We start from the raw sequence: 125,307 nt of genomic DNA on the forward strand, positions 1-125,307 counted from the left end.
TGTTCAACTTAAAAGCTGGGTAACTTACCCAGCTGCCTTAAAATTATAAGTTGAATCAACTCAAATATCTAAGCTGTCACTTAATACAACTTAACATTTCAAGTTGACTAAACTTTTTTTGAGTTGACTGAACTTAAAATTTTAAGGCAGCTGGGTAACAAATTATTTTAAGTTGACTCAACAAATTGTTTTTTACAGTGTATGTCATACGTGATTTTTCCAACATGACTACATAATACGTAAAGTCAAGCTAGTGCTAGAAGAGCATTTTTTTTAAACTGATTATTTTGCTAGATAAGACCCTTATTCCTCAGCTGGGATCGTGTAGAACCCCTTGAAGCTGCACTGAAACTGCACTTTGGACCTCCTATTGAAGTCCACTATATGGAGAAAAATCCTGGAATGTTTTTCTTAAAAACTGTAATTTCTTTTCTATTGAAGATTGAACAAACAGACAGATAGACAGAATTGAACATCTTGGATGACATGGGGATGAGTAAATGATCAGGAAAGCACTAACAATAAAATGTAATATTATCTGCTTAGCAACAGAAGTGTATTCTTAGCAAAGATGGGGACTGAACAATCATAATAAGCATAAGAAGAGAGAGCGTCCTGAGGACAGGACACCATTTGTCTGGGACATACATCAAAGTCATGCAAGTTTGGAAGGGCATGAGGACGAGAACATGATGACAGAATTTTAATTTTATGGTGGTTTATCCCTTTAAGACACCAGGGGAATTCTTTTGGGAATTTTCCACATATTCCTATTAACAAATCTTGGTTTTCCACTAAAATTAAGATCTTGATGCAAACCAGTTGAGATCCACTGCCGCAGAGCCTCCAGAGATTAGTGCCTGTGACTTTATTCTATCTCATGAATATGACTTGACAGAAAACATCAGGGTTTTTTGTGTTACAAAGCAATTTCCGTATGTGCATGAGATCTGCTGGTGTAATTCCCCTGATTTTGCATTAGTGTGAGCATGAAAAGTGCTGGCCCCAGAAACACTCCTCAGTGTGCCGTCCAGCTTGACCCCTATTAAAGGGCTGTCAGTTGAAGAGCAGATGGTACCCACTCTCTGTCTCACAGCACCAAGGGGGGGTGACCATGGCAACCGATATATAATGGCTACCCCTCAAGTGGTGGAATCGCTTGTTCTAATTTGTTAAGTACCACTTCAGCGAATTTGATTTAATCACTACGTTCAGGTCTTAACACAACTGACATCAAATAAAACACTGCAGGTGTCCATGGAAGACAGTAAATCTGATCTCTAGTCTCGGTTCGTATGCCTATTAACTAATTGAACATAGGAATACACCAAATTCAGTGTTACAGACATGAAGAAAGACATTCACCACTCACGAAAATATAAATATCAAATGATTTTGCATACATTTTAGCCTATACTATAAACTAATGAGAAAAATAAGAACTTTTATGAGACAAAAAAACACCAGCACCATCAGATTTTGAGAAAAAATTGTTTGCGGTAGAGCAGATAGGCAATGAAGAGCCAAAGTGCAGTACCCCACATATTCTGGAAAAGCTGTTCCCAGTGACTGTCCTGAAAACGCATCTCCCAGCTGAAAGGAAAGTAAAATCCCAGCAGAGAGTGTCCAACATAGACAAATATGGAGTTCATCCCTGCAAACAAATGCATAGTGAGCATTTCTGGATTAGGTTGGCTGATAAAATTATGCTTTAAAGGAATAATTCAACTAAAAATGAACTCTCTTCTTCATGTTTCTTCATCAGAACAGATTTGAAGAGATATAGCAATGCATCACTTGCTCACCAGTTGATCCTCTGCAGTGAATGGGTGCCATGAGAATGTGAGTCTAAACAGCTAATAAAAACATCACACTAATCAACAAGTAATCAACACAACTGCAATGCATCAAGTTCATAAACCATAATAAGGTTCCCCCTGTTGTCCTCTCATATCAGAATCCACTGACCTACAGTTGAAGTCAAAGGTTTACATACACCTTGAAGAATCTGCAAAATGTTAATTGTTTTACTAAAATAAGAGGGATCATACAAAATGTATGTTATTTTTTATTTAGTACTGACCTGAATAAGAGATTTCACATAAAACAGACATATAGTCCACAAGAGAAAATAATAGTTGAATTTGTAAAAATGACCCTGTTCAAAAGTTTACATACACTTGATTCTTAATACTGTTTTGTAACCTGAATGATCCACAGCTGTTTTCTTTTGTTTAGTGATAGTCGTTGACTTCAACTTTTTGCTTAGAACTGTTTTGGACGGTGCTCGATCTGTGCATATTTCTCTCCTGATTCAGAGAATATGCCTTTTTTTTTACTGGAGAAAGCAAAATTCACTTCAAAAGATGTTAATTGATAGACTGTGGATTACATGTGGACAACTGTGATATTTTTATCAGCTGACTGGACTCTTATTATGGCGGCACCCATTCACCGCAGATGATCCATTTGTGAGCAAGTGATGCAATACAACATTTCTGAAGGAAAACAACAAACTCATGAATATCTTGGATGGTCTGAAGGTGAATACATTTCCAGCAAATTGTTATTTTTGGGTTAACTACTTCTTAAAGAAGTGAATTCTCATACCAGGATAAATGAAAGGTTGGCCGCCCCACCATTCCTTAACGTCTATAACGAAATACATCACACCCAGCAGCACAAAGGACATGCAGCCCATGCAGGTAACAAATGACAGGGACCTGAAGAAGACAGCAGATCTGTGAACCATTTGATAAGACAGAAATGGAAAACATGTAGTGCAGACACATATCTTTAAGACATTTCAGCCCGCGAAAATGACCCTTAGAGGTGTATTGTGCTATTGACAAACTTTGCCAAACATTTCTTGTAACAGCGAGGACAACACAGTGCAGAACCAGGGACTAAATAATGGATGGACATATAGTAGTTTCTGTGCTTAGAGTAAGCCAATAAGAAACATAAGCATCCAAAGTGAAGGCTTGGCACCTGCTCAGTACAACTATGTCAATAAGTCATGTGCCTCTGTGTTCCTAAGTGCCAGGATGCTCGATGGAATTTTATCTAATGTAAAATGGCTGCATCCCAGAGCATCGTTTATGTCAGCTGAAGTAGAGCCAAAAAAAAACTCTTGGCTGGGAGTTAATTACTTTTAGGGATGAAGACAGACATACTCTGGGGCTCAATAAGCTGGCATGATGAACTGCCCATATAAAATCAAGCAGGTATGTCTGAACTCAAACAGGTAGAGCAGGGTCACAGAGACACAGAGTGCATACAGTAAAGGCAAGATGGGGTCAGATTTAAAGTAAAAACTTACTTACGTAAAAATAATCAGTATTTTTGTCTTCTTTCCCAGTTTAAATATTCACAAAACAGTGCTGTTAGTGTAAACTAAAACCATAAAATATGTTTGCTATTTAAAGTAACTGTTTTCTGTTTGAATATATTTTAAAATGTAATTTATTCCTGTGATAAAAAGCTAAATTTTCATCATCATTACTCCAGTCTTCAGTGTCATATGATCCTTCAGAAATCATTTTAATATGCTGATTTGCTGTACAAGAAACATTTTTATTATTATCAATATTTAAAACAGTTGAGTACATTTTTTTCAGGATTCTTTGATAAACAGAAAGATCCAAATATCAGCATTTATCAGAAATAAAAAGCTTTTGTAACATTATACACTATACCATTCAAAAGCTTGGAGTCACTAGTATTTATTTATTTTTTGGGAAAAATAAATTTAGCAAGAATGCTTTACATTGATCAAAAGTGATGATAATTTCAGATAAATGCTGTTCTTCTGAGCTTTCTATTCATCAAAGGATAATAATAAAATATTAATAATAATTAATGTTTTTTAAGCAGCAAATTATCATATTAGATTGTTTTCTGAAGGATCGTGTAACTGGAGTAATGATGCTAAAAATTCAGCTTTGAAATCACCGGAATAAATTACATTTTAAAAATAAATTCAGATAGAAAACAGTTATTTTAAATAGTAAAAATATTTCAAAATGTTACTGTTTTTGCTGTACTTCGGATCAAATAAATGCAGGCTTGGTGAGTAGAAGTGACTTTGAAATAATTTCCAAAAACACTTGACTGATAGTGTAAAATGATCTGAAATATTACATAAAAAACTTTAAATAAAAATTATGTTAACTGAAATAAAAGTAAGTTAAAGTGAAAGTACTAAAATGACTAAAAAGAAAAATATTAATAATATATATATATATATATAACACCTAATAAAACAAAAATAATAAAATAAAATATTGAATATAAAATAAAATAATAAAACATAAAATTACTGAAACTTAAACTAAATTAAACTGAAAACTGAAAATCCTATAGTAGTATATAAATAATACTATATTAATAACACTTCACAATAAGTTTTATTAGTTAACATGGACTAAGAATGAACAATACTTCTACAGCATTTATTAATCTCAGTTAATGTTAATTTCAGCACTTACTTGAATTATTAAAATAACAAGTTGTGTTTGTCAACATTAATGCACTGTGAACTAACATGAACAAACAATGAATGACTGTATTTTTATTAACTAACATTAACAAAGATTAACAAATAGTGTAATAAATGCATTGTTCATTGTTTGTTCATGTTAATCAATGCATTAACTGTTAACAATGACGCCTTATTATAAAGTGTTACCACAGTATTTAATATATTATAAATGTTTACTCTTTAAATAACATAATTATGATTATAAATAAAATAACATAATAATAATTTATATAAATAATAACAGTATATAAATAATAACATTTATTTTAATCATTTATTTTTAATTAATCATTTTTATTACTTTATTAAACTATTAATATAAATTATTTTTTAATTTAATTATTAATATTTTTTTTTCCATACCCCACTCATTTTTTTTTATATTGTATTTTTGTTGTCATTGTTGTTGTGTTTTTATTTTTTTGTATGTAGACATGAACAATCGTATGACTGAACATTTCAGTTACATGCCATTTTTTACTCAGAGGTGTTAGATGACAAATAATTTAATGTGCGGCGTCCTGAAGATGTAAGGCTGACCTCATCCTGCTCAATTTCACAACAGGCGGATGAGATAAGCCAGAGTTTGGCAAGATATATGGTGGGGAAAATAAAACTGCTCACTCTCTCTTGGCTGTAAAGAAGAGTGATCTAGTTGGACAGTGGATGTATCACCCGTCGCGTCTCACTCCTGTGCCAATGGGGGTGATTATTTACAGGACGGCCTGTCGTTAGAGGTAAGTAAACGCGTGTTTTAGCAGCCTCTGATTTGTGCCTGCAGGAGTCTCATCCCTTCTTTTGTGGATGGAGAAGTAGCTGGATTTAGAGGGTCAGGAAGCACTTACCAAAGGTTTTTATTGACAGGTATAAATCCTTCGTCTCTTGTGCACTTAGAAAGGATGGCTGCGGAGATTCCCTGAGGATCAGAATAAAACAGATTTCAAATCAATGCTGACCTGTAAAGCAAGCACTATCAGACAACTCAAATGCAGCAACGCCATAAAGAATCAAGTAGATTAGCTGACAATCCCGGGAGGTGAAGCCCCTCAAACTAACACACGCAACACAAATGTCCTCATGCCTTGAGCATAAGCTCTCTTCTCAACTTACATTTATACACTGAAATACATATTTAAAAAAATGAACACCTCAGGTAATTAGGTATAAAATTAAGTAATTAATATCACCATACTCATACCCAGTTTTGTAATTACATTAAAAATTGTGAACATTTTCTGTATTAGAAGTTTTCTTAAATGTGCTTAAATATGCAAAGGAGGCATTATCTAATTCAATATTAATTAATTTACATACATTTTCAAAATAGAAATCTGAACATTGGATAAAGCCAGCTTGTTTCACTTTATTGTCATATTAAAGGTTTTTACAGAGGGGATTTTTGGATCTTTTTATCACTATAAATCAGAAAATACTGTTTAAACTGCCAAAAAGCCTTCTATGCTCATCAAATTTCCATTGATTTGATCAAAAATACAGAAAAACTAATAGCAATTTAAACTAACAATTTTTGATTTTAATATACTTCAAAATATAATTTATTTCTGTGATACAAAGCTGAATTTTCAGGAATAAATTATATTTTAAAGCATATTAAAAACAGAAAACCACTATTTTAAATTGCAATAATATTTCACAGTTTTACAGTTTTTTTCAGTATTTTTAATCAAATAAATGCAGAATTTTTAAAAATCCTTCTGATCCCAAACGTTACAGAATAAAACTGTAAAGTTTGGTGTTTAAAACTGCTACTTAAGTGGCCATCTGGCTCAATGCATGGGAGAAAAATAATTTTGAGAACAATGCAATAAACACACTATGTTTTCTTTTCAGTAGTCTAAAACAACATATTATGGAAAGCCAAATAGCCCAAAATTTCTAAATTGACCACCGCATGAAAAACAGTTTTTGACTCCAGTGTCTTGCCTTAAAAACCTAATATCTGAAAACGTTAGAGTATCATTATTAAAACAAGCTGATTTAAAGGAATATTGTGGTTTTGTGAGGATAGACAGTTCAGCATCCAAACCTGCTTGTTAGGAGGATATCCATCATTTGTATAGATGACAGAATCAATGGTGTGGAAATAGCCTGGCTGGCTCTAGATTGAGTCTCCAGGCTATGCAGGCAGGATGTGGGACAATCATTGCTATGTGGGGCAATCGCTCAATTTCAATCTCAAACTGCGGAGTAGTGATCGTTGAACTTTAATTAACTCAGGGTTCTTGTTTATTGGGACGGCGAAGCACAAACAGCTTCAAATCATCCCACAATCTGACAAAGGACTCATGCAAACGATGACAAGACAACCCCCCTCCTTCTAGACGCACGTCGTTTTATGACTGGGGATGTGGTGGGAGGTAATTTTTGTTTAACCGGCATAACATGTGTGAAGAGAACATTACCAGCACAAGAGGCCGTTGGAAATGTGCTGCTTAAAACATTCTCAGACCTCAGAGCTCTCCAGAGATGTCAATGATAATTGATTGTTTGCTCGTGCTATGTGATGCGCAGTGTTTATCGTGAAGCATGAAGCCTGTAACGGTCTTGTTGGTCGCCTGAATCCTTAGTTACATGCTCTGTGGTCCAATCCACAATCTATATTTTCACTGACATCAGAGTAGGGATGAAGCATTAGGGAAAAGTTGAGAGAAAATGAATAAAACATTTCAACAGATGCTTTACAGCATGTACAAATAAGGAATCTTTCCTAACAACTACACTTGTTATTCTATATATCTTCGAAAAACGTGAACGCTTATCACTAAATCTGAATAAAAAAGGAAAATTGATTTAAATATTATGCAAGTGCTATATTATACATAAACCGTCTTTGTGTTGCACAATCAGAGGCAGTGTGTGAACAGCAGTAGCATAATTTTTTGCTGTTGGCTAGTTTATTTTATCATGCTGTGCCTCTAGGTAAAGTGAAATAGATCTCTGTTCATTTATTTCAGCACCCCGAGCAGTGTGGCCCCATAATGCTGGCCAATATGATTCAACATACAGCTATAATGGCCCGATTTGTCATAGGGCTTGGGAATAATGAAATTTAAAATACTGGGATCAGGCATCTGCGTACTGTGGGTCTGGGTTCACAAAAACCACACTCGAACAGCTCCACTGTGAGAAGAAGTGGAGAATTGTGGTTGAGGTACATACTAAAAGAGAATATCCTTCAGATATAATATACAAATACAAAAGTTAGAGGGGACATCGGATGCAAAATACACTTTTACATGGTGATGGCATATAAATGTCTTAGTAGTGTGTTGACACAACCACCCTACAATTTTTAATACCCAAAAAAACCTACACATTCTCAATTATTAAGCCGTTCTGATTTTCTGAGCAGTATGATGTCATATTGCTCAAGCCCCGCCCACGACCACTGACGACTGTCCCGCATATTTCCGCCCTGAACCAACTGTCTATATTTTCTCCCGACATCAGAGCTGCTGAGGACACAGTGGATTAGTTTTGTTTTTTATGGTAAGGCACCACTGAATACAAAAAAAAAAAAAAAATAAGAGAGGGGTGGGGTGAGCAGTAGCTTATTATCATTTAAAGAGACATGAAACGAAATGGGTTGCTGTGAACAAAGCTATTTTTTTTTGTATAAAGGATGTTGTTTTAGACGACCATTGAGGAATTTTAAGTATGTCTTCATTTCATGAAGACCCTAAAAAGTCACTACTTTTTCATTGTTTTCCTATGTAAAATGCACTTGATGGACACATTTGACTATTGCACTTGTCCGTCACATTTTATTTTAGCATCTTGTGCGTGACACGTCATTCTAAAAAGAAAAAACCTAAGTTTAAAGAAAAAATAAGTTCAACTTTGAAAAAAAGCGAGTTTGAAGAAAAAGTATTTGATGGACATATAATATGTGTCGAGAGCATTCACTCATCATTATCATTATCTCATTTTTGACCGAGATGGCTTTTAGCTGGTTTTGCATCTGAACTCTTCATATGCTATTGTAATAAGCAAATGTTTCAAATTAAAATCACTGTTTTCAAACAGGTTTCTCAAACAGTCCCTCTGTGTCTCATTGGTTGGATAAACAGGTAGCCCCGCCCTAAATTCACACCACTGGATGAGTGTTGCTGTTGCTGGGTGGGTCAAACAAACAGAGCAATGTTTTGAAAGTGCCAAAGTCTTTTCTAAAAAAGTCAACCTATGGCTTACTGAAAATTTTAACATCAAAATACTTACATACCTTAAGTAAAAACAAATGGGCTCATAAAACAAATGTCATATGAAAGAGACATTAAGCCGCACAAATGTCAAGTTCTGCCATGAAACTCTAGTTGGTGCTGGCTGATGGGTCATTAATGCAAACTGATGATATTCAAAGCGTTCAACTACTTGGCACAAGCTGATTGGTTCATGTTGCATACACAGCCAATAAGCTTGCTGCTTTACATTTAAATGGCTGGTTAGCATCTACTAGAGCATTTCGCAGCATGCTTTTAGAGCCTCTGAAACCCTCAACCTCCCCAGCTCCACCTGTTTACGTGCTACGGGTTATTATATATGCTACTTGTGTATTAGCAGTATGTCTTAAAAACTCAAGGCACCATATTTGTGTTTGTACTCGCAGTAGTAAGTTCCTGTACTTGCTTTGCTTTGCAGCACCAGCAGCAATAATTTACAACAACAGCAATAACCAACAGCAGCAGCAATTCAGCATCGTAGCAGATCTATTTCGCCAAGACCAAATACAGTAACATTTTCATTCATTACAATGCTAAAATCTTGAGAACTGTCATGATAGAAGAATATTCAACTGAGATAATAATAACAAACATTTGCTGAGCACCAAATCAGCATAACAGAATGATTATTTTCTCTGAAAAAGTTCCCTAGGAAGCAATAAAGTAAAGGATATATATCTTGGCACAAGAGAGAGACCTTATGAGTAAGAACAGGACATTGTGTCAGCTTTTTGGAGGTGCTGAGGGTAACATTTGTCGGTCATAATTTAATGAATTGGACTCATAAAACAGATGTCATATGAAAGGGATGGTTGAAAATATGCACACTCATATAAATGGCCCAAATTCAAATCTTTAGTCCTTAATATATAAAAGCAAATGAGATACAAGCTTTGCTAAGCCGCAACATTCTTTCTCATATTAATAACCAGCCGTGCAAGAATGACCGTAAGCGAAGCCATTGCTGAGAAATGCAGGTCATTTGCCCCAGTCATCCACAGCTTTATGTTCAGAGTTTGCCAGACAAAACCCCTCCATCAGCACCTGTCGTCTCTAGAGAGGGCATTCCAGCAGCTCTGCCTCCAGAAGTCCAAAACAAAACACAGAGGCAAGGTCTTTCATAGAAGAGAAGCCTACAAACTCCTTTTCTGTGTAGACCCTGTGATCAACATATGCTGCGTTGCGCAGAAACACGATTCTCGCTTAATAACCTTGAATAAATGACTGCACAATTCAGTTTAGATTAAACACACCATATAACTTGAGCTTGCTTAACTCGTCATGCTCATTAAAACTGACAAACACCAACAAATACAGAGTGGGATTGCAGAAAGGGTTTGTTCACCCCACATGGTGCAAAAAGCCTTTGTGCAAGGGAAGGACATCAGTAAGTGAACTGTGCTGCCCCTGGAAAACATTTCTAGTAGCACATGGCCATTTCCCCTGAGACAGTGGTTCATACATCCTTATGCACTTCCCACCCAGCCCAGCTTCTGCTCCTTTTGTCTGTGGGACCACCCAAATGGAGCACTTAACCCGCAAATCGGACAGACGTTCACTATTGTCATCTCAATCTAAGATAGAATCACTTTTTTCAACCTATGGTTTAGACGTCATAGTTTAGTTTAACTCTTATGTTCTGCTGAGACTGACATTTTACAGGTTTGGGGTCCCAGAGATTTCAAAGCTGTATGTGTAAAAATACTTATTTTCAAAAGTGACAGTAAAAACATTTATAATGTTATAAAAGATTTCGATTTCAAATAAATGCCAAGTTCTGTCATGAAACTCTAGATGATGCAGGCTGATGGGTGGTTAAAGCAAATATTCAAATATAATATTCACAGAGTTAAACTACAAGCTGATTGGTTCATGTTGGACACGCAGCCAATGAGTTTACTGCTTTCCATTTCATAGTTCCTCTGAAACCCTCCACCTTCCCAGCTCCACCTGTTTAGATTTGCTATAGGTTATTATATATATTAAATATATATATATCAAAAGACATGTAGTGTTTGTCATATTCTGACTATAAAGAATAATTTGAAGCCACAGTTAACCGTCTGGTTTTTACAACTTTCACATTATAGCAAAAATCTGCCTTGACTTGAAACTTGAAAGAAATAAAAAATTTACATTTATCGGGATAATTATCGATATCGACTGATATGGGGAAAAAATATTGTGATCATTACCATTCAAAAGTTTGGTGTCAGTACAATTTTTGTTTTTGAAAGAAGCATCCTATTCTCACCAAGATGTATAGATACATCTTGGTGAGAATAAGATGCTTCTTTCAAAAACAAAAATGATACTGACCCCAATTTTTTTAATGCTAATGTGAAGTAATAATACTTTTTTTTGTATATAATCATTTCTTATAAAATTAGCAAATGTCATTAAGTTTAAACACAATCTGTTATCAAGTTATTAAACATGGTATAAAACATGTTAAATAATATTTGAATTAAAACTTTTTTTCTGTCATGCATGTTAAACCAAAGAACCAGTGGAAATTAATATGCAATAACAGCGGTAAAACCCCAGATTCAAAAACCACTAGACATCCGTGAGCTGAACAAGCCATCCGGTTCATTCCCGAGAGGGAGGCGATAGCAATCTCTGCCTTGGAATTCATTCAGTGCATATATACACATATCATATGACACCTACCTATTTCATAAACTGTCTACAACTACAAGCAATATAACATTTGTAGATACAGGGCTTGTGCAGTTCTTGCTGTTGAAATCTGCTTTTTAAAAATTTTTATGTAAGTGTGTGTGCACGTACCAGGATGAGGGCCCAAATTAGGAATCGTGCCAGGATATGTTTATTCATTTTACGATAAAACAGAAGAATCTTTCCAGCCTGTGAAGACAAAGATTATTTCCAGTATTAGATGAAATACTTTTATAGAAAAAAATGCCTGTATTTTAGGCCAAATAGGTCATAATCCTCTAAGTAAACTCAAATAATTAATAGCAAATAGACTGCAGGACAATAATGCTTATCATACGTCGTACTAATATCATGTTCGGACAGAGAGAGAGGATGTGAGCGGTGGTTGTGGCCCTGAAAAAGAGCTCAAGTTTCAACGCTCCCCGCGCAGCCATGCACGGCTGTGAAGTTGGCCGCGCTCACTGATTAATTCGGTGATGACGAATGAGCCTCAGCCGAGGACGCTGGAGCGGACGGACACAGACGGAGAGGCCGACACCTGCCGTGTTCTCAAAGACATGTTGATTGACGGGCTTGGCGCTAACTGTTTTTTGCCTCCGCCCACAGGGATTTCAGCAATGCAACTGAGTTTGCACGTCTAGTTCTCACCGGTCACCGGGGCACTGTCATCATCAAAGGGTGAGAAACTTCTTTGACCTTTGCCAGAGACGCACACATCTGTCCACAGCTGCAAGCACCGCTGAGACAGAACAGCTGTTTGTCTAAGAGAGTTGCCAGCAAATACAGTCCAATATTATTGATTTGTCATTGTTCGCTGAACTAAAAGTGAAATTAATCAATGAGACAAGAAGAGAACATGCTGAAAAGTCAATGATCTATAGTCTGTGAAACGCACAGTTTGGATAAGTCACATGTTGGGGTTTGGATTAGTTTTAGGCTCTCTCGATCAGCTATGTTGAGTTGTCTTTGATGCATGTCCTGCAATAAGTAAATTTGATTATTTGTTTATTTATTTTTATTTTTCACATATTTATTTATTTATTTAAATAAATGTAACAAATCAGCTCTGACCCTTTAATTTGATTGGAATGCATTCTAAAAGTGCAGATTTGTTTTTTTTTTCTTTCTTCCATTTATCTTACAGTAGGTTTCATTGCACTGGAACTATTTTTTGCTGCACTATTTTTCAAAACAACAAAATATCTGTGCATACTGTACCTAAAATGTAGATTACTCAATATTAACTTCCTGTTTAAAGAATTATTCATGCAATATAGGAATGTTTTATTTGATATTGCTTAAATACTGTATGTTCAATTACCTGCATGCCTAAAAACCCCATGACTATGGAATTAATTGTTCCCAGAACACCCTCTGGGTCGAAAGGCTCAGTTGTATGATACAAGACCTACAGAAACAAAAATTATACATTTTATTATTGTAATCCATGCAATACCAATATAACTGCTATATTAATCAATATAACTTGTGATTTCACTTAAGCAAGTGATAATGTACAATCAGATAGGCCATTATTGCAAATAATCCCCTGCACGAAGCTTAGTACATGACAAGTCACTAAGTCAGTCAATAAATGGACATATTGATTTGCAAAACCATGGAGTGATACAAGAGACACAATAATATCACAGTGCAGGAAATTGGTTGCCAGAGACAATGGTCAAATAATTTAAATTCTTATTATACATAATAAAGTCAACTGTTCAGTCAGAATTAAGATTTCAGTGTCCGATTTGTAATGCTCGGAACTGGTTAAAGGTGATCGTAAATAATTTTCACCTTGCATGTTGGATGCCAGAAGATTTTGTCCCCAAATAACCATCTGTCTATATATGCGGCTGCTCCTCCTGTGCAGTTGGGGTATAAACCATCATCTCCAATACCACCAGCTCCTAAATAACCACTAGCAGAAAAAATTAAATTTTAAAATAAAAAATACAGTAAAAATGGAAATGGTAATAATGTGAAATATTATTACAATTTTTTTCAGTGTCACATGATCCTTCAGAAATCATTCTAATATGCTGATATTAAGATCAAGAAACATTTCTAATAATTATCAATCTTAATAACTGTTGTGATGCTCAATAATTTTGTGGAAACCATGATACATTTGTGACCCTGGACCAAAAAAACAGTCATAAGGGTCAATTTTTTGAAACTGAGAGTTATACATCATCTGAATGCTGAATAAATATGCTTTCCATTGATGTATGGTTTGTTAAGATAGGACAATACTTGGTTGAGATGCAACTATTTGAAAATCAGGAATCTGAGGGTACAAAAAAAATCAAAATATTGAGAAAATCACCAGTTGTCCAAATGAAGTTCTCAGAAAAGCATATTACTAATCAAAAAATTCATTTTCTGACATATTTATGGTAGGAAATGTACAAAATATATCCACAAAACATGATCTTTACTTAATATACTAATGATTTTGGCATAAAAGAAAAATAATTTTGACCCATACAATGTATTTTTGGCAATTGCTGCTAAGGGCTGGTATTGTGGTCCAAGGGTCGCATTTGTTCAAGATTCTTTAATAGAGAAGTTGACTTCCAGAATTTCCTAATAATTTACTCACCCCCATGTCATCCAAGATGTTTGTATTTTTCTTTCTTCAGTCGAAAAGAACTTAAGGTTTTTGAGGAAAAACATTCCAGGATTTTTCTCCATATAGTGGACTTTAATGGTGCCCAATGGTTTGAAAGTCCAAACTGCAGTTTTAATGCAGCTTCAAAGGGCTCTAAACGATCCCAGCCAAGAAATAAGGGTCTTATCTAGCAAAACAATCAGTCATTTTCTAAGAAAAATACGAATTTCTATCCACAAATGCTCATTTTGCACTAGCTCGACCTTACGTATTACGTAATCATACAAAAGTGATGTAGGCGGAAGTACCGACCCAGTAACAAAAAAAGGTAAAACAATGATGTTGGATGATTCTGAAGTTGGATAAAATAAAAAGATGGAGTTTTTCACCCTACCCTACCTTTTTAAATTGGAGTACACAGACGAAAAATTAACCACGCGTGACTTTTCAAACACGATTTTGTAATGTGTGAAGTCACGGGTGTGCATCGCAGAGCTAGTGCAAGATGAGCATTTGTGGTTAAAAGTATAGCAATTTTTAAGAAAATGAAGATAATTTAGACCCTTATTCCTCGGTTGGTATCATGTAGAGTCCTTTGAAGCTGCATTGAAACTGCAATTTGGACTTTCAACCCACTGACCACCACTAAAGTTCACTATATGGAGAAAAATCCTGAAAATCCTCAAAAGCCTTAATTTCTTTGCATCTGAAGAAAGAACAACTTTAGCATCTTGGATGACACAAGGGGTGAGTAAATTATCAGGAATTTTTTATTCTGGAAGTGAACTTCTCTTGAACTTTTTCTTGTAACAATGTAAAAGTCTTAATGTCACCGTTAATCAATTTAATGCATCCTTCCTGAATAAAATTCACTTCTTTCAATTTCTTTTTACCCACTCCAAACTTTTAAATGGTAATGTATGAGTTCCTTGTCATTTAAATGAATATATTAATATAACAATTCATTATTCAGTTTATTTTTATAGCGCTGTTCACTGCACATATTGTTCCAAAAAAGCTTTGCAAAGAAACAGCCAAAGGCGACGGTGCCAAGAAAAACATTTATTGAAAAGCCTCTGGTTTAATTATTTAGAAGGAAGTGTGTTTGGTGGTAGCAAAATTCAAAGCTGCATTGTGTTGCAACACAAGGACAATAACTGTGAGGTCAAAATGTTTTTCATTCAAGCAGAGTTATCAGCGCTCTGCATGTGATCATCAATGTCATGATGGGCCAGACACATTAAAAAAAATCTTGAAGGAGAGGAGAAGGAGGACGTAAATGGAAGGTTGAGTGGATATGAGGAGAAAAAGGGAGAGAGGCAGAGAAAGGAAGATGAATCCTTTCTCCCTGCCTCCTTTTAGTGCACATGACAGACTGAGATTGGCTAATTATCCCCTCTGAAGCGGCCGCCAAACACTCATAAATCACAGATCTCATAAGAGCCGCGCAACACGGGCTTGTTCGGCACGCACCCTCGCGCGTTCACCGACTCACAAACACAACACCACACAAATGACCATGCTGCAATGCATATATATGCGCATTCATGATGTAAATGTACAACATTACCGCCGTCCCGCATATATCCTCAGCGGTGCGCTTGTGTAATAATGCCAACATATATGTCACCCAAGGAATTAGCTTGATGTATGAATGACATTATTATTATGTTAATAAAGGGATGAACTGCAGTTAAATCAGGCTTGACAGACACATTACACATTAATTATTGAATGCACAGGATTTATATTCTATATTATTGTGTTTGTATTGTTGAGTGTGATAGTTAATCTTCTGCACAAATGTGTATGGTCAAAGCTTGACGCTAATATGAACTCACGTGGGGCAGTTTGGAACAGGCAGATAGAAAGTGAGACACAACCAGATGGTCTCCAGCAACACAATGAAGATCCACTCTGGCCAGTATAAAACCAAATCTTGAATGAGGGTCCACCAGTAATGCTGAAGGGAACATGCAGAAATCAGACAGAGTTAGCAATCAACTCAACAGCAGTAGGCTAATTTTAACAACTGATTTGCCATATATTGACATCATCTTACTGTAACCTCTAGCAATTAATCATTATTTCAGAACAAGTGTCTTCCTGCACAGATGTCTGATCTGAGAGAAACGTGAGCCATAGAGTTTAACTCACAATCCTCAAGGGGATGTCTCTGTGGGGAGAGAAAGTCTGCATCATTGCGAGGACAAAATAGGTGAAACCCAAACGCTGAAGCACTCCGGGTATCCGTAGCCAGGACCAGGATACTAACACATTTATGCACACACACAAATATAAACATACGATTACTGTTACAGACTATTGATGGAAAAACACACTCACATATAATGTATTATTAATAAGGTTGCATTTAATAGTAGTCAGCACGCAAGTCAGTGGAGGGCTTTTGTGCCTTTAGCTGTACTGGTGCTTTTCCTGTAGATTTTAAATCTTTCTTTAAATACATTACTGTAAAATATTGTCAGGAATTTACAAGATTTAAAATGAATTTCTTATAGTAATGCTTTTAGAGCAGCTATTTTTTGTCATTGCATAATTGATCTGAAAATACATATAATATTTGTATATACAGTAATACATATCATTCTTATACTTTTTAAACATACTTTTACAGTTAGAAATTAGAAACTACCTAAACTGATTTTTTGATATAACTATACAACCAAATTAATTGTCATTCAAAAGTTTGGGATCAGTAAGATTTTTAATGTTTTTTAAAGAAGTCTCTAATGCTCATCAAAGTTCCATTTATTTGATCAAAAACACAGAAGAAAAAAATATACTTAAATATACTTAAAAATACAGAATGATGCAAAGCCGAATTTTCATCAGCCATTACTCCAGTCTTCAGTGTCACGTGATCTTTCAGAAATCATTCTAATATGCTGATTTATTATCAATTTTGGCAACAGTTGTGCTGCTTAATATTTTTTGGAAACTGTGATACTTCTTTCAGGATTTTTTAATTAATAAAAAGAACACCATTTATTCAAAATAGAAATCTTTTCTAACAATATAAGTATTTAATATCACTTTTTATCAATTTAACACATCCTTGCTGAATAAAAGTATGAATTTCTTTCAAAGAAAGAAAGAAAGAAAGAAAACATGTATGACCCTAAACTTTGAACTGTAGTGTATATTGTTACAAAAGATTTCTATTTTTTAATAAATGCTGTTCTTTTTAACGTTTTATTCATCAAAGAATCCTGAAAGAAGTATCACAGGTTCCAAAAAAAATATTAAGCAGCACAACTGTTTTCAACATTGATAATAAATCGGCATATTAGAATGATTTCTTTTCTGATAAGCAGAAAAGACGCCTTTAAAAAACACTGAAAACTTTTGAATGGCGGTGTATATTAAAATAGAAAACACTTTTTTTAAATTGTAATACTATTTGACAATATTACAGTTTGTACTATAGTTTTAAATCAAATAAATGTACCCTTGGTGAGCATATGAGATCTTTTTAAAAACATTATAAAAATACATATATATATATATATATATATATATATATATATATTAGAAAATATAATTATTTATTTCCTGGTTCAGTTCATAAAATCAAAACATCTAGTTGTTATTTCATTTAACTGAAGAACTATTACTGTATATTACTTGAATATATAGCAACTAGTAGCAAGGAATATAAAATAGATTTCAGATAAGATTTTTGTACATCTAAGGTGTGAGAACTTCTAGGTGTTGTATTGTCTTTCACTAAAGATCTGATTTATGTTCATAACACAGTCTAATGATGGTTATGCTGACACAGGCCCAGGCTGAGGTGAGAAGTCTTTCACTGCAGGACTGCAGAGGTGTGATCTAGCCTGCCGGAGACTAATAATGCTTATCTGAGGACATGCTGGCGGGGAGGGTGATGGGAGCGAGCGATACAGAGCGAGAGATTGATGGTAATCTGCACATTAGTTAATTGAAAACCTCTTTGTGGCACGTACCAAGGGCCACAAGAAACAATATAATACTGATCATTGATCCAACAAATCAAATAAAAAGCGGAAACACTCCACCTCTGCGCATGGAGACAGGAAGTGGTTCGGTGACTAATGGTATCTGTCAATTAAACCCCATACACACACGCTTTCTTTTCCGCTGTGCAATTTATCAATCAAAGAATTGACAGTCAGTAATTTCGCAAAAAGATTAGTTTACAATCAACATCGTAAGCTAAGTTTAACTCACATCGTGAAAGGAGAAACGGTAGGGTAATTATTATTCAAAAGTGGGACTGTTTTGGTAGATTTGCAATGGACCATTGAAAAAAAAAACATTAATGTTTCTATATGATTGACATTCTTTAAATTAAGGTCCAAGGATGATAATAGTTTTAGTGGCCAAGCAGAGACAGACCGGCTAAAATCTTTACTGGTGCCATGTTTAAATAGAACATTTAATCAAATGATTTTCAATGAATTGTAATACATTTTGTTGCATTTGAATGCAGGTATACTGGGGTGAAATGCTTTCTAAACATCATTCTGACTGATCCACAGGCTGAGGTATCAGATATGGAGAGAGTAAATTTTGCAGTTTAGGGCAAAAGCTGTAATTACATTACATGAAGTTCCATAAAATCCGCTGTGCAGCTGGCATGATGAAACCCTATCTGTGATAATTGACCATTAACGCCAGGCTTGTTTTTGCTCTGTGCACCTCTGTTCAACGGCTCCAGATATTATGATTGCCACTGGATCACTGGAAAGTATCACAATATTTTTGTTAACTTAGTTACACATCCATCCTGCCAGACAGCTAAGCTGCTTTGGCTAATGTATGAGCAATGCTTTGCACTGACCTGTCAGACGGCTCTCCCTGCCCTCCTCGCTTAACCCTGACAGTCCTAATGTGTTGCTGTGAGACCCTGGATTAGAAATTTCGGCTTTCTTTCGTTCATCATTAACAGAGGCTAATGGACTTCATTTGCAAAATGAGGATTGGGTGACTTGAATATGTAATATGAGGAAAAAGTTCACTGTCTTTTTTAATAAGGGCACAGATTAAAGGGTACAGGTCACTCTTTGTCTGTTATTAGTCACTGCCAGCCAGAACAGAACAACAACTGTAATGAGTCTTCTTGTTTTCTATTGTACTATGATAAATCCAATGCAATGCAAGCAGAAGCATAATGCCAATTCAAACACCATTGACTTCTGTGGACTGTCAGTGCAACTAAATTATTGTCATTGAAAATTAAGCTGCATATATATTGTAGATACGAACACATATAGCTTTCTCATATGACATATGAAAGACACACATTTACACACAACAAAACAGCATCACCAGCAGTTCAGATGCAGTTTGTTAAGTCAGGATTTTAAAGGAGAAGTCCACTTCCAGAACAAAGATTTACAGATTATGTACTCACCCCCTTGTCATCCAAGATGTTCATGTCTTTTTTTCTTCGGTCATAAAGAAATTATGTTTTTTGAGTTAAACATTTCAGGATTTTTCTCCATATAATGGACTGATATGGTGCCCCGATTTTGAACTTCCAAAATGCAGTTTAAATGCGGATTCAAACGATCCCAAATGCGGTGGTAAACGATCCCAGCCGAGAAAGAAGTGTCTTATCTAGCAAAATGATCTGTTATTTTCATAAAAATAATACAATTTATATACTTTTTAATCTCAAACGCTCTTGTCTTACTCTGCCTGAACTGTTTTTTTCCAGTTCATGACAGTTAGGGTATGTCGAAAAACTCCCATCTCATGTTCTCCCTCAACTTCAAAAGTGTCCTATATTGCTGTTTTACCTTTTTTTCTTAAGGGTGTTTGATCTTCTTTGCATGTTCACTTTGCATAGACTGGGTCGGTACTTCTGCAGCGATGTAGGATGATTCTGAAATCATTTTTGAAGTTGAGGATGAAAAAACGATTGGAGTTTTTCGACATACCCTAACTGTCTTGAGCCAGAACACACAGAATTCAGGCAGAGCAAGACAAGATGAGCATTTGAGATTAAAGAGTATATAAATTGTACTTTTTTAAAATGAAAATAACTGATCGTTTCACTAGATAAAACCCTTTTTGAAGCTGCATTTAAACAGCATTTTGGAAGTTCAAACTCGGGGCACCAAAGAAGTCCACTATATGGAAAAAAAATGCAGAAATGTTCTCCTCAAAAAACATAATTCCTTTACGACTGGAGAAAGAAAGACATGAACAACTTGGATGACAATGGGGTGAGTACATTATATGTGAATCTTTGTTCTGGAAGTGGACTTCTCCTTTAAAGCTGAATCCCCTTTAATTCTAAGTTATATGAAAAAGCTATGACTGTTGTAGAAAAAGCCAAAAAAATATGTATAGCCTACTCACAATATCCATCTTTTGGGCTGTAGTTCATGAAGCAGAACCCGATGAGCATCAGGACAATGGTTCGCCACGTAGTCTTGCGAAGGAGCTGCAGCCGTGAAACACCTTTCCTATGCATCGAGGTGAATGCTAGCACTACAGAAGTACCTATGATGAACACAAACCTTGCCAAAGAATTAAAAACAGTATTATTTTACATAACATACTCTGTCATTTCACAACTGTTGTTCATCACTACTGATACTTGTGGAGATCAAAATGAGAGAACAACCTCTTATACATGGCAGAGTGAATGCAAATGTTTATCAGAACCTCCTTCAGCAACATGCAGTTCCTTTCAATTTTCATGCAACACAATGCCCCCATCACATTCAAATTAAATGGCCGGGCCAGAGTCCTGATCTAAACTTCTAATTTCTACATGAAATTCTCTGGGAAATCCTTGGTGACAAAGTTATGTTTAAGAAACTAAGAAACTACAGTTACCAAACTATGGAGAGTGGAACATGAGAAGACAAAGATCACAGCAGCGCAGTGTGAGAGACTAGTGACGTTCTGCGGCAGCAGATGTGCTGAAATCATTCAAAGCAATGGCTTCTGTACTTCTTAATAATGTCTTAAAATTATTAAAATTTTGTAAAACATTTTTGTTTAACAGTGGTATACCTACAGCTTAAGTATTTATAGATTGTTCTGTAATTTTGATCTCCACTGTATTTGCAATTTTGTTTAAGTCTATGAATTTTAAAGGAATGAGGATATTTTATATGCATGGCTTTTTATGAACAATTTTCCTCCAGTTAACGTTTCCAAACCCACAATTTAAAGTGGTTACTGCATTGCCGCCGGGTCTCTATACATAGAGGAATCTGCATTTATTTCATCATGCAGGCCTTTTTTAAAGTAGTCTCTGGGCATTACAAGCTTTATGTGTACTCTCAGAGAAAAGAAAGATTAATTGGCATAGGCAAAGCATTTAAACGGTGGTGGGTTGGAAAAGCTTTAAATCTGAATGGTCTTGAAGGCAGATCCAAACTGTTGGACTGAAGTCGCACTCTTTTCCATATTAATCTCAAAAATGGAAAGTAATAATTCTCCATCGATTCATTAAGTACATGCTGGCAACTCACCAAGGCATCACAAGATCAGCTACTGTGAGACCTGTAATGTACATGGAAAAAGACATTCACACACATGAACACACACATCTGCTGAATGTGTCAGTTGCTGGAAAGTTGGCTGTTTGATTGACACGCAGGAAATGCATTATCTTCTTGCTGAATGACTGGCAAAATCAGTTTTATCCTCATAATCACAATTAATTGTAAACAAATGCTGTCACTCAGTGTAGTAACTAATGATAAAAGATTGTGTGGCCCTAAAAACATTGTTTTCTCATTATTTTTCGATTTTCAGACAGCAAATGATTTATAAATGCTCATACAGCCATGACAGAGGAGGCCTCACAGTAATATGAAAATCCATCTGCTTTCCCTTATGATCAATACAATTCTGCTGATATGATGAAGAGGCCATTATGAGCCTTAAATTGAGTTCATCTGTGAATACTCCAGGAGATGTGCTTCGTAATAGACCCCCATTAAAATTTAACATGCAACCCCTTCTCATCTGCGTCCTTTGAGGATGTTCATCCAAAAGTCATACCGTAGATGCAAAGTATAAAATGCATGCTGAATTAAAGTGTCTCTTTGATAAAGCAGCACTTTAAATGTATGGATCAGATATCAGTAAATTATGTCTTTGGTAGTCCAAGAAGATTTATGAGGCATTATTTTAGCTTTTATTTCCTACTGGATATAGCTAATCAGTGGTATTTATCTAAAAATGCCTAATTAAAGTCCACTTCCAGAACAACAATTCACAAATAATTAACTCACTCCCTTGTCATCCAAGATGTTCATGTCTTTCTATCTTCAGTCATAAAGAAATTATGGTTTTTGAGGAAAGCATTTCAGGATTTTTCTTCATATAATGGACTTCAAGTGCCTCCGATTTTTGAACTTCAAAGAAGTAGTTTAAATGCAGCTTCAAAGGGCTCTAAACAATCCCAGCCGAGGAAGAAGGGTCTTATCTAGCGAAACGATCTGTCATTTTTTTCGAAAAATAAAAATATGTATACTTTTTAAGCACAAAAGCTCACGTAGCACAGGCTCTCGGATGCGCGTCCATGTGTCATTCTTGAACGATTCGTTCATTTTGAACAACTCTTTAATGACGACTCGTGAAGAACAAAAAACATAATTTCTTTACGACTGAAGACAGAAAGACATCTTGGATGACAAGGGGGTAAGTAAATTGTGAATTGTTGTTCTGGAAGTGGAGTTCTCCTTTAATAACTTTAGGGCACATATATAAACGTGTATTTCTAACTTGGCTCCAGAAACAACAAAAGCTGAAAATGTCAAATTTTTAAATGAAACATTGAGCAGCCAAATAATTTCAGTTGACAAATTACAAGACTAAATGTTCAGAAGCACTTGTGAGTGAATGATTCGTATTCATTTCAAACTAGAAAAACGCAAAAAAATTACTCAGGGAAATAGTTGGTTGTGAACTCAATAATGGCTTCAAATAATTTACGTACTGAGTGATTAAAATGACTAAATCACCAGCGAAATTTAAGCTGTTTTGTGAATCTTTTTGACTGAGTTATTAGAAAACTTGTGAGGTGATATTTGACAAAACTGCATATATATATACATTTGCAGTCACTTCAGTTGCAATATGAAGCCCTGTATAGAGTATAAATTAGAGATATCATCTCAAATCATCATATATGTAACCAATCAGCAAAATAACTCACCATTCCACGGTGCATGATGAAAAAACCAGTAACCACCTCCACCGTAGTTCACAAATACCATAACTGTCAGGGAGAAACTGTAATCATAATGACACAAAATTTTTTTTAAAGAAAATATGATCCAAAGATCTATTAATGCTTAATATTGTTAACAAACAGAATTTCAACAGATTTTGAGAAAATATGTCAGGATCTCTTTGACTTGTTGATTCTTCTTTTCATTTCATTTTTTACATTTTTTTTGACCAAATGACATTAAGAATATTCTTACAATTTATAACCTACAACATACATTACCATTCAAAGGTTTTGGGTTAGTAAGGTTTTGTTTTTAAAAAAATAATCTACTCATTAATTTCATTAATATTCATTAAGGAACCATTAAACTGATCAAAAGTGACAAAAAATATAAACTATCTTTACAATATCCTTTAGTACCTCAACTGTCATTTGTTAATTTAATGGAACTCTATCAGTATTATGGATCATAAGACCAGAGTGTACAAATAAATAAATAAAAATGATAAATTATCTTTATAGTATCCTTCGGTACCTCAGCTGTCACTTGTACATCTGAGGTGAATTCTATCAGCATTATGGATCATAAGGCCAGAGTGTACAAAGAAATAAATAAAAATGATAAATTATCTTTACAGCATCCTTTGATACCTCAACTGTCACTTGCACATCTGAGGTAAACTGTATTAGTATTATGGATCATAAGGCCAGAGGGTGTGGCATTTGTTTTATATATCAGAGACGAAATGCTGTGTAAGGTAATGCAACCTAAGCATTATGAATCACTCAGGAAATGAACGGTTGTCCTCTGAATCGCCTCACCCAGAAGTGCTGACTAAAGCCCTCCACTGTAATTTATTGTAGACGTGTAACTTAGCGCAAGGAAGCCAAGCTGCAACTTACTGTGCATGATGGAACACTACATTGAATTAGCAACAGCGGGAGATGCTTTTTATTGCACGTCAGAAAATGCATGTTTGCACTATACAGCATAAATACACCGGTGGACATGAAATTGATTTTTGTGACCAGACCCTGAGACAACACCTCAGCTATTAAACTGACAACACTCGGATCACGGCGTTGAAGTGCGTTCTCTTTGGTTTCTTTGTGTAAGAACATACTGAGAAACCAAAGCGCTGTATGGACCTTCAGATAAACTTCGCTCTATCTAAACAATCTAAATTTTTCCTCACCAAATTCAATTAGGAGATCAGAACAGAGACCATTACTGCTCCTTTTAGGCCTAACCTGCTGATACAAGATTTTAATCACATGCCATCCTCTAAAGAGCGCTATTAAAGTAAGCATGTCTTTGTCTTTCTTCTCTCTCTCCTTTTACACACATACTCTTTCTCACGCACACTTTGCGACTGCATCCATTAGTATCCATAGTAACGATGACAAAGGTTAAGTCATTTTCAAGATGAGACTATGGGACAATGTTTGCAATATAGCATGTTATAGCCAATCGTTTTAATTAAAAACCCCTCAGTGTTAGGGAGCCTTTTACTCTCTTAAAAAAAACTTCCAGGGCAAATTAAGTATTTCATTGCTTTAAGCTTCCTTTGTCTTTCTGTCATAACCTGTACGTTTTTAAAAAACTGCAACAGACACTAAAACAATGTTGTGTCTTTGTGTTGCCTCTTATTAGCCACTGTTGTTAACAAGTAAAAAATTTATTTTGGCAGGAACTCCCAGTGAATATTTATCATTGTCATTTTATCCCAGAGCTATAACTCTTTGTAATCCCTGAATGGGCACATTTGTAAGTAATATATACTGCAGTTTTCCCTGCAAAAGCCTGGGATTTCAAATGAAACCAGTACAGGTAACAGTTAAATACTTCAATATGACTAATTACTGTGCTTTGGAGTGCAACATTAAAATAAATCCTTTACACTCAAATTAAATTACGTAATTTGTAAATTGTAATGTATATAAACACATCTGTGATTATATAAACTGCAATTTCCACTGTAACAGGCTTGAGATATCAAATAAAACTACACTGTAAAAAATAACTGCAAAAATGCTACAGTAAAAACCTATTAATTGGTTAACGGTAAGTTCCCCTACTATATACAATGAAAAATTGTATTGGACATTACATGTAATTTTATGGCAGTATCCAGTTTTTGGAAGTGAAAAAGAACATAGAATTTACAGTGAATTTTTTGTTTTTTCTTGTCAGTTTTTTGCATTAGGGTTGTATGTTACATATAATGTTGTTAAATGAATGTTTATTGCATTATTTCAGTTTCATGTGTGTTACCATGATCAGGCACCTTCTATATATGTTAGTATTTAAAAGCTGTTTGTAATGAGCTTTGGTTCATCATGTGACTTCCTCATCACCACCTGCTTTTAGTGGGTATCAGTGTACTACAAAGGTACTTAACAGATTTTAGTACTTCAATAGGTTATATATTAACATTACATCAGTTAATGAAATTACGGTATTTAAATGTAAATTTAAGTTAAATCTGTAAAACCTAAAATTTTGCAAACATATTTTTACGGTAAAATTCTGGCAACCACAGCTGCCAGTTTTTTACCATAAAATTTACAGAATTTTTTTACGGTGTAGTGCAGGTAAAATTGAAATACCTAAATATGTCAAACTATTAAAATCGCCAATGGGAATGCGATTAACATTCAAAATATAGCTGCAATTATCGGGGCCAAGCACTGCAGAAGTAAGGTAGCAAGCATCAACTGCAGATGATTTTGGTCGAAATAACTGAAAAATCATAAATACAACCACCAGTCATGTGATTTAATGGGTTATCACTTTTAACCAATAGGTGGCACTGTTATCAATTCTATGTGGTGTGTTCTGTGTACAGTGACAATGGCACACACATAATTTGGTGTTAATATCTCAAAGCTTTGCAGAGATACAGCCTCAGAGTCATTTTGGCATCATGCCTCAAATTTGTTGCGGCACTATACAAAAACTGCTTTGTTTATCGACACAAACTTTTTGTCAGCACAGTCTGAAGACGATCTGATTTGAATTTGGTGAAAATCAGACAAACAGTCAAGGCGGAGTTAAAAAAGTAGGTTTTTAAAGAAAATAACTAAATAACAATAAGTTTGGCCACAACTATGGCAAAATTGGTATCTATGTTCTCGGCATGACCCAAGAAATATTTTGAGTGTCTTTATAACAGGCTAATTTAATCAAAAGTTTTAGCATTTTTGAAATATCATTATTAATGGCTTCAATGAATGGTTTATCACTTTTAACCAATAGGTGGCACTGCTACCAAATTGATGTTGCGTGGTCTGTGCGAGGTGACAATGCCACATACAAAGTTTGGTGTCAATATGTCAGACCTTTCCATTTTGAATTTGTTGTTGAGTTAAATGATAACAGTTTCGTATATCAACACCAATACACCAATGCATTTAAAAAATAGCACTTTACAACAAATTTTTAAAAAGCCCAAAATGGCTGACAGGGGAAAATTGGGTATGGTTTGACTCGGCATGCCGCAACGAATATAAAGAGACCATTTTCCATCTTTTTCATATCTCCTGAACACTAGGTGGCGCTGTGCCAAAACTGTGCAGGTTGCCTCAGGTCATGGTTATTATAACACACACCAAGTTTGGTCTATATATGCTAAAGCATTGTGGAGATATAGCCTTGCATCCATTTCGGCATACTCTTCATAAAATTTGTTTGCATGTTTTTCGAGAAAGGTTCGACTAATCTACTTGAATTCCATAACTTTTTGCCACCGTGGCCTGAAGATGATCTAAGCCAATTTTGGTGAAAATCAGACGAAAGATTTTTCGAACTATTAAAAATTAAAGAATGTAAAATTTTGGTGTGCATTCGACTCAGCATTCAAAAGTTATTAGCATTAACATACGAACATGCAAATTTAAACTGTTGATGGCGCCAGAGCAGGGGTGTCAAACTCCCACAGTGCTGCATAGTTTAGATTCAACCCTAACTAAACGCACCTGATTCAGCTAATCACGTCCTTTAGGTTTATTTGAAAACTACATGGTATGTGTTTTGGAACAAACTCTGCAGGGCTGCGAATGTTAAATGTTGAAAAGTCTGCCATAGACTCCCAGAGCGGAAGAAAAAAAATAACCAAAAATGAAAATTCAACAAAAAATAAAATTATGTAACCAAAGAGATGATGATCATAATATAGTAAAATCTGTCAATGGGAAGCATCAACTATCTGGTTACCCACATCCTTCAAAATATCTTCTTTTGTGTTTAGCAGAAAAAAGAAATTTATATAAGTTTGGAACATGTTGAAGGTGATTAAATGATGACAGAACTTTGATTTTTGGTTGTCTATCCCCTTCATGCCAGTCACCAAGAACAAAACTAAACTTTTTATGAAGAGTAAAGAGTTGTATGTTAACAAAACGGCTTGTTCCTGCTTAGGAAGGTACAGGGTATATTAACTAAATGAGTACATTTTAAAGTACATTTGCTATTAGCATAACTTATCATCAAAAAACCACCAACGTCAATTTGTAATCACAAATATGAAGAAACTGGCTGCAGGCTTTTGGCTGGCGAGGTTAAAAACCAAACCTTTTAAAAAATTAAAATGCAAACAAAGTCTACAGTTATGCTATATATCATGTTGATGGCAACTGATGAATTAAGGGCGCTGTTCTTCAGCTCTGAGAAAAACCGTAGCCGCAACAATTTCACCAGGGCGGTGGGCAGATGACAGATGCTTCTGTCTTCAGTGAAAAGTTTTGACTCATTGCTGGACAGGCCATATTTCATGTTATACAGGAAGGGAGTTGCAACACTACAGGCTTTCTCTAGGTTGATATTCTTACAAAGAGCCAAAGACATCCACTGACATTATTAAGTTCCGTGTATAGCCAAATCTCATGTCTCATGTGTATTTTGTAGTGTTGATTTTGTTTTGGACCCGCAATGGCTGCTAAGCTCTTGTGAAATATCATGCATGTGTTGCAGAATCCAATATTACCTCGGCATCATGAATCAACGGACCTGACAAGCCAGCTGTGATGTCATCCTCTCAGTCTATATGTATGAGATGATGTCTATGTCATATTCAAAGTTACAGAATACTTAGGCTGAAATGAAGGAAACGTTGAAACAAAGAAGCAAAGTCTCCGGCCACACTGATAAAACCATTAGGCTTAACAAGGAAATGGACTGTTTCATATCCAAGAGTAAAAGCAGGTATAGACTGAGAGGGAACATCTGTTTTTACAGCACTGCGGTTTACAAGGAATATCATTACTAATGTGAATGGAGCATTTATGAATGGCGCTAAAAGTTCACATAAAGAGACTGGGGAAAGAAAAAAAACTTATGGTGACGGGCAATTCTAAGAACCATAAAATCTTGTTATTCTTACTGTCATTGATAGTACAAATTGCCACTGGCGATTGCTATCTGAAAAGCACTTTTGCAACACACATGGATTATCCATTACACAAATCTTGATCTGGCAAGTCATATCCTCTCCAGCTCCAGATCTACAGCCTGCTGAATATGTGCTGATATGCTGCTTGTATTATTATATCAATTACTGGGAAGTGAGAGGTCAAAACCGTAGCAGCTTCCTGTTTCGGGTGAGGCGTGCTTCTGCGTTTGCCCCCGAGCCACTATCAAGCCCTACTGGGCTTCTCGATTAAATCACATCACCCTTGCTCAACAGCAATCCACTGTTTCCCTCCACAGAGGCAAAATATATTAGAGATGATGCCTAGAGCGACCTCTGTAAACAATGGCTCGAGTGAGTGTATGTCCAGCCTGTGACCCCTTACAATCTCTTTAGTCCCACAATACATTCTCTGAGTGAATGCGGCCGTCAAGCCAATGACAATTGATAGGTATTAATAAGTTCATAGAATCTGGAGAGTTCAACTGGTTCAAAATTGAGTTACCATTTTAGGCCAAGTAACTGAAAAGTCATTTTAGGTACATTACCCTCGAAATGTGTCCAGTGACTTCAGCCTTGATGACTTTGATTTGCTTTTGTCCACAGAATGTTCATTTGCCTCATCCTAAAAAAACAAAAATAAGTTCATTTAGTTTATATCTTTATACAACAGTTCTTTCTGGTCCTCGAATCTGATTGGCTGGGAGGAGTGCGATAATCTAGTGATGTTGGAACTATCGGTCGACCGATACTGGATTTTACAGATACTGATAACCAGGTTGGACCACACTGTGCGATTAATGCCGATAAAAAAAGGAATAGCGCTCTACTATATTAAAAAAGTAGCCTAATGAACCATACTTTGTAAATGAATATTAATATTAATATTAATTATATATTGATCATTACAGTTAGTTCATTGTTCATTAACGTTAACATATCAGTAAATGCTGAAATTAACACTCTAACAAGGAACAGTACTTTTATTCTACAGCTTTTATCAATCTTAATGTTACAAATGGACTCATAACGTAAAGTGTTACCATTACATCAACAGTCAAGCTAAAGATGGCCATCTTTAAATATCTACACAAAGGCCACAGTCAGGGGCGTCGCTAGGGCTAATCATTCGGGGCTCGAGCCCTGAAAGTTTTTACTCCAGCCCTGAATGTTTTTTGTATGGCCCTACGATTTCCACGGAATTTGTTAAAGTTTGAATAAATTAATCAAAAGTTGGTCATTGAACTTAAATCACGTTGCGATATGGACTCATATCTGTAAATATTATGTCACAAAATACTATTTAAATATGAATCCTTTGTGTTCTGCGTGTCTTTTTATGAATGTATGGCGCGGACGCTCGCAGTGATTTCATTTCACTGTTTCATTTGAGTAAAACAAGCGTCAAATATACACACAGAAAGTTAAAGGTATTCATGGCGACCCGTCAAAGTAAAAGTTCGGTTTAATTCTGTTAATCGTTTGGTATAATGTACGTGCCCATTACTACTACTACTGCTATTAATTTATAAAATGTATGCAACTTCTTCACACAATATTTCTTCCACGTTTTAAATTTTAATAGTAAATCCCCTTTATTTGTCAAAAATAAAATATAATTTTCATTAAAAGATTAATTAAATTAATATTTTATACCTTCATTTGATAACCAGAAAAAAACAGACATGCTAAAATATATTTAGTAACAATAAAACGTAAAGTGAGAAAAAATAAAACATTTTATAGGGTCCTAAACATGTAATTTTTCTTAACTTTTGATAAATTGATGGTAAATTGTATAAGATTCATGGTTTCAATTAATTACACACGATTAATTACATTTTGATTAATAAAATTAAATGTAATCATTAAAAGAAATCCAGAAAAATGAAAAACAGAAGAAAACAGAATTTGAAAAAAATAAAAAATAAAATAAAATAAAAAATAAAACGGAATTTGGGGGGAAAAAAATGGGCCCTATTTTTGCATGCAACTATATATTTGTCACAGTTATAAATACATTTTCAAATGTACTATTTTATTTGTCTGACATATTTTTGTAATGTTATAATTTTGTTATAATACTTTGATGTTTGTTATTTGCAGTGATTACTATTTACTATTGCTTATAGTGTGACAAGGTCTTTAACCCCCAGTTTAATGCCTCCGGAACCCCCTAGAAGGATCCAGGTTCAAGCACTTATGTGAGCATGATGTGAGCTCCCACACACCACCACTAGCCCCTGATGTTTTGACACTAGCCCTGGATGTTTTAAAATCCTACAAACGCCCCTGGCCACAGTATTGAAATTACATACATATGGATATTGTGTACTTTTACAATTTAACTGCTTCTATTCTAGAACATTTGTGATTATCTAATAAAAATATTAAAATATGTTAGTCACACAAGGGGCAAAAGTGCAGCACCGCGTCTAGAAGAACTCGCAGCTATCCGGTATCACACGCACAGGACAAGCAAATGAACAAAAGTATACTGCTGTCCTTTCTCCACTAATGCAGCATCTAGTCAACAAATTCATCATTTAATAATGGCACGAAAACATGCACTACAGTATACTGTACAGACCGTTTCATTGTTCATGTTTTAAATCTGCCTTTAAAGCGTCCCGCTCTGTGCAGCGCGCAGTGTCAGGTGTCTAAATAAACTGCATGTGCTGTCAGAGGCCACTTTGGTGCTGTATAACAAAGACTATAGGGACTTTGCTGTATAATGAGAACTTTCTCAGCTGCTCCAGCAACTGACTCAACCCGAAAAAACTATCGGCATGGATTTTTGCAGATACCGATAGTTCCGCCAATCAACTATGGCAAAACCGATACATCGGTCGACCTCTAGTCAGAACTCCAACCGTTTCACCTTTCTTATTACTCCAAGTGTTATGGAGGACACCCAAATCCGCTATAATTTTATGAATAATAATCTTTTTGTGTCATAGAAGGTAGTTGTAAGAGTTTTTAGATGCGAATGTACTTGTTTAGACTTAAAATTTGCAGGTTAAAGATAACGTCTATTTTAAAATTTGCTTTGACGTTTTCAGAGATATGAGCTCCAGGGTGTCAGCGGCCGTTCAGTGCTCCTGAACCCTGCTGGTTCTGATGTGTCTATAGTGGTTAAACATGACATAGAATTTGTTTTGGTCATATAGTCAAATAATTGCTGAATGACAACCGTGCCGACATACATCCATATCGCACTGTTACTCCTATGGTATGTTTTATGTGATGCTGGTTTTGTACGTCACCACAGTTCTAACTTAAAATGTCCACCGAGTGACGGTATAACACTAATGCTCTGTGACATTTTCTGTGACACCTAACCTAAACCTATCCGATAGTATGAACAAAATCAAATGTGACGTAAAAACGCAAAGAAACCATTTTAGCTTTTTTTTTTTAAAACTGTCATCTTTCAGCTCTTTCATTCAGAGTATCTGTAGCTGGCTGAGCTACAGAGCAAGTGAGTTACGTCCAGAAAGCGAAGCATATGGAATTGTAATCATAACTGTCTACAGAAACGATTACAAGTGCTCGCCTCTAGTGTTCATTTCTGTTGGAAACTGCAGTGATATGTACTTATTGGTCTGTATTTTGCAGCTTGCGAAAAAGTTCCCACAGGTACGTTTTTATCATGAGATCAGGTAGCAACCGGTTTGTCAAATGAGCACACTATAAATATATTAATGATCAAAATCAGTCATTGCCTTGGCCATGTTTGTGGAGCATGAGCAGTCTAGTAAATGTTTGAGAAGCATGAATGGTTTCTCTCATTTCCAAAGAAATATGTTCCCATTCACCATATGGTCTTGTGATGGCAGTTAGATCCATCACAAAGGAATTAGCATTACCCCCTTCCTGCTCTGGCTCTCCAAACAACTGGATGATAGGCCACAGACAAAGCTAATCAAACTTTCAGACCAGGACAATCAAACAAGATCTCAGAAAATTAAACTATATCCTCTACAAGGCTCCTTGTACAGCTCTATCAGCTGTTTGCTTTTTAGATGTGATCATCCTGGAAATTGCAGATTACAATGGCTATGAACTGACCATAAACAAATGCACTGTGCATGATGCATAACATCTGGTCCTATTGTATAATGTATGAACAATTTTGCCCTCACCATGTCTATGGAGTTTTGAGACCCGCGGCAGCTGATATGATTTTTTAGCCTCTGCAGAAAGCTCCATCTGTAGTGGTATAAAACAATATTTCATTGTGAAAACAACTTTTAGAAAATATTTGTTTACATACAGTACTGTTCAAAAGTTTGTTTTGCTCACCAAGGCTGCATTTATTTGATAAAAATACAATAAAAGCAGTAATATTTTAAAATAATAATATTGCAATTTTAAAAACCTGTATATTTTAAAATGTAACTTATTCTTGTAATGTCAACACTACATTTTCAGCAACCATTATTTCAGTCTTTAGTGTCATATGATCCTAATACACAGCTTTGATGCTCAAGAAACATTTCTTATTGTTATTAATGTTGAACAGGTGATTTTTTTCATTATTTTTATCAAAAAGAAAGTACAATACAATGGCATAAATGTTTTTACTGTCTCTTTTGATTAATTTAATGCATCCTAGCTGAATAACAGTATTTATTTCTTTAAAAAAAACAACTTTTGAACAGCAGTGTAATTAGGAAAACAGGTACTATTGTTACCTGAGTATATAAGGCAAAGAGGCCCAAAATACAGCGATAGAAGCCAGAATCAAGAATGCCGCCAACAGCGCTGAGGAATCAATATCAAATACATAAGAGCAATGGTTATATAAACACAACTTCTGCTGTTTTTGTGGGTATTACAAGGAGAACTTGTTTTTATCATTTATCAATAAGGCTTCTGTGAATGCTTTTTGAAAACAGCAATTATTCTGTTACAGTAATTAAAAAGTAAAGGGTTACAAACATTCAGTTTCTACAATTTTCTCAGCGTTCGCTCTGAACAGCCTCTGTCACCCATGCTGCGCCACGAGGGAGCTCTCAAGAATCCAGCAGTGTCCTTTTATGTAATCTGAAACCAGTCTATAGGCGTACAATCAATCTATGAAACCCTAGCCTTGGGTCTCCAATAAGGCCATGCACAGAGGCAATATTTTCACAGTGCATGATGGAATGGATCATATCGGCTGTCAGAGGCCGTCCTCCATGATACTGACTGCTTAAGGGAAGGTGTAAAACAGGAGGCAAAAATGCATCATATTCCAAGTATTTTGGAAGCTGCACAGACGTCTTTATTGAATTTGGGTATACGGCGAGATCAGACTGGAGCGTTTGATATACTTTTTTCACTTTCCATGAAACTAAATTGAGTTCAACATGGTTACATAATGCTTACATAAGGCCTAAATTAGAAGCCCACCGTTTATCATCTTTTATAATCAAAACATGGACAAAAGCCCTCACACAGAATATTATGGCTAATCAAATGGACATGTTGCACCCTGTGATCTCAAGCAATTACTTTTCAGTGGGACAGTGGAGACCTTTTGTGGAAAAACAAACACAGAAAGGACCATTTGATCAAAGTGTGAATACACTTGATGACACAAGAGGAAACAGTGAAGCTGTGATGATACTATAGTGATGACTGAGTGCAGGAGCCTGGACAAACTAGCCCTGAGATAAATAAACACAGCATACATCCAACACCGTGCCCACTTAAGAGTGGCTTTAAGTATGTCATGTTTGTCATGCCTCAAATGTCCTTTAACTTAAGAGGCAAGAGAAACTAATAGGTTGCTAGTGAACAAAACAACTAAAAATAAACAGCTACTTTAATCCAGGGGTGTTCATATATATATTAACAGTATGTTTTTTTTAATGCATTTATTTGATCCACAATACAGTAAAAGCAGCAATATTGTAAAATATTTTAACTATTTAAAATAACTGCTTTCTATTTGAATATATTTTAAAATGTAATTTATTCCTGTGATTAAAGCTAAATTTTCAGCATCATTACTTCAGTCTTCAGTGTTACATGATCCTTCAGAAATCATTCTAATATACTGATTTGCTGTTCAAGAAACATGTTTTTATTAGTAGTATTGTCAATATTTAAAACAGTTTAGTGCTTTTTTTCAGGATTATTTGATAAATAGCAAGATCCAAAGATCACCATTTATCTGAAATAAAAAGCTTTTGTAACATTATACACTATACCATTCAAAAGCTTGTAGTCAGTATTTTTTTTTTCTTTTTTTGGGAAATAAATTATAGAAATATTTTTATTATTATTTTGCAAGGATGCTTTAATTTGATCAAAGGTGATGATAAAGACATTTATAATGTTACAAAAGATTTCCATTTCAGATATTTCAATTTCAAACTGTTTTTCTGAACTCTCTATTCATCAAAGAAAATTCTGCTGAGCTGTTTTCAACATAATAATATTAATAATACATGTTTTTTGAGCAGCAAATCAGAATATTAGAATGATTTCTGAAGGATCATGTGACTGGAGTAATGATATTAAAAATGCAGCTTTGAAATCACAGGAATAAATTACATTATAAAATACATTCAAATAGAAAACAGTTATTTTAAATATTTAAAAATTGTACTGTTTTTGCTGTACCTTGGATCAAGTAAATGCAGACTGAAGACTTTCAAAGTTACTTTCAAACCTAAATAAAATACTGCATTCATTTTTTTAAATACAATTTGATATTACTATTATTATTATTATTATTATTGAAAATAATTACATTAATCAATGTTTAATCTATTGACAGTCCAAGTTTTAACAGTAAATAAATAAATACAATCTGCATATCGTTTTGTGAGGTATGAAAGTTTGCTGGTTTTTTGTTGTTGTTTGTTTTAATTTTTTTTTTTTGCACTGAAGTTTTAGGGCTTACAATGTTAGCTTAAATAAATAAAATATTTTTTAACATTTAACAGTACATTAATTAAAATCTTTAATCTATTAAACAGTACAGTAGGAAATTTTAAAAAATAATTTGGATGTTATGAAGGTTCATTCTTGCAACATACAATTGCCTTTAGTACAATAAGAAAGCTAATTACATAATTTTAGAGCTGTGCCATCTTTACAATATCACTCATAATATTTTATGCACACAGTAAAATGGGTCTGTAAACCTGAAAATATATAACTTCCTTTTTATTTTAAGAAGTGGTCATCATTTAGGTCGATGGCGTAAAAATGTTTGAAAACCCACCCTTACAAACTTTTAGGACAACTGTTGCCATTTGTTTATTTGTAGTAAAAAATTAACACAATAAATGCTGATCATCACTGTCTAATTATCCTCAGTAAACTACTCTTATTTCACACTAAATTATGTAACACTACTTGCTAAAAGTTGAAAATCAGCAACACTGTGCAAATTAGAGTAGCTAATTTGCACAGTTCAGTCTAAATGTTAATTAGAGTTTAAGGTTAAGCAAACCAATTACTGTATGTTTGTACAAATTACGGCTTGTGTTCATCACAAACCCAAGGCTGAGGTCAGGGTTTCCATTTTTCAGACCAAGACAGCCTTAAAATATCAGTCTGGAACAAAAAAACAACTAACGTGATCACTCTGGGCAGTGCAATTCAATTGAAAACAGGCTGTTTTTTTTCACAGTCCCCTCATCAGTTCTTCTTAATATCTGCTGATCACTAGCACCATCACTTAAGTTGTGAGAGCCCTTTGGAGCTGGAGTGTAATCACCAGCCAGTCCGGCTAATGGAAGCTCATCATATAGCCGGGAGTTTAGTCACACTGGCCATATATCTGACAGATAATGGCTACTTGCCCTTAAAAGTCTGATCTACAACATAATCTGCACTATTGCAAAGTAGACGGCGCATTATGGAGCGTGGTGCTTTCAAAACCCCATTATGCTTTAATCCTTCACGCTCCTCTAATGTATTTCCCACAATGCTCCCCTCCCGGGGCATCTTTCAAAACAAACATGGCAGAAAAAGCTTTTCTTTGAGCCGTTTTTTCAAGAAACGAGCAGTTTAGCAGATCAATACAGTCTCATCTGACTCCTGGGATATGAGAGAAGCGCTTTCCTGCTGAACTTGGAGCTCAATACGTTTCTTTTTGATGACTTATTTAATGTTTTTAATTACACAACATGCATACTTACGCAGGTACACGTTATTCTGACTCCTATCCACGGTGAGAGAACATTTTACATCATTCACCGGTCCGGACTGTGTCATCCAGAGAGAATAATGGCCAGCTTCCTCAAATGTCTGACTCAGACTAGGGAGGAGAAATAATGTCATCAACATGTAATAAAACACTGATCCATCCATCACGTTGTTATAGCTGTGATGATGGTTATTGAGTTTTTAATGTTTTGTTTAAAGGCTGTTCTCTTTTTATGAAATGTTATTTACATTTTCAGTTTTACGAATTTGTTGTTTTCTTGTTAACCATAAATTGTTTGCTGACTGATGTAAGTAACCTGTCATGCAAATGTTTACCTAAAGTAGTCTACCAAAAAACAAGTTGATTTATATAGTTCATCACCCATATCTTATGACTGTATTGTATATAAATGTCTCATTGAAGCAGCATGGAGTTGAAAACAAACAATGGCTTACTGAGGCTGAAGGGGGCCATCTAGAGGGAAACTGAACCAACTGCAGGTTTTGAACCCATTTCACCTTTTTCATCCCCCAAAATGTGCACTATAAGCCTATATTGATCGACCTGGGAATGACATAGCGCCCAGCACGTTCTTGGGGGAGAAGGTAAATCGATAATGGCTCGGTCTGGAAAGGGACCTCGGTATCGATCTTAAAGAAGCCCAGGACTAGACCCCAGCCGTACGGCGGGAGAGATACTGTGACTTGTCTTATGAAATCAGACACCTTCGACAACCTATTTGAAAACGGCCCAAACCTTGATGACTGTTTGAGGCCCAGGTTGTTTGTAAATACTGCTACGGTTTCCTCATTCCAACATCCCAGCTGGGGTTTGCAAGAGGCCCCCAAGCTTTGAAGTTTTAATGGTCTTTTTTATCATTATTCCGGTGTCAGCCTGTTAACCCCAAAATGCAGTGCGATCAATGCACAGTGAGGTATTCTCCAAAGGGCAGCACTAAAGTCAGGTCACATTCAAACACATGGTCATAAATAGTCTCAGTGACTGCAAATGCAATTGGCTGCTATTAAGGCTATATATCTAGTCTATGTAAGGTCCTTCTGCACCTGATTTATAAACAGGGTTACTGAAAAGATATCAGTTAGAAAATATCATTATTTAGGATTTAAGTCAGGGTTATTCGTACTTGCACAGAGTGTCTTTTCCATCCACACGTGCGATTTTTAGAGTCAGTGTGAATTGTGTGCTCACCACCACAGAAATATTGTTCTGCCCATTCCCAACTCTGGCAAGGGGCTGATAAAGACACTGTAGAAGAGGTAGAAAGCTGGCATTTAATTGCATTTATTTAATATTAATTTACTATAAGCATTTTGACCATTCAAGCAGGCACTACAGGTTTGTATGAGATATTATATAAACCCAGATAGCACACATACATCTGCAAGATGTCTGTTAAAGATCACATGATCTGGAAAACTATCTGCTGTGTAGAAACATCTGACAGATGTCTGTAAGATTTTTACATGCATTCTAAATCGTAAACATCTTAAAGACATCTAATAAACGTCTATTTGACATCTAAAAGTAAACGTCCTATACACGTATTGCAGATGAGCAAACACTCTAATAAATACGTCTTGCAGATGTAAATGCAGACGTCACGTCTCTGTGATGTACACATGTGCTGTCAGGAAAGGATTTAATGCCTCTAAGTTTAACCTCTCTCTCTTTTTAATTGGAAAATGAAACAAGACAAAACAATTTTTAAATACCTTATAGCAGTAATCTGAGGTGTAGTCAACACTAACGATGTATGGAAGTTCACTATGGAATATGAGCAATGCCTCATCCATTTTCAGCTTGTAATCTAAAAAAGGACAAAGTTTGCAGTATTCTATGAATATGCTTATCTATGCATATTTTAAAAACTTGAATGTCATACCTATGACTTACCTTCATGGTGTCTCTCACACAGCCCTGCTGAGAGAAGAGCGAAGAGAGAGAAAACATGCATGAAATTGATTGTCTTCATTGTTACTTCCAATTGTGCTGTATTTCTTTTTCTTCTTTTTCTGCAAATGAAAATAAAAAGGGCTCAAAGGTCACTGCACATCTGATTACAATTATCTCTGAGGTGTGCTGGAAAGCTTTATTACCAGAAGACACCACAAGAAGACTGACTAAAGATAGGAAGTATAACTGCTTTTAACTATAATAAAAAGAATAAAGAGCTAAAAACAGCTTGTAAGTATGAGGATGATACTTTATATTCATGCAAGTCACAATGATTTGCATCCAAAACATATATTTAGTGTAGAAATTTAGAAGAGGGAAAAACAGAATTTATCTTGATCAAAATTATCTTATCTTAGGAGAACAGTCAAAAGACAATGGGAAAATTAGTTTGTACTATCTGTCATGTTAAAGATCCATTTAACTGTGCTGTTATTTTCTTAAAGTGTGTATGGCCCTGGATAAATCCTTTCCATTTAAGATGGATATTTTTCCCAGTTTTGCCACATTCATTGAGGTATATTAACGTTAAACAGCACTTTTTCCTGAACAGACACTTGCTATTAGAAGTCATTGTTTTGTTTTTGTCAATTGGCGATCTGCATGAAGTCTGCATAAATCCTTCCATCTGTTTCCATCTTATTCATGTTGACTTTAATCTCTCACTGTCTGGAATCTCATTTTCAAACACACACTCCTATTTTATTCAGGCTTTTGGCAGGGCAGCAGCAAGCGGGCCCATATGTTAATATTCAATAATGCGTGCTGACGTTACCCGGTGGCTTTTAAAAGCGACAATCACGCAACGTAATTAATATTCATAAGACGTCGCTTCACCGTAGTAGGATTCGTAAAATCGCGCTTTGGACGCAGGTTGAAATCCAGCTGCTTGCACGAGACCATAGACGCGCTACACGCAGTGCAACCAAAACATGGTGAGTAAAACATATACAAATCTTTTTAAATGTATTTTTCTTATCGCACGTGGATTAACAACGACTTTGTGCATAACTTTCAAATTTGCAAATAAACGCATTACATTGCCACAAACGAAATGCTTCAAATATATTGGAATTGCTTGGTTAGAGAGGTATGGAGTTATTTTATTTTCACATTTATTTTTAAAATCTGATGTTTTATTGTCCTATTATACGATTTCTATTAACTAACAATTTAAATACAATCGAGTAAGGATTTTTTTTTTTTTTTTTTTTTTTTGCCGATTTAAGGTTTTGTCATATAGCAGTGTTTGTGTAGATATTAAAAGCACATTCTATAGTGCGCATGTTGACATTAACATATCGCACTGTTAATCATTTAATAAAACAATCACCGACAAGCTTTCATGGTTTTACTTGGCTTTCTTTTCGAGCCGTGTCTGTTCGTGCAGTAGCATTAGTTCGGCAGATTAGACTGTTGCTAAGAGACCTGTTGATGTCAGTCAGCTTTATCAGTGTTGGTGCTTCATAATGACTGACATGTGTTTGCACAGCCACTCTGACGCAATATACTGATGGTTCAGTGAGGGACAATAGTGTGTGGATAGTACAAAAGAAAACGCTGACACAAATCAACCTAATTTCCCTTTCATTCATTTACACGTGCACAAAATTTATAACAAAGTTTAGTATAAGCCTATATAAAATGTTTATATTTTCAGGTCAGTTACCTTTTTATAAATGTGGATTTTAATGTCTTCTTTTAACAGACGTATAAAGCTCATGTGATCTTAACTAAAAGGGCAAAAGGGAAGAGTTAAGTAGGTTAGGAATTTCATTACTCCAACCACCACAGAACTATGCTGGAAGCTCTTAAAATTGAAAATGCAAGTCATCATTGTTTCCATATGGGGTTCAAAACAACCAATCACAGTGCTTTTTTCTGAAACATCCCCCTTTGGAATGGTTGCCTATGAGTGAGCCTAAGAGTATGAGTGTTTGCAAAACTGTTCAAATATTATCTGTTCTACTAACAAATATGATTATATTTAAGTATGTTCATTGAAATTATTATAATAATTATTTTAATAATATATGTAAATGATGTATGTACGATCTGTGAGATGGCATGATTTGTAACATTCTTACAAAGAACACAAAACCCACATACATTGAATTGTAGGGTATTTTTTAACGAGAACTGTTTTAACCACTCAGGCTGGGAAGATCCAGACTCTTACTATGGAGGAGAGGGAGCACCTTCTGCCCATGATGAGGAACGCTCAGTGGGTGGAGGTGGTGGGGAGGGATGCAATTTACAAAGAGTTCAACTTCAAAGACTTTAACCAGGTAATAACCTCTGTTAAACTGCCAAATAGACGAAGCCTAGTTATATACTTCACAATTCATGTACATGCTGTTTGCATCATACTTTAATGTACTGTATGCACAAACATAGGACATGCTCTTTCCCCTTTAGGCTTTTGGGTTCATGTCCAGGGTAGCACTACAAGCTGAGAAGATGGATCATCACCCTGAATGGTTTAATGTGTATAATAAGGTAAATAGATAATATGGCTCATCAGTGTACCACTTTTTTATACATTAGTGGTCATGACTGTGAGCAAAGTACTGTGCTTAGTTTTAAAATATAATATACATTTACATATACATATTTTTTAATAGATGATTAATATTTAAAGGGAACCCCGGGTATTAAAACTTGGGTTATGGGTTAATATAACATAAATGATGTCTCTTACTGAAATATGTAGTAGAAAACCCATGACAGTTTGATCCACATTATTTTATACATATTTTGGACTATGGGGGGCGCCATTATGACTTAAAAAGGTTGCACTTGGTGAGCTACTGGTGTTACCTTTTGCTTTTTGTACTGCAACAAACCTAGGAAAATAAAATACTGATACAGTGGCCACAGCTATTGGCAATGGATATAAGCGTACGATTAAACCAAATGCCGTACCATCTATTTTTCCCCACAAGGAGTCTAAACGCCCCTGGATATCGAGTGAAATTTACGCTGAGAAACTCCTTCAGTGGCTGCGGCATCATGAGAAGCGTCTGCATGTTTACATCCTGCCAGAATGGCATGTAGCGTTTCTTGTCTGTGTTGTTTGTAGGCTCTTTCAGTAGCTGTGGTCTACTAAAAGCCTAAAACACATTAGGGCTAAAGTGGAGAGAACAAAGGCGCAGGTATTTAGGAAGTTTTATTCATCCACAGTCATCTTCCCATTCTTTTCTCCTCTTCTTATTGTTAGCAAGAGCAGCAAAGACTTACATCACTTCTCTTGTTGACCTTCGACTGAAAATTACAACCAAAATCGGCACAATGTGGCATTGTATCATTATTTTATTTTACAAGTTGTGTATTCTGAGTTGTGTCGCAGTAAAAATAGCAACAGGTAGCGCCAGCAGCCACTTCACGTCATTGAAATAATGGCAATATTCCAAAATATTTATAAAACAATGTAGACTTTGTGGGTTTTCTACTAGACATCATTTATGTTACATTAAGCCATACAAGTCTTAATACCCGGGGTTCCTATTAATGTGGTTAATTTTGATTTCACATTGACTGTATCCTGTCTACCTGTTCTCTCTCGGGTAGGTTCAGATCACCCTCAGTACTCATGAATGTGGAGGACTTTCACAGCGTGACATCACCCTTGCAACCTTTATAGATCAGGCCTCTGTCCTCTGAGTGGACCCTCTCACTTGACATCCTGTCAGTCCACCTCTGTAGCCTGTAAAACTGGACCAAAAATATTGTGCAACTTCATTTACCACAGTTATCACCATATCGGTTTTGACTGTGTGTAGTCTGCCTGTTACACCTAATCTTTTCCCAATAAGTATTAACAGTCAGGAGAAATTTCATCTAAATACATCATTTTACATTAACATAAATGTACTACAGGTCAGAGACGAGAATTGCTAGCACACTGAAGAGACCGGTCAAGCACTATTACCTGTGTTACTGTGGCTTAAAGTCAATATATAGTGCCTTTATTTTCATTTGATGTGATCCAGCGATGACATGGTTAGTGCCTCAGTGAATTGTATTAAACTGAATATTTGCTTTATATTTGACCTGAATATTTTATTATCCTATTATAATGCCCAACTTTGGCATTGTGAAATTAATGCGTCATCTGTCAAAGCACTTACCTACTGTTTATTTAATGATGACACAAAAGCATAGTCTTGGACTTAAAATGTGAACGGCAGCTCTGAAGATTAGAAAAAAGAACGCAGAGCCACAAAACAGGTCAAACTTGCATAAACTAAGGCTAGTTTACACAGATCGTGCTTTTGTAAACATGCTGTAGTGACGACCGTTGTGCCTAATCTATTTGAATTTTTACATTTTAAATTAAAAATTTTTTGGAACGCTGTATTTTTAGAAGTGAGATGCAGGGAAAACTTCTTAAAAGTTAAACTGTTAAAGTCCGTGTGAAGCAACATTAAAAATGTGTTCTGAGTTTGTCACACCACAAAAAAAAAAAAAAAGTGTCATTAACCACCCGGCCAAATTTAAATGATAAAATAACCGCTGAAACCACGCCCACTCGCGGGAAAGTTGAGGCATCTTTCAACTGACGAATACTGCTACGACCTAAATGGTTGATCGAGCTGTTTTGTAAATCATCGCAACCAGGTAATACGAATTTACGCGAGGATGGCATAGCTAGCTAGCAAACTGTAGGCTGTGTAACCACAGATAAATATAGCTAGATGCCCTATCCACCTTATTTTTTCCGTAAGAGCGGGCGCCTCCATTTGTAAATTTAACGTGTCTCATCCGCACTGAACTGCAGCTGTAGTTATACGCATGTATGAATATCTGTATCTTCAATAGACTTAAAAATATACTTTTGCTAATCTAACACAACATAAGGAAGACAAAGTCATTAGCTAAAAGGCATTTAAAAGATACTTTAGTTTAAAAACCTGTAATATTGAGTTAATTCATACCACACCAACAAATTCTTACCTGTTTAAGTTTATCCAGTTTTTTCAGGAATTTAAATTTGATTTGGGTGCTGGCGGTTTTTATAACTACATGAATGTGATATCTATCTATCCACCTTATTTTTCTGTATGAGTGGACACGAGCATTTGTAAATTTAATGTGTCTTGCTTGCGGTCTCATCCATGTTCAGCTACTTTTAACTGTACAAAACAGCTCGTTTTGCTGCTTGATATTGCAAACCGGTGTGTCTTACTTTAATGTATTATCATAATTATGAACACTGGTTTGTAGTGCAAACAGTTTTGCCCTTTACGGTTAATTTTTCACTATTTCCATATGGTGGTGTATGAACTAGAAGTCACATTACCAGAAAACAGCTTACTTCCGCATTGAAAAATAAGGTAGATACATATCTATGGTAATAACTAATGACAGTAATGTCAGTAACTCAGGATTAAGTGGGCGAACCATTGATATGTGCTCTAGTTATTATAGTGTTAGGGGAGGGCCCATGCTCAGGGGCTCCAATCAAAACATGATTTCAGGCTTGCCGAAGAATGGTTAAAAACTATTTATCGGTCTATCTCCACAACTTAATACTATATAGTTCACAGTCGTTGTAACGTTTTTTCAGCGATATGTTTCTAACATTTCTAATGTGTTTAGAAACAGTTCTGTTTTTACACAGACTTCAGTGCCATGTTTTTAGAATGCAGCAAAAACATGTCTGTCTATTGCATGTTTACATAGAAAAAAATAATGGAAAAGCAGTGCAGTGTATACAAAAAACTAAGTTCTGAGTGAATGGCCCCTTATTCTGTAAAACATAGATAATATTACACAACCAGCTTATTTATTTAAAGGCGAGGTTTATTGATTTATATAGGAACAACAAAAACATTACAGGACAAAATTGAAATGGATTGCATGATGTGGTAAAGGCCTAGTCCCTGAGGCTGATGTAGCTACTGTGTTAACCTAATAGCACACACCCTGAAGTCTGTGGAAGGCATTTAGGTGAATGCTGTTAGTTTTGTGCTTTATACAACCATAACCGTAGAGGTCATGTAACGCTTCGAAAATTCAATCAAGGTGCCTCAGTTTCAGTAGTTACAGTAATTACAGATTATTGCATAAAGACATTGAACTGCTTCATTTAGGCAAGAAGGGTAACTGTTTGAAGACAAATATCCACATCTACATCCTAGTCTAAGGCATGTTACAGTTCTTGAGACTACACTGTAATACAGTGGTATCATATAAAAGAAAACTGTCCTACCTTCTACTTGAAGCAACCCAAAAAGAGGTTAAAAAAATGTTATGGAAATGACAGAATTAAAAAACAAAAACATTGAAATATGAGACATTATATTAGTGATTTAAAATATAAAAACACACACAGTGGTCACAAATATTATGAGTGCTTAGGGATTACATTGCTGACAAGATCCGGTGTGATGTTTCCATGGTACCATGTCATCACTTCCTCATATTGCAGACTTCATGCACAAATTAATTTCCCTTCTTGGTGTTCCAGGCCTTAGCTATATTTCAGGGAGTTACGCTGGAACAAAGATCCCAAACAAGTTCAACACACAAATATAATTCAAAAGAAAGACTCATGAATCAAAGGGGTCTTTGACCCTCCGAAAACCGTTGTGAGTACCATAACCTGGAGCATGACATTGACTGATGATCAAAATGCCCACTTAGATGACATTTCTCAGGATTTAGACAAAAGGGAAACAATAAGTGATTATGTGTACAATTATTTGAACTAGATCTGAGGTAGATAGGGTGAAATGTGATCAGTGAAAACCCAAATGAATGAGAATTTGATCGTAGAAATATGGTTGAACTTCACAACCTGGTGGGTGGATTTGTTAAGTTTTGCCCTGATATCATTTTCCACAGGTAATTTAAAAATCACAGGGATGTTTTCTCTCAAAATTATTGTTTACCAAATCTATCCTAGTTATGGGGAATTTAAAATAAATAAATACAATTAAACATTTGCTATACAGGTTCACCTGAGCAGTACTACCATCCTAAAATGGTCTGTTATGTTTTCAAGTTTCTGTGGAGGAGTAATTGGGAAAACACTAACACCATGACTTATCTATGCTGATAGTGTTATGGATTTTGGTCTAATCTGCATTATTTAATTCCTGGAAACAGTCTGTCAAATGTAAAATCATTGTGACATTATGTTCTATTATCCTGAGGTTTAAGTGGCAGAAGACACTTCCAAAGATAATACGGTGTGCACTGGTCATAAAAATAAGAAACTGAAGAAATGAAACAAGTAAAACTCCACTCACTGGTCACCAGAATTAAATGAATATGTCCCAGACCCTTCACAGACTCGCTTAGATACTTGTGCAGCAGTCTCTATAGTCTTACAGACAGGATATTGTCGCTCCTTAGTCTCCTTAGTCAAAACCAAAATTTCAGGTGACTATGGCTTATACATAAAAAAAGTTAGTTGTAAATAGATGACTGAATGAAGTAAATGAATGATTAGATGATTGTGGTAAACATCCCTTCGGCCAGCTAAGGGCAGAGACCCCGACAGTCAATCTCAGTGCACTTTGGAGTTGCCATTCATGTGGTTCTTATGGTTTTTGTGGTGCTTGCTCTGTATCTTGGGCACCTCAGTGCTATAGAGGCAGTCCAGAAAGCCCTGCGAGACCTCAGTCACCATCGATCGGTCAGGAATGGACTGAGCCATGCCATAGATGGCTCCCTATAACATAAAGGAGAAAGTTAATTCAGGGTTATTTCTTTATGGTGCGTCTGGAAAGTATTCGCAGTGCTTCACTTTTTTCCACAATTTTGTTATGTTACAGCCTTATTCCAAAATGGATTAAATTCATTATTTTTCTCAAAATTCCACAAAAATACCCCATAATGACAATGTGAAAGAAGTTTTCATCTTTGCAAATGTATTTAAATAATAATAATAATAATAATAATAATAATAATAATAATAATAATAATAATATCACATGTACATAAGAATTCACAGCCTCAAAATTGAGCTCAGGTGCATCTTGTTTCCACTTATGATCTTTGAGATGTTTCTATAACTTGATCGGAGTTGTAAATATAGCTTCAAACGATCCTAAATGCAGTTGTAAATGATCCCAGTCAAAGAAGAAGGGTCTTATCTAGTGAAACAATCTGTTATTTTCATTTAAAAAATACAATTTAAATACTTTTTAATCTCAAACGCTCGTCTTGTCTTGCTCTCCTTGAACTCTGTGTATTCTGGTTCAAGACAGTTAGGGTATGTCAAAAAAACTCCAATCATATTTTCTCCTTCAAAAAACTTTAACAAAAAAGGTAAAACAGTGATATAGGACGATTTTAAAGTTGAGGGAGAACATGAGATGGGAATTTTGACATACCCTAACTGTCATGAACCGGAAAAAACAGTTCAGGCAGGGCAAGACGAGACGAGCATTTGAAATTAAGAAGTATATAAATTGTATTATTATTATGAAAATAACCGATCGATTCCCTAGATAAGACCCTTCTTCCTCGGCTGAGATCGTTTACAACTGCATTTGGGATCGTTTGAAGCTGCATTTAAACTACATTTTAGAAGTTCAAACTCGGGGCACCAAAGAAGTCCACTATATGGAAAAAAAAAAATCCATTGTTTTCCTCAAAAAACAATTTCTTTACGACTGAAAAAAGAAAGACATGAACATCTTGAATGACAATAGGGCGAGTACATTAACAGTGCATGTCAGAGCACAAATCAAGCCATGAAGTCCAAGGAATTGTTTATACACCTCCAATGCATGATTGTATGGAGGCACAGATCTGGGAAAAAGGGTACAGAAAAATGTATGCAGCATTGAAGGTCCCAGTGAGCACAGTGGCTTCCATCATCCATAAATGGAAGAAGTTTGGAACCACCAGGACTCTTCCTAGAGCAGGCCGCCTGGCCAAACTGAGCAATCAGGGAAGAAGGGCCTTAGTCAGGCAGTGGGCAGACAGAAGCCACTCCTCAGTAAAGGGCACATGACAGCTCATCTCAGACCATGAGAAACAAAATTCTCTGGTCTGATGAAACAAAGATTGAACTGTTTGGCCTGAATGCCAAGCGTGACATCTGGAGGAAACCAGATACCACTCATCACCTGGCCAATACCATCCCTACAGTGAAGTATGGTGGTGGGAGCATCATGCAGTTGGGATGTTTTTCAGCAGCAGGAACTGGCAGACTAGTCAGGATCGAGGGAAAGATGAATGCAGCAATGTACAGAGACTTCCTTGATGAAAACCTGCTCCAGGCGATGGTTCATCTTTCAACAGGCAATGACCCCAAGGACACAAGGAGTGGCTACGGGACAACTCTGTAAATGGTTTTGAGTGGCCCAGCCAGAACCCAGACTTGAACCCGATTGAACGTCTTTGAAGATATCTGAAAATGGCTGTGCACCGACGCTCCCCGTACCAACCTGATGGAGCTTGAGAGGTCCTGCAAAGAACGGGAGAAACTGCCCAAAAATAGGTGGGCCAGGCTTGTAGCATCATACTGAAAAAGACTTGAGGCTGTAATTGGTGCCAAAGGTGCTTCAACAAAATATTGAGCAAAGGCTGTGAATACAATACATAAGTAATACTTAAGTAAGTTTTTTCGTTTTTTATTTTCAATAAATTTGCAAAGATGTGTTTGTAGAATTTTGGGGAAAATAATGAATCAGATTTATTCTATTTAGGAATAAGGCTGTAAAAGAATTCTTTTCAGATGCACTGTACATGTACAAATAGACTGAAGTTATTTTATTATGGTTTATCAGATGAGAATATACATGTACAAATAGACAGAAGTGGACTGGAGTGCCAAATGAGTACTAATCTGTGTTCTTATGGACAACTGCCTCAAAAAAAATTTATGGAAACTTAATGTTGTGGTGCTCTTCTAAACGTGTGTTAGAGACTGACGTGAAAGACAAGAAATTGTTGAATAAAGTCATTATTTTTGTTCTTGTTGTGCACAAAAAGTATTCTCGTAGGTTCATGAAATTACAGTTGAACCACTGATGTCACACTGATGTCTTCAGTGTCCTTTCAGGGCCTTGAATGTGTCAGTTGCGTTACTGTCTATACAGGGACAGAAAGATCTTGGATTTCATCAAAAATATCTTAATTTGTGTTCTGAAGATGAATGAAGGTCTACTGGGTTTGGAACAATATGAGGGTGAGTAATTCATGACAGAATTTTTATTTTTGGGTGAACTATACCTGTAAGTCTGACCCCAAACTTTTAAACAGTATTACATACTGTAACTAGCTTTTGTTAAGCCAAACCTATGAGTAAAACTTTATGTAAATGGCATGCCTAATGAAAAGGAAACTCACCATTCCTGTGGTCTTCTCTTTAGGATTTTTCATGATAATGGCTACTTCTCTCTTCACATCACTGATGAACTGCTCAGCTACACCAGGCTGTGTGTGTAGCATTGTGACACAAATATGGATGCTGAAAGAGAACAACAAAAGAGTCACGGTCAATGATCTAAAAAAAAAAAAAACTTTTCTGACCAGTGCATAAAATTGATGCACAGATGACTTTAAATAATAACATTAAAAACATAAATAATGACCTATGTGTATTTTTCATAATCCTAACTATTTTTCTGTTTTATGGATATTGGATTAGTTTGCATAACCCACACATTCCACACTGAACATTTGTTTTTTTTATCCTACCTAGATGGAAACTGCAGAGTGTTGAGATTCCAGCCCTTTGAAGTCAGTGCATTGGATAAGCGAAAGATATCAAAAAGATCAGAGCCTAGTGCCACCACAGACACTTCTGGGTCCCCAAATACAAATATCCCATCTATTTGACGGACTCTGTGAGAAGAACGAATTTTATTTAAGATGCACTGCACATGTAAATGTTACCTGCCATGCAAATGTACATTTACCACAGTTGATAGACATTCAAAACAAAGCTTGCTTGTGCCCTTCATGTCTTTCATGTGTTATATTATAATTATATTATTATTAATACCGACCCTGCTTTGATTTTGCGGGCTGTCTCAACGACTTTCTTGGTGGCGTCAACGTATCCCTTCTCACCCATGTGCATCATAGTAGCCCAACAGGCAGCAATTATGCCTCCAGGCCGAGAGCCAGCCATGGACGGAGATGCATAAATTCCTCCCTGCCAATCAGGTGCTACGAAATACTGGTAGTGGCGAAATTTCCTATCACTGTAGAGCACCACTGAGGAGCCTTTGGGAGCATAACCATACTGTGGGGACAAAGACACTGATTTTAAAATAAAATCAACTTTGCATTTAAGTTTATTCATCATAATGATATCTGGGCAGATGACAATAAAAATATTTGTATATCTGATCAAAAATACAGTAAAAACAGTAATATTGTGAAGTATTACAACAATTTAAAATAACTTCTTTTATTATTTTTCTCACGATCAAGCTCTCACCTTGTGTGTATCAGCCGAGATACTGGTCACACCTTTGACCCGGAAATCAAAGGGATCAAGTTTGAAACCCGCCTTTTCCATAAAAACTATTAGGAACCCACCCAAGCACGCATCCACGTGGAATGGGATGTTGTATTTTACCGCAAGCTAAAAGAATAAGACATACAGTTATATTTAAGATACAGAATGCATTGCAGATTCGTTTATACCACAATACAAAAGCCCATCTGAATAAGCAAATACTACCTTCGCCACTTCTACTATAGGGTCCATGATTCCATGGGGGAAATGAGGAGCTGAACACACCAGCATTGCTGTGTTTCTAGAGATGGCCCTTCTCATCGCCTATGACCGAAAAAATAATGTGGACATCAAGCTGGTAAATATTCACAAAAATGTGCCTGTTTGTTGTGAATAAACCAGCTGTACCTTCACGTCGACTTTCATGGTCTTCTTGTCCAGGGGTATGTGAATGAGCTTCATGCCAAAATAATGTGCGGCTTTGTCAAATGCTGCATGGACGCTGACTGGTGCAATGCTAGTGCATAGACAAAACAAGACAACAATACACTGAGTGCACCTTTTAATATAATGTTGCACTGTTTAATGTGTGTAAATGAATAGCCAACCTTAGCAAACCAGTTAAATGTTTATACTGTTTACAGTGTGGGTTTACAGCTACTGTTAACTGACCAAAATACAATTAGAGTATTATGACTGCAGAGGCTGAATGTTTTGACTAGACTGAGATTAGACGGTACATACATTTCTGGGTGTTTAATGCCACGTTCATGAGCCATGTCTCTGTATGCCTTGCATGCCATCAGGATGCTTTCTGTTCCACCTGAAGTAACCTTTTTCATGAAAGGAACACACAAAACAAATGGTTCATTCGGAGTGAACAGCATTATAATGACAAGATGAAATGTAAAATGTATGCAATTCTCATAGTTACCTACAGATTCCGTTAAAGGAGAAGTTCATTTCCAGAACAAAAAAAATTACAGATAATGTACCCACCCCCTCCAAGATGTTCATGTCTTTCTTTCTTCAGTCGTAAAGAAATTATGTTTTTTGAGGAAAACATTTCAGGATTTCTCTCCATAAAAGTGGACTTCTACGGTGCCCGCAAATTTGAACTTCCAAAATGCAGTTTAAATACAGCTTCAAAGGGCTCTAAAGGATCCCAGCTGAGGAAGAAGGGTCTTATCTAGCAAAACAATCAGTTATAAAAAAAAAAAAAAATTACAATTTCTATACTTTTTAACCTCAAATGCTTGTCTGCGTGTACTCCAGTTCAAGACAGGGTATGTCAGAAAAACTCCCATCTCATTTTCTCCTCCAACTTTAAAATTGTCCTACTTCACGGTTTTACCTTTTTTTGTAGAGTGCGTTTGATCTTCTTTGCACGTTCACTTTGTAAACACTGGGTCGGTACTTCTGCAGCAATGTACACTCTTACAAATAAAGCTTTGCGATGGCATAGAAGAACCGTTTTTGTTTAAATGGTTCCATAAAGAACCTTTAACATCTGAAGAGCCTTTCTGTTTCACAAAATGTTCTTTGTGGCGAAAGAAGGTTCTTCAGATTATAAAAAGGTAAGAAAGAGATGGTTCTTTAAAGAACCTTTGACTGAATGATTCTTTGTGGAACCAAAAATGGTTCTTCTATGGCATCGCTGTGAAGAACCTTTTAAAGCACCTTTATTTTTAAGAGTGTAGGATGATTTTGAAGTTGGAGAAGAAAATGAGATGGGAGTTTTTCGACCTACCCTAACTGTGTTGAACCGGAATACACAGAGTACCCCACAGAGCTAGACAAGACGAGCAGTTAAGGTTAAAAAGCATATAAATTGTCAATTTCTTTTTTAGAAAATAACCAATCGCTTTGCTAGATAAGACCCTTCTTCCTCGGCTGGGATCATTGCATGAATGCATGCTGCATTCAAACTGCATTTTGGAAGTTTAAACTTGCAGGCACCATAGAAGTCCACTTATATGGAGAGGAATCCTGAAATGTTTTCCTCAAAAAACTATTTCTTTACAACTGAAGAAAGAAAGACATGAACATCTTGGATGACAAGGGGATTAGCAAATTATCTGTAAATTTTTGTTCTGGAAGTGAACTAATGCTTTAAGAGGATGTTTTTTGACTTTAGCTATTATCTTAAGTGCAAACAAACCCTTTTTACAAATACGTTTAGTGAGTGGGCACTGGGAAACAATGAGTGTTTTATAAAATGGTGTGAATTATTTGATTTTTGATACATTTTTGCAACTTCACACAACTACATTGTTTCTTAAGAGAGTGAGAAGGACTGACTGTGCCACAGGAGTCTGGCCCTCCATGAAAGAGGGCACACGTCATCCGCACCACTTCTGCCTCCATCTTCCTAACCCCAGGGAACAGGTCTGGGTGAAGGGGGTTGGTCCAGGCAAACTCGCCATATACCTGCAAATCAGAGGAACACAAAACAAAATACAGGAATTATTTCTTGTATTACAAAGCCTCTGCTTGATTCAAAAAAGTAAGGTGAAAACCCACAACCCCAGCAAATAGCACTTCACTGACAACAGTAATGGTGGGCAGTACGATTACTACTAATTCAGCAAGAATGCATTCAATTAATAAAAAGTGACAGTAAATACATTTATAACGTTGCAAAAGATTTCCATGTCAAAAAAAATGTTCTCATGACAACTCTCAAAAGATTTTAGCATGGTAATGGATATGACAATGTTAATGTATTTGGTCTTAGTGTTATGGATCTGCTATGCTGCTGAATTGCTGCTGCTGCTGCTGCAAAGCAAGCACAGGAACTTGCTCCTGCTAATACATATGCAGATATGATGCTGTGAGTATTTAAAACATACTGCTGCTGTACAAGCAGTATATATAATAACCCATAGCAGATCTATACAGGTGGAGCTGGGGAGGTGGAGGGTTTTAGAAAAAAATCTGAAGGCGTACTGCGAAATGCTCATAGTGAATGCTAACCATCAATTTAATTTGAAAGCAGCATGAACATGAACCAATCAAGCTTGTGCCAAGTAGTTTTTATTGCTGTGAATATCATCAGTTGGCATTAATGACCCTTCAGCCTGTGCCATCTAGAGTTTCATGACAGAACTTGCCAGTTCTTTTGAACTTTCTATTCATCAAAAAATCCTTAAAAAAAAAAAAAAAAAAAAAGTATCATGCTTCCCAAAAAAAAATCCAGTAGCACAACTGTTTTTGACATTAAATAAACTACATTTTAAAATATATTAAAATAGAAAACATTTACTGTGCTGTAGTAATATTTCACATTTTTACTACATTTTTCATCAAACTAACCAAATGCAGTCTTACTGAGCATTAGATACTTTTTAACAGAAAAACAGCACTCCTAACAACCCCAAACTTTTGAACAGTACTGTATATTTCATTTATTAAATTAAATTAGATATTTTTCTGGTTATAGTTTATCTAATTTAATAATTACCAGTATAATTTTTTATTTATTAATATCATCATTATTATTTTATTATTAAAGTCACTTTTTAAGATCAATACTGTGGGTGAATCAAAGACACAAGATAACACAAAGATTGTGTGTTTGATCAAAACAGTTCCAAAAACATTTCACATCATATTCTTTGCTTTCTTTCTTGAATTATCTTAACCTTGATTTTTTTTTTTTTGGTCCAGTTCTATCCACCTTATTCTTTAACGCGGAAGTATGCCTATGAATGAGATTAGTCAAGATTATACGGTTAATTAGTCATTATAGAGAAAATGATGAGAACAATAACAACGTGCAGTAAACAGTAAAACTTTTTGCACTACAAACCAGTGTGTTCATAATTAAGATAATACATTAAAATAATATGTCAAGACACACCAATTTGCAATATCAAGCAGTAAAATGAGCTGTTTTGTACAGCTAAAAATAACTGGATGCGGATGAGACCGGCAGCCAGACCCATAAAATTTACAAATGGCCACGCCCACATTTATGGGAAGAAAAATGTGAATAGATTAAAGCAAAACCAAAAGAACCCTCTGGTACACACATACCCTTGGTTGGGATTTACTTTAAAATGCCACTATACCTTCACCAGGAGATCTGTGAGCTTCTCATCCCCCCAGTAGACTGCGCCTGATACTTTGCCTTTCGCCCAGTCTACTTCACCTGAAATCATAAGTATGAAAAAAGATTGAGGATAGAACAACGGTGAGACACTGACTTCTAATAATGTATAAACCAGTGACATTATAACCTAGTAAATAAATTTGCTTGCAAAGACACTGCACCCACACTGTAGGGCAAATTCAGTCTGAGAACATCTGGCTGACACTTAAAGAGCTCTGATTTATCCTCAAAGCCTTTGGGCTTTCCTTCATTATAACAGATGGAAGTTGGGAAAGGTTGAAGGTGACTCACTCAGCGTCTCATACTCCCTAATCTTGTCAAGGAGCTGTTTGTGGGTGAGGCCCTGTGCTGGCAGGAGTTTGGTATAGCTCATGCCATCCTTCAGCGTGCATAAACTCATTGACATGTCATCCAATGCCTTGTTGAGCTGATTCTGAATCTGATGAGGGAAAGATTGGAAAGAAAAAGCACGTCTTAAAAACTGCATTGTTGGTATAATACATCTTCATCCATTTGCATGCATCTTTTAATGACTACCAATGGCCTAAGACAGTGATTCTCAATCATTGGTTCCCAGGTCCCACTAGGGGGCCTCAGCAAACTCCTAAGGAAGCTACGAGATGATTTAATACATTAAATAATTTTAAAATAATCGTTGACTATTGTGTTGGAGAATGGAGGCCTTTAAGTCGAAAAAGATCCCCTTGTTATAATTGGTGTTTAGGTTGTAATTTGTAATGTTAAGAGGGTTAGTTGCATTCTAATAAACATTGTAAAAGACAAAAGAGTCTGACAACACAGATTAAAATCAACCTGCAGGCGGTTCTGACTGGAACCAGACATGTTGAGCTCTGTTCAGTTTAATGACACAAGCTAAACCTGGAATAATCACAAGGTCATAACATGAAAGTGTGTTAAAGGCTTCATTTCCCCATCAGCGTGACAGCAGTGACTTAATCATCGATCGATGAGTCAAAAAGAGAACTCTGAAGGAAGAAAGGGAACTAGAAAACCACTAGATGCTTACCGTAGCTCCTATAAATGGGATTTTTCTGATGATTTTAAAGAACTGCTTCTTTACCCTTGACGTCAGACCTAGAAAACAAGACACAGTGAGCAAACTGTGGTGAACATGGTAAACACGGCAAGACATTTTTCTAAACTTGAGTTGCTGTGAAAAAAATTCAAGCCCCCTGACTGTCTTAGACTTTCAAACGATCCTTTATTTTCAAATGATGGAAATCTAAAGTTTGCTATGCAAAATTAAACAAATGAGAAACCTCAGTGTAAATGTTTGGTTTTTCTCCCTCAACTCATGTGAAACCATTGTTTCTGAATGATGACTCAACCATAACACGCCACGATAAATTAAAAAAAAAACCAAAAAGAAATGGCATTTAGGTCACCGGTAACGTATGAAGCTTACAAGTGCTACAGACTTTGCTATTGTTCAAGTGGCCTTGACATTTTGCAACTTTGTTTTAAGACTTCCTGACCGATGAATAGCAAAAAGGACAACATCAGTATTTACTTACAATTAGCATGCAACATAATGCTGGGTTTCATACTGTTTCACAGTGGCAAAGAAAGCAGTTGCTTATGACTGTGAAAGGACTGCTGATAAATCAACTAGGGCTGTCACTAATGATTATTTTGGTAACAGAGTAATCTGTTGATTATTCTGACAATTAATCGAGTAATCGGATAATTATAATTAATTTTTGTAGTAATAAAAATAGTAAGTGAACAATAGCCTTTAAAATGACTTAAAATACATATAAAAATGAGGCAATAATAATTAGTTTAAATAAAGTATCAAAAGCAAGAAATCATATGGTTTTGAACACAACTGTTAAAAAACAATGTATTATAAACAATAGAGCTAACGTACATTAGGCATTAAAACAAATGCCTGAGGATTCAAATGTCCACTTAATCTTTAATATTCGGCAATTTCTTTACGATAGAAATTTTTTAGAGCCACTGTAATTTTTTGAATATGTGCACATTATGCGTGTAAACGTGTAAACTCAGAGTGAGGGTTTGAGCTTTTATTTTGAAATCGCGATGAGCAGTTAGCATATTGAGAAAGATATTGATGTGTTCTCCTGTTATAAATGATTTACCTTACAAATCTGATGAAATGGCGCACGTTGGATTCCCAGATGAACGTTATAATAAACTCAAACTCACAACAACATGCAGAGATGGAGTTTGAGAGGCTCCACACATGTAAATGATAACAGTTTGTGTTATAGCATTTACTGTGAACGGAGCCGCTTTGAGATGCACCTACTTAACCTACAGGCATGTAAATAATTAAAGTACATATATTAAACCTTCATTGCATATGTTTATTTAATTGAATTGTAGCGTTTGTGAATTCTTAATAGGATTATGCTTTATTATGATTTTTAAATGGGTTTAATATGTGGAATGCGCCACTTCCGGCATTTTGCTGATTATTCGACACGAGCAAAATGCAATCAAGGGTTTTTTTTTTTATTGAATACTCAAATAGAACAGAGGAATCATTACAGCTCTAAAATCTAACATTTTTTTCCTTTTTTTAAAAAAATCAAATATTACTTTTATTCAGCAGGGATGCATTTAACTGATAAAAAGTGAGAGTAAAAACTTTGCATATTGTAGCAAAAGATTTACATTTCATCTTAATTAAAAAAAAGCAACAACTTACTCTCTTGTTGGAAAAGGAATCCTTTTAGCCAAACCACAACAAGTGTGAACAGCAAAGTGGCTGCAATGATCTGCCATGGCTCCAAACCAGCACACTGAGAATTCACGAAGTGCCGAGCCTCCTCTACGTACAGCAGCGCCATGTCCTTATACACCTCCAAGGCACTCTGCATGAGAAAAGGACAAGTGTTACAGAATTCAACCCAATCTAATTTCAGTAAACAGCTGGAAACTACAATCTTAAGCAGAAGAAACCAAAAACTGGCTGCTCAGCTATAATTACAAGCAACAGCCACATAAATGAATCAATAAACACTGATAGTAGATTCAATAAACACCCTACTATTTAAATTCTTTAGGGTTAGGCACTATTTGTGTAACAAAGCACAGTGTTGCCTAGATTAGCATAATGACAGCTAGTAGCAAATTAAAATCTCAATAAAAAAAAAAATTCAAAAACACAATTAAATACTTACTATAGCAGACGGAGTCATACTTAATTGTCTCAGGAGCTTGGATTTACTAATGACACATAAGTAAATTGTAGAAGCAGTATGTCTAACTTCAACTAAACAAAGAGAGCTTAGTAGATAACTACTTTCACTCAGTGTGATACTGTTTGTACTGGCCACACCTTATTCATTATGAGAAACTGGCCATACAAAATCAAAAGACTACCAGTGTAAAAGACTTCAAGTGATAGTTCACATAAAAATGAAAGTTCTGCTCACCCTCATGTCGTTCCAAACCTGTCCAAAGACCTTTGTTCATCTTTGAACACAAATTAAGATAATTTGGCTGAAATCCAAAAGCTTTCGGACCCTGCATAGACAGCAACGCAACTACCACATTCAAAGCCCAGAAAGAAAGGACATTGTTAAAATAGTCCATGTGACATCAGTGCTTGAACCTTAATTTTATGAAGCTACGAAAATGCTTCTTGCGCGTGAAAAAAAACAAAAACCAAAAATACCCTCGTGAACGTGCTGCAAAAACTGAGAGATGTTGATTTTGTGGTTTTCTTTGCATGCAAAAAGTTTCTCATAGCTTCATAACATTACAGTTGAACTACTGATGTCACATGGACTATTTAAACAATCTCATTTCTACCTCTCTGGACCTTGAATATGTCAGTTGTGTTGCTGACTATGCTGGGTCAGAAAGTTCTTGGATTTTATCAAATATATCTTAATTTGTGTTAGATAAACAAAGGTCTTACAGGTTTGGAACAACATGAGGGTGAGTAATTAACGGCTTTTTTTTCATTTTTGGGTGAACTATCACTTTAAAGCTGGTTTCTTAGGATATGGTTGCAACAAACCATTTCCAAAAAAAACTCTAGCCTACTTTAAGTCTATTATGCTGAGGTGCGTATTTATAAACGGTTAGTTTGTGTCATTTAAATAGGCAGTAAAACCCATATCTGGTGGATGCATTTCACAATCAGAATTTTTTTACAGCACAGTGTGGTTCTGTTTGATAACAGCACACTTTAAAACTGGCTTCTAAGGATATGGTTGCAACAAACTATCTCCTAAAAAAAAAAAAAAAAAAAAACTCTAGCCTAGTTCAAGTCTATTATGCTGAGGTGCATATTTATAAATGGTTAGTTTTTGTCATTTAAATAGGCAGTAAAACCCATATCTGGTGGATGCATTTCACAATCATAATTTTTTTACAGCACAATGTGGTTCTGCTTGATAACAGCACAGATTGTGTCCCAATAGCATCACCATAACAGCACACAGGAAGTCTGGAGGTCAGCTGAACAAAGTCTTAGCTAACCATATTCGTAAGCATGTCAACTCCTAGTCATGAATGAGCTTCTCATTTCGTCTTCAAAAGCCTGTATAAAAGCTATAATTTGAATTTTGTTTCCTTGGAGCATTTAAAAACCACTAGTTATACTAAGAACCATCCTGAATGTAGCCAATAAATAAGGTGTAATTAGACTATGTGATGAATTAAACTAACTTAAAAGGTATTCATTTCCAATTATTTTGTCAAGGAGATGATGAATGAATCAGGCAGGAGCTAAACAACACCCCCTGAATGGAGTTCTAAGTCCATGACAAGCTCTCCGACAGGTTTAGCAGGGTTTGCCAAGTGTGGTGCATTTGACGAACAGGTAAACAGGTCATGTGAGTGAACAACTGAAACTTTGACCTGGACTGAGGTGCATCACACGTTGAGGATCCCAACATACACTCTAAAAACTGCTGGGTTAAATACGACCCAGCGCTGGGTAAAATATGGACATACCCAGCGGTTGGGTTACTACCCAGAATGTTGGGTTAAACATTTAACCCAGCCACTGGGTCAAAACAACCCAATCGCTGGGTATGTCCATATTTTACCCAGCTCCGGGTTATATTTAACCCAGCAGTTTTTAGAGTGCATCAACAAAAATGTGTGAAATGTGGAACTTCGACTGTACTGAAGTGAGATCTTTAAAGGCACCATCCCTATCAGTCTTACATAACAACACCTATAGACAGCTTTTCCGTGCACAACGTTCCATAAAACGCTGAGATTGTGTTATCTTGTAAAAGAGGCAAAAGGCTAGAGCAGACACATTGCAAAAGAGAGATGAAGAGATGTGCACATCTGCTATGTTGTAAACACATCTGAATTTGACAAATAACATGACTGTGGTAAAAGAACAAGTGTGAAAGCACAACTAATAAGCTTATAGAAAATAAGATGTCACCTCAAACTGCTTGCTTTCAGCTCCTCCTGCAGACAATCACACCCTCTCTAGCTGAGTTTTGATTATTTGTTCATTGCTGAGTCAAAGAGCTCATGTTTCCAATGGAAATGTTTAGATGTCTAAAGCAGGATCAGACAGAAAGTGCTACAGCAGCTCAAACTGCTTCCAAACAGCTAAAAGCATACACAACTACTTTTATCAGTATATTTATCCATATACATTACACTACCATTCAAAAGTTTGGGGTAATATTTTTAAAAGAAATTAAGCGTTTGTTTGTTTTTTTTTTTTTTTTTTTGTTCCAGCGAAGATGCTTTAAATTGTTCAGAAGTTCCAGTAAAAATATTTACAAAATTACAAAAATTTCCATTTCAAATACATGCTGTTCTTTTGAACCTTGTATTCATCCAAGTATCCTAAAAAAAGCAACATTGATAAACCACTAAATCAGTATATAAAGGATCAACATATAGCATCATATGACACCAGAGACTAGAGTAATGGCTGTTGGAAATTCAGCTTTGCCATCACCGGAATAAATAACATATGACAAATACAGAAAATAGAAAACAGTTATTTTAAATTCTAATAACATTTCATAATGTTAATGTTTTACAGTATTTTTGATTAAAGAAATGCAGTCTGAGACTAAGATAGGAACAAGCATAAGTGAAAAAGAGACAGGGTTGCCAGGTTTTCACAACAAAATCTGCCCAGTTGCTACTCAAAACTAGCCCAAAACTAACCCAACTGAGTTTCGAGGGGGGATCCCAGTTAAAAATCGCGTTCCGGGGTTTAAAATATACTTTTTTTAGGGGTCCCCCTGGTTAATTTGCATTTCAGGGGTTAATTATTGCATTTGCATTAATTTGCATTTCAGGGGTTAATAAACAAACCGTAGCCTAATTAAGTAGGAAAGCTGCAGACTTGGCAACACTGAAAAGAAACTTCCAAAAAAATTAAAATTTTACTGACCCCAACTTTTGAATTAAAATATATGCTGTATATGCTGTAATATACGCAATTCAAAAGTCACAAAAATCACAATAAAAGTGAATGAGGGAAAGTGAAAAGTAAAAGTGACCTGAGACTGCTGTTCTTCCTAATATCACTTGTCCTACAGTTTGGAATGACATAAAAGTGAGTATACGATGACTTTTGTTTTCATTTTTGGGTGAACTATCCCTTTAATAGAATTTCACACACATTAAATCTCTTAGCACATCACATGAGCAGACTAGTCAAAATAGAGTCTGAAACAGATGCTGCTGGACAGCAGTCAAAACAGATTTGGCCCCATTGTACACCCTCTAGGCAAGAATAGCACTTCCTCTGTGTTTGAGCCTGTCACAGGAAGTCTTCTGATGAACACATACACAATGAAACATAAAATTTCCCTCTCTGCACCTGGCTGTTGCACACAGACGGTTATAAGAGAGTTATATGACAGAAAAACTGTTTTATAATAGCTCTCATCTATGTAACCACAAACTCTCCTTAACACATCACAAAAGACATACACACATTTGATATTAACAATGATAATAAACAGCTATTGTTTATTTCGCTGTAACCAGTATGACATTTATCTCTAAAAAAAAAAAAAAAAAAAAAAAAAAAAAAAAAACTTTATATGGACAACCATCTTTCTCTAAAATATAAAAATCACCTGAATTTCCAGCAATGAACGGGAAACGTTATATCAGATCAAAGTGTCACTTCTAGATCTGATACATTAAAACATGGTTACAGCTCTGCAGTATAAATAAAGTATGTTGACTAGCAAAACAAAGTAACAAAACACAACGGACCTGACAAGATGTTTTTTTTTTTTTTTGCTTGTTTTTTTTTTTTTTTAACAGTCGAAGCTTTCATTGTGACATAATTACATCATGTTTGAATAACTAGAACATACTACATATAAAGCACAGCTTATTTCTAATTGACATTATGCCCACTCACCCAGTAGTCCATTTTGTCTGCCAAGGTTACACCCTGTCTGGAAAAAGTCGTTTCTTCAGCTGCTCTGGGAGAAAAGGGGAAGACAGCCTGAAAGATCTTTGTTCGGCTTGTTTTGAGAACGAATACCCCGTTGCATGACACAATCAGAAGCGCAGGCTTATATCAGGAAGTGCCGTGTGAGTAAAAGGGGACGCGATTTGCTTTCAGGCGTGTCGCCGCGTTCGCTGATCTTCAAACACTGCAAGCGTCCTTCATCACAGCGATTAGTCCAGCACACATGCTGTAAGTGCACGTGAATCTCACAACGTCCTGACGATTCGCAGATTCGCCACAGTTACATGATATTTTCCAGGGATGTGTAGAGTCACTTTTTTATCTGGTTATTAATTTGCGATAGTTTATTGTGCTACTATTTTTTATATAGATTATTATTTGTACTGATTCTTACTGTTGTTAATGATAATGCATATTTAATGATTTAGCTATTTTATAATGGTTAATAATGATTACAAATAATGGTTTTAATAATCAGAAAGCATCACATTTAAAATTTTTAAAGAAGTGCTGATTCATATTCAATACATTAAAAACATTTCATCATAGGCTATTTACAGTAAATGATTTACTGAGTTGGGTTGCACTGTTTTCTTCTTGTGTTGGTTTTTATAAATTCGTTGAACAGGCAATACTTTCCACGACCACTTGATGGCGCAATTAGCTTTTGAAGGACAGACGTGTGGTGGTAAAATGTTTCTATTTTGTATTATTTAATTTTGTATTAAATAACTGCTTTTATCGGATGTTATATCAGAGGTGTCCAAACTTTTTTTTTTTAAAGGGGGCCAGATCTGATGACCTGGACACAACGAGGGGCCGGATGCTTCTCCATATATAACAAAATAACAAAAATATATTCGGCCTATATTTAATTACTCTCTTACATTACATTCAGTTGTCATTTACACTACCAGTCAGAAGTTTTTGAACAGATTTTTATGAGATGAAGTCTCTTCTGCTTATCAAGCCTGCATTTATTTGATCAAAAGTAAACAAAACAGTACAGTTTTGAAATATTTTACTATTGAAAATAACTGTTTTCTATTTGAATATATTTTTAAAATGTAATTTATTCCTGTGAATTCAAAGCTGAATTTTTAGCATCATTACTCCAGTCACATGATGCTTCAGGAATCATTTTAATATTCTGATTTGCTGCTCAAAAAGGTTTCTTTAATAAATATAAAGTTATACAAAATATATACAAATAGAAAGCAGTTATTTTAAATAGTAAAAATATTTCACAATATTAATACTTTTGTCGTATTTTAGGTCATATAAATGCAGGCTTGGTGAGCAGAAGAGGGAAAAAAACTGACTGTTCAAAATTGTTGACTGGTTGTGTATATGTCCACATTAATAATAATCGGTATGAATATCCCATATCTCTGCCACAATACCACAGTTACTGTTACTACAGTAAATCCATTGTAATGTAGGTGATTTGTGGATTGAAAAGCATTCTAACTGCATTGTTGCATAATTGTTGTTGCAGAGCTGTTTCTTCCGTCTTTAAACTAGTTTAAATCACCGGGACATCCGTGGTCTGCAGTGTTGGGGGTAATGCATTACAAGTAACGCGAGTTACGTAACATTATTACTTTTTCCAAGTAACTAGTAAAGTAACGCATTACTTTTTAATTGACAAGAAAATATCTGAGTTATTTTTTTTTCAAATAAGTAACGCCAGTTATTTTTCCCCCCATTTATTGAATAAAAGCTGTCCTGAAAATCGGGAGTAAGATGTTAGTTCTAGAATGAACGTGAACGTGAACATGCATTAATTCATCTCACTCACAAAAAACAGATTCAGTATTCCTCAAAATGAAGAAAAACAGTGAAATTCAACTCAGAATACGACGCCAACCTTCGATGATCTACTTTAACCATAGGCCTACTAATAAGCAAAAATTACTCTAGATAATCTAACATTTGTTATCCTTTTTTATTGCTGAAATGTTGAATTTTTCTTCTGCAGTCTACTGTACAGATGTGAATGTACTTTTCTCAAAGCCTGGAGCTTTTGGTGTGAAAAGGCTTTTACATTTGCCAAAAATAGAACTTTTATATTAAAAACAAACAAGTAAGCCCTGCCCAGATTAAAAAAGTAACACAAAAGTAAAGTAACGCACTACTTTCCATAAAAGTAACGAAATACCGTAATGTGTTACTTTTAAGGGAGTAACGCAATATTGTAATGCATTACTTTTAAAAGTAACTTTCCCCAACACTGGTGGTTTGTTTTTTGACCTCTACTCCAAACTCGAACGCTTCTCACGGAATCTCTCAGAGCTGTTTAGTGGTCGCGTTATCGAGATCAAGAGTAAACGCATTTGTTTTGAGCTCGCGCTGCGCTGTCTTTAGGCAGAGCTAATGGTCCGTGCGGTTCATAAATTGCGCTCTCCCGCTTTTGGTGCGTTTAGGAATTCGTGCGCGGTAAAAAAAATTGCAGGGCATATGTTATCAAAATGTTGATAACATATGCACTTGATTCCAAAAATCAAGTGCTGTCACCTCGTGTTGACATTGTGAAACTGCAAATTTTGAATTGGGTCATATATAATACATTTTCAGTAGACAAGCCGTTTGAAATTCATCCACGGGACGCCTTTGGCCCGCGGGCCAGACTTTGGACACCCCTGTCTTATATGCCGTGAACATTGACAGGTATGTTCGTGAGTAGGCCAACAGGAGCAGTGACATTTTCATTGTTTAAAATCACGTTTATGCGTATTTATATATGAAGAGTTCAATTGCAAAAACAGATAACTTTTAACAATAAGTTTTTAACAATGTTCAAAACCCATGTTTTTTCATTGTGCATTCCAATTAATTTCAAACTGCAGTTGGGTTATTTTAATATAAAGTAAAAAAAAATACAGCTAACACAATAAGACAATAAAAACATGATTTTTGAAAATGTAAAAAACGGAGTTATGTTTTTGCAAATAAACTTTCCATATGTAGCGTAACATCGTGTAAGGTTGCGTTAAATGCTTGTGTGTGACATATTTCTTTACTGTTTTCTTCTGTTTTTTTCCCCCCTTTCTTTTATTTTCTTCAAATAATAGCACGGATTTAATTTTAAACTACTTTGTAAAAATGGGATAAATGTCGTAAAGTATTGCTGTTTATTCCACGCTTTCACTAATTTATTAAATGTATCTATAAATGTCAAAGAGTGTACACACGTATATCACGTGGGAATTCTGACATTTTTTTCTTTATTTTTCCTGCAAGTTTCCACTCCAATGCCATTTTATTGACATTTTTGTCTCGTTGTTAACCAAGTATGTACACTAAATGATGAAAACCCCTAAAATGTTAATAGTTTTACAGTCTTGGTCTGGAACAAGGACAATATAACATAAATAGGAATGCATTTGAAAAGTATCGAAAATAAACGATGAAGGCATGGTTAACGTTTCTGAAACCATTTTGAAAGTTTATTAGTATTAAAAAAAACATAACTCCTGGGGCATAAAAGTGTTTTCCAAAATGGAAAAATAGGGTACATTTGAAGATTTTTGTAAAAAAAAAAAAAAAAAAAAAAATGTAGCAGTTTAAATTTATTTAAAGAAAAGTAGTCAGAGTGTGAGAGATTTAAAAGTAAAGTTACAAGTTTTAGTTTTTCAAAATTATAACTCTTACTATCTTTCCCCTCTATTTTCTATTTTTTCCACGAAAAAAATGGCTTTTCCCCCCCCAAAACTGGCAAGTTAGTAAGATAAATACGATTCAAGTCTGTGTGCGCCACTGAATGTGGGCACTATGTAGAGAAAAGCTGCAGTTGAACCCAGGCATTCAGAGCAGCACCAAAGCTTAATTATTAAGGGGTGACCCCCGATTGCTCAAACCAAATAGAGTTTTAGCAAGAAGCTCTTGGCTATTCAATTATAATTGGTGTATTCGGTCATAACAAGCATATGCGTTTTAGCACAATGGGTGGACTCTAAAAGGAACCTCAACAGCACATTAAAACTGCATTACTTCTTCCAAGAAGTGTACTCAAGATCTTTCTGGTCCCGATGCGCACACCGTTCCAAAAGCGCACACGTCTCCAAAGGTGCACGTTTTGCCACACAAAAGAGTTGACATTGTTTGAGTTTCAACAAGAGGTGTACATATGGCATCCGGGTTGTAATTAAATGTTTTTAAGTTGTTGTTTTTGTCTTCGCAGTGAAGTTTCCTTTTCTTCTTTATGTGCAGCCTTTTCCGCGTCTGAACAAGAGAGAAGAATTAAATAGCTTTTCTGCCAGTTTGGGACAAATGGATGGCAAAAAGCTGGTCAGCGAGTTTTAGTCCTTGATTGCCTTCTTCAGATGCCCTTCAAACAAAGGCTGGGGATGAAAATAAAGCCCCACCTGGTACTTCTGTTTGCTAAAATAATAAGAAATAGATTTCGTTTCATAAATAATTACAACAGATTGTAAAGTGCAGCAGTTGAAGAAGTATCAACCAAGACAGCGAGTCCAGGTATCACCTGCTCTTCAGTAAGACGCATTTATTGTTAAATCAGCTTCTTTGCGATATCTGTGATTTCCACAGCAACAGGTCGCCTATGTTTGCCCATACTTTGCATAACAAGCAAGATATTACTAGGCACTGATAAAAATCGGGGGACAAATCTGACGGTCCCAAACCCACACCTGTCCCGCGATATCCCAATATGGATCTGGCATCAAAAGTTATTTGTAAAGCGGTAAGATTGGGTTTACTTTGGATTATTTCGAGGCCTTTATAACAGCACGACAACATTCCCTATCTCCTTGCTTTATTTGTCCATTTTATTGAAAGCATATGGTTATCAGATGTCCTGCAAAATACATATTTAGTTAGACTGGCGATGAGTGCCTTTGTGGACACTTGGGCACCACGGTAAATATTTTGCGCCCGTAACAGTGCACTTGGGCTCTCCAATAAATGAAGATTTATCAAGACTTGGGGCCAAGTGTAAACTCGTGCTATCCGAACATGCTGAAAGCCTTTTGTTTGCAACTGCGACCAGATTTACGACGCGCACTTGATGTTCTTAATAACGGACTCCGTTTGGAGACACCGGTGCGCACGCATTTTATTTCCCATGCAAATATTTTTGTGCATAATATTCTGTGTTTTTATTGTACTATGAAACTGCTGTTACACACAAATACAAGTTATCCCCAATTTTTTTCGATTAAATCATATTTTCCCAGGTTTTTGCGCACTGCAGCACAATTTACGCACAGGAACATCGCCACAAAGCGCACAACGGCAATGGCACTAAAATAGTTCTGTTTATCAGTAATTCTTTTCAGGTTCGAATAAAGAACATTTCTCCTTGAAACTGGTATGGTACTTGTCAATAAAATGTCCAATAACCATTCATACTTATAATACCTACACAACTCCCGTGTTCAAATCACATAACTATTCCTGCTCCAGACTCCTTATCTTTTTCTGTCATCCAACTGTATAACGTCATGCATATACAGTGCCACTGATATAATTCAGTAATGATGAATTATAGCATTCACTGTGCTAAATAAAAGCGCATAAGCCACCGTATTTGCAATAAGCTGTTTCTCGTGATGAAATTGTTTTAAATATTATATATTAGAAATAGTATTAAAAAAACGACAGACAGCTGTAGAAAACCTGACATGGTCCACCCTATTTTTAAAACAATGCCTTAGATTATTTCTTAAACCCCAAGGTACATTTCGGGAAGGGTGGTCTCTGATTGGCCACTTGACTTCATTTGTTTGTCCTAGAGCGCAGACAGGATAAAGGGACATAAATGACGAATGGACGCATCACCCTCTATTGTCCCTTTGATTTATATATTAAGGGAATGAATACGAGACTGCACGTTGCTCACTGGTGGACAGGACGCGGAGTGCTGTGGACCAACACCCTCACGGAACCTCGGTTTCACTGAGCCAGTCTGCAAGCCAAGAGGTAAGCATCTGAATTACGATCGGTTTCTTTCAGGTTGTTGTCCAAGACCTTGGACTGAAGATGTCCTGTTATGTTTTTATGTACAGAATGACTCCAAGAACCACGTGCACTTCGGCAGGAAGGAATGGGACTTTTAAATCTAACTGGAGTTCAACATTAGATCTCAAGTCTGGATGCACCAACATTACCAAGGGCCAAAAAATCAAATGCAACAGAGCATTAGAACTTGGCAGCATAGATTGCTCATCTACCTTCAGCGAAGAGAACACAAGAAATAAAAGACTAAAGAAAAAGATGCCAGTCAAATCTGCAAGCAGACAACGTGGGAATCGCAGAGTGAAGGCAAACGACAGAGAAAGGCACCGCATGCATAAGCTGAACTCCGCCCTGGATACTCTGAGGAGCGTGCTTCCAACTTTTCCCGATGACGCGAAACTGACCAAAATTGAGACTTTGAGATTCGCGCACAATTACATTTGGGCATTGTCAGAAACACTGAGAATTGCAGACCATGTTCGACAAATTTCAAATCACGATCGGGACCAGGAGAACCTCACTGTGCCAAGCGCTTGTTTGGATGTGCGTTATAGCGCATCCAGCGCATGCGCGTCCAAATGGCACTCCACAAACTCAGCATCAAATTGGCAACAAACTCAAGGCTACTACACTGATTTGTTACTAGAGGAATTTAACTGCAATTTTCAGGACAATCTGACATTTAATCTAATTTGCGAGTAGCAAAGCAAATCTGGCAAAAGTTGACTTTTCTTGTAAATACCACGAAGATGACACACAAAGTCTAGATGTTGTTTTTCAAGAAAAACTTCATAATTTAATCACGTTAATTATTTAAATTATTTATTTGATGTTTCCAGTCATTTTATACGCAATGGAAGTTTAAACGCAAAATTGCTATTTTCTTTTAATTGCCAGCTCTCAACACTAAATACAGCCTAATAGTGTATGACGATTGTCATATAGTTGTTGTGCATGTGTGTATTTCAACACTTATTTTTTTTAAATCCATTTTCATTCGAGTGCATATGTAGATTAGAAATTGTAAAAATTATAATAAATTCATAATGAATCTGCGTTAGTGTTTCGTCAAAGAAGCTTTAACTGGTGTCCGGCTTATGACGAGTTTCGCTTCCTGCGCATGCGCTCTACCTCAGATGCGCTTCCCACAGCAACAGGTAAATAGTTGCTGAAAATATGGGGTAAAAAAATAGGGTAGACTGTGGTTTATATATACACCCCGGGCCACAAAACCAGTCATAAGGGTCAGTATCGATTTATACATCATCTGAAAGCTTTTCATAGATGTATGGTTTATTATGATAGGACAATATTTGGCCGAGATACAACTATTTGAAAATCTGGAATCTGAGGGTGCAAAAAAATCTGAATATTGAGAAAAACGCCTTTAAAGTTGTTAGCAATGTATATTACTAATCAAAAATTAAGTTTTGATACATTTATGGTAAGAAATGTACAAAATATCTTCATGGAACATAATCTTTACTTAATATCCTAATGATTTTGGCATAAAAGAAAAATCGGTGATTTTGACCTATACAATGTATTGTTGGTTATTGCTACAAATATGCCCGCGCTACTTTAGACAACAGGGTCACATGTATATCTCATTAAAACAAGTAGATACAGGTGATTTACCTGTTATCATTTAGCTTGGTGTTAATATATTTCTCTAAGCATATGTTTTGTTAATTAGCTATGTTGGGCAATTAGTATATTCTTGCAATAACTGAGTAATTAGGTTTACTTTTACAAGCCTTCTTACTTTTCTAAAAACCTATATTGTACACTGACTTAAGTAGGAGTGGGTTGATGCTTACAATACAACACTAGAATATTTTGTAATTTATTCTGTTATAATTATAATGCATTAGCAGAAAAGCTTGATTCAAACTTATAAACATTCCTAATAAAAAAGCCTATTAAAAACTCAAAGAATAAACCACAAATTTCACAATGGATATGCAACATTTTATTTTTCTAGCAAGGCTGAAACAGTTATTTTCGTAAAAAAATATGGAGAATCCAAAAGACAATATACATACATGAAATCGATTTTACATACTGTTGTGCGTGGGGAATACAACCATGATTACATACATTTCAATTATCAGTTTATAAAAAACTTTTTATGAAAATCTGCAAATCCAGAAAGTGGTCTTGAGATATCCTAGCACCAAAAATATGAGCCGTTTATACAATGAGATAAATGAATGGAATGACTAAGACATTGGAATGTATCATAACAATAGCACTTAATCGGGATAGACTCTATATTCACATATTCAGGTGATGTCTAATCACAATTTCCTGATTACTGTTGCCAAAGTCCATTTATATCTATGCGCTTCTGTCTGAGTATGTAAGAGTTTTTACAAACATTCATACTGGCAACAAAGCAGCCTCAATGGAAGACTATCCAAATAAAGTGTTACAGATTTCCAAAGGAATTCCCCACATAAGGGAATGTGCAGTTTTAAAGTAGAACGTGGGAAACATTCTACTTTGGAAACACAGTGACGACATCATAACCCTCTGGAGGAGTGACGCGTTCACGCGCGTGTTTCTCGCAGTAAATCTTGTCCTCGACAAAAAAGTGTCCTTTTTGCTTAAGATTGATCCCGCAGTCTGTGCAGATGTAGCATTCTGGATGGCGAAACTTGTCTCGAACTTTGACCATCATTCCTCTTTATAACCAAATATAGAGAAAAAAGTTATTCATAAAAACGTGTTTGCAATAAACCCCACAATTACAATGAAATAATTAACAGAGAGCAAAATCCACAGGTATTATGAAGAAATTGAGTTACAAAATTCTCCACTAGATGGCAACACTGGACTAACACCAGCAAAGTACATGCAACTGTTCTAACAAGCATATAATTAAAACTTATATGAAGTTAAAACCAAAAAGTAAAACTTACACAATCCCTGAACCACATTTGTCACAAAGAGAGAGCTTGTCAGGATTCCCAACCGAGGCTCCAATTTTTGTGGTGGGGGGCTTGACACTTCTAAAGCCTGAGGGTTTATCTGCATCACCTGACAAAAGAAACAGAGATCCATTTAATGCTAAAGCTTTCTTTTATAGGCCCAAAAATCTGACACAGCTGTAGCCACAGACATGGCTTTAAAAATGGTTACTATGAATGACCAGAAACACAGACACCCATTTTGTCAACAGAAGCTAAGGCTTGGTGACCTATGTGTAATTCAGACACAATGCCCTACGGTGTACAAGGTGTGTATGAGATTATACCGGTTTCCAGGATCTCCTGCAGAACTTTAAAAGAGGCAGACTGGCGAGGAGGCTCGTTGGATTCTTGATTCTCCTGCAGCATTTTGTACACCTCAGAATCTGCAGCTATCACAGGCTTTGGCTGGCCAGGTCTAGAGGGATCTGGGCTATAAAATATGCAAAAGGTCAGTCTGATGACAGCCACAAGACAAACAATGTTATCTTAAAAGCATTTTATTATACAACTCAGTCCCAACTGGCTAGTTTTGGTCCTGACAGACATAAATTGAAATACCTGTACTCATACAGCACAGAACTAGAATGAATGTAGCATGTAATGATCAGGGGTGTTTCCTCCGAGGAGGCAAGGGAGGCAGTGTCTTCCCAAAATAATGAATGAAAAAAATATTTTTGTACAAAAATAAAACAATCACAATATTACAAAATATAACATTATGAAGTGTATAAACTAACTTTCTAAAGAAACACCGTCCAACAGCAACACTGGTAGGTAAAGTTTACCAGACGCTCTAAAGTGTGCAGTGAATTTGGTGGGGGGTAACTGAGAATGAATGGAGGAAAGTCACATGAGAGGAGGCAATGCCTCCATCGCGATCTGATTGGATATAACTGGTTATGTTCGGCTGTCATTGGTTCATACTATAATTCCCGCCTCTTGCGTTCGTGCATGTTCCACGTATCAGTCTGAATGAACAATATAATGCCGTTAATAAGAAGACTCATTTAAAAAAAGTAAGTAAACAACTCACATACTTGGATATAACCACTTTGTTATGACAAAAAAAAAGACTTGAAAAGGCCTAGAAACATGATCTGTGGAAGTTTTTAGTGAGTAATCTATTTTATAGTATTTATAGTAAATCTCTGTGTCTGTTAGTGTTTGGTGATATACTCAATTTTCATATCGTCCTATCATCAGCCTGTGAGATCGCTGATACACGATACTATCGTGCTAATTTATTTAATTATTTACTTAGTGTCATTGCCGGTGTTGTGCCCATTTTCGACCCCCGCCAAATTATTACCCCCTCTAATTATTACACACCTAATCCTAACCCCTCTCCTACACCTAACCCGAAACCTACCAATACTGGGGGGTGTCAGAATTGGGCACAACAGTGGCAAATAAACCAACACCAGCATAAGATTAAGAGCAGCCTAATGTTTTCAATATGACTTAATTTTTGTTTAACATGATAACAATTTAATAGAAACATTGTAAGTTACTAATGTTTACATTTCCTTAGTTATTCAAAAAGCAGCCACAGAAAACGAGCAAAGAACATTTACTTTATCTAGGAACATCATCACTGACTAGTCTAGCGTGAGTTTATGCACTTTAATAGTACCATAAGTGAATACAATAGTTACATCACTGTATCATGAATACATTTCTTACCCCTTATTTACACTGCACATGTCTGCGGTGCTAAGGGGGGCCGTTTCCCCCAAAACGAGTTACTGTGCCCCCTTTTCCATCCTCTCCCCTCCTTGCTGAATGGGACTTCACTTCCAGAACAAAAATTTACAGATAATTTACTCTCCCCTTTATCATCCAGGATGTTCATGTCTTTCTTTCTTTAGTCGTAAAGAAATTGTGTTTCTTGAGGAAAACATTTCAGGAATTCTCTCTATATAGTGGACTTCTATGGTGCCCGTGAGTTTGAACTTCCAAAATGTAGTTTAAGTACCGCTTCAAATGGCTCTAAACAATCCCAGTCAAAGAAGAAAGGTCTTTTTCGATCTAGTCTTGTCCCGGGTCAATACAGTTAGGGTATGTCGAAAAACTCCCACCTCGTTTTCTTCTTCAACTTCAAAATTGTCCTATATTGCTGTTTTACTTTTTTTTGTAAAGGGTGTTTGATCTTCTTTGCATGTTCAGTTTGTAAACACTGGGTTGGTACTTCTGCAGTGAGATGATTTTGAAATTGGGAAAAAAAAAAATGAGGGATGGGAGTTTTTCGACATACCCTAACTGTCTTGAACCAGAAAAAACAGTTCACGCAGAGCTAGACAAGACGAGCGTTTGAGGTTTAAAAAGTATATAAATTGTCAGTGTTTAGAAAATGACCATTCGTTTTGCTAGATAAGACCCTTATCTTGGCTGGAATCGTTTAGAGCTTTTTGAAGCTGCATTTAAACTGCATTTTGGAAGTTCAAACTTGGGGGCACCATTGAAGTCCACATCCTGAAATGTTTTCTTCAAGAAACATAATTTCTTATCGACTGAAGAAAGAAAGACATGAACATCTTAGATGACTAGGGGGTGAGTAAATTATGTACATCTGTGTATATTTGTTCTGGAAGTGGACTACTCCTTTAATTATTAATAACTATTAGGTTTTGGGAAGTTGCAATCTGAATTACCTTGCCTTGTCATTTCACATCATCATTATCAGGTCTGCAGGTTATCGAAAGGGTGATATAGTTTCCTGTTTTATGTTTTTTCTGCATGTTGTTTCAACCACAAAACTTTTTGACAAGTATGTCAGTGAAGTGTGTATCATGCTTACTTCCTACTGGCTTCACTGGAAGCAGCAGAAGTCTGGACGTCATCCACTGCACTGTTGAAACTCTTAATGTTCTCAGAGGAATACAGGCCAGAGGGGTTATTGTACATGTTGGTGACCAACCTTGGACTGCCAGAACTGAAAGGCATGGCACTCCTGTTATGAGCAGAGCCTATATGTTTCACCTCCTACAGAAAAAAAACAAAAACAATCTCAAAAACACATCAAACAGAACTGTAACTTTAAAATTCTTTTTAGAATTTTACTCACCCTTACATTATTCCAAACCTTAATAACTTATACTTTCTTCTTTTTTTGTACATATAATGACAAATCAATGGACTGTAATGTTTTGGACTTTCACTGAATGAGGAAAATCACTCTTCAAAATATCTTCTTTTGTTTTTCACAGAAGAAATGAAGTCGTAAGGATTCGGAATGACATGAGGGAGTGTAAATGATGACAGAATTCCATTTTTAGGTGATTTATCAATTTAAGACACAAAAGCAAAGCAAAAGACAGATCATTTTATAAGAATTGCAGTATTATTCAGACCAGAAAAAGTCTGAGAATCAATCATTCTTTCATAACTGTTTATAATATAACGAAGTTGATGTGAATAAATACCATTTAACAACAGGAGGGGGAAAAAACAGACAGTGAAAAGTTTTTCCACACTAATGACTATGGTTTTTATAGCATTGTGAAACTTTCCTCTGTTAAAAACATTTAACAGTTGTTTCTTATTATGTTTCTCACTCTGCTTAAATTGGGAAACATTTATAACTCCCAAACTATGTAGTCAAGCTCTTCAGACTTCCTATGATCATTCACATTCTGACCCTAAATTTCCAACCTAGCCTGCAGGATGTGGGACTTGCGTCATGGTTTTGGCTGATAAACTCACTGGTCTCCATGGATAAGGCTTGTTAGGACATAAACAATGACTTCACTTTGGCAGCCTACGCTGCCGTGCCTTTATTTGTTTAGCGGCTATGTTTATGTATGACAGTCTCATGCACTATGAAGGGCTTCAAAGCTCATTGAAAATGATCAAGGGTCCATTTAATAACCCTCAGCTCCCAGATAAGCTAAGCTAAAACACACCTGTGTTTCTTTATTTGCCAGATTCATCTTGTATGGATTGGTCTTTCCTTCTTCAGTGACCAACGGGGACCACATTTTCGACTCTGATCTACAAAAAATGAAAAACTTTCATACAGTGAATCAGTAAATGATTAAAGTCAGGATATAAAATCATCATGGTTCAACAATATAAAAAAAGCCTAGGCCCAGTGTGAGAGTTTCAGGCAAGTTGATGCAATTGTACTGATCATGTATTGCGTAAGTTTGCATGGCATAAAAACGAATTGGGTTGTCTGTCATATTTCAAACACTTCTGTTGCAAATTCTGCTGATTTAGACTTGTCCCCGATGTTATGTTATCTAGCTGACTAACACAGATGAGGATATGTTGAAATTGTGAGAATGACTTTAGTAAAACAGAGCTGAAAACTAGACCCAGCAAGAAGATTTGACATTGCATTCCATTATCTTCCACTGTGTCACTGAAATATAGCTGTATATAGCTGTATTTCTGGCACAAATTACTAGGCCAGTGGAAAAAATCCTTATAGTTTAAGATGCATAGCCAACCAAAGGATTTTTTATACTATTTTTTTTTTACTAAATGCACTAAAAAGTAAGAGAGGACCTCAATATAGGGAAGTAATGGCATCCTAATTCAATTCAAGCCGACTTTTCTGTTTGTTGAGGATGATGTTTTATTATGCCACGTTTTTTGGTGCTCTACATAAACATAGCTAACAATATATTCAGATGTTCCCCTTTGCAGAGTACTGCCCCACCTGTCAATGGAAAGCACCATTTCCTCCATGCAAGCTTTGATTTTATTCTGTGCTTCCAGGTGAGTCATGCCCTCTGTTGACTCTCCATCTATGGCCAGGATCATGTCCCCCATACAAAGGTCAGCCTGAGCCGCTTTGCTTCCTGGGGTCACCTGAAAAAGTCAAAATCTGCCATCATCATCATCATCATCTAAAAAGCTTAGAATAAAACTGTGTAGTTTTTCATGCCCAAATATAGCCTTAAAGGAAATAAGGCAGAAGTTTGACTTTTCTTTGGTTCAGCTTTCACTTGTTGTATGTCGACTTCCTTTTTAAAGTGTCAGGGTGTGCACCTTGTTTCTTAGAAAAACGTTTTGTTTAAACACACACTCAAGTTTTTAGCTGGCCCTTATTCATCCCAGTAGTACCATTGGTTATATCAACAAGAACGTGTGATGTTTGTTTTTGAACTGCTGCTACTTTACACAAACTGCTTGTTTGTATTCTAGACACTCTTGGATGAGATCCAATTCCGACTAAGGGTCCATTGATAAAAAGAATGGTAACTCCTATAAAGTTTTAATAAGCCTTCTAATTCTACTAGAATAAGTAAATCAATACCACAACTATAATGACAATGACACCACCAGAACGAGCGGCAGATGACATAACAGCAGTGGATGCTTACAATAAACAATGCATTACAATTGTGAATTTTTTGTGGACGCTATTATTTTAGCAGTATAGTCGTTTTTGATGTGAACAGGCCTTCATTTTTACATTGAGTACTGACAGGGAGTGGTATATGTGACCCTGGACCACAAAACCACAAAACCAGTCTTAAGTAGCACGGGTATATTGTATGGGTCAAAATGATAGATTTTTCTTTTATGCCAAAAATCATTAGGATATTAAGTAAACATCATGTTCTATGAAGATACAGTATTTTGTAAATTTCCTACCGTATATATATATATATATCAAAACTTGAAATTTTTGATTAGTAATACGCATTGCTCTTTTTTTTTTTTGCACCCACAGATTCCAGATTTTCAAATAGTTGTATCTCAGCCAAATATTGTTCTATCCTAACAAACCACACCAACGGAAATCTTATTTAACCAGCTTTCAGATGATGTAAAAATCTCAATTTCTAAAAACTGATGACTGGTTTTGTGGTCCGGAGTCACATTGGTCAAGTGATCTCAATATTGTGGCACCCATAAAAGGAAGACTGCTCTATATAAAATAAAATGATTATTCTAGAAATCGTATGTTGGGAGGCTTACTTAATCAAATTTAATAATAATTCTACATTTTTAAAAAACAGTCTTTCTTCATGTGTACAACTTTAAGTTAACAGAAATATTGAGTGCCCCTTTAAGAGATGACAAGCATCTTGTTGCGGTTGAAGGTACAAGTTTGAAACGTACGCTTGGGTGTCATATTACCATTATACCATGCATTCATTCCATGAATACTTGTAATGTTTTCAAATTAATACAGCTTAGGTTACTGAACACTAATCTACGAAACCATATGGAATCACGTACGGAACTAGAACTATATCTAGTTTTTAAAAGTCCTGATTTTGCGCTAAAATTAGCTAGTTATTCGCTAATCTGTTGCATTGTTTCGAGTCTGACGCCTGAACACCTTAATCCGAGTGTTTGAGACATCGCGACACTGACGTTCAGGTCGCGTTCACGTGTGTTTCTGTTGGATGCTGCTACTGTTGCTGCATGCAGGCGTGACACGTTTTAGACAAAGTTTATCCAGTCTGTGGCCTATAATATGTTGGCCTAGTAATGTCTATGAAAGCCATTTTCCCTCTGTGCTAAATTATTAACATATCCTAAGTTAATATCTTACCCTCGAGATCGTCAGAGGTTGTTCGAAATCTTTTCCTCCGACCAGGCGGAAGCCCCACGGTCCAGGACCTTGTAAAACAACCCGTAAAGGCATTATACTTCCAACACGTAGCCTAAACGGCTGTCGTATATTAAATCCCGAACTAGTGCACTGTAAACGGTGCTATGAACTCTGCAGTTTCGAGTAATTGTAGCGGGACAGGGCGTTCACTTTGAAGCGAGCATACCTGGGCGGAGCTTCCTCACAAGTGAGCGAATAATGTCAGGTCTCTGTGCTGATAAGAGCCTATTTCCTATGTTTGTTTAGGGGTGGGCCGTTACGTCATCTTATATTGAAGTTTACCATGTATGGAAGAGCCAAATTCTGAGATTTGGTATTTGCCACTCCCAAATCCAGTCGAATTCCTGGCAAAGGGGGGCCGTTCGCTTAGCGCATGACATGGGCTTTCCAGGACTAAGGATCACATTCTCTGCATTCCCAAAAAGTGAAACAAGTGCAGACAAAACGGGCAACGCGGAGGCATAATGCTAATATTTGATTTACATTAAAGGCTAGAGTTGTATAAACTTAACAATCAACAGTAGCACCTCTACAGAATGGAAAGCCAACAGTACAAGTGAAGACAAGCTCCCATATGATTTATGAGCATTTGAAATAATAACATTTCAATTTCAGTTGCTGCTGGAGTCAGTTTTTAACATGTTATGTTATGTTTGTGAGGAGGCTTTCCAGAGTTTTTCACTTGAACTTTTTCAGATAAACTGCCAGGGACTGTATTACAAACAACTTCCTTTCTTAATTTCTTTCGATTTAAAAATGTTCTGTTTCCCAAGGAAAATGATAATGGTTAGAAGGATTCTGAGTTATCAAATAGAGCCAGGGGCTTATCTGTTTAGTAACAATGCCGGATGCAGTTATTAGGATGTCATTTGGAACATTGAACTGAACAATCATTACTTCTAAATATACTTCTTAACTCGGTAACACCCTTCCTGCAGAGTTTAACCCTGCTTCATCACACCTGTAATTATCAAAGTGTCCTTAACTCTGTTAGTAACAGTTTCAGGAATGCCTAAAGGAATCTCCAAAGGGAGATCCAGAAGGACATCATACCATTTCAGTGTGCTTTATGGACCTTTTTTTCACATTTTTAGATTTGGAATGCAGATGTAGCAGGATAAACTTATATAAAGGTAGACCAGTGTATATATAATTTTTGGATTTACAATTGCTCAACAGTGAAAGAAAAAAGAAATCCACTTTTCCATGACTGATAAAAAAACATATGGCAGTTAGAGGAAAGAAAGATGTCAAATAATCAGTCACGCCCTCAGAGACTATATTAGAAACTTCATCACTACAGTTTTTTTTATAATTTAATGCTAGGGTAATATAGCATACACACAATGTAGCACACACTAGAGTTCTTTTTCACATTTTGTTATGATGCCGCCTTTAAATTGATGATAAATGATAATCTGCTTTAAATACCTTTGCCCCCACATCAGTCTACACTCCATACACCATAATGGCAAAGCTTTGCAAATTTATTAAAGTTAAAAACTTAAGTGATTCCATTGCATAAGTATTCATACCCTTATCTAGGACACTTGAAATTTAGCTCAGGAGCATTCATACTGCTTGTTGATGCAGTTATCCCGTGGCAAATGAATTTAAATGGTTATGATTTGGAAAGGCACACACATCTTAATAAAAGGTCTAACAGCTGAAAATGCATATCAGAGCAAAAAAAAACAGTCCTGAGTTAAAAAAAACTGTCTGTAGAGCTCAGAACCAGGATTGCATCAAGCCACTCTGGGGAAGAGTTCAGGAAAATTTCTGCTGCATTGAAGGTTAACAGAAGCAAGCATGTAGCCTCCATTACTTAATTGAAGGAGATTAAAACAACCAGGACTCTTACCAGAACTGGCCTCCTGGCCAAGCTGAGCAATTCATGGAGAAGGGCCTTGGTTAGAGTGGTGACCTAGAACCTGATGGTCACTCTAGTCGAGGTTCATAATCACCACAACTCTCCATCACTGCAACTGTCCACCGATTATAGGCTTTATGGCGGTGTGGCAAGACTCCATCCTTTCTCCTCAGTGAAGAAAAAAAACACATTCGGAATTTGCAAAAAAGCACTTAAACGACTATCAGACAGTGGGAAACAAGATTCTCTGGTCTGATGAACCTCAATTCCAAGCATCATCTTTGAAGGAAACCAGGCACTGTTCATCACCTGCATAGTACAACCCCAAAAGTAAAGTGTGTTGGTAGCAGCTTCATGCTGTGTAACTCTGTGAATGTCCTTGAGTGGCCCAGCCAGAGCCTGGGCTTGATCCCAATCAAATATTTCTGGAGAAGCCTGAAAATGCGCATCTGCACCCATCCAACCTGACAGAGTTTGAGAGGTGAAGAGGTGAGAAAAAGAATGGCAGATAATTGCCAAATGCTGATGAGCAAAGCTTGTTGCATCATACCCAAAAAGACTTGAAGCTGTACTGAGTTAAGACTATGAATACTTATGCAATGTACTTATTTGATTTTTGATTTTTTTTTAAATAAATTTACGAAGTTGTGACAGTTTGGTATTCGGTTTGTCATTATGGTTTATGGAGTGTAGACTGATGTGAAAAAAATGTAAATTATAAAGCAGTTTAACATAAGGCAGCAACATAAAACATGAAAAAAATGAAGGGGTATGAATACTTTTGCAAGGCACTGTATATACACACACTGATCAGCTATAACATTATGACCACCTTCCTAATATTGTGCTGGTCCCCTTTTGCTGCCAAAACAGCCCTGACCCATCAAGGCATGGACTACACTAGACCCTGGAAGGTGTGCTATGGTATCTGGCACCAAGATGTTAGCAGCAGATCCAAGTCCTGGAAGTTGCAAGGTGGGGCATCCATGGATCAGACTTGTCTGTCAGAACATCGCACAGATGCTTGACTGGGTTGAGATCTTGGGAATTTGGTGGCAAAGTCAACACCTCATTGTTGTGCTCCTTAAACCATTCCCGAACCATTTTTGCTTTATGACAGAGCTCATTATCCTGCTGAAAGAGGCCACAGCCACTGGGAATACTGTCTCCATGAAAGGGTGTGCATGGTCTGCAACAATGCTTTGGTAGGTGGTACGTGCCAAAGTAACATCCTCATTCATGGCAGGACCCAAGGTTTCCAAGCAGAACATTGCCCAAAACATCACACTGCCTCCGCTGGCTTGCCTTTTTCCCATAGTGCAACTTGGTGCCATGTGTTCCCCAGGTAAGCGATGCACATGCACCCAGCCATCCGCATGATGTAAAAGAAAACATGACTCATCAGACCTAGCCACCTTCTTCCATTGCTCCGTGGTCCATTTCTGATGCTCATGTGCCCACTGTTGGCACTTTCGGCAGTGGACAGGGTTTAGCATGGGCAGCCTGACTGGTCTACGGCTATGCAGCCCCATACGCAACAAACTGCGATGTTCTATGTATTCGGACACCTTTACATCAGAACCAGCATTAACTTCTTGAGCAATCTGAGCTACAGTAGCTCATCTGTTGCATTGGACCACACAGGTGCATCAGTGAGCCTTGCCGGCCGTGACCTTGTCACCAGTTCACCACTGCTCCTTCCTTGGACCTCTTTTGATAGATACTGACCACTGCAGACAAGGAACAACCCACAAGAGGTGCAGTTTTGAAGATGCTCTGACCAAGTTGTCTACCGATCACAATTTTGCCCTTGCAAACTTGCTCAAATTATTACGTTTGCCCATTTTTCCTGCTTCTAACACATTAACGTTGAGGACAAAATCTTCACTTGCTGCCTAATATATGTGACCCAGGACCACAAAACCACTTATAAGTAATAAATAAGCTTTCCATTGATGTATGATCTGTTAGGATAGGACAATATTTGGCTGAGATACAACTATGTGAAAATCTGAAATCTGAGGGTGCAATAAAAATAAAATGAAATTCTTAGCAATGCACATTACTAATTACTAAGTTTTGATATATTTATTGTAGGAAATTTACAAAATACCTTCATGGAACATGATCTTTACTTAATATCCTAATGATTTTTGGTCATAAAAAAAAAAAAAATCAATAATTTTGACCCATACAATGTATTTTTGGCTACTGTTACAAATATACCCGTGCTACTTATGACTGGTTTTGTGGTCCAGGGTCACATATCCCTACCCACTAACAGGTGCTGTGATTATACTTCTGACATATCCCGTTTCTTAAAAAAATGGTTTAAAGGCTGAAATGTGAGGTTTGTCATTTAATATTTTTTTTTTAGTTTTTGTGAAACCTGTATCTCAACACTGTAAATCACGTTTTTAAAGTCAGATTTTATCCTTTGATATATTAGCATAGGCAATGCCCTATCTTGCTCATATGGTATTCATTTTTATTTTTAAATACATTTTTGCATTAAGAAAATAGTAATAACATGTAAACAAAAATGAAACAAACAAAAATATAAATATATTTCTAAATTTATAAAATTAATTACTGGAAATGGAAATGCATCAATGCATTATGACAGTCCATGCATGAAACGTCTGTTAATACAAGACAAACCCATATATTTTTACTGCCACATATAGTATAGTGTCAGATGTTGCGCTAGACCAGACCCCAACACTGTACATTTTGTAGGTCTCTCATATCTGACACACCCATTTCAGGTCTTGCTGTCTCTACTAATGAGCTGATGAGTTGAATCAGGTGTGATTGATGAGGGAGACACAGAAAATGTGTAATGTTGGGGGTGCTCGCAGGACCGGTTTGAAAAGCACTGCACTACTTTAACATTGTCCGTCATTTTGACGGACAGGGTCGTAAAAATTCTGTCATAATCTATTATTACCCATCATTTTAATTTTCATATTTTAATTAGAATAAAACATTTAATTGCTTCTATTTTTCACATTTTTATTTTTAATCATGTACCTAACCTAACGACAGCGCAGTGTTTAAAAACAACAAAACAGGCTGAGGCTGGGTAAACAAAAAACAAACAAACAAAAAAACGATTTCTCGATTTTAATAGATTCTCATTTTAATGAACCAATATCGATTTTAAATCCCATTTAATCTTTTGGTCTATGCTGTTTTTCAGTTCTTTCCAATAAACAGCAACAGGCTAGGCTTTGTGTTACATTTAAAATGAAACAAAGTCTCAGATTTCAAACTACCTCCATTACATTAGAATAGTCAAGCAATAAATACAGTTTTGGTGCTCTTTAATGTGGCATGGATAGATCTGTGCACTGGCCTGTGCCTAACCAAAATGCTTAGGAAAACATTCGTGTGAGTTTTGTTTTTGTTCTGGATCCTCTGCTCTGCTGCTACACTGGAGCGCACTCGCCACCAACTCGACAAGGGTGGGAATTACAGCTACAATTTATAATAGATCACCCTCAGTGTAATCTGTCAAAATGACGGACGGTCTTCAGATTTTTACTTTTTTACTTCACCAATTAAAAAATTACATCAGTGAGCGACAATTTTCGGTTAACGCAACCTCTGTATAGTGTATACTGTGTTGTGTTTGCATGCAATTCGAAATTGTGAAATGTTAAAGGGGTCATCGAATGCTAAGTTCACTTTTTCATGTTGTTTGAACATTAATGTGTGTTGGCAGTGTATGTACAAATCTACCCTATGATGATAAAAATCCATGCAGTGATTTTTAATTAATCTGTAAAAATAATATCCCCTTTTTCAAATCGAGCCGTTCCCACAATAGCTGATTGACATGAGCTCTTACCCCAGACCAGCTGTCACAGTCCAGTAACTTTCCTTGTTTCGATGCATGTAAGTTAGACAACAATATCTCCGATTGAATGACTAAGGTGTTGTGTTGCTGGATGTAATAATGAACATAGTGGTCGTCACTTACTCCCGACATCTGAGCAGCTGAAGATGCAGTAGATTACATTTGTTTGTGAAGGGAATGCGCCTCTCCATGTACATATATCCCTCTATGTCGCGCAAATCATTCATGAACCAGCTTCACTTACAGCATAAGTGTGTATAAGCGTTTTTTATGAATCTTTTCGATCGCCTTTCCTTATAACGTGGTAGTTAGGAAGTTTAGCAGCTAAACGCGGCTAAATGCGGCTAAAGTAAACAAGATCGTCACTCCACAGGGAGAAGAGAGGGGCGGGGTGAGCAGAGCTCATTTGCATTTAAAGGAACAACCCCTTAGAATGAGATGATTTTTGCAGAGCTCATTTTGACAGGGTAAAAAGGGTGTTGTTTTACAAAACCATTGAGAATTTTTAATCAAAGTATATTAGAGACTTTTCATTAAGACCCTAAAGAATCATATCAACTTGTGGAAAATGGGCATCCGATGCCTCTCTCTTTCTGTCTCTTGCCACTATAAATAGAAATTTTGTTTTTTTACACTGGATGGATTTTGATATAATAACATTGGCCTAATACTTTGTATTAAATCTCTATTTTGTCTTATTAAAATAACAATAATTACTTCAATTAAGATTAAAGTCTATAGGTAGAAATCCTTTATATAAACAACATAGTGTCAGATTAAACATCTTCATTGATTAAAAGTTGAACGCTTCTACATGTATACAGGCTGTTAGCATTGAAGGAGTCTGTAGGCGGCACCACCGGTGCGTACTGTACGTTCGAGCTCGGAGTTGAAGTGCATAAATCAGATGTGCTGTCAACCCACAACCAACAGAGGTCATCCTCAACCCTTTGCGCTCAAACATACTGATGGTTTTGAAATGTGTAAGTGTTGTTTTCGTTTCCACGTATTTTTCCGTGATGACAGCAGTGTGAAAGACAGAACCACAAACACACTGCTCTTTCTCAAATGATATATGTTTGCGTTCGACCTCAATAACTAAAACATTGGAGTGCGAGATCAAAACACCACTGGAGTTCATGAAGTTTATCTTCGTCTTCAAGAGAGTGTGCCTACATTACACTAAGGAGATACACAGTGTTAAGCACGCCTTATAAGACCAATATTTTAGTGCTTGCATGAGATAACGATATAAAGATAGAGAATTTCTAAGTTCCCTAAGCTGTTCTTTTTAAAGACACTGTATTAATGTTGTTCCTCTTTGACCGTGAGCTCTGTTGAAAAGCAGAAGTAAAGCATGTGACCTGAAACTATCGGTACAAGTTGGTGAAAGTATCGACTGTGTTGTCTTTAAATCTTGTGGTTAGTCCTGAGGCCCCTCTGCCCCTGGTACCCCTCAAATATGTCATGAGCGGAGCTAGAAAGGTGTCTTATGATGTCATTGTGTGGGACTTTGTTCAGTAGTGACAGGTGGAGTTCAAGAGTATGTTGTTGGTTTAGACGTCACGCAACATGTGGGAAAGTGAGAATGAGGGGCCGTGGTTTTCGTGAGTGCGGGGCCAGTGGTGACATTTTGAGTTGTTAACACCTCGTCCCACTCTCCCACCTACACACACTGACGCAGTTGGGTTTGACCAACAGTATAAGCAGGTGCTTAGTGGTCAGCATACAGCTGGAGGGTGAAGGGGGCAGGACATATTGTCTGTACAAAAAAAGTTTTTAATACAAGGCTAAGCGTCATAGACATAAACAACCAAACAAACAAATAAAAAAAATATTTTCATTAAAATAATAGTCCTTTAATAATATATTTTTGATAGTATTTAATTCATTCTTCTTCTCATACATTTTTCAATTTTCTGCAATTAATTTAGTTGTAAACTTACTAACAAACTATGATTTGTCATTACACCGGATGTATTTTACACAATACTTTTTTAAAATCATTATCTTAAAAATAATGAAATTACTACTTAAGATAAAAGTTGTAACATTTTAAAAATAATAATATTTAATTATATTAACATTTCGCTAGATAAACATTTACTAAATTGTATTGTTTTGAAATAAAAATGTTCATTTAATACATTTCATATTATTTCATTAATAAACATATTACTATAATTGTTGTTGTTATAACCAATTTCTGCAATTATTTCAGCTGTAAATGTTTAAACATAGCTTTGTTGATTATTTTGTAACACTGGATGTATTTACCTTTTATTAAACCAATATTTAAACCAGTATCTTATTAAACTAATTGAATTACTTAATTTAAGTTTAAAGTTGCAACATAACAAAGGTTAAACCTGAAATGCATGTTGCTTTGGTCATAAGTGTATTGTCAAAAAAAAAAAAAGTATCTGTTTAAAAGTGAAACTATTTCACAGCATAGAATTTCCTGGTAATGTTAGGTGTATATTAGTGACTGGTATGTAACCTAGTCTGTAATGTAAGTTTGTATATATGTGTTGTATTCAAAGTGAGTGTTTATATAAGTGTGTATGAGAGTGAAAGTGTTTGGAGGTGTGACACAGAGTGACAAAAACTCACATAGTATGGATGGAATTTAAGAATGGAACAGTGGTAAGTTCAGTATGTATCAATTTCAGCTCAGATCTGAGGCAGATAATTTGCAAGCACAGACTGTTCTAATGCAGGTCTCTCTGTAGGGTTATAGGGATTTTCCCTCTGTGCTGAAATCTGAGATTCATTGCTCATGAGGTAAGCATTTCAGGCAAACACACAGGCAATATGTAATTAGACAGACCTTCAGGACACTTAAACATGCCTCTCTTTCTCCAAGCAAAATTGTTTAATAAGTACCCTTGAATTCACAGTCGTATAAAGTAGATTTGCTTGCTTCGAATTCTGAAGTGATTTGGAATAAGCATTGTGACTTTTGCTTTAGACCTTTAGATCAGAGTAGTGTGAAAGTGGCATGTTTTGTCTGCTTCTCAAAGGATTTTTTATAGCTTATAAAACACATTAAAGAGATATTCACCCAAAAATTAATTACTCACCATCTTGTCTTTTCAAACCTGTAAGACCTTTGTTCATCTTTGGAACACAAATTAATATTCCTGATATTTAAAATACTTAAATATCAGGGAAAATCTGTAAAACTGATTATTGGTTGATCTCTAGTTTAATTCAGTGTGTTACTTGTCATTTCTTTATTGTTTGTCAAATTTACTAGCAATTTCTTAGTAAAAACTGCTTTTGCACCAATTTTTTTTTCAGTGCAGGAACATTAATCTTTGAATCTTTGAAATCCTACTTAAAGGGATAGTTCACCCCAAAATTCATATTCTGTCATTAATTACTCACCTGCATGTTGTTCCAAACCTGTAAGACTTTCGCTCATGTTCAGAACCCAAATTAAGATATTTCATATGAAATCCGAGAGTTTTCTGACCCTGCATAAAATGTTCAAGGCTCAGAAAAGTAGCAAGGACATTGTTAATATAGTCCATGTGAGATCAGTGGTTTAACCATAATTTTATGAAGTTACGAGAATACTTCTAACCAATCTGAGGCCATTGGGTATTTCTGAGGGACTGGCTTCATAAAACCAGGAAATCATCAGAGCGTTCATAGGAGAAAGGACAGAGCGATGTAGGATAAAGGTAAATTATGTGAAAAATAATGTGTGTGTTTTTTAAACAAAGCATTAACTAATGTTAGACTGCACCCCATAAACACAGTCACTCCTAGAAAAAAACAAAACAAAACAAAAAAAACAGCCAACCATTTAACAATGTCCTTTCTGGGCCTTAAGCACTTCAGTCGCAATGCTGTCTATGCAGGGTCAGAAAGCTCTCGGATTTCATAAAAAATATCTTAATTTGTGTTTGGAAGATGAACGAAAGTCTTCAAGGTTTGGGGCAACACAAGTGTGAGTAATTAATGATAGAATTTTGATTTTTGGATGAACTGTCTCTTTAAGCAGGATTTTCAGATTCAAATATTAATGTTACTACACTGAGGAAATTAGGTGCAACAGCAATTTTCACTAACAAATTGCTAGTAAATTTAGACAATTAAAGGATTAGTTCACTTCCAGAAAATTTACAGATAATCTACTCATCCCCTTGTCATCCAAGATGTTCATGTCTTTCTTCAGAGGTAAAGCAATGTTTTTTGAGAAAACCATTTTAAGATTTCTCTTCTTGTAGTCAAGCTCTGTGTGAACTGAGTGTTAGGGTACGTCTAAAAACTCCTGTCTCGTTTTCTCCCCCAACTTCAAAATCGTCCTACATCGCTGTTTTTACCTTTTTTCTTTTGTAAAGGGTGTTTGATCTTCTAGGTGTGTTCTCTTTGTAAACTACGGGTTGGTACTTCTGCAGCGATGTAGGACGATTTTGAAGTCGGAGAAGAAAATGAGATGGCGTTTTTAGACGTACCCTAACTGACCAAACACCAAACACAGCGCTAGAAGAGACAAGCGTTTAAGATTAAAAAGTATATAAATTGTGATTTATTGATTTATTTTTTAAATAACTGATAGTTTCACTAAATAAGACCATTTTTCATCGACTGGGATCGTTTAGAGCCCTTTGAAGCTGCATTTAAACCGCATTTTGGAAGTTCAAATTTGGGTGCACCATAGAGTTCCATTATATGGAGAGAAATCCTGAAATGTTTTAAAAACATAATTTCTTTATGTCTTGTCTTGTCATCTTGGATGACAAGGGGGTGAGTAACATCCATTTTTGTTCTGGAAGTCAACTAATAACACAAATAACACAACGATCGGCTGATAATCAGTTTTCCCGTTTCTTCCTAAGTATTTTTCACCATAATTGGAAATTGGTTTTGTAATATTGGATCCACCAGTAGTTTATGCTTGGCTTGCCTGAATTGGCTTTGTTTATAGCAAAGAAATCACTGTCTCTAACCGGCGCCAGATAGCAAAGCTTGGCATTGAAGCTTTCATTCAATCACCATTCATAAACACAGTACTTTATTAGACTGTAATGTGATCTATCCTTGTGAACTTCCTCATTCTCCTGGTGAGAGCAATGCACAAGAGAAGGCAGTTCTGTGAGGCATGTCATCCGTTTCCCATCATGCAACGATATGTGTGTGTGCTTGTGACGAAGGACAGGGGGAGGAGCTTGACTGGAACTGAGAAGTTTAGCTCTGTTGTGTTTTGCCCTGGCTTTGTTCCAGGGCAGAAATGCTCTGACCGAACATGTATCATTCTAATGTAGACTCACAAATGACAAAAGACTTTGGAATCCCTTTTCAGCTCAGTGTTGGAATACTGGTAACAAGATAATGAGATTGTATTAAAGATTTATATGCTTTGGCTGGGAGCCAGAAACCTAACTCATGTTAAACACAGAAGCACTTATAGATATGACAAGCCTATAGTGGAAAATAAGTAGGAGTGTATTAGGATTATGCAGCAAGTGCATCACTGTGGTCAAAAATTTTCATCCCAACACCTTGCATTTTCCAGAATCGCTGCTTATTTTTGAGCGTTATGATTATTATGATAATGATAATTTTGAATATTAGTTGTTGTTACACTGTGAGTGGTGTTTATTAGTTCCAGGAAGGTAAAACAAACAAACGTCACTTATTTCATTCACTGACATCTGCTTGAGTATTTTCCACCAAGATCTATGCGATTATTACCTTATGATGGTAGTTATGACAACATCAGGACTTATATGATCTGATATGATCAGAAGAACTCTATTGAGTCATTAACCTGTTACCTTTGCCTTAATTAGCATGCACAACAGAAAACTTTTTCTAATGAAACACAACTAACTAAAATCCCACAGTAATGCTTGTGCTGTCCCTACGTATGAATTGTTCTTTTTGTTTAGGAGCTGCACTGTGGTTAGCTACAGACAGACAGACAGGAAGCCACAATTTTAAACGGCATATCTTCCAGATAAGACCATAAGAAGAGTCTGTCTTCAAGTGTGTCCTGTATTCACAGGTATTGACGTCTCTGGGGTAAGCAGCTGTTTGGGGAAAGCAGCTCTAGTTCATACTAGCTATAAACCACACAATTTCAAGAAATGTTGTGAGCTTTATCAGAATATAGAAAAAGATTATTTTAAAGTTCTGCGTATTGACGTCTTTACTATAAATGTTTACCTAAAATTGAATGACTCAATTTCAATGACTCAATGGCTCGAAGGCCTATGATTGTTCCTGTTTTTTGTGCAAGATTTAAAAGATTCTTTGACGCTTAAACAAACAGACAGAAATTCAAGATATAAATGAGTTTGTTTTTCATCAGAACAGATTTGGACTAAACGGAAGCCGTCAGAAATTAGTTCAAACAACTGATAAAAGAATCACAGTAATTCACTGTAATGAGTCGTTTACAAGTAATTTAAAGGTGACCTATTATGCCTCAGGTATTAAGTCTCAGGTGTCTCCAGAATGTGTCTGTAAAGTTTCATCTTAAAATACCCCACAGATCATTTATTATATCAGTTTGAAAATGCCTTTTTTGAGTGGAAGCGGAAACAAGCTGTTTTCACGCATGTCTCTTTAAATGCAAATGAGCTGCTGCTCCCTGTCCCCTTTTCTAGAATAGGACTGTGCCTTTACAGCTCATAGCTCAGATACTCTGCCAAAAAACATCTGTTTGGTTTCAGTTATCATGTCTGTCGACCTGAAATCATGCATTTTAAACCATATTTGTTTAAACTTCTGATATAGGTGTTTTTGAGCGCACATATCCGAAGCACACGCACAGAAAGCGGCTGTCACACAGCATGTGAGTACTAAACTTAGTTCTCTTTTGTGTCGTATTAGGCATAAAGGCATAAACAGTTGGTTATGTTTGTGAACAGCTGGGAAAGAAATTGCAAGTTTATATTAGATCTGTATGGCAGCAGCGTAATATACAGTAAATAAATCCACTGCTCTCTTGGTGGTTCACCGTTGTCGCTTGTGAAAACAATAGCGGTGATTAAGGGGCGGTAATATTGTAATAAGATCCCTTTTCTAAGTCTACCAAGTTGGTAGATGCACGGGGGACCCTATTATAGCACTTAAAAAAGTCAGATTTTCATGAAATGTCATCTCTAATGATTGATTTGTTTATTACAACCATGCCACAAATTGTTTTGCAAGATGTTACTTGATGGACTCGATGTACTTGACAGATGGGAAGCAAATGAACATCATACTTGAGAAATCATAGATGTTATGTCATCCATTCTGGGCTGAATATTTTAAACTGATCATATCTCTAAACTGTGTAGAACTCTTAATGGTTCAACTGTAGAAAGTGTGCTGTTGATACTATCTATTTATTGTGGTAAAAAACATTGTTTATCTATGATATTACATATAAAATGCAAGAGAACCTGCTGAAGAAGTAAAAAAATGTTACTTGAATAGTAAATCAGTTTGATATGGATTCTGAAAACTGAAGTGATGACTCAGCTTTGCATCACAGGAGTAAATTACATTTCAAAATATATTTAACTAGAAAACAGTTATTTTCAATTTCAATAATATTCACGGTATTTTTGATCAAATAAATTTTGCCTTGGTGAGCATACGAGCCTTCTTTTAGAAACAAATTGATCTACCCCAAACTTCTCAATAGCAGTTTATATTTATATTTACTTTAATCACCTCAGGAAGGGTGTTAGTAATTCATGATAGCGATTTTACAGCTCATCTCTATTTGGTTATTATTACTTAATGTTGTATGCAATATCCCTTGTGTATATGCAACATGTAATAAAATTATCATTGTTATTTTGCAATGCTTCAGTATTGAAATTACATAAAAAGAGAAACAAAAAGTAAAAGAGTGTATTTCCAAATTGTGGAAAAAAGTGAATCAAAAAATTTCATCAGGAAGTAAAAACTTCCAAAGTTTCAAAATCAATTGAGTAACTCAGCAACATTACAGTGGGTTGCTATGCTTTATATATAGCCCTTTTAAGTTTTGAAACCACTTGAATGACACAGTGCTTCACTGGTTTTCATATTCTCATTGTTAGCAGCATGTCATTGGGTTCATGAAAGTCAGACATATTCATATCCAAAGGCTCCTCTTTCTTCTTACAACTGAATGTTATATGAAAAGACATCTGTACACCAAATTAGAGAGTTAGACTTTTATTTACCCGAACTTTGGAATGTGAAACAGAAACAGATGATGCATTAAAATGACCGATTTGTGTAGCCACAAATCAGCTCAGAATGTAACATTACATACATGAAATCACAAAATCCATGTTCAGTAGTATAAACAGTAATTTTATAAAAATACAAAAGCTCACCCTTAGAAAAATGCAATGTAAAAAACTTGTGTATGTAGAATAAAGTAAAAACAGAATGAGACATTGGTCTTAGTTTTCTAAAGCCATCACTTTTAAGTTACCAATGAAAACTCTTTGAACAGTACAGTTGAGAACCTTGGATAAGAAGCATGTTTAAAATGACATAGCCATTACCCAGGGACAATTCCCTGTTAGTTCCTACTTTAAGGAACACAATTACCCTGCCATAATCGAGTGTTTGTGGACAAACAGTCCCAAACTTCTCCAATATGACCATCAGATTGTTATGTACATAAACGTTTCATAAAATCTCACTGCTTAACCTAATTGGTCACAGCTTCTTACAGTATTTCCAGGACAACAAACCCTCCTGTTTTTTTTGTAAATATACATTCAGTGAATGAATCAAAGCCTACGTTTCAAAAACAAAATCATCTTGAACACTTATTGAATTTGCCTCTAGTCGGGGTAGTACCCCCAGGAAAAAGCATCGAGATGGCTCTCCTGCCCCATGCCGCTGGCAGTGTACGGAATCTGCGAGACCCTCTGATTGGGGGCACCAGATTCCATTTGTCTCATGGTCTCTGCTGTACTTCCATTGGTGGTGGTGGAGTTCAGGAGCGCGGTGAAGGACTGTCCACAGTCCGAGCTGGGCCCCAGCACAGCCATGTTGCTCGCCCCTTGAGCTTCCTGTTTCAGTGGAAGCCCTTGCTGATTTCCCATGAGGTTTTGAAATATCTCATCTTCTATGTTGCCTGTATACGAGTAGCCTGTTCCCATTAATCCACCAGTGCCTGTTGCCCCATTCTGTGTGTTTTGAGGCTGTTGGTGGCTGTAGTTATACCAGTTATGGGCTCCTTCTACTCCTTGCCTTTGAGATGGCTGTTGGGATTGCTGGACCTGCTGGTTCTGCGGGTTTGGTTGGTCCTGTCGTGGTTGGCTGTTGGTTGAACCATTAGGCTGAAGAAACTCCAGATCCATAGCTGTCAGTAGAGGAAGGCTGCTTCCACTTTCCCCTGTGGTGGGCATGCTGGGACTTGGGTTCATCTGCTGTAGGCCAACTCCATTAGTGGCTCCAGTGGTGTTGGTGACTGGACTGGGCCATGCTTGATTGAGCGCTCCTGACGGTGGGTTTTCTGTTAGGGGTGGCATCATGGAGCAGGACGCAGGAGCTTTGTTATAATAGCCTGTCGGATTTTGGCGCATCACTCCTTGGTTGGATGGACGATGATAATAATGGCTCTGTGGCTCTGTAAAAAGAATACACTGGGTTATATAGGAATACTGGTTATGTAAAGAAATTTTTGGTATATTGTTATTAAATCAGTGCTGGGGAGTAAATAGTTACATGTAACAGAATTAGTTACTTTTGGAAATGTTAACGATTACAAAGGGGGTTACATCTGAGTATTTTCACACACATACAGATTTGATTGATTTATTTCCAAAATTGGATTGACTGCCCTAAAATAATAGACACCAATGTTTGAGGAGTGTAGGACACAGAATAGGATATGTTTATTTGATGTTTTATTTCGTATTTGGGTTTGTGTATATGCTTTATTTTTTAAATTAACATTTTTTTCCCAAGGCTTTGTTAGATGCCAGTGTTTCCTGTCTTAGCTATGCAAAGATTTGATTTTTTAAAAACAGTATTATAGCTATTTAACTATATCTTGTTATGACTTTAAATCTGTATTTAACCTCAGAACAATCTCAAAGAGATCCTAAAGTCTGATTTTGTGGTGGCTGTGCTTTAAAATTAAATTATCTTAATTCAAGTGATGGAGGATTTTGAAAACCTGACAGTATTCAGTGTTGAGTACTACTGTAAGGTGAACCCTGCCTGCTTTAAATGGTTGAAAATGAATAATGAAAAATTTAGAAAAGTAATCAAAATGTAATCAGTTACATTGATAAAGTAACTGAAAATAGTAATCTGTGACCTATTACATTTCCAAAGTAACCTTTCCATCATCGTATTTAGTATGGTTTACATCTTACCAAGTTTGATTCTTGGATTCACCATGTTGGTTGAAGGCACTGCTTTTGGTCTGTTCATGAAGCTCATGGCTCCTTGGGAGAAGCTAGAGAAGGATTTCATCTGGCTTTCAATTTTACGTTTCTTCTCTTGACAGCCATATGGATCTGAAAAATAAACAAGAGACATGATGTTCATATTCTCCCAACAAATAGACCATCAAAATCATGTGATGCAACCATGATTCATGATTTTAAAAATATTTTATCGTAGATAATCTTATTTGTCACTGACCCATTTGTAACAACAACGAACAATGAAGACATCGGCCAAAATCAAATAATCCATGATGTGGATATCACAAACTGCCAACCTGATTTCATGATGAAAACGTACCTGTGGGAACTTTTTTCGCAAGACGCGAATTACGTATTTTGCATATTCAATGTGAAGTGTCCACTGAGTGGCGCTACAAGAGAGTTTGTTTTTTTCCCCCAAAACAGATAAACGTACACATGGTACATTTTATGCGATGTTGGTTTTGTACATGTCATTGCAGTTCTGACTTGAAATGTCCGTTGAGTGGCGCTTTAACTCTTATGTGACGTAAAAACACAATTGCAAGCATGCCGATTTAGCTTGTTTTTCGCTCTCTCAACTTTCACGACCTTTTCATCATGTAGTCATGTTTTTGATGAAATTTGTACCCAAGGATTCCACATCCTAAGTCCAGTTCCATCCCACCTGACGTACTGAGCAAGTTTGTTATGTCTGGAAAGCGAAACATGTGCTCATGTTTTACCGTCTCTAGTGTTCATTTCTGTTGGAAATGCATTGGCGTCTTGCGAAAAAGTTCTCAAAGCTACGTTTCACATCATGAGATCAGGTAGTAAACTGCAAGTTGATCTTTTACCTTTGTCATCAGGTAGATACCGGAACTCCATGGGCTCGCTGACCTCCTGGTCGGTGGGTCTGCGCAGCTGCATGCGCACTGTAACAGGGGCTGTGATGGTGGTGTCACAGTAGGCGGGTGTCTTGAACACTATGGCCACTTGCCTGTGCACGTCTGCCTGAGAGAAGCAGCCTTTGGCTTCCCAGGTCTGAGTGAAGAATCTCACCTCAATGTCATCTAGAGTAAAGTGATGTGATGGTGTTAAATAAAAGAATGGCTTAAAAAAACTAGCAATGGAGGATGGATCATTTTATATGGAATAAAATAAATGGATGGTGAATAAACGAAAAGAACATGTGAGATCGATTAGATTGAGTGAGTAATTAAATGTAGCATTTTGAATTTTTTTCAAGTAATTAAAATGTTCCTGTACCTTTCTGCACTTTATCGCAGAGGAGGAAAATCTCATCGCCTCCCTTTACACTGCCACTGTTCTTGTTCACCCGGCAGATTCGAAGTTCGGCTGTATTGGGGGCCCCTGAAACAAGCACAGGCCTTTTAGATTGAAGATTAGAAAAGTTTAACAAACTTGAAACACAGACATTAGCAGTAGGAAATCATTTTTCACATTCTTTGACGTTATCAGAGTATCTGCAGGCACAGCCACACTTGCAAACATTATGTCCTGAGACGAAAAAAGCAGCCAAACCTGTCACGATTTACAGAGTAAGGGCGGGGTGGTTTATTGCTTCCTCTTTTCTAGGTTGTATGAGACTGATTTCTGTAATGGCAGAGAAGCTTGCCATATTAACACTAGTTAGTTAAACTGCAGAATTTTACCGCATTGTCATGAGAACAACATGCAAGATGTGAGAACCAGCATCTACAAGCAGGTGAAAGGGTTTAACCAAGTCACAGCCCTTTTTTCTTTTTAATCGGCTGACTTATTTAGCATCACCCAACCACACGAAAACACTCTGCAAGCAATGCTGTTCTGCTCGCGCTGTACACCATCACGTGAGGAAGTGTTGAAATGGACCATGCTCACTTCCTGTAGTGTGGGATGTGGCCACTGACAGATCTGTCACCTAAGCAATGCATTGCCACAGCTTCATGCTCTGTGGCAGCAGTGACTTGCATCATGTTTAATGCCACACAATAAATCAGTAAAAACTGCCGCCAAACCGTTGCGTTCTGAAAGGTATCACTGTACCATGTTTCGTCTCAATCTAAAATGAAACACTATCAAATATCGCAGATAGTGAAAACCATTGGTGAGAATTATTCCGGTAATCTGGTTTCAAACTAGACTCCTTTTTGCTCATTTGCATTGATTATAGTGTTGGGCACCGATTAATCGCGATTAATCGCATCCAAAATAAACATTTTTGTGTGCATAATATATGTGTATGAACTGTGTATATTTATTATGTATATATAAATACACATGGTATGTTTATATATTAAATATATTTATATTTTATATAAATTATATGGATACGCGCCTGTCAAATGATTAATCGTGATTAATCGCATACAAAATAAAAAGTTTGAGTTTGCCTAATATATGTGTGTGTAATTATTATGTATTTATAAATACACAAATTAATGTATATATTTAAGAGAAATGTTATGTACAAAATATTTTTATATATAATATAAATTATATAAAAATTATAATACATAACTTGTAAATATTTCTTAAATATATACAGAAATGTTTTTGTATTTATATATACATAATAATTACGCACAGTACACACACATATATTAGGCAAAGCAAACTTTTATTTTGTATGCGATTAATTGCGATTAATCGTTTGACAGCCCTAATATAAATATATACATTTAATTACATGTAAATATTTTCAAAATATATGCTGTATGTTTGTGTCTTCATATATACATAAAAAATATACGCAGTACACACACATATAGTATATAAACAAAAACTATTTTTAAATGCGATTAATCGTGATTAATCATTGCCCAGAACTAAGATAATTTATAGAACATGATACAGAACAAGTTCTATGCTTGAAAACTTCGCACAAATGTTTTAGCTACTGATACATGTCAAATTTTAGCTTGGTTTTTATGTAGTGGAGTGATATTTACATTACTAAAAAATACTCACTTATTTTTTTATACTTATATAAAAATCATTATATTACGGTAAAAATACTATAATCATTTTTATTTTATTTATATTAACAAACCACTGAAAAACTACCATAATAATGAAAAAAATAATTAAATAATAAATATTGTATTCCATTTTAAGATTAACCCATTGCTAGTGAAGTGTAATTCTGTCGGACTAGTGGCGCCAAATACAACCCAGGTCTGAGTCACTGGCTGAGTCAGTGTTGTTATGCACTCAAACAAACAGTTTTCAACTCTATTTGTTGCTGTGCAGAAATGACACACTTCACATTTAAGGCTGTGTGCTTTTTATTTGTGTAAACTCAACTCACTGTTGTCATAGATGGGGTTGGAGACGATGGGAGGCAGCGCGGTGTTGTACATCCCACTCTCATCTTGGAGGAAAACTTGGAAGCAAAGACGCACCACATTCAGATCATATTCCTCAGTCTGTAACAGCTGTTCTCGGGGAACTGTGGACACAAAACATACGTTCAACTTTGCAGTGTGCACAAAAAACATATCGACATATTAAACCTAGATATTCTGGTATTTTGTGTGTCAAAACAGAGAAGGAGAGTCGTGTGAATGGGGTGAATGAGAAGGAAAGAGGAAGAGGGAGAAGAAAACGAAACAAGCACGAGAATGAAAACCAGGTTAGTTTGTTTAAAACTAGCTGACACTCTTGTGACACAACTTGTGATATTTTTTTCGATTTTTAACATTAGTTCTGCAATAAAAATAAATACTGTACACCAGTTCACCAGTTCACCAATAAAAATAAATACTGTTATGCAAAAAAAAAAAAAAAAAAAAAAAAAAATTACCTATGTGTTTTAAAAATATTTATTGTGCTGTTTTTGCATTGCCTTTTGTTTGATGGTTTAAATACATTTTTTTAAACATTTTGATATAATATAGTATTTTTTGTACTTTTTATTGTAAATTATTGTAATGTTGGTAAATTATGCAAAATACACTTCTGTTCAAAAGTTTGGGATCAGTAAGATTTTTTATGTTTTTCAAAGAATTCTCTTGTGTTCATCAAGGCTGCATTCATTTGATCAAAAATACAGAAAAAACAGTAATATTGTGAAATATTATAAAATAATGCTTTACTATTTTAAAACATAATTTATTCCTGTGATGCAAAGCTGAATTTTCAGTATCATTACCCCATTCTCCAGTGTCACATGATCCTTCAGAAATCATTCTAATATGCTGAATTATTACTTTTATTATCAATTTTAGAAACAGTTATGCTGCTTAATATTTTATGGAACCTTTGATTATTTTTTCAGGATTTTTTGATGAATAAAAAGTTAAAAAGAACAGTATTTATTCAAAATAGAGATCTTTTCTAACAATAAAAGCCTTTGCTTTCACTTTTTTAATCAATTTAACATCCTAGGTGAATAAAAGTAATCATTTCTTTTAGAAAAAAACAAGAATAAACTTTTTAAATAGTAGTTTACAATGTTATAAAAGACAATTAACACACTGATAATAAATAATCATATTAGAATCATGTGACACTGAAGACTAGAGTAATGATGCTAAAACTTCAGCTTTGCATAACAGAAATAAATTAAAAATTCAAATATATTCACATAGAAAACAGTTATTTTACAATGAAATAATATTTTACATTATTACAGTTTTTTCTGGATTTTTGATCAAATAAATGCAGCGTCGATGAGCACAAGAAACGTCTTTAAAAAAAACAAACATTAAAAACGTACTGATCCCAAACTTTTAAACGGCAGTGTATACATATTTATATATACACCTACATATTTAGAATTGAAAATTATAGCTATATAAATTAAATACATGGTTTACTTCAAATTGATTTGCGATATCATGTATAAATAAGTGATATAATTGAATATTTTGAATTCAGATATACTTATTTGGGTTTATTGTTACAATGTAATTCCTTTGTTTTGTCTAAACTGTTCCATCTTATATTTTAGACTTGAATGCATGACATGTAATAATAAAATGCCAAACAAAGTCGTCCAAGTCAGCAAAAGCAAGCGGCACATATTGCTCTTGCAGATTCACCCCAGCAGCATCACCAGAAATGCCACTAACACATCAGCCTACGAGTACAAGACGCCCACGCGGGTGCTCGTGTAGAAATTTCTTAGTGTGTGTCACCACCCACTCACTCTCAGGAGTCTGTGTCTTTTCACCCCGCGGCTATCCCGCCCACAGCTGTGACGAGCTTTAAGCACTCTGAGGTCACAGCTTGTGGAAATATCACAGCGGGTTAGAAAGACAGCTCGAGTGACAGAGTATCTCTGACGATTCTGCAGCAAAGGGGGCGGCCTCCTGACGTGAAAAGACACCTCTGTCCAGACCACAAGCCCAGAAGTGGGAAAGAAGGATGGAGACGGAAGCTGAGCAGCGAGGAGCACAGCAGGCAGATGTAAAACAGACAAGAAGGAACAGAGGAACAGAGATAAGGTGGGAGGAGATGAGTGGGTGTGGAAGATAGCGAGAGGCGGAGTGTGAGAAAGGCAATGGCGAGCCCCGGTGTGGTCATGTTTATTTGCGTATATATGTGCGCCTCTGGTTCTGCATTTAATGTAGTCAGAGAGCAAAAGGAACGAGTGGACAGCAGTTGCAGGTGGGTGATTTAGGTTAGCGTGGGCTGGTGGAAGGTGAAGCAGAGGGTTCGAGTTGTAGAGAGAAATGGGGGCAGGCAGGTGAAGATTCTCCGTTTTGTGGGCATACCACCATTCCCAAGCCTCACACTCATCTCTCGTCACCTGAACCCACCATCTAACACCATACTGTTCTTTCAACACCCACTTATCACCCATCACGGCAAAGCCAGCTATGGGCGACCTCACCGACGCTGCTTAATGTTAACGTTTATGCAATGCCAAATCTTTAATTAAAAAAAGTTAATTACTAAAACAAATATATTAAGCCTAATTTCAAAATATTTTAATATTATATTATATTGACAGGAGATATTTTTACTCTTTAAAATAACTGTTTTTATTTGAATATATTTTAAACTGTAATTTATTCCTTTGTTTTCAAAACTGAATTTTTAGCATCATTACGTTCTAATATTCTGATTTGCTGCTCAAAAAACATTTATTATTATTAGTATGTTGAAAACAGCTGAGTAGAATTTTTTTCAGGTTTGGAAAGTTCAGAACAACAGCATTTTTCCGAAATGTCTTTGTAACATTATAAATGTCTTTATCATCACTTTTGATCAATTTAAAACATCCTTGCTAAATAAAGAAAAGATTAAATAAAAAATACTGACTCCAAGCTTTTAAATATTTAAATAGAAAACAGATTTTAAATAGTAAAAATATATCACAATATTACTGCTTTTACGGTATTTTGGATCAAATAAACGCAGGCTTGGTGAGCAGAAGAGACTTCTTTAAAAACATTTAAAAAAAACTTTTGGTGTGTAATTTTTTACAAATATTATATGTTTAAAATATTCTGTATTTTATTTTGTAATATTTTAATTATATATTTAAAATATTATTATCCACATCAAAAAGCATGAAAGGTAATAGTACATTTTAGAGGATGACTTCAGAATGTGTGCCCTGTAAAAACTGATTGTGTAAATAAACTGTAAATAAAACGATTATTGAAGTATGTTTTACAAGAAAGTACTATTTCAGTCTTTCTGCTTTCTACTAAATATCATGTTTAATTCAATGTGCAACTTGATGTTTCTCGGTTTGCAGAATGTACAAGCAATGTTGAAATAAAAAGAGTTTCAAAGTAACTTTTTCATTACATTTCATGTAAATTACATCTACTTTTAGCCATTTAAGTAATTTTAGTAATTTTTAGACTATATTTAGACATAAAAAAAATCTAATCCAGTGTGCATGGTTCACTTCAAATTTAGTTGCAGATTTTAGCTACATTTTAAAACTACATTTTTGAAATTCCGTGTTTTAGAAGAAAATACAATTTTAGTATTTCTACTTTCTACTAAATTTATCAGAATTTACTAGCAATGTAGGAGTGAAAACTGTTTCAAAGTAACTTTTCAACTTCATGTAAATGATGTATTGTAATTTTAGTCATTTAAGTCATTTCACAGTTGTGTTTAGACAAAAAAATTGTAAACATTAATTTACCAGAAAGTACAATTTCAGTCTTCAAAGTAGGAGTATCCAGCAGAACATGAAACAATTACATCATTAATCGCAATTATTGGTATGACATTTAATCCTCAGCTATACTTTCATGTTTGTGGCAGTCCTAACCACAAAACGAATACCTCCTCTCCAAAAAGCATTTGAATACCAAGTCAATAAATGAAATGAACGACAGCATTCTCTGTGTATGCATGCGTCATCAGTGTGTATCATTGTGGGATAACGTCAGCGCAAATGAGGTCATCTCTAACAGGTCATCCCTTCAATACATGACCAAACTTCAAAAGTAATATCAAGACTAATCTCACAACTGCCACCATGACTAATCTATCTAATATAGGGGACTGTCAGTGTTACACAGCCAAAGAGAGAGATCTTTATTTGGTTATCACAGCAGAAGCGAGAGCAGTCCCTCAAACAGCCGTCACCGCAGAGAACAGCAGAACAAGCATGAGGAAGCAAACTCAGAGTCAAGTTCACAATATGCCCACAAACCATACTGTGCATAGACCCGTTGCTAAATTTTCATAATTTCACAAATATCATTTGGCTAGACAGTGGTATAACACAACATGTTGAAACTTACACATATATCCTCAATATTAAAGTCTCATTTCAAAGCGAAAGCATTTACTCTGTAGGTCAGACTTATTTGGCAAAAGCCAATCTGAAACTCAGACCTAGAGAAGAAAATTACCTAGAGAATCTGCTTTAAAAATATTAACGCTGTTGTAATTTCCTCCCACACAATAGTTTGCATGGAATTCCTGAAGTATCTGGTTGTTTGCATACTCCAGGCTGAATAAGCCAAAGTCATCGGTTACACAAAAAAGTATAGTTTACAGTTCCTCCTGACATTCCTCCCTCTCTAAATAAATTCCCCCTGATCATATGCCACTCAATACCGCAGCCAGTTGTGCAACATCTTCACTAAGTAAAGAGAAGTGATTTTTTCAGCTCTAACTGCATTGTCAGATGACACTTTGGCTACGTTCACACTGTCACTTTTTGGGACTGACAATCGTATTTACTTGCAGGTGTGAGCCTAGAAATGTCCCGTTCACACAGCAACTTACAGTCGCCTTTTGAATCCTGTCTATATGAACGTGCAACAGGAGTCAAACCCGTATTCCTTATAAGTAATCACAGCAACAGTGACCAAAGTAATATCAAAGATGGCGACGTCCGTAAAACTGTAAGTAATACCACTTTCCGACACCACAAGAGACCAATCGAGCCGCGAGCTCATCCATCAAATCATCATTAACCGACAGCAGCTTTTAAAAGTGAGTGGAGAGCGGAGCATTTGAACCGTGGGCAGAACACAAAACGGCTCCGGTGGAGACTGGATATAAAACTTACAGATGACACGCAGCTCATTTCTCTGAAACCACAAATTAAAACACGCAGCACACTGTAGACGTGCGGCAGTGCAGCTCTCTCGCACTGTGTGACGTGACAGACAACTAGTTGTCCAGTCCTGTTCCGTTCACACAGCGTGTGTGTTCCAAGAATGCAGTTGTGAGTCCTGAGGTGTGAGTTCGGTTAAAGAATACGGTTGTCACACCCGTAAATAACCGTACAGTCTGTGAACGCAACCTATTAAGGACTCAAATATGGTATGGACAACCTTATTCTGCTGCCGTGTGAACGTGGCTTTTTGTGTACAGTATTGAAGGCGAGAAAGAGCGACGTGTAAGCATTTGTGTTAACATCGGCATATAGACCAATTTGGAGAAGACGTCAGCTGCGTACACATATACACTGGTAACAAGTGGAGGTAAATGGGGTAAAATCCATAGAATAAGAGAAAAAAAAATTGTGCCTTTTGATGTCAAAATCGGAATACAATTTTTTTTTTAGAGAATACTGTCGTCAAAGATGCCATTTGAAGCTAAACGCATGTTTAAACGTACATACTATGGATGAAAGCTACTATGATTACTCTAAAGCATACATTTGATTTAAATAGGTCTACATAATATTTACATATGCTGTTCATAGGGGATGTATTGTATTAGCCCTACAGTTACAGCATGACATATTATTTAAACCTATTACTATTAACATTTATTTATTTTATCTCACAATTCTGACTTTTTTTCTCACAAATGCAAGTTATATGACCTAATTCAGACTTTATAACTCTGTCAATTCTGAGGGGGAAAAAAAGCCAGAAGTGTGGGAAATAAACTCCTATTCTTAGCCGAGGAGAGAATGATGAGTTGTTTTTTCTTATTAGAATTATGAGATATAAGAATAAAGAATTCTTATTAGAATAAAGTCAGAATTTTGAAATATAAAATCAAATTTACCTTTTTTTATTATTATTTTTTTATTCCATGGCTCGATTGATTGCCACTTGAAAACCTTCATTTTCTATCAGGAGATAGGCTCTGCCCACAAAAATGTCATCCCTGTTTCGGATCTGTAAGGCTATCCCACTATCTAACATCAGTTTCGTTAAATAACAGTGCTTATCGCTGGGTGACAAGCTCTTGTAATATGTAATATGCTTTGTAAAATGACATCTAATCAATATAATCTATAATCTTTTTAAATGTAACTATTTTGTGCCGTATCCGTGTAATTCTCTAGCCATTAAGGTTATCTCTCCGGGGTTTTCTGCAACCATGATGCGTGCGCATTCCAAATGTTTACAAACCTATAATTGGTCTGTACAGAATTTCTCATAACAAGAGTAAAAGCGAAAGAAACTGGGTCAGAAATAATGATAAGAAGTAAGAGAGGCGATTAGAAGGAATCTGCAGATGTTCTCCATGCTAAATTTGAGCATAAATCTGATAAGTCTTTGATAGAGCCCTCCAATTCAGATTTAGTTTGTGCTTTTCTGTGTACTGAGATTCTTTTTAGGCCTAGAGAAAAAAGTACAGTTGGTTCTCACCATTGAAGGGGTTGATTCTTCGCGTAATCCTCTGCATTATGGCGTCTCTCACTTCTCTTCTCCGTACACACTGGATACCCAGGTTCTGAAAACTGGAAAAAACAAAGAAACAATCTGTTAAACTGTGTAGAGCGATTATATTTGTTTAGGTCTATGTACTGTCTATCCTGAACGTGATCCCAGCGACTAAAGCTAACAGGAAGAGTGAGGTTGAACTAACCATACTGACATACTGTTTAAAATTGAGGGCAGACTGGAACTCTAAAGCTCTCATTTTGCATATCAGGGGAATCCCCTGCATGGCTCCCTACTCTGAAACAACATGCTTCTTTAAAAAAAAATAAAAAGAAGAAGAATGGACAGGCCTTCGGAAGAGAACTGTGGTAGTGTGTGGGCTGGAGTAATACGGAAAGCACACAGGAATGGCTTTGATGTGGGGCACGGAGATGTTTCATTTCATTAGGAGGAAAATGGCAAGAGGACCAAATGAGATTAGAGCAAAATATGCAGATAATACATCTACAATCCAAAGGTTGTCAACCTTCTGTACTCCAAATTATTCTGAAATTTTTACATTAAAACAACCAACTTACGCGATAACTCTTCGTTCAGGACCAAACTCTGCTTCGTAATAACCATCCTTGCAGTCTTTTCCCACCAAGTCATGAGGATGTGGTTTATACGGGTCGCTTTTGGTCACAAGGGTAACACGCACTTTTCCTTTCCCGGTAACATTCAGAATCTAATAGGGAGAGATAGGAGAAGAGAAGCAGTTTATAGAATCACTTTCCTAAAAATACAAGTTTAATTCTTTCTTCAGTGGTGTAAGACTTTAAAAGCAAGTACCTGAATGCTTGGGTAGGTTCTGTTATTGTCTGAGCTTCTTTCACCAGGTATGCTGCCTGCTGAACGGCCCTCGCATTTATACCTGAAGCGCATGCCTCTCTGTTTTGGCTGCTCGAAGATCTGAACACAGGGCTCTCCCACTGCACAAAGTGGCAAAATTACATCAGTCAGATTCAGAGATTTGAATTTCATTCATTTAAATAATCAAAATGATTTGACGGAGTGAAAAGCATTTCAAAAGCTTAAGTTACTCTTATTATTTGTGACCACAGCACAGGTGTATTTGTAGCAGCAGCCAAAAATGCATTGTATGGGTCAAAATTATCATTTTTTTTCATTGGGATATTAAGTAAAAATCATGTTCCATGAAGATATTTTGTAAATTCCCTACCCTATATTAAAACTTAATATGCATTGCTAAGAACTTCATTTGCACAACTTTAAAGTTCAGATTCTAGATTTTCAAACAGTTGTAGCTCAGCCAAATACTGTTCTGTCCTAACAAACCATACATCAATGGATTATTTAGCTTTCAGATGCATAATTATGTATAAATCTCTATTTCAAAAAAATTACCCTAATGACTGGTTTTGTGGTCCAGGGTTCCATTTATTAAAATGCTAACACCTATGTTGCATCAGTACAAGATTAAGAGCTTGAAACACCTGCAGAAACATCTTCTGTCTTTCACAGAACCTGACCATAACCTGACCACAAACAACGCAGCATGCCGGTAAATAATTTCCCGCTCTTTGCACCTGTCAGTATAGAGTTTTACCAGCTTGCCCAGGTGCCATTATACTAAGCGTATCATAGCACCTGCACAAACAGCTGCATTTGTCATGCAATATATTTTGGTTGTTTTTTAACACACTTCTTCTGGAATTGGCACAAACAGGTGAGGTCTATTCGCCTATGCATTCTTACACTGTTAAATGTCATAAAATAAAATGGGGAAGCTACTGGTTATAATGCATGAAACAGATCCAGTGTGTGATTTAGTTCAGTGAACAGATGTCACTCACTACTGCCTGCTCGAGATATTTGTCACTTACAGGAAGTCATATCTTTATCAAACAAAAGAGGAAGTAATGTAAGGAAATCTGAACATTACATCGGCAACTGCGTGACGTTTAAACAAACTTGATGAGTAATTACGCAAAGTTTATGGTCCACCCTAAACTTGGCTCAAAACATGTTATAAGTAAAGACAGAATCCGTCTTACACTTGACGCAGATGAATTTAATGTACTTACTTAAATTGGGGTCCCTGTGCATTGATAGGTGATGCACTGTACAGAAAAGCAAAAAAAGAAAAACATAGATGAACACAGGCAAATATACTTTATAATGCATTTATATGGTACAAGAATTAACAAATGTGCAGATGAGAATAAGAGAGCTGAAACAGCTTTTAAAAGTTCCTCATTTTTATTTCCTGGTGTTACATTGTCCCTCATGTATTCATGTACAGACAACTCATTTGAATTGTTTAGTTTACATAGGGTTTATCTAGATTTAGAGGTCTTAACTTTAGAACTTTGTTTTCAGGTAATGCGAATCATATTACTTTTGTTTCGCAAGTGCTTTCTGTGATTCTACACTTCCACAAAGACAACTCTGTGTTTTATTTCCTGTAATATCTGAAACTAAGCTTGTATGTTTTTTCCCCCTAAATATAATGAGATTTAAAATTGTAGAACGTGTTATATTGTAAGATTACAAATTACATTGTCAAGATTTACAAACCGAGAACAACAGAAAACAGCATTAAAAGTCATTGTTATTGAGGCAGATTCTATATAATAAAAATTAAGAGTTATGAGTAGATGAAGTATCTTTAAATTGGCTATCTAAACAAGTCGTTAAATCAACGGTGCTGTTTTGAATCCACTATCTGTTACACAGACCGTAATTATACGCGTGATTTAATTAAAGACAGCAAAGAGCAAATAAGGGAAAAGAAAAAGACAGTTACTTAATTAATTTAATAAATTTTGCTACTCACCATCCATGTTATGCGAACACCCTTGTCTTAAGTTTTACGTCCGAGCTCTAAAGTGCTGAACAGATATACAGTAACACTTCAACACAGGACAGCACTGACTGGGAATTCCCCACTATATACAATACACCCGCCCACAGATAAAAGCACGCCCCTCTGGCAAGCCGCTTTAACATTTAAGGACTAGCAATAAATTACGTCACACTAATGACTTTTTCGGTTTCGCTAATGAAGTAATTAGATATTAGCATTTTTCATTTGCTACTGCTCATTATAACAGTGGCAAATAACTATTCAATTGTTACTCAAAAATTTTACATTTGTGCCTTTTATGAATTTTATGTATTCCAATTGATGCTGATACTAAATGCAGTTATAGAATAACTACACTAGTACTTATAGTGCAAGTACTTATTTTTTAGTTACTGGTAACAATTCAATTGTTCCAGTTTTCTTAGTACTTGCTGAATAGACACTTATTAGACACTAGTGTTTATTCCAATTGTTACTAGCTAGTAACTACCACAGTTTTAGCTAGTAACTACCAAGTAGCCCTTCTAATAGGAAATTACTAATAAAGAGTAAAAAAGCAATTGCAGCTAGCAAAAAAAAAAAGATCTGGGGTGATTCTAGCTTTAACATTTTTTTTTTTTTTACTTTTGTTATTGCGCTTTCTGTGTTGTCAACATTTTGTTAGCTTAATTACCAGTCTTGTAATACATATGCCATTGTCAATATGTTTCTTGCATACATCTTTTATACATCAAAATAAGCTGTTTGCCAATAACATAAAATCTAATTAAGTGCAAGAAAGAAAGGTAGACATATATTAGATGTTACATTTAATAAGGCATTTCAGATTTAAGCTATGCCAAAGACTATATGCAAATCTGATTAGCTAACATATTACCAGTGTTCCAGTCATTTACTTGACCTGAATTTTATATATATATATATGTGTGTGACCCTGGATCACAAAACCAGTTATAAGTAGCATGAGTATATTTGTAGCAGTAGCCAACAATACATTGTATGGGTCAAAATTATAAATTTTCCTTATGCCAAAAATCATTAGGATATTAACATCATGTTCCATGAAGATGTTTTGTAAATTTCCTACTGTAAATATATCAAAACTTAACTTTTGATTAGTAATATACATTGCTAAGAACTTCATTTGGACAACGTTAAAGGCAGTTTACTCAGTATTTAGATTTTTTTTTTTTTCATATTTCGGCCAAATATTGTCCTGTCATAATAAATCATACATCAACGGAAAGCTTATTCAGATATATAAATCCCACTTTCAAAAAAATTTACCCTTATGACCGTTTTGCGGTTCAGGGTCACATATCCTATTATTCCTCCCAAGAAAATAATAAGGTACAGATATAATTTCTTGAAGTAACCTCAGACAACCTAGAAAATAAACCCATGGCAAATTTCATGCACACACACAGAAAACTGAGTTACAGAAGGTTTAAAATTATGTTTTGGAATTAGCGATAGAAGTCTGAGATGAGATGTGTAAGAAAATAATCCTACACATAAAAGCATTATAGAGACAAAAACCTGAAAAACTCCTGAAATTATCCAAACAACATCTTGAGGTTTGATAACTATAGTATAAGGTGAATAACTGATTCTGGGTTTTGAATACTAATGCACACCTAAGGTGGTAATATACCCACTAAACTAGTAATATCATAATTTAGGTGTAAGGATTTACTGGCAAAATTAAATGCCTGGGATGCTGGTAATATTTAATTAAGATATCCATATAGTCTTTAGCATAACATAAATTTGAAATATCTATTATTTAATGTCTAACATGTCTAATATATCTCTACCTTCTCCTCTCTCTAATACTGTTTTATGTTAGTAGCCTTAGTCAATAATTCCTTACATAGTGTCTGAACAGACAGCAGTCATTATTGGATTGCATTCTGAGTGCAAAATAAGAGCTAGAAACAACAATAGATATTATTTAAATAGAGGTTAATCGGGCTTGCCATATTCTCCCCGTCCGCGCAACCAATAAACCGAGGGATATGCACAGTGCGACGTCAAATTCAAATTAAGCAGAAATAAACGGAGAAATGTCAAGGTGATTGAAATAATTAATGCTTTTATTTTACTTTTCATTTCAACCAATATCACGACGTTTTGAGATTTTGAAATCCCACGAAAATTTTAATTTCATACAATAAGTTTCACTTCAGTAAGTGAGACACTTACTGGGAATTTTTACACTTTAATTAATCGACTATAAAATTTCCTCTTATAATACAAACCTAAAGGCATGGTTCGTCCAAAAATGAAAACACCATCACCGTTTACTCGTCTTTGTTGTTCCAATCTGTCGTTCTTGAGCGGAAAGGAGACATTAGTCAGAATGACAGCTTCAGTCACCATTCATTTTCAGTGTATGGAAAAAAGATGCAGCGATATTGAAAGGTGGCCGCTGTTTGTCTCTCACATTCTGCCTAACATCTCTTTTTGTGGGTTCACGTTAAAAAGTAAGTCTATGGATCGGCATTACAATGAGGAAAAAAAAAATAGAGAGAGAGAGAGAACGTTCATTGTGAGGAAAACTTATTCCTTGAACCAAGGATCAGCTTTTGAAAGAAAAAAAATAATACTCGTTCTCACACGGTTTAGCTTAACAGTGGGCATTATTATTAGGACCTAATGACCAATCGTTTCGATTATTTTTTAAATGCTTGTAGGCTATTTACTGTAGTTCACGTAGCAGTTAAACTCCTGTTAGGGTAATCCCCGGTACGCAGTGGGAATCTCCCACGAACAAGGAAGTTTATGTCCAACAACAGAGAGAATAACACTTCTTCAAGAAAAACTACGCTTTGACTTTATTGATCTGTCAATTAGAAAGACATGTACCTATATGGTTATTCGTAGCGTGGCGTTGAAGCTCCATGTAAGGACAGTGGTTAACGCTACATGTGTGTTTACAAGCATATTACTAAGATGTACGTCACAGGGATCGCCCATAGGTGACGTCATCGTAAGCAAACACTTGTCATCGGAGAGCCTACACTAGGTAAAGAATAGGTACACGATGGTCCTCGATGTATTGCAAAGATCAACGATGTAATGTTTTGAGAAAACAAAGGGACAAAAACCACAGGCGACACCTTGGGGTTTTGTGAATTTTATGTTCTTAATGTAAAGAAGGCAGTTTACATTACATACAAAAATACCCTTTCAAATACAACTTTTGCCCTACAAAAAGAATGACAAGTAGATTTTTTTTAAATTGTCCTAAAGGTAACAGGAAGATTCCAACTGAGTAACTGAATGATGAAATGAATGTCTAGAAGAATAAGCTGTTCAACTGCAATACCTGTGATATAAAAAATTATAACGGTACAAATAAATAAAATGTTAAGAAACCCCAAAATGAATAGTAAGTTTATGTTCTCTGTACACCCCAACAGGGTAGGGCAGTAGCTTGTGGGGAGAGAAGAAAAAAAAAAAAAAAAAAAACGAAATTATGGAAAGAGGGCAGAAATCTCATTTAGTCTCTGTTTTTGAAGTTCAGGAGACACTGCCATTCAGACCTCCATGGGAGGCGCAGGGGTGATGCCCTAGACGCAGGGAAATACAATCATGCACATGCACACGCAACCAACACTGACTCTTATTTAGCAAATAAACTGGTAAAACCAAACCTGCCTTGTTGGCTGAACAAACTCAAACTTCTGATCTAATACTGTTCTTTTGTTCTGAGCCATTAACAAAACTATGGAGTGCCATCAGCGTTTACTGTGATAGGTAATGGAGTCATGGTTTTTAGTTACTAATGCTGGTCCAGCTACACACTCGCACACATACGCACCCCACACAAAAAGGTCCTCCCAGAAACTGTACCAGAACCAATACAGCGAATACAAAAAGACTGTAAGGAAAACCTTCGGACAAACAATGAAGAATCTCATTTACAGTGACAAACAGGACAATTTTTTTTCAACTTTTTTTGTTAATAAAAACTACATTAAGGTGGCATAGAAAGACTAACAATGATTTTTAAAGTTATATACAAACTACATCTACTGTACAGTTTGTTTCAAAAGCTCAAATAGATGTTTACGCAAGCATTCTGACACGGTAAGGCATATAAAAAAAAAAAAAAAAAAAAAAAAAAAAAAGGGGAAAAAAAAAAAAAAAAAAAAATATCTGTACTTTACACTAACTCTGTAACAAGCAGGTAGACCAGCCAAATATCAGTAGCAGTTTAAAAGCAGCACTGCTGTTACACAATTGTGGTTCCACTCTTTAAAGGACAACCTGTGGAGACACATGTTCAAGAAGGGGGGAAAAAACAGATTAAAGGGCAAACCCAAGAGTGGCAGCAACAGTAACAATTCATGTTACCTGTAGAAAGCTCACTGTTATCGGTTAAGTGTGAGCCTGATTGAATTTTTAATCACACGGAGGTTGCTTGTGGGAATTGGGGAGGATGCATCTGGAAGCTCTTTACTGGGTAGTCTCTGAAAACGCAAAGATGGTCAAAAATCATTCACTTTACATGCGAACTTCAACGTCAGTTACCTGAAGGATGTCAAATACCTGTGATCTTGATGTGTCAATTGTTGGTATTGGCATAGGTTTGGTTGCTGACAAATCCTCCTGTCAAAAAAAACAACAACAGTTGTTTGATTGCGTGTGGTGTAATAGTGTTGATGCAAGAACACGGTTTCAGTTTTAGTGAAATGTGCCAAATGTGGTCGACACCTGAGGGTAATACGTTAAACATGAGGAAAAAAACCCCTTACCACTGCTGGCCTTTCTTCACAGTCCAAACCATTACTGATTGGAGGGTACGGCTCTTTAAATGCAGAGTCATCAGAAAACACCTGAAGCAAAATTTATTCACATATTAAAGGGGACCTCCACTTCCAGAACAACAATTTACAAATAAGTTATTCACCCCCTTGTCAATCAAGATGTTCATGTTATTCTTTCTTCAGTCGTAAAGAAATTATGTTTCTTGAGGAGAACATTTCAGTATTTTTCTCCATATAATGGACTGGTATGGTGCCCCGATTTTGAACTTCCAAAATGCAGTTTAAATGTGGCTACAAACGATCCCAAATGCGGTTGTAAATGATCCCAGCTGAGAAAGAAGGGTCTTATCTTGCGTAACTATCGGTTATTTTAATAAAAATAATACAATTTATATAGTTTTTAAATGCCAAATACTCATCTTTTCTTACTCTGCTTGGACTGTTCTTGTTCCGGTTCATGGGAGTTTTTCAACCCTAACTGTCATCTCATGTTCTCCCTCCACTTCGAAATCGTCCTATATCGCTGTTTTACCTTTTTTTTTGGTTAAGGGTGTTTGATTTTCTTTGCATGTTCACTTTGCAAAGACTGGGTTGGAACGTCTGCAGCGATGTAGAATGATTTTGAAATGATTTTTGAAGTTGAAAACGATTGGAGTTTTTTGACATACCCTAACTGTCTTGGGTCAGACTACACAGAGTTCAGGGAGAGAAAGGCAAGACGAGTGTTTGAGATTAAAAAGTATTTAAATTGTATTATTTTAATGAAAATAACTGATCGTTACGCTAGATAAGACCCTTCTTTCTTGACTGGGATCGTTTACGACAGCATTTGGGATCGTTTGAAGCCGCATTTAAACTGCCTTTTGGGAGTTCAAAATCGGGGGCACCATAGCAGTCCATTATATGGACTATATAAATGCAGAAATTATTTCCTCAAAAAACAATTTCTTTACGACTGAAGAAAGAAAGACATGAACATCTTGGATGACAAAGGGATGAGTACATTATATGTGAATCTTTGTTTTGAAAGTGGACTTCTGCTTTAAGGCATGCCTGAAGACTGGATTTGATATTTTTATATTAGTGAACTGTATTTTATCAAGAGTTGGGCACCTCTGTATCTTTGTGCCTCTTAGGTTGATCCTCCAGAGATGGAGAGTGAGGTCTCTTTGGTGCTCCATTGACACTGCTGGGCAGTTCAGTCGGGCTAGGAGAGGAAGAGGTAACGCGTGGTATCACACTGCGGCCCACCACTGTAGGAATGGTGTTGCCAGCAGGAAGTGCTGGCAGCTTGGCAACTGGAGTGGCGATGGGCTCTGGGAGAAAAAAAATAAAAATAAATATATATATATAGTGAGTGGAATTAGAATGAATGCAGCTTTTTCTGATTCTCAAAAAAATGAGAAGTGTCTTTCCCTAATAGAAAAAGAGGAACAAGTAAATCCATAACAGGAGATATGATGGCATTTACTGGATCCGATGACTGGAATGGACATTCCTTGTTCTGGTTTTGGAGGAGAAACTTCTGATGCTGGTGGGCTGTCCATGAATACAAGGACTGGATGCTTGGGTTGACCGATACTACTGACAAAAAAAAAAAAAAAAAAAAAAAAAAAAAAAAAAAAAAAAAAGGAGAAAAAAAAAGAAGTTAATTTAGAAACAAATTAAAGGATAAGTTTACTTCCAGAACAAAAATTTATAGTAAAATTTACTCACTCCCTTGTCATCCAAGATGTTCATGTCTTTCTTTTTTTCAGTTGTAAAGAAACGGTTTTTTGAGGAAAACATTTAAGGACTTCTCTCCATATAGTGGACTTCTGTGGTGTCCCTGAGTTTAAACTTCCAAAATGCAGTTTAAATGCAACGTCAAAGGGCTCTAATTGATCTCAGACGAGGAAAAAGGGTCTTATCTAGCAAAATGATCGGTTATTTAAAAAATAAATAAATAAAATAAAATAAAATATTGATAATTTATATACTTTTTAACCTCAAATGCTTGTCTTGTCTAGCTCTGTGTGGGGGAAAAAAACAAAAAAAAAAAAACAAAAAACAACTTTGTCCTACATCGCTGGAGAAGTACCGACCCAGTGTTTACAAAGTAAACATGCAGAGATGATCAAATGCCCTTTACATGAGGTTAAACAGCGATATAGAATAATTTTGAAGTTGGAGAAGAAAATAAGATGGGAGTTTTTTGACCTACCCCTAACTGTCATGAACTGGAATACAAAGTTCATGCAGAGCTAGTCAAGATGAGCATTTGAGATTAGAAAGCATACAAATTGTAATTGTAATGAAAATAACCGATCGATTTGCTAGATAAACCGTTCTTCGGTTAGGATCGTTTAGAGCCCTTTGAAGCTGCATTTAAACTGAATTTCATAAGTTCAAACTCAGGGGCACCATTGAATCCATTATACAGAGAGAAATCCTGCAATGTTTCTTTACAACTAAAGAGAGAATAACAAACATCTTGGATGACACTGCCAGTGATTCAAGCAACTGATTCTAAACTGCATTTTGACATTACAGCCAACTCATATTTAAACATTTGTGTTTGAGAATGAGGCCATAAAATTAGCTTGACCACAAAGAGCCATGACGCTCTACATGCAGTTTGTGACATTTATAATTTCCACACTGAAGCAAGAATAGAGTGATGTCCAAGTCTTGCTTTCTGTGCTAAGCCTTTTAAACCTTCTAAAAGCTTGCTGGCAGTCAACAGTGTTACCATAAACTGAAAATGGCATTTGAGAGGTATTTGAATCAGGTGGTGTAAAATCTTGCAATTTTTCCAAAATCCCTTAGAATCATTAGGTCTGAACTAGCCAAATCACAAACATTTTGTCCTGATTAGTGACACTACCTGTCTTCAGGTGTGGAGACCGGCTGGCATGGTTTGCTGACTGGTGTAGGAGAGCTAAATGGAGTGCCGATGTCTGTGTCCCTGGAGCTGTCCAGCTGACTGCCATCCAGAGAGCAGCGCTTTGACCCACCACCATTTGAGTTCCGGTTTATATCTCCCAAACTCTGAGAGACAGGACACAGTTAGGATATAGTTTAGCTTCTTTGGAGACTAAGAGAACTGCTTTTAACTATAAACACTATGAGACTTTTCTTTTTACCTTCTTCTTTCTCTGCACAAGTTCAGGAGGCAGGTAATGATGCAACTGCTTCTTCTTGACATGTGTGGCCTCAATAGTCATGCCATCCTTTAGCATGTTGATATTGCTGGCCTGTCTATAAACTACAATGAAACATATTTTAGACATTAAAAGACCTATGTTCTTTTTTCTCTCAACTAAATCCACATGACATGAGCATGGAGGAAAACAAACTGAGGCTGAGCAGCTTACCAGTATCTGTGAAGGACTGGATATCGTAGGTCAAGTCAATGTTCACACAGTCAGAATTATCCAGTTTTTTGAAGCTGATTCCAATGAACCACATGGAAACAAATTCATTCCTGTAGGGGAGAAGATAAAAAAAAAAAAAAAAAAAAAAAAAAAAAAAAAAAAAAATGAAAATGCAAATTTCTAACAATTTTTTAAAAGTCTTAAGTTCAGTCGAGCAGGCCATTTGATATCAGCGTCTGGTGTTGGAAAACTCACACTGGCCGAGCACTCATTCACTGTTGTACTGTTCCATGGACCCAAAATAAATATGGGTATTATAAAATGTTGATTAAAGGTAATTTAAAGAAGCAGAAGCTGAAAACCTGAGCATACTTCTAAAAGACAAAACATTACAATGGTAGAAATGCATCACTGGTAGAGATTTTGCAATGCTGTGTATGATAGCTTTAAATCTGTGCAAGACTGCTTTGCATTATTTACAGAAACTACCTTATGTCCAAAAAGATTTGGCATTGTACCAGAGACACAAATGATATTGAAATGATATAAATTTACTTATTTTGCTACAAATTAATAAAACAAACACTGTATCATGACAGTGAATTATACTTACTCACAGCTAGATAAAATAGTTTGGTCATGCCACCCACCTATCTGTTACTTACTCATTGCGATTCTCTTTTGACCCAGGAAAAGACTGTGGGTTGACATGGGCAAGGGTGATGAATTCATTGCGCTCCAAATTTCCAACCAACACTCTTATCTTTGATTCCACCAGTCCAATCCTGTTGATGCCAGAACATCATTATATGTAGATAATGTGATTTCACACACAAAACCCAATTTTTAGCAGAGAACTGATAGCAGATTGTGAATTTGCGAAAGGTGCAACATTACCTGTTTTAATGGTACAGGTATTTGTATTAAAAAAAAAAAAATTCAGTATACGTGTACAAAACAAATATAACGTTGTTTTAATGCGCTGAACCTAATTTAAAACTTCCAGTATTAAATATTGGTATTTCGATAAGAAACATCTTATCTTTCAAATTCCGAAAACATCTTATCTTTCAAATTCCGAAAACATCTTATCTTTCAAATTCCGGCAATGTTAGTTTTTTCAGTAAATTCAGACAATAAATGCCATTTTGACACTCTTTGATGTGGCGTGGTGGCAGCGCAGAAATCTACCACTGCATGTGCAGAATCTAATTTGAAACTTACAGTTTTAAATATTTCTACTTTAGATAGGAAACAGTCTCATCTTATAAATTCCGGCAATTTGCTTTTTTTTCAGAAAATTGAAACAATAAAAAAAAAATTCTTTGATGTGGCGTGACGGTAGCACGGACATCTCGTGCCATGTAATCGCTCAATCAGCTCAATAAACCACAGAAAGACGTCAGTACAATAGCTTGTGGGGGCAAATGTCACACAGCATTACATACACCTCAGGAAATACGAGAAAAGAACATTTCTCTAAATATTAACCGATATATTCATTATTTATATTTTGCTTATTAGTAAGGTCTTATTGTATGTTTAAGTAAGTCTGTAATGAAACTTTTTGAGAGCCACTGTGTAAATGGATTTAATTTCATAAATGTGAATTTTATAGAAATTATTGTAAAAACTGCCTCATGTGGAAATTACATTTATGCGAATTTTTGATTTTTATATTAAAAATTAAATATCTATTGCATTTTTTACTTTAGGCTCCTTTTATATTATAGTAATTTGCAAGTTATAGGACTCCCTACTGTTTACATCATTAACCAAAGTAGATTTTTAGCTTGAAGAAATAACAACAACAATATAAATTTAAAGACAACAACAATTTGTTTGGTAAACCCATACTGATCCTTTAAATGTAGCCTTTTCTATGATTATCATCATCGTTACTATGCCGCTTAAGAAAAAGAAAATTTCAGTACAAACCTGTTTATTTGTATGACCAAGACAAACTTTTTTTTTTGTTGTAAGTCTCTTTAAGTAATAACTAAAAATTACGAAAATTTTGCACACACACAAAAGAGCAAGAAATTTATTTTTTGAGCTCTTACCACTCCAGATGGTTTTCCTCAGTAGATGCACTGGCAGTGAGGACAATGTAATGCCTGCAAACAAACCAACACTAAGTCTCTACTGGTGATGTATCTTTGATAGGACACTGTGGATATCCACTTACTTGTACTTCTGGAAAAAGTTGGGAGGTTCAAACAACTTGGACCAATCTGCTTTACCCTGAAGAATTTCATCTGTAACCGTGAGACCTTAAAACAAACCAAACAAATTAAAAAAAAAAAAAAAAAATAATAATAATAATAATAATAATAAAAAAAAAAAAAAAAAAAAAAAAAAAAAAAAAAAAGGCAAATGGTCAAGAAAAATGGCCAATAAGAATCTATTACACACCATTCTTGAACTCTTCACTCATGATGGTGCGTGTGGAAGTGGACACGTTGTAGGTGGAGTTCTGTTGTGGATATGCAGGAGTGATGATTGGCATCAGATGATACCTGTCTGATGGATTCACCTAAAAATGAAACAAACTCTATAGCCAAAAGTCCAGGGGGGGGGGGAAACAAAACAAAAACAAAAAAACACGTTTTTCACTTTAATGACCACAAGAATACAAACCCGTGGATCCCAGACTGGCAGATTCAAATTGCTGTCTTCGGGTTGTTTTAAAAGCACAGGATTTGGCCATTCCCTGATAAGTAAAAAGTAGATAAGTAAAATATGATAAGTAAAATTAGATCAGAAATGCATATGCAGACCAAAGGGAGGAAACAGCAATGGATATTCCATGGCTGCAGAAAAGGGACTAGACATAAGCAAAACAATACGTGAGGTTTCAGTTCTGCCATATGAACACAATATGCCATGACCTCACCACTTAGAGAAGACCAGAAAGAACTTGTGCACAAGTGTGGCGGCAACAGCATTTGGATAGAGCTGACACGTTCTGGCCACGAGCATAGCCCAGGAAACTCCACCAAGAAAGCCTAGCATGTTGGAATAAATTCCACGGCCTTAAAAAAAAAAAAACAAAACAAAACAAAAAAAAAAAACAACAACAAAAAAAAAGACATGTCATTGAATTGCTGTCTTAACTTTCCTTTAATCACATCAAGCCAAGATTTAGAACATGAGATCAGAAGTCTTGATTTTTAAACTAGACAGTGTTTAAAGGCAATTTTTTTAAGTCAAACTTACGTTTGGCCCACAATTTAATCGCTCTCAATGTTAATCTGAAGTTCTCTTTGTTAGGCACCAAATATAGGATCTCATCTGTAACACGGCAACCTGAAAAAATACAAATAAATAAGAAAATTTAAGTAAGAATAAACAAATGAAACTTATGTGTGAGATGTAAATAAAATCTTAGAGGGTAATACCGTTAAGACTGCGAATGCATCTGATGTCCAAGTTTCTGAGGAGAGAGTCTCCTCTCAGGTCCAGGTTATCAGGAATTGACTGTAGAGCAAGTCTGGCGAACAGCAGATCAATCTGGGAGGAGGAGAGGAAAATAAATAAATAAATAAAGTTTAAATCAAGAGATCAACCAGGCTGCATATAATAAACACTTCAACTGTTTTACCTCAATTCCATCAAACTTGAATTTGATGACAGGTACAAATGCATCCTCAACAGCCTGAAAAGAAATTATACACAAGATAAAATGAGCTTTTTAAAGTAGTGGCAGAGGTATAAATGAGGAACAGAAAAAGTACTTACTCGCAGGTCCTTAATCTCATCATGCCGTTTTAGTTTTTCAAAGAAGGACGAAAAAAAGTCTGTCCTTTCAACGTGACGCGGGGCAACACACAAAGCATCTATATCAGCACCTAAAGAAAAAAAAAAACAATTCAATATGCACAAAATGCATACACTCCTTTAGAACTTTAAAACCTTTCCTAATTCACAGTTGCAGATCTTTAAAGGTCATTCTGCTGCTCTACAGTACAATCATTAAATGTACCTTTTGTGTGCACTCCCAACCTATAGGACCCAAAAGTAAAGATTTTGCCACCAACATTCGCTATTGCTGACGGTGGAAGATTCTGTGAAGGAAAAGGGAGGATTCAGAAAAGCATCTCATCATCCAACTCAATGATCAGGTCAAGAGACCCGCAGTTTTACTTACCTTTGATTCACTGATTTCTGCAATCCACTCCTTCACAAATGAATTCAGCTTCCCAAGTACTGCAAGCCTACAAAAGACACAAACATCCCTTTTAGTGACTACAAACACACACCATGCAAAAACTAGTTTGCAGGAGACAAATTTTACATTATTATTGTAATACAAGTCAAAGGATATCAAGTTTAAACTAGCAACAAATTGTTTAAAAAAAAACAAAACAAAACAAAACGGAATCTTCATAAAACAAAATTTTAGTCAAATATGCAGATAATTTAAAAAAAAAAAAAAAAAAAGCTTTCGAAAAGATGAACGTTTTACATCATTTATTAATTATCTGAACTATGGTACATGGACTTGATATCCAAAACCTTACAAAGTGCATGCTACAAGACAACTGTCAAACTGCCATCCTGCATGCACTTTGACAATTGTCAGCCAGATGTCAAACAAATCTAGGTTTAAATTTGTGGTAACATGCCTCACAAGTTTACACCAGATGACTATCTAAAAGTTGTAGAGTAAACAGATGGAATTTTAATAAAACTACGCTATGCTGTATTTTTTAAAAACTTGAGAAACATGGTTACATGACTTGAGAAAACCGAGAAAAAGGGCTGAGCTGTTCCTTCGCCCAAAAGGTAGGGAAACTTCAACACCCATAATGCAGTGGGATCATTGCCACCCAAGGTCTCTCTGTTGATCTGACTGTTCATGGGCAAGGATACAAAAATGCGGAAGCGCTCGGGAAGAATGAGCAGGATTAGATAAGGTTCATTGTTGCCAAACAGTCAATGTCCACAAAAAAACAAAACAAAAACACACCACACATGCCTGAAAGACAGTCTCCAGTAAGGATATACAGATCACACCAGATATGTTGACTGTAAAGTTACTTTAAAGGTTTATGCTAGTACTTTCATCAAAGATACTACACACTTAGCAACAAAAAGGATAGCAACGGATATCAACAAATATTAGGCAATCTGCACAAACCACCATCTCTAACCACTTTAAAGCTGTGACTAAATCAACAAAGTTACATAAATGAAAGCCCTCACCTGTGATTGAGCTCATCTTCACCCTCAAACACTCCAAATGGTTTCATAGCCTCAGTAAGCTTCTGAGTGTAGATATGGTCTATCTCTCTGGGAAAGGCCAGGCTGATTGAAGATGTGATGCCATAATGTTTCCGAGGCTGCTGCCCGCCAAGCGTACTGTTACCAGTCCTGCAAATGAAGATAGGATGATGACACTGCTGCACTGCAGACATACTAAAGATTAACAAATCAAATAGCTGTAAGCAAAAACAAGAACAACAAAAACATATGACCACTTTGCTTTTAAACCATATTCTAATCATAACTTGTGCCAGTACATATATACATATAATGTTATTTTGCATATATGTAGTACTGGCACAAGTTATGATTAGAATATGATTCAAAAGCAAAGTGGTCATGTGTTTTTGTACTTCTTGTTGTTCTTGTTCTGAGCTTACAACTTTGATTTGTTTAGATATATTTGATATATCAACTATTTGGTATATTTATATGTATAAACGTCAGACATCAGATCACATGGTACTTCTATATTCAAATTTTGTTTGTTTCGTGAAACGTAAACAAGGACTAAAAGCACCGCGTTTACATCCACTAGTATTGCCCAATGTCTGTGTAAACAAAGACCAGATTGCTTGGCCAACACCACCAAAATACTCGTTTTAAATGCAGTTTACTCAAACACACGTGTGCTTAACCAGTGTAAAGCATGCGAGTGTTTTTTAAATAAAAAAAACCACATATTTAGGCCGCTTATCCGCTACAGCCTGCATTCTCTGACCGTTATCTCAACAAACTGGCTAAACTAGCCTAGCACTGCATTCTTCCTCAGCAACTGACTCGTTTAACCTATGAATATCAATTTAAACCACGGTACACTTACGTTGACATCTCTTTCATGACCTTGCGTAGAAATATCCAAATATTTTCAGAACAAACACGCAGAAAACATGTAAACTCAGCCAGCAGCAGCCCCGTCTCAATTTATAACAATAGTTGTTGCTCCAATATGGCGCCCACCGGACAGACATCTCCCGACGTGCTTTGCGCCCTGATACCCTCAGATAAATGTTTTCAAATATCAATCACGGTTTTATTGGACTAATGCGAGCAGAGCAGCTTTTTTTTCATTTTTTTTTAAATATATCAATTAATATTAATCAGGAACATCTGCACCCTTTGGTAAAAAGTATGAATCCAGAGGAGATAGGGACTTGTTTATTGGAGTGTGTGTTTTTCGCAGTGGGTTTGTTTTTGAAAGTAAAATCTTGTATGGACACGTATTTTGAAGTTTTGTTTGGCAAAAAAAGTATTAAACATATTTCCACCGTTACTGGCCTGGACAAAAAGTTTACTGTCACGAAGATCATTTGTGACAACATGCCCCCCGTTAGCTGGCAGAAGCTGCCTCTGGTGGATCACGTGACCAGTTCTAAGTAAGTACATCATTTCGAAATATGTGGGAATGTCGATGCTGAAACTTTATTTGGACGCTATGGATGGGTGTATGTTGTTCATTTGATCAAATAACAATGAACGTTTCATTTTGAAATATTTTCTTTAACAAACATCACAGAAATTGTAGGCCTATATTCTGTGGAGGGGAAAGGGGCATATAGGCCTACCCTTATATTTATTTAGTAGCTGGTATTGCTCAATTTTGCATAAATACTTATATGTGACCCTGGACCACAAAACCAGTCATAAGTGTCAATTTTTTAAAATTGAGATTTATACATCATCTGAAAGCTGAATAAATAAGCTTTCCATCGATGTATGGTTTGTTAGGCTAGAACAACATTTGGCTGAGATACAACTATTTCAGTATATGGAATCTGAGGGTGCAAAAAATTCAAAATATTGAGAAAATCGCCTTTAAAGTTGGTCAAGTTCTTTGCAATGCATATTACTAATCAAAAATTAAGTTTTGATATATTTACAAAATATCTTCATGGAACATGATGTTTACTTAATTTTCTAATGATTTTTGGCGTAAAAGAAAAATCTAACATTTTGACCCATACAATGTGTTTTTGGCTATTGCTACAAATATACCCCAGCGACTTAAGACTGGTTTTGTGGTCCAGGGTCACATATATTTTTAAGTCTCTTGCACTGAACAGAACACTTTATTGTGTATGTCAGATATCTGTGGAGTTTCTTGTATGTCTTCCTATTTCATCTGTTGTGTCCAGTGGAGTGATAGATTTTAAGTGGTTTGGAAATGGCTTCAAATCCTCTTTCAGACTTATAAGCCTCAATAACCTTCTTTCTGAGGAGCTCAGACATCACTTTGATATCATGGTTCCATGTTCTACAATTCTTATGACCAAACCAGACAAGGGCTGCATTTCCCAAAAAGCACCGTAACCGTAAGTAGACCGTAGAACCTAGTGCTGGGGAGTAACTAATTACATAACAGCATCATGTAATTTAATTACAAAATAAATGTAACTGTAATAGTTACTGAGAAAAAATGTGTAACTAAATTACAGTTACTTATGAAAATGCTAGTTACAAAAGTTACATCTGTATATTTTCATATATCTCTCCAAGATTGAATTGATTTCTTTCCCAAATTGCATTGGCTGCTCTACGAGACACTAGTGTTTCAAGAGTTTAGAACACAGAAATAGGACGCATGCTTATACGGTAATGGTTTTATTTCCTATTTGGGTTTATGTATATGGTTTTTTTTGTAAGATTAGCTGTTTGTCCCCAAGGCATTGTTAGATGCCAGTATCTATGCAAAGTTTTGACTTTAAAAACAATATCATAGCTATTAAACTATTTCTTGTTATGGTTTTCAATCTGTATTTAACCTCAAAACAATCTCAGAGTAAAAAGATGTGCTAAAGTCAGATTTTGTGGTTGTGCTTTAAAATTAAATGATTATAATATTAATTCAAGTGATGAAGGATTTTGAAAGTCTGACAGTAATTAGTGTTGAGTTAACCCTGCCTGCTTTAAATGTTTGAAAATGATTAACAGTTGAAAACATTTGTTAGAAATTTAGAAAAGTAATCAAAAAGTTATCAATGTAACCAGTTACATCACTTTTTTTTTAAAGTAACTGAAATACCTACACTGCTTATTACATGTTGAATAGGGTAACTTGTGATCTATAACCTATTGCATTTCCAGAGTAACACTGTATTGCCACCAGTGATCAACTTAGCTTACGATGCTTTTGAGAAATGCAGCACAATTTATTGAGGCCTTCCTCTTTAATGATGTTTCATATGCACTTTATTTAAATTTTAGTCATGGAGTGGTAAATGTAAAAATGTGTACTTTTGTATATATGTATACATTTTCATTGCACACATACGATAGGATATATACCATAATATGTTTCAAAAACATTATTTATTTGTTTAATTATTTTTAAAAATAAATGTTATTCTCTATAATATGTCACAGACCCCAAAAATAATCATGCCTGTGTAATTTTTATATCATGCTCAAATTTTCCCAAATCTTAAAAGATAGCATTATATTTTTAGATACAGTTTATAATGTGAAAAACAAATTAATATTGTAAATATGTGGAAAATATTTAGTTGTTTTTTTTTACATTAATTACATATTTTTTCTACGCATTGTTAATGTGCTATGTTATTATTCATTTATTTTTATCTAATTATTTATTTATTGTTATTTAATATTTATTTTAATATAATTTGTAGTTTAAATTTGAATTGTATTATTTTTATATATCATATATATATATATATATATATATATATATATATAAATATATATATATATATATTTTATTTAACTTTATTGAACTTTATTAATTATTGATTTATTTTGCAATCTTATTTGTATTGTTTATTTATGTTTTACCTTTTTATTTTTATTGAATTTATTTATTGTATTATCATTTTAAATGTTTTATATATAGCTTACTATATTATATATACAATTTTATATTTTATTTTACCTAATATTATTTATTTAGTAATTTATTTTAACCTTTTTTTTTTTTTTTTACACTGACCATGTAGTACTCCCTTTCAGCTACCTGGGAATCTCTAGACCTCAGTTTGAAAACCTCTGGTGTGGGGAGTACATTTACTTACGAACAATTTGGCTATTCATTAAGGTTTATAATAGGATGTATCTGCTTCAGTTGATGAAGCGTAATAGTTCTAGTTAGATAAGAGCTTTGGCATATGTTGTGAGCGAATCGATTAGACACAAGCCAGGCTTTGGCAAGATTGTTCCACAGAATTTGTGTGCCGTGCGTAATTGCTCATCCGCAGCACCATCTAGTGGCTCCATGCCAGTGGTGTGGCGTGATGACGTCCAGCAGCTCTCCGGTTAACAGCACATGCAACTGTAACAGGAAATGTTGCGCGAGTTCTTTTAGTATGCCTCAGTACTGTTTTGTTGACATTGCTGTTATAATTATTATGATTTGTAGCGTTGGCACTATGATATATGCTATAACACATCATAATTATACTGTTCGTATTCGTATCTAATGAACAATTTTTGAACAAAACCCCAAGATTTTTCAAAGAATAATTTCATTAATAATGTAAAAAAATATAATTTCTAATATTACAAAGTTTTTACAAGATAATGTCACAAAATTCACAATTGCTGTGTTCCAATGACTTCAAGACTAAAAATCTATACTGAATCTTAAAGGCGACTTGTGAGATGTTAGCCTACATTAAAAAAAATTTGTGGATTCAGTGACCACACTTATTATAACACCAATTCCAAATGATATGTTTATACCACTTGATCTTGCATTTATCTACCTTGTAGAAAAGCCGCACAACTTCGCATCGTTAATCAAGCTTTCTGCTGTTCTCACATTTACATTCTCAAATGTTGGGTGATATTTCACAGTGTTTCGGCACAGTTTTCTCTCAAAACCTCTTTGGTCACGTTTTTAAATTCTTATAATTTTCTCCTCCAATGCTGCCATTGAGAACAGTCGATTGTATACATTTTTACTTTAAGGCGTTTTTTATTTTATGTTTATTTTGTAAATATGTATGCTACTGGATAACTTCAATTAAGAGCAAGAAACGACCCGGACAACAACATTTTCTTTAATTATGTCTTTAATATTTTATCACAATTTTCATGTCAAATATCATCTTTTTTTTAAGAACATTTCAGTAATACTGTCCACTTTATTTTTTTTTGCCGAAACAGCATTTACAAAGGAAATGTTCGAAGCAGAAAGTGAAAGGTCTGTATCAACAATGACACTGAAAAAATTACATATTAACAAAAAGCACACTGTGAAATATGAAAATGAATATAATTTAGACACAGAGATAATTACAATAGAATAGCTACAATATTATATTTAGAATTACCATCTTTAATGCTGTATTTCAACACAACAATTCCACAACTGCCATAGTAGAACTTTTTCTTCTTTTTTTTTCTTTTCTTTTCTTTTCTTTTCTTTTCTTTTCTTTTCTTTTCTTTTCTTTTCGTGTTATTTATTTGCAACAGGTAAACAACTGTAGGTGTTCCGCATACTCTTAAAGGTATAGTTAACCCCAAAATGAAAACTGAGTTATTATTTACTCACCCTCTTGTCATTCCAAATCCGTATGAATCTCTTTCTTCCGTGG

At 35.7% G+C, this 125,307-nt stretch overlaps 7 protein-coding genes across 10 annotated transcripts; 2 read left to right on the plus strand and 5 right to left on the minus strand.

Moving 5' to 3' along the window:
* Positions 1–401: 401 nt before the first annotated feature.
* On the minus strand, positions 402–39,020 carry si:dkey-192p21.6 (uncharacterized protein LOC565246 homolog). The gene is made up of 19 exons (XM_051126409.1): positions 38,972–39,020; positions 38,769–38,887; positions 38,588–38,682; positions 37,999–38,120; positions 36,847–36,965; positions 33,400–33,469; positions 32,848–32,914; positions 29,251–29,327; positions 23,277–23,353; positions 21,583–21,613; positions 20,456–20,616; positions 16,241–16,353; positions 15,925–16,046; positions 13,267–13,390; positions 12,788–12,874; positions 11,578–11,655; positions 5,389–5,459; positions 2,611–2,723; positions 402–1,654 (listed from the first exon to the last, which is right to left on the minus strand). The coding sequence occupies exons 2-19, from the start codon at positions 38,845–38,847 to the stop codon at positions 1,473–1,475; spliced, it is 1,788 nt and encodes a 595-aa protein (XP_050982366.1). The 5' UTR covers positions 38,848–38,887; positions 38,972–39,020; the 3' UTR covers positions 402–1,472.
* A 636-nt stretch (positions 39,021–39,656) lies between these two features.
* pcbd1 (pterin-4 alpha-carbinolamine dehydratase/dimerization cofactor of hepatocyte nuclear factor 1 alpha) lies at positions 39,657–42,873 on the plus strand. Its single transcript, XM_051126170.1, has 4 exons — positions 39,657–39,763; positions 40,985–41,116; positions 41,247–41,327; positions 42,399–42,873. Exons 1-4 carry the CDS (start codon positions 39,761–39,763, stop codon positions 42,489–42,491), a joined length of 309 nt encoding a protein of 102 aa, XP_050982127.1. The 5' UTR covers positions 39,657–39,760; the 3' UTR covers positions 42,492–42,873.
* Positions 42,874–44,230: 1,357 nt separating this feature from the next.
* On the minus strand, positions 44,231–61,925 carry sgpl1 (sphingosine-1-phosphate lyase 1). The gene is made up of 14 exons (XM_051126169.1): positions 61,743–61,925; positions 57,072–57,237; positions 55,401–55,468; positions 54,665–54,812; positions 54,333–54,412; positions 52,561–52,689; positions 51,004–51,092; positions 50,668–50,776; positions 50,485–50,583; positions 50,239–50,385; positions 49,802–50,040; positions 49,491–49,637; positions 49,140–49,260; positions 44,231–46,509 (listed from the first exon to the last, which is right to left on the minus strand). Exons 1-14 carry the CDS (start codon positions 61,752–61,754, stop codon positions 46,345–46,347), a joined length of 1,719 nt encoding a protein of 572 aa, XP_050982126.1. The 5' UTR covers positions 61,755–61,925; the 3' UTR covers positions 44,231–46,344.
* Positions 61,926–67,826: 5,901 nt separating this feature from the next.
* neurog3 (neurogenin 3) lies at positions 67,827–68,477 on the plus strand. The gene has a single exon (XM_051126133.1). It carries the CDS (start codon positions 67,827–67,829, stop codon positions 68,475–68,477), a length of 651 nt encoding a protein of 216 aa, XP_050982090.1.
* Positions 68,478–69,724: 1,247 nt separating this feature from the next.
* Positions 69,725–77,522, minus strand: pdlim1 (PDZ and LIM domain 1 (elfin)). The gene is made up of 7 exons (XM_051126488.1): positions 77,265–77,522; positions 75,414–75,565; positions 74,653–74,740; positions 73,548–73,732; positions 71,035–71,180; positions 70,700–70,817; positions 69,725–70,462 (listed from the first exon to the last, which is right to left on the minus strand). Exons 1-7 carry the CDS (start codon positions 77,355–77,357, stop codon positions 70,276–70,278), a joined length of 969 nt encoding a protein of 322 aa, XP_050982445.1. The 5' UTR covers positions 77,358–77,522; the 3' UTR covers positions 69,725–70,275.
* A 13,690-nt stretch (positions 77,523–91,212) lies between these two features.
* Positions 91,213–106,456, minus strand: rel (v-rel avian reticuloendotheliosis viral oncogene homolog). The gene is made up of 10 exons (XM_051126284.1): positions 106,327–106,456; positions 105,575–105,610; positions 104,319–104,458; positions 104,066–104,214; positions 103,473–103,564; positions 96,743–96,883; positions 94,699–94,803; positions 94,287–94,502; positions 93,397–93,540; positions 91,213–92,642 (listed from the first exon to the last, which is right to left on the minus strand). Exons 1-10 carry the CDS (start codon positions 106,331–106,333, stop codon positions 91,852–91,854), a joined length of 1,821 nt encoding a protein of 606 aa, XP_050982241.1. The 5' UTR covers positions 106,334–106,456; the 3' UTR covers positions 91,213–91,851.
* A 3,354-nt stretch (positions 106,457–109,810) lies between these two features.
* papolg (poly(A) polymerase gamma) lies at positions 109,811–120,724 on the minus strand. Of its 4 annotated transcripts, XM_051126419.1 has the most exons (23): positions 120,579–120,724; positions 119,696–119,863; positions 118,638–118,704; positions 118,473–118,554; positions 118,229–118,338; positions 118,092–118,145; positions 117,889–118,000; positions 117,707–117,796; positions 117,384–117,522; positions 117,128–117,200; positions 116,903–117,023; positions 116,676–116,760; positions 116,551–116,604; positions 115,153–115,272; positions 114,488–114,597; positions 114,257–114,378; positions 113,998–114,161; positions 112,603–112,715; positions 112,245–112,447; positions 111,120–111,200; positions 110,914–110,973; positions 110,719–110,834; positions 109,811–110,631 (listed from the first exon to the last, which is right to left on the minus strand). In XM_051126419.1, exons 1-22 carry the CDS (start codon positions 120,593–120,595, stop codon positions 110,736–110,738), a joined length of 2,244 nt encoding a protein of 747 aa, XP_050982376.1. In that variant the 5' UTR covers positions 120,596–120,724; the 3' UTR covers positions 109,811–110,631; positions 110,719–110,735. The 4 variants fall into 4 exon arrangements, with proteins under 4 accessions (XP_050982376.1, XP_050982377.1, XP_050982375.1 ...); XM_051126420.1 differs by having other exon boundaries at positions 109,811–110,834; positions 112,603–112,712; XM_051126418.1 differs by having other exon boundaries at positions 109,811–110,834.
* Between the last annotated feature and the right edge of the window lie 4,583 nt (positions 120,725–125,307).

This window comes from Labeo rohita, chromosome 13, assembly GCF_022985175.1.
Source record: "Labeo rohita strain BAU-BD-2019 chromosome 13, IGBB_LRoh.1.0, whole genome shotgun sequence".
NCBI classification, from domain to species: domain Eukaryota; kingdom Metazoa; phylum Chordata; class Actinopteri; order Cypriniformes; family Cyprinidae; genus Labeo; species Labeo rohita.

Excerpts from the sequence above, each read along its gene's own strand:
- si:dkey-192p21.6 (XM_051126409.1), bottom strand. The coding sequence starts at position 38,847 with ATGAAGACAATCAATTTCATGCATGTTTTCTCTCTCTTCGCTCTTCTC. Across the intron at positions 21,614-23,276 it reads TCATCATGCACCGTGGAATG|GTCTCACAGTAGCTGATCTT; the intron begins GTGAGTTATTTT and ends TGTACATTACAG. Across the intron at positions 16,047-16,240 it reads GAGACATCCCCTTGAGGATT|CATTACTGGTGGACCCTCAT; the intron begins GTGAGTTAAACT and ends TGTTCCCTTCAG.
- pcbd1 (XM_051126170.1), top strand. Across the intron at positions 41,117-41,246 it reads ACTTCAAAGACTTTAACCAG|GCTTTTGGGTTCATGTCCAG; the intron begins GTAATAACCTCT and ends TTTCCCCTTTAG. Across the intron at positions 41,328-42,398 it reads GGTTTAATGTGTATAATAAG|GTTCAGATCACCCTCAGTAC; the intron begins GTAAATAGATAA and ends TCTCTCGGGTAG.
- sgpl1 (XM_051126169.1), bottom strand. Across the intron at positions 50,584-50,667 it reads CCATGAAAGTCGACGTGAAG|GCGATGAGAAGGGCCATCTC; the intron begins GTACAGCTGGTT and ends TTTCGGTCATAG. Across the intron at positions 49,638-49,801 it reads GCCCGCAAAATCAAAGCAGG|AGTCCGTCAAATAGATGGGA; the intron begins GTCGGTATTAAT and ends TTCTTCTCACAG.
- neurog3 (XM_051126133.1), top strand. The coding sequence starts at position 67,827 with ATGACTCCAAGAACCACGTGCACTTCGGCAGGAAGGAATGGGACTTTT.
- pdlim1 (XM_051126488.1), bottom strand. The coding sequence starts at position 77,357 with ATGCCTTTACGGGTTGTTTTACAAGGTCCTGGACCGTGGGGCTTCCGC. Across the intron at positions 74,741-75,413 it reads ATGGTGCTTTCCATTGACAG|ATCAGAGTCGAAAATGTGGT; the intron begins GTGGGGCAGTAC and ends CATTTTTTGTAG. Across the intron at positions 73,733-74,652 it reads TGGCAAATAAAGAAACACAG|GAGGTGAAACATATAGGCTC; the intron begins GTGTGTTTTAGC and ends TTTTTTCTGTAG.
- rel (XM_051126284.1), bottom strand. Across the intron at positions 96,884-103,472 it reads AAGAATCAACCCCTTCAATG|TTCCCCGAGAACAGCTGTTA; the intron begins GTGAGAACCAAC and ends TTGTGTCCACAG. Across the intron at positions 93,541-94,286 it reads GTATCTACCTGATGACAAAG|ATCCATATGGCTGTCAAGAG; the intron begins GTAAAAGATCAA and ends TTTATTTTTCAG.
- papolg (XM_051126419.1), bottom strand. Across the intron at positions 115,273-116,550 it reads GAGGAAAACCATCTGGAGTG|GATTGGACTGGTGGAATCAA; the intron begins GTAAGAGCTCAA and ends TGGCATCAACAG. Across the intron at positions 112,448-112,602 it reads CATTCCAGTCATCGGATCCA|AGCCCATCGCCACTCCAGTT; the intron begins GTAAATGCCATC and ends TTTTTCTCCCAG.